Source organism: Cebidichthys violaceus, unplaced genomic scaffold (assembly GCF_023349555.1).
Source record: "Cebidichthys violaceus isolate CVI_PGR_0920_01 unplaced genomic scaffold, fCebVio1.0.p SCAF_11, whole genome shotgun sequence".
Lineage (NCBI taxonomy): Eukaryota > Metazoa > Chordata > Actinopteri > Perciformes > Stichaeidae > Cebidichthys > Cebidichthys violaceus.
Genome location: NW_027176274.1, coordinates 8,127,884 through 8,241,720, shown reverse-complemented (window position 1 = coordinate 8,241,720; position 113,837 = coordinate 8,127,884). Strand labels below are relative to the sequence as shown.

The window sequence follows — 113,837 nt, the reverse complement described above, 5'->3', positions numbered from 1 at the left end:
CCACTGCTTTACCGCTGGCTCACTGAGTAAACATGCAGCATATGCACAGTTAACAAGTCAACACAGCTAACCCCAATAATCTCCCATCAGCAATTTCATTCATAGATCAGCTACAGCTTCCTCTGAAACACAGATGAAGAGTTTGTTCAAGGTGACGCCTTTAGAGACATCCTTTAGGAAAGTGGCCTATGGGTTAGCATAGCAACAACAAGTCGTGATGAAAGATTGTATGTTAGAGCTTCCATATGTTCAGTCTGCTTGGATCAGGCAAATTTCACACTCAAGTTGTATCCAGTTGTTGTCAAATTGAAGTTTAAGATGAAACGAGGCGTGAAGGGAGTTATTGATATCGAAATTTAAAGTGATATGGATATGAAAAAGCACGAGTGACTTTTCAAGCTTAGCTGAAGTAAGAACCCATTTATTTTGTATAATCTGAATAAGAAAGGGTGTTAATCCTTTGACACAATCATTGCCCCATCCCTAAGTGGATTCAGGCTTTTGGAGCTGTGGGACTTAATGTAATGACTTCTGATTTGTTAAAAACTTCCAGGAATTCAGGAAAAACTGTGCTACTGACACAGTTTAGTCAGTGCTGAAAAGTACTAAGATTTCATAACCATAGTTCCAACTTCGAAGAGCTGTAGCTGTGTATAAAACCTGGAAGGGGTTTTTGCAAACATTAAGTGTATTGTAAGGAAAAACCACCTGTACAGCACATACTACACAAAGAAGAAAAAAATAAGTAATAATATGGAGTTCCTCTTTAACAAATGCCCTTTGCCCTGCTAACAACAGCTCAGTGGGTCTTCATTTACTTATTCTTCAGCTCCATGTAAAGAGGTCTTGCTGATGCCTCTGTGGCCTTTTCACCCTCATTGCCATGTTCTAGATGGCACGTAGTCTCTTGCCACTGTTTTGAATGGACTTTATGAAAACCATTGTAACCATAAGAACAATAGTGAAGTATCTAAAAGGGCCTCTGAATGGGAATGTCTTCATTCAATAAACAGTTGGACAATAAAACACCATGTAATTTCCCTTGTTTCTGTTCTCCACAGAATAAATATTTCTCTGTCTTTGCATAAGTGAGTCTTTGGGTGAGTTGTGGTGGTGCCAATAAAATTCTATTTATTTATTTTCCCTGTTTCCACTGTTTTGTGGTAAAATGGCGACAATATGGATTGTTATCAGCTATTTGAAAACATTTATTTGTATTTTTAATCTGTCACTAATTTTTACTTTCCAATTTACTTATGTGCCACCCCGTTTGTTTCTCATCTTTCTCTGTGAATCAACTGGATTTCTCCTTCCTTCATCTACTATACGTCTCTGTAAAATGCCTGTTTCTCAATCTTTACACTTGTTCTCTGTTACTCTGAATAACCCCCCCCCCCTCCACCCTGCTCAAAGGCCAACGCCCCCCCCCACCCCCACCCCAGACAGCTGTCTCACCGCAGCACAGAGCTACGATGTGACACCGTGCTATAAATACGAGTACACATAGACACACACAAACACATACACACACACACTATAAATACCATCTCTGTGCAAAACACACTGCAGCAGTATAAATATTTAAGTATAAATGTGTAATGAATTTATTGATATGTTGCCCATGCCAGCAGGCACTGTTTTGAGCCGCAGAGTGGTGAACCAGTGTGGTGGGATTGAAGTGGTGCTGAGGGATTGTGGGAACGCATGTTCCGAGTTAGGCAGCCGACCAATCGGTGGGCTGGAAGCTGGAAGCCGCATCACAGAAAGAGCTACTGATCAGTACCAGTCTTCATAGCCATCCATCTCTCTCTTTTGCTCTTTCTCGCCCTCTTACTTTATTCACTTTCTTGCTTTCTTTATGTCCTTTACTTTTTGCTCTCTTCAACTCTTCAACACTGATTCTTCATTCAGCCACACTCTCTTTTTTGTTCTTCTGCATGTCTTTGTCACTTCTTTTTTCTTTCATTGACGGCCTCTGTCTTTACCCCTCAGTCTTTTTTCTTAGCACTTCCTCATGTTGAAATGTTGTAAGTGCTAGCTGCACACAAGCTCTGCAAGTATGTGTCTGATTTATGAATGAGGATTTTAAAATGTGTTCCACACACAATTTTTTTCCCACAGCTCCACCCAGACTTGTATGAATGAACAGGTGACTCAAGATGTTAGTCTATATGACATATTCTTTTGTTGCTTATTAATACTGAACACATTTTCTACAGTTGCACCTTTAACCAGATTAACTCAAATAACAAAAAAGGGTTTTGTGATTCAATGGTTGCTGAAAAGAGTTGCTGATTGTCAATGCTGGAAACTGTTCGGTTATTATGTAACATTAATCTCTAAATTAAATAATTAATCTCATAAAGACATTTTTTTTCTATTATACAGATGTGGATGTATTGCTTTGAGTGTATTCTGCAAAAAGACTGAGGCAGAAAAAGTAACAAAGCCTGCTCTCTCACTAGACACTGTAGCTATTGTGGTCTTAGTTTTATTGGGAGTAGCCAGTATCACTTCCGTTCGATAACAATCTCAATTAACCCTGCTGTTTGTTCAATAAAATTGTTCCAATGTCCCAATTTCCTTCCTCAGTAGTAGCTGTTCTACTCTGGTAACTATTTGCCTCATGGGAACGTGAGTCTGATGTAGATTTCTCTTATAAATACCTTCTGTGCAACAAGTGCTGTGGAAAGATTTAGTTTTAGTTATATTGCTGAATTTGCAAAAGAATCGTAGTTCTTAATGGGCTGGATTTAGATTAGACTCCTATTCCACTATTTATGCATTTATATTGCTAAGTAAATCCCTTTGCAATATCGTTTTCAGTTGTAGACAGGGTAATAAGAGTCGCAAACAGAACAAAACTTTCATGTTTTTTCAAAGGAAACCACGGCAGATGTGTTTTCTCTCCAGAATAACATGTTGATTGCAGCAGATGTTAGATTATATCTATCTGGAGGCATTGTGGGATTGTTATCCATTGGATGGTCTTTGACCATGTCATTTGAATCAGCAAACATACATTTACAGATATAAAGTGTCACTAATAAATCCTGACCATCATCATTCTGATTCTGGGTTCTTGATCCAGGTGGTGTTGGTTAGCATCAGCAGCTTGGATGTCTCAGGCCTCTTATGGGTGCTCTTACCTGGTGACATACAAAAGTCTGAAATGTCTGAAACATGCAGCCCTGGTTCCCTCATCTTCTCCCTCTAAACACCTCTGTTCTGTCATACACTTGCAGAACTTCTCCTTACAGTGCTATGCTGATGACACACAGCTATTGTTATCAGTCCATCATCACATTCAGTTAGAGGCATGCATTACTGCTTGCCTTGTGAACATCTTATGACTTGGTATGTGTTTCTTCAAGGGAAGGGAATACGGAGATCTCCATCACTACCACCATACTATCACCATACTATCACCATACAAAGGCCAGGTCTCCAGAATACATGAAGTATAGGAGGACCCTCTAGTGCTCATCTTGATTGAAGTTCTTGTTTGTACAGGCCACATAGTGATGGGATAAATTCCCAACTGCAGTCAGGACGGCAGACTTACTGCCTCATTTCTTCTTCTACTGTAGCCCTGGATACAGTCATGGCTCTTGGTCCTTTGGAGGCTGAATGCAATTGTCATAAGTTGCTTTGGACAAAATCATCTATCAAATCATCTCATCTCATCTCATCTTCAACCGCTTATCCGTGATCGGGTCGCGGGGGCAACAGCTCCAGCGGGGGACCCCAAACTTCCCTTTCCCGAGCCACATCAGCCAGCTCTGACTGGGGGATCCCGAGGCGCTCCCAGGCCAGTTTGGAGATATAGTCCCTCCACCATCTATCAAATCAATATAATGTAATGTAATGAAAACATATGATTGGAACTTAGAGATTTGGCTTGGATTTCATAAAGAATAAAGGAGTAGGGGAGAAACAGTGAAGTCATTTTCTGATTACTTAAGCATCTCTTTTTCAATTCAACCAAATCTTTCTGTCATCCCATTTACCCTACCCTGACCTCCTCCTTGCTCATCTGTGGACTTTCTCCCTTCCTCATCTCTCATCAACTCTTCCTCTCTATGTATCTCCATGCGTTCTTACAACATCCCTCTGTCCTTGCTCCAGCTCCACTCATCAGAGGTCACTGTTGTTTTTCTGATTTTGGTTAGCATGTCTATATAGCATGTCTGCTTGTTGTTTGCCTCTCTCTGTTTTTCTCCATCTTTCATTCCTCCCTCTCCCTCTCTTTCTTTCTCACTTGCCCTCCTCCCTTTCTGCTTTCGCTCCCTCTTTTTTGCCCAAAGTTCTGCAGCCCAGCTGGCATGGTTTTCTAGTGGTGTAGTAAAATATAAATATAATAAGGACGTTTTTGAGCTGGTGAATCCATTCTGAGCAGAGAAACATCACCACAGAGTCCACAGATGTGGCACACACTCAGGAGAGAGAAAGAGGGATGGAGAGAGGGAGGAGGAAAGATCCCTCATTTGACATAGAGAGTAAAGCAGGAGCACTCACTGCATTATTGTTGGCACTACCCAGCTAGTGGACTTGTTATTAGGACACTTCATACCAATTTGACTCAAAGTCTTTGTCAACAATCTTCAAGCACGTCTTCAATCTTTTGATCACGAGTCTCACTCAGCCCTCAAGTCTTATTTCAAGAATATTATTTTAAAGGACCTTTTGAAAAACGATCCACGTGTAATTAATAATTATGCCAAAAGTGCAATTATGAGGACATTCAATGACTCTCTAAAGTAGAAATTAGATGTTTCAGTTGCAGCTGCATTTGGGCTGTTATATTGGTGTCAGCTTAATCATGGCTAGCAAAAAATGTCTCCTCTCTTCTTTTCTTTTCAAATCAGTGTGTTTGTCATAACTAAAGACCTGAATAGTTTCCAATGGCCATAAGACAACTGATGAAAACTATTTATTTTTTCTGTTCTATTCCATTTTTTTTATATTATATGAATGACAGAAAGTCTAAGAAGTAGTGTGCTTCTGCACAATTAAGTGTGTGTGTGTTATAAGACTGTTTACTTCTAATAATGCAATTTTACAACTAAATGTTGCACATGTTATTCTACACTGTATTTGTGTGTGTTTGACAACCTACAGCTCTGGCTACCTGCATGCTTGTAGATTCTTATGTGTAAGTGCATGTGTGTGTGCTTCCATCTCTCCGTTCATATGTGTTTAGTGTCAGAGCATAGCATACTTCAGGCCCTGGGCAGCTCTTTGTTTGCTTTAGCCATGCGGTGGCTAGCCTAGCCCGCTAACTCCAAGACACATTTAGCCTGTGCTCCACTTTTATATCCCCCTGCTTTTATTTTCCTTCTGTCTGCTTTCTGACCAAAAACGTTGCAGTGAACTGGCTTTAAGTAAGACCAGTATCAGTGGCACTCTCAACCATTGATAGACAGTTTTGGTCATTGTGGTTTCCCCTGGCTGCCGTGTTAGCTCCAGCTTAGCTCCTAAACTGCTCGCACCCTGCCAAAAATGTAGGTCAAAATGTGTGAAGGCTACAGTTAAGCGCAGCACATCCAGGAAGTTTTATCTCCTTGTCTTGGAAGATTAAGGCTTACAACATTTCAGATAGAACCACTCTGATGCTTAGAAGCCTATCAAAACCTAGTGTGAGGTGTTTATTGTGGTCTGGGGTTAGACGCTGGAGTGTGTGGAGGGACAGAAGGAGGAGGAGAAGGAGGAAGAGGGATGGTGGTTTCAGCCACCAGCTGTTGTTACCTTCAGCATAACGTCCTTTAACCCCCATTTCAGTGTATCACCACAAGCCACAAACACGCTAGCTTCCACTGACTGCAAAACAACCAAAACTCACTTGTTTACCAGCTAATGTCCCATGTATTCACTCGTACTCATTCAACCCTTCTCCCATATTTCTCTTTCTTTTATCAACTCCTCAATTCACATCTTGCACCCTCATTTCCCGATATATTCTCCTCAACCCCTTTGTACAATTTTCTCACCCTCTCTCATTATCTCTATGTCTCTGTGTATCATCCTTTTTCACATGCTCTCTTCATCTTTTCCTTAGCATTTCCTTTCATCTGTCTTCCTCTTTTTGCCTCGTTCAGCCTTTGTTGGTTAGGGCCCCGGATATGCGTGGGTAACCCCGATGCCCATGTAAAAGCCCTTAGCTGTGGACTCATAGAGCCCAAGTACCAGTAGATGAAAGCAGAGAGAGATTCTGGGGCTGGCACCCATCTCCCTCTGTCCTGCCACCGTGGCCTCTTATTTCACAGAGAAAATTAATAACTTTAACAAACATCAATGAGCGAGGGCCTGATGCTCGGTTGGCTTGGTGTATGTGTGTGTGTATGTTAGCATGTGAGTGTGTACTGCGCACACATGTCGGGATTTATGTGTTTTTATGTGAGTGTGAGCCTCTGTGTGTGTGTTTGAGCTCATACCTTACAATATGTGAGCTATTGCAGTAATGCAGAAAGAGGCTAAGAGAAATAGTGTAAGAACATGAAAGGTTGATATATACTAACAGAGAAAGAGGACTTTGGGAGGTGTGGGGTGTCGGGCTCCACACTGGTTTTGGTCTGATCAGACTGTTGTCTGCTTGAAAGGTCATGGCGTCCTTTCTTGAGGCAAAGAGGAACTGAAAGACGGATGGTTGAAGGGAGGGTTGGATGGATGGATGGATGGGAGAATGTGACCACTTCTGAAGCATTGTCGACAGCCGTGCTGAATAGGCAGCGGGCCTGCTTGGAGCCACGCCCGTATTCATGATCTTCAAAGGAAGGATGAGACACACACCCGCACTCACGCACAGCCACAAAATGTTGATAGTTACAGGAAAACACGTGCTTGTGCAAAATGGATACACACACAAATTTGCATATAGATTTCTGCTCACGCATACACACGGACACACTTTTGTACACATGTGGAAGTTGCAGCACTGACTTAGTCCATGCATACAATGCCTAACATATACCAACGTCCACTTGCCAAGGCAAGAGTCTGCTCATTGGTGGCAGTTTGGGGTTCAGTGTCTTGCTCTAGATAATTTTTTTGTAAACAGGCAGGAGTAGCCAGAGGTAGAACCACTATTTTGTTAAACAGAATAGTTTGATATTTTAAAAAAATTGCTTAATCTCTTTCTGCAGAGTTAAATCAGAAGATCAATGTCACTCTCATGTCTATACAGTAATTATAAATCTACCGCAAGCAGCTGGTTAGCTTAGCTTAGCATAAAGACTAGAAACAACAAATGGAAACAGTGTAAAAGGGGGTCATGTGCTAGGCTATTTCTTGCCTATTGTTTATTATTTATTAACTGGATCCCCATTAGCAAACGCCTTAGCGTCCGCTATTCTTCCTGGGGTCCACAGAAAGGACAAAAACGTAATACATACAAATCGTGCAAAACATGATGTGAAACAAACAGTTAAAAACAGTACATTCAGAATAATAATAAAAATAGTACAGTCAGATACAAAGTGCAGTCAAAGACTAGGATGTACGTATATTATCATAACCGACCATATAATGCATCCATAATGTATACAAAGAAGGATCAGGAGACTACAAAGGCAATGGAAAACGTCAAGTGGTTAGTGGCCTGAGGTGAGCCGTTAATTGTTTTTTAAATGACAGATTGTTACCTGTATGTGTTATATGAGGAAATAGTAAGTTCCAAGATGTAATAGCACGAAAAATAACTGCGTTTGAGAAGGTTTGTTCTTGGGGTTGGAGGTATCAAGTGACCTAAGCTAGCATTCCTTGTGTATTGTAACTGATTGAAGAAATATTCAGGTGTCTGATTAAATACTACGTTTCTGAAAAACATGAGACGGCTATAGTGGAGTTTAATTTCCACTGAGAACCATGACAGGCGAGAGTGCATATATGCTATATTAGTTCTCATTGAACACTGGAGTGCTAATCTGGCAGCTGGGTTTTGAACTACTTGTAGTTTATTTAAGTCCTTCCTGCCTATAAGCAGTGACTTTACATTACAGTCATTTAGCAGACGCTTTTATCCAAAGCAACTTACAATTCAGATTCTATCAAAGTAGGCACAGCTACAGCTTGCTCAAGGACACATTGATATGCAACGAGCAGAGCGGGGATCGAACCCCTCTGACAGACCCTCTGATTGAAGGACGGCCCTGCTCTCCACTTAGCCACGGTCACCCCTGAAGACCTACTGATCTGCAAAGCAACATTTTAGCTGTAGGATTCCACAAATGGATGGTTGATGACCAAGTCCTCCACACTTACAATAATGGATTGGGACTTCTGTGACACCTCTCTACGAATTTAGATGTATGCTTTTAAAAAAACAGAAGGGGAGAAATTCCCCTACTACTATGATACTTCATTATCAGAGCATTTGTATCTTACAAAGCTGGAAACATTCAGTTTAACACTGACACCTCTACATGATAAATGTTGATTTCTTTAAACTGGCTGGTGCTGTATGCTCCATACCAGGAAAGTTCTAATGAATTTACACAGGTCTCAGTTGATGTTCTATTTCAGCTAAAAGGTAAACACAGCTATAGATGGCTGTTTACTGTGTGTGAATCCCTCTCTTTGCTTTTCTCTGTTCCATCAAGAGACATGAAAAGCGGTAGTGCAGCAGAAATACTTTATGGTGTTTACACTCACAAATAATAAAACATAAATTGTGGAAACCCTCAGCCTTACAGTTCAGTTCATTCAAAGGAGCCTGCCCTGAGAAACAGGGGTGAGACCACTGATTTTCTGCTGGCAAATATTTGAAGAGCTAATTTGGAGGGGTTGGGTTTGCTGGTGTGTTTGCATGTGTGTGTGTGTGTGTGTGTGTGTGTGTGTGTGTGTGTGTGTGTGTGTGTGTGTGTGTGTGTTTGTCAGCCACACACAGCCAGCAGCCAGGGAGGCAGACAGCCAAAAGTTATACAAATTAAATATGTAATTTGTCTATTTAAGGAAACTGGGAGGAAATTATTAATCTTGTTGATTAATTAGGACAGTTGTCTAGACTAATTGACAGCCAGTCAATCATAGATGAAGCCAGTCAGTCAGTCAGTTTGCTGCCAAGTAATGCTTCAGCTAGTCCACATGCCAAACATCCAATCTAGTCTGTCTCTGAAATCACCCCATTAATAGTCAGTCAACCAAACACTAACCAGCCAGTTAACCAATGACGCTTGATCTTATTTGATATTTGAATGCAGGGGAAAAAAAAAACATTAGTGGCTGCATAATCCAGGAAATTTATTTAATTAATTGATTGTGATTGCCTGTTGTTTACAGTTGAAAAACAAGAGCTTTCAAGGGCACAGACAGACAAAGACAACAACTGGAAATGGAGCGGCAGCAATAAAAGGGCAAAGCTTGTGTTTGCTGCTCGACTGCCTCCCGGCACAATGTGGACAGGACTCTCCAGTGCGCCCTGTGCCCAGGAGGGGCGGGGTGGGTGGCAGAGCAGGGACAGAGGGAGAGAGGGAGAGAGGAGAGAGGAGGGCAGGACTGGCAGGGTGCGGTCTGAAGTGGCAACAGATCGTTTTGGATCACTCAAATCCCTTCAATTCAACTGGAAAGCTACAGCTTGTTGCACGCCGGCCGCATATGGAGAGGAGAAGCTTTCAAACCAGAGAGTGGGCACCAACCAAACAGCGGGCGAACGTGGCCGATGTTGTGACAGTTTCCCAGAGCAAAAGAAAGAGAGGGAGAGAAACCACAACACTGCAACTTGGATATCAGTAACCGCTCTCCCTCTCTCTTTAAAACTCTCTCACCCACCAAATCGACTTTGAACCTGTTTGTTTAAATACACGGACTTTACAGCCTGCACACTTACTGTTGATTCTGCAAGGCGGAGGGAGCGAAGTTTCTCAATTTGGGTCCATTTTTTTTTTTTTTGGAGCTGCTAAAAACTTTTTGGTGTCCTCATGGTGCCCGGAGCTGCCGCGGTGAGCTTCTTTTATCCGAGTTTTTCGGACGTGATATCGCGACTGTCACGGACGATGGAGTCGGGAACTGAACCGCAGAGGTACTGAAGACACCTCTGTCCCCCGGGAGAGTCCTCCCTCCCACCCCCCCGGGGCGATGCGGGTCTCCTTTCTCCTTCTCACCGCCTCTCTGTGTGCCATGGTCCTCCTCCTCGCACCTGCCTCGGAGGGCTGCGGGCCGGGGAGGGGGTACGGCAAGAGGCGGCTCCCGAAGAAGCTCATCCCGCTCGCTTACAAGCAATTCAGCCCCAACGTCGCCGAAAAGACCCTGGGAGCCAGCGGGAGACCCGAGGGCAAAATAACGCGCAACTCCGAGCGCTTTAAAGAACTGACACCGAATTACAACACAGATATCATCTTCAAAGATGAGGAGGACACGGGCGCCGACAGGCTCATGACCCAGGTAAGGAGAAGGCATGAATGGCTATGGATATTGCACAAATATGCGCAAATATGGACCATTGTTCTTCGTGTTGCTGCTTGATACCTGGCATTGGTTATGGTAATAAGACTGAATTTCCAATATCTTATTTGATGAATCCAGAGACTGCAGCAGACCCAACCCATGAATGAACTGAATAACTTCAGACTAGATTAGCTAGCCTGTTGCATCCAATTGTCTGCTGATTGTTTGCTGTCTGTTGAATGTTTAAACCAAAATGATTGATTTCATTGACTCAACCCTTCGTTTCACCTCTGGATTTTGCTACTGGACATTCTTACCTGCGGGTTTGTCTTGAAGAATTGCCTTCACTTCCAAACTAAGTCTTGTTTAGTTTATTTAGTCTGAATGCTCGTTAATATGTACAGTTTTCAGGCTCATAACCACTCATTTTAGGATATATCTTCCAACCAATACAGTCCTCTTTGTCTCATATCATAGTTGTAATGTCTATTTGTTCCACAAATGCACCTCTCACCTATATGTAATTGCAAAAACTAGAGCAGTGACTACTTTACGCACAGCATGCCAAAATCTCTGCTCTTTTTGGAAATTCGGTGAAATACCATCATCTAGCTGAAATTGATTAACTGATTAATTAATCAGTTCATGCAGTGATGGATATTAATATTGACCGCATTGACAACTCACTGATTCAAATTAGAAAATGGATCCCCAGATCTGTTGAGAGGCATCTTGACCTCAAGTCTTTTATGCAAGTAACTGGAATAACTGCGAAATCAGCCCAAGCAAGCACACCTGTGTGTACTTTGACCTGACAGAATTCCCCTGACACAATTGTAGTAGAGTTATTGTTCACATGTCTTTGTATAATGTGTGTTAGTGAAGAGGTATGCCCTCATCACTTCCGATAGGCATGTCGTTTGCCTTTTATTCACTCTCTTGCTCTCCTTCTCCGATGTGAGACACGATGCCCTGTCTCTCATTGTTCCAGCTTCCCTGTCCCCGCCTTAATATGATGACACTGATGTCTCCGACTATCTGCTCCACCAGACACTCACCCACAAACACACTGTTCACATATGATTCTTGATGATCTTTTTGTTGACAACATGGCTGTAAACATGCCTCATACTCATCACACCCAACTCTTCCCACAACGTCCCTCTTTTCTTCTCTTCATTTGGTCTTTCTCTACCTCCAGCTGCTCACTTAGCATTATTAGGACAACTTAATTTTGTATTTGTAGTGTTTGTTTCTAACTCCTACCTTCCTTTTTTTCCTCCCCGTACCTCTCTCTTAGCGTTGCAAAGACAAGTTAAACTCTCTGGCCATCTCAGTGATGAACATGTGGCCGGGTGTCAAGCTGAGAGTGACCGAGGGCTGGGATGAGGATGGCCATCATTCGGAGGACTCGCTGCACTATGAAGGACGTGCTGTCGACATCACCACCTCAGACAGGTGGGCATGCAATACAGCACATCATGTGGTGTAAATAGGACTTAAAGTCGGCTTATAGTTAGTAAAGACAGTCCACAAGTCACTCAGTCAGTCGACTTATCAGTAATGCAATGAGGCAACCAATTAGTCAAATTCCTCCTGCAATTACAATATTTTAAGACTATTACATTTTACAAATAAATGTTTGGATGTCAGTGGAATAATGTATGTCTTCTGTGCATGTTTGGAAAAGTATGCAGTCAAACTCTGATTGAATCACATTTGGAGTTGACAATATATATATATATATAAATATATATACTTTTTTTATAGGGACAGAAATAAGTACGCCATGTTGGCCCGGCTGGCCGTAGAAGCTGGATTTGACTGGGTCTACTACGAGTCCAAAGCCCACATTCATTGTAGCGTCAAGTCAGGTAAGAGTTGGCTGTAAGCTACAGTGTGTGTGTGTTTGTGTGTGTGTGTGTGTGTGTGTGTGTGTGTGTGTGTGTGTGTGTGTGTGTGTGTGTGTGTGTGTGTGTGATTATCTGCATGTGTGTTTGTATGTCTTTTTGTGGCTAGCTGTCATTACCACTAATGAGGTTGATACCTTTGTTGGTGATTCACTAATGGTTTACCTTGATGCAGCTATCATCAGTCTATGTGTGTGCTTGTGTGTATGGCTTATTGGGAGCCAATCAAAGCAGGTAGGTGCACCTGTGCTTTTTGTTGTGTTCAGTCTCCCTTCTTGATCATATCAGAAGTAATCATTGTTTGTGATCATAGAATATTCAGCCCTACGATGTGCAGATAGATGTGCAGATAGAGCCATTGGTGGGACAGTGCAATAGCTAATGTTTAATTTTCAATGAATAACATATTCTGTACTTTATATTTAAAGTCCCATCTGGCTCTCCTTCCTGCATTCCTATGATGAAGCATTTCATTTTTTCCAGTTTTGTTGCAAATCAGATACAGTCCTTATGCAAACAATACATGACCGCATTCCACCTCAAGCCATTCTAACTTTTGAGACATTTTAGAAACCCATTTACCCATGTCTGGTACCACCAGTTATTTGATGCCAAACTACATTCTAGCAGTCCATTGAGGTTAGTAAGCTGTGAGATGATTAACTCTCCCTTTGTTTTGCTGTTGCTTTTCCTTCAGTAGGTTTCTCTCAGATCTCTTATCTAAGTCTTATCACCTCCCGGTCACAGCCCTCCTTCTCTGCAGCCCTCTGGCTTGCAGACACACACACACACCTTGGACAAATATTTGGCTGCCTTAAGAGTGCTTTAAGACAACCCTCCTACACACACACACACACACACACACATGCATTTACAGTGATGCATTTCCATTTCCTATTTAAAACTGATCTTTCCTTGTGTGGAACCATTGAGACTGGTCATGTGACTCAGTTTGAAACTCTGCTGTAATCCAAACAATATCTAGACCCAGGTCTGAGTTTGTGTACTTTCCCGTTTCTCTGACCCCCAGCCGTGCTCTGACTGTGGTGATACAATCAGCTAGTTATCCATTAGCTCTTGCTGACTACCTCTTCTTGCCACCTCGTCTCACTGCGTCTTAAAGGGCCACCTTATTCAGACATACTCCAACAAGCTGAAATGCAGGCCTACATCCTGTGGCATTCCGACAAAGCTGAGGCAGACATGCTTTTTCAATACTGTTGTATTGCTTGTGTCATACTGGGGGGGGGGGGGGGGGGGGGACTTTACAGTAGCAGCATTTTAGGAAAAGAGCAAGAAGAGAGCAGCCCTTTTGTCAATTTTTAGATATTAAAACACCTCCTTTTGACCCCACTATGTATTTTACGAACCTCAGAAAAAACAGTACTCCTTTTGGTAATTTAATAATGGATTTCAAGTCTCATTGACAGGCCTTAATATTGCAGAATGCTTAGAGGGCCACACAAACCTGTTGAATTTTTCAAAGAAATCACTAATATAGTTTAGAAAATCAAATGGATGGGGATTAGAAATCCTAATTTGCTGGTGAAAACATTTTCCTCTGAAGATGTGAATGAGTTCTAAGAATAAGGAGAGAGGCAGATGCAGACAGAAAAGACGAAGTTTGAACATGAGTCACATTATATACATAAGTTAACAATCGCCCGCTGATCCGCTGAGATAAAGATGTCCTTGAGTCAGTGTCAAAGTCTTTATAGATTACTCAATGACCTAGAACAATCTGCAGATGCAGCCACTCTAGAAGTGTAAGTGCTGCTGCACTGTTGCTCTACTCCTGAGAGAAGTTCAGACTGCATTCCTCTCTCTTTATGTCTGGACTCCTCGTCACCAAAACAAACAATGCCATAAAAAACGGATTCAAACTAAATTCAGTTAAATAAAATAATCAGATTTCTCTTCCTTTCATCTCTCCAGAACATTCTGTGGCAGCCAAAACCGGTGGCTGTTTCCCTGGCGATGCTCAGGTTATCCTCGAGGGCGGGGCTTCTAAACGGATGCGTGATCTTCACCCTGGCGACCATGTCTTGGCCTCCTCAACGACAGATGGTCTCGGCCCCCTTATCTACAGCCCGGTCTCATCTTTTCTGGACTACCAGCGCAACGTCACAAAGATCTTCTACAACATTGGCACCAACACAGGACTTAATATTTCACTCACAGCCGCTCACCTGATCTTTGTCACAGACTGCACTGGTGGGCTGAGCGAGCCAAAGTGGAAAGAGACGGCTGAAGATCCGCCTTTGGGCTCCAAAAGCTGGGAAGCAGGCCTGAGGACAGTTTTTGCCAGTGAGGTCCGGCCAGGACAGTGTGTGCTTACATCACAAGGGAAAGTGGGGTCACAGGCATCACTTTCAGTTGTGACCTTTGTAGAAGAACAGGGGAGCACTGGGTTGTATGCCCCACTAACTCAGCATGGGTCCATAGTGGTGAACGGTGTGCTGGCATCCTGCTATGCTGCTGTGGACAATCACCATCTGGCCCACTGGGTCCTGGCCCCACTGAGGTTCTTCTATAGCCTTATGGGGCCTTCAGAACCGCAGACCGACGGCCTCCACTGGTACCCTTGGCTTCTACAGAGGCTGGGGCAAACGCTGTTGGACGCTGGACACTTCCACCCCTGGGGGACTGAGCAAGGACATAGATAGGAGCCACAGAGACATGTTTCACACTGACTTACCTGTATTCAGGAGCACCTAAGCACAGATTGAGGGACCACCAAAGACAATTGATTTTATAGTGATAATTTGTTTTCACCCTACTTGCCTGTATTTTTTGTACTTCATCAAACTCTTTTTTTGTAGCACATGGGACAAAGAGAAGAGACAGTCTGGCAATTTCAATTTCATTCATTCCAGAAGATTTAGAGGACTGGAGAGGTGATCAAAGACAGTTCTGATAGAATAGAATGTCAAAAGTACAGACTTAAGTATCTCCCATGTTCAATTTAACAGGTGAATATCTATGTCAATATTTTTATGTTCCACTCAGAGCACCTCAGAGATCAAAAGCAGGGAATGCGATTCGAAACAATAGCTTTCACAAAATCATCGTCAAAGCAGGCAGTGAAGATAATCAAGTTAAATCATTACTTTGTACTGTATACACTGTAATGTGTGAACATTTGTGCAGCTTGACGTCACGCTGGGGCTTACTGATATAGTTGGAGGAAATTTAAACATTTGAGGACTCCTTTTGTTCAGAGAAAAGGTTAAGATGAACAATTGAAGGAAACACGTTTGGAGGAAAGAACAAAAGAGAATAGAATGAAGAAAACTAGTGACTGAACACAGTGTGATTTAAAGCTCTATGTACATAGGTATTTATACAGTTAGGGAGTATTCAAAAAAAGGAAAGGAAGACGACAAATTAACTTTACTGTCAGAGTCATCACTGCAGTAAATACATTGATGCTTTACTCTTTTTTAATAGAGCCTGTTTTGTTTTTTTTGAATGAATTTACTGAATAATATTTAACTGGACAATGAGGGATGAAGTTTTGTGTATTAAATGAATGCAATGTTGCAATTTGCTAGTGTTGCAATATAGCTTCACATCTGGGGCTTTGTTGGATAACTATGACAGGGAATGATGATGGACACTGTGTGTATACTGAAGTACTGATATGAGATAGGTGCATGGGGTTATAATGTGGTTTTCCAAGTAAATCTCATGCTTTCAGTCATCTTGATTGTCTCAAGCTGATATATGGTTCATATATACATCTTCATGTTTTTTTTATCAGTCATTTTATTTAAAATATGTTTGTTTTGTGACATGTTTTTCATTGTTTCAGGTTTAAAATGTTCAGGTCAGTAGTATCTAGTAAAGGTATACACAACACTCAGGCTGTATTCAACTACTGTATTAAGCAACAGCTATGCATCATATTAAATAACTCTCTTTAATCTCCAATAGTAAGTTACTTGACAGCTCTCCTTTGTATGGTCTTTTTTTGTATTCAATCTTTCACCCAAGACATTTTTGTTGTTCATATTGCCCAAAGTGGTCTTCCAGTCGTCACTTATTGAATATGAAGATTCAAACTTTGTTATCCAGGAACTCCAAGGTAATATTATATATGCCTTATAAAATATGTGTCACATATGTATATTAAGCTATTGTTGGAGAGACTATTTAAAGATCTATTTTTAGAAAATAATGTAAACTATTACTATTTTTCAGCAACTCTGAGCATACAATTTGTATTTGAAACATAAAGTTGTTGTTTTTAAACCCCAACTGCTGTTTTTTGTTTTGGTTGCAACGAATTCAGAAGAGCTCATTACTAATAACTGATTCAATTAGATTATATTTTTACTCTATAGTAAAGTCCCTCTTTAGTTACATCATGCTTGTTCTGATAGAGAGGCCCTGGCTGTCTTTATTCAGAAGCATCATTGAGGGCTAGCAGCTGATAAGCATCTGTTACATGTTGATACATAAACAGTCATAAGAGTGAGTGATCAGTGTAAATGGTGATGCATCTCAACAGCTGGAACAATGTGAATGGAGAATGAATAGCTGTGGTCAAAGGGTGGGCTGCTGGTTGGTTTCAGTACCAAGGACAGCAGCCCACAGCAACAGCTCCTCTCTCCTCCTCATGATGCCCGAATGCTTTCTTTCTTTTCCAGAACGGTGTTAGTCCTTGTAAACAGCACACCCTGATGGATGCTTCAGTATTTGCATCCAGAGAGCAAAATCTGCAGAACAGAATTCAGCACATAGAAAGACACTTAAATCAATAAGCAAAAGGAGATTCTACAGAATCTTTAATATTATTGGTCAGTTAGGTACAGGAAAAACCTTTTTGTTGTATCCCATAGCTCTTTACAGGAGACGTCATCATTCAAATAGACAAATACCCACAAAACCAGACTTCAGGTGAAACACTCGCCAAGTTACACGTTTAAAAATAAGAATACGACAATGATTGGTTTTCCAGGTGTGCAGGTGATGTTCTCACATGGGAGGCTTTTTATATTCATATTCATGCACATCTCAAGTGGTTGAAGTCTGGTGGCGTGAAGCTTTTCTCTATGTGTCCCGTCTCCATGTAATCATGTTTAGGCCTGTTGGGACCACGATACCCTGGCAACATTTTGAGGCAAGGCTGATGGAAAACCAGCAATCATAATCAGGACAGATTTGAGAGGGAATGGTGAAAAAACACATTTCATATATAACTGCCCACCATACCTCTTACTAAGATGAACAAATAAATAACAATAAATAAAAAAAAACATGTTTCAGCTGCCTCAAAAGTGACCCAAGTATCATTGTCTTAAATTAAGGGTGTTCACACAACAACACATGGGAAGTCAGCATGCTCACAGTAACTCACATACAGATATGAATGTCTTTATAGAATATGTATCTGTCATCACAGCTTGGCAAAATTACACTTATACACAACAAATGCACAATAACACCTGGAACCATAATACCAGCCAGTGGAAAAAGACCCACATATGTTTGAGTTGTCTTTGTCCAGTCAGAAAAAACCTACTGTAAAACGAACGACCTCATCCCCAGGTAGGTGGTGGTGATATCGTCCAATAACAGTTGCCTATAGATAAAGAATTTATGTTTCCCAACAACCCGTAAACACGCACACATACAATCGCACACAACCATTTTCTCACACTCTTATTACATGTTAATAACATTATGAGAAATGTCAATCTTCTGAGTCAGTGACTGAATGAATGTGAGATAATTACCTACAGTAAGCGGCTATGTTGAGAGCAGTGAACCTGACAGAAGTACAAAACACTCCATAACATCCTACAGGAAGTTGGCAATTATGTTGACATAGTTACATTAGGCTATATGTAATCATTGCTTGGCAGCATACAAAAATAAAAGAAGTTGCTCTGGTGCATATTCTGAATCATCTGCATTGGAGTTAAGTCGTCTCTATGCAAACGGAAGGAATTGTTTTCGGCACATTTTTCAAAAACGAATGAGGCCGGCTCAGTTATTATATATTTGATTAGCATTAAGGTGTAACCATATCTGCCTAACTATTATACTACCAGTAGCAGCGTCTCACTGTTGTGGTTTGGTGGCTAGCTTTTTAGCGAGCCTGGCTAATGCATATTTTGAATCCCTTGTGAAAAAAAAAAAAAAAAGATTTTTTTACATGCCCACTCCACACAACTTCACACAATTTTAAACAACAAGGAATAAAAAAAACCTGACTGTCGAAGAAGAAGACAGTCGAGTGTTTTTCTACTCTATAGGACTCTGATCAGTATTTCTATTTGGATTTTTAAAGCATTTCTATATTGAATTCCTGCTGTCTTAAACTTGGTTGGTGTCAGATGACCAGTTAAATGCATATGCATTTATTTGGATTTTTAACAAGAGGTTCATGCTATTATACCACTATTGAACCTAAACCAATACAACATCTAGAGGCCCATGTTTCAATGTTTCACAGGTAGGTAATAAAAGTAGAAATCAAAGATGGTCTGGATGAGTCCAACAGGCATAGGGTCAGTAAGTCGAGTGATTGTGGATCGGCAAATACTGGCACCAAAACTGACACACTCCAAGCAAGCCACCCAGCCACCAAATAAGCAAAATGGGCACAGGTGAGGAAACCTGCATGCCCTAGGAAAACAACGACACTTGATGGCTACACATGTGGCTAAAACAAACTGTTGACAAAAATAGAGATTTGTTTCAAAAACCCACTTGAACATGAGAAGATGGCATCTGCCTCAACAACACTAGTGAGTGGCTAACTTCAAGACCAGTTGTTGATGAGATTGCTAATTTTGTTGTGTTTACTGAAATTCCTCACTGTTTATGTGCTGTCTGGCTGATTAGGTGCTGATTTTGTACCTCATGTGTTCAAAGGTCGTCTCTCAGTTTGACCGGGGGGGGGGGGGGGTGTTTGCCAGCTAGGTGTTGGTTTTACTTTTTCAGTGTGTCTACTGGGTGAATGTTTCTACACATACTGAGGACTCTTTCCTGTCAGCCTGCTTTTACTAAATAGATGAACAAAAGCATGTCTCAAAACAGATTTTCTCTGTAATGGTGGTGAAATATGCCGTGGCAAAGTTTATGAGTAGACACGGATAAGAATAAAACATTATAATGCAGGTGAAAATGTAGCCATTGCAGAGGCACCTGTTCCTGCATCTATCCTGCCTGATCAGGATACTCTTATCAATTCCTTCGGTATGGAGAAGCAGGACAACAAAGAGTGGGACCTGTGAAATGGCTACATCTGTGGTTGTAAATGTTGACAGAAATCCACAGAAATGCCAAGATCCACTTTTAGCACAGTGTAGCAGATCTTAGAAATGCATGATTTCAGCCAGGGCTGTGACAGCTCTGCTTCTATGGCCAAAGTCCTAGTAAAGAGACAATATCAGGGCAAGGGAGGGAAGGAAGGATTGAGGCAAGAGGAAGAGAGACATGAAGAAGGGAGCTGGAATGACGTCCTGTCCACCTCTTTCACAGCCTCTGAGTGAAGTTCTCTGGGAATACTCCTTTAGCGGCCTTTTCTTTATTCTGCAGCCAGTCATCCTGCTTCATTCCCATCAGCCAGCCATCATCCTAAAAACACAGACATGCAAATAAAGACACTGTCACTGTGACACCACAGCACATAACTCTGTGTGTGTGTGTGTGTGTGTGTGTGTGTGTGTGTACCTGTTCGTCAGGGTTATCAAAGGTGATTACAAGCACCACATCACCAGTCTTCATCTCCAGTTCATCTGTGTCGTTGGCAGCATAATCATGCATCACCTGGAGCTATAATCACATAACAAGTAACATGAATATCCATATATATATATATACAGTACAATATATATTTGGGTTAAGAAGTAGATGCTTAGCTTAGATGATTTTTTTTTTTTATTCTGTGTCCTGTTTTACCTTGAACAAGAAGCCAGGTGGCAATTCTTCAGGCTCTGATGCTACCTCTGTTGATTCTGTTGCTACTTCAGGCGTCTGAAAATACAGAAGCTCCATTTAATGACATGGTACACAGTGAATTTTTAAAAATCTTTTAAAGAAACATAATTTAGCCATGAAAGTTATTTTTTTTCCCTTAAGAGCATGATTTAACAATAATCTGCCACAGAATTTTCTATAAAAGACTAACTATTTCATAACCAAAGAAAATGAATACTTGGTTTTAGAAAATGCTTAAAGTCCAGTACAACAAAATACATTTTCAATTAAATTCATGTTATCTCACAATATTACAGTGTTGTTAAGAACATTTCTTTGTTTTAGACAAAAGATTATGTGATAAAATGGATTCTTTCTAGAAAATGGGAATAAACATGATGCCATATAGTCACCTAAAACATAATCATGAAACATTTGGGGTTGTGTAAGCTCTTGATTGTATAATACATATGTATACTATTACAATATATAATATTACAATAGTATACATACTATAATTACAATAATACATCATTATATTGATAACTCTAATTAAGCAATACAAAGCACATTATTGTGCAATACAGTTATTGCATGTCATAGTAGTTCATCTTGCAGGTTACCTCCTCTGTTGGTGCTTCTTCCTCTGGTGCTGCAGCAGCTGCTGCAGACTCACCCTGGGAGCAGAGAGACATAGAAGAAGAACAGAGAGAGGTCAGAGAATGAGACAGATGAAAGATAAAATAAGGAGGGGGGAAGAATGGAAGAAAGAAGAGCAGACAGACAAGACAAAGACGGACAAGAAGACAAGCTGCACAGCCTACATAGCAAAGTCAAGGCTAATTCAAGCAAGTATGTTGAATAGTTAGTAAGCATGGCCACTAATGCACAGTTCCCATATACTGTAGGTATAGCTTTTGCACAGCACACTATGTGCGTGTATTTCTGTTTAACAGTGACTGGGATTAGTTGTGTATATTGAGAAGTAGATGGCTATACACTTTCCCTCAGCAATTCATTTCCAGCTTTCCCTTTGTGCCACAGTAATGCATCCATGCTGCTGGTCCGAATGCATCCTAAATCTTTCCCATCTCAAGATTTATCCGTTTCTCCAGTTTTCAGTCACAATGCATCTCCCTATCATCTGTTTCTTTCCAGTACCTCATGCTCAAATCTCCTCCTCAAAAATCGATGCATCCACCATTTTCGTCCAGATGCATCTCTCCATTTTTTCTCTCTCCTCGGTTACCTGACCCTCTTCATCATCCAACGTAGCAGCGGCAGCTGGTGTGGTGTCTTCCTCATCGACTTCAGCTGCAGGTGTTTCATCCTCAGGGGCAGGCACCTCAGGGGCCGGCACCTCTGTGACCGGCTGGCCCCCATCATCGCCCCAGTCCTCCTGGGCTTCAGCCTCGGGATCGTAATGAACCTGCTGGACCTCATCATCCCCCCCCCCCTCCTGAACCGGAGCCACAGGGTCATAGCGAACCGGTAGGGCTCCGTCATCCCCCCAGCCTTCTGTGGCAGCTGCTATGGGGTCGTAGCGGATAGGCTGTGAACCATCATCACCCCAGGCGTCTGCAGCAGCAGCCATAGGGTCATAGTTCTGCTGGGTGTCCTCTTCCTGGGTACCACTGTCCTCATGCTGAGGGGCAAGGGTTACGTTTCAAGGAGTCAGAGGTAAAAACAGATATTTTACCTTTTGGGTATTATAAGGGATTCATAAAGCAAATGGTTAAGGGAATATTAAGGGACACAAAGGAGAGGTATAAGAGATATTTAAGGCCAGATTCAAGGACTCAGCATTACAATAGACAAAAGGGCATTTGGGGATATGTCCAACGTATGAACAAAACAGTGGGCTATGGAAAGCTAAAATATTTTTAATGGACAAGGGATTAGGAAGGTATTGAAGAGGCACTAGTTTTGTGCATAAGGGTTGTATTATGAGAATGGCGGGTAAGGTATTCAAAAAGTAAGTGAGTTCAAGACCATACACGTGATTTTGTATGCTTTAGCCCGTTAACTAAAACATGTGTTTGCTATATCTTAAGCTAACATTATTATATCAAGAAACATTTTTTGATTAAGGATTACAATGACAGTCGGCCGGCTACTTTAGTCTAAAATAAAATATCTTAAAGATGCAGTTCACCCCAAAAAGTACAAATTTTTCCTCTTACCCCCAATGCCATTAATCCCTCTAGTTTGCTTTAGTGTGAGGTGTACTACTAGGAAGTTTACAGTTTTGCCACAGAGGACACCAGCTAGTCATCAGTTAGCATTGCCAGTGTGAGCATGTTGGCATAGTGCATTTCACCCAAAGCACCACGGTTGGCAGTATTTTTTCAAATGCCTGATTAGTAAAAGGGCTAAAACCTGCAAAACCACAGAAAGGGATTTGAACATGGATGAGGGTTTGGGGAGATGGCATCAATCACTATTTACATTAAGTGTATTTGTAGTATTTAAGGGAAAATGGAAGAGTTTTGCAAAATATGCATAGAAACGGGCCATGAAAGATCGGTTGGGATGGGAGGAGTTCAGCAGCAAGTCATCATCACGATCATCATCATCATAAGACCCAAGAAGATTGATGTAGAAGGTTGAACCTTTACAGAGAAGGTTTCAGATAAAACTAAAAGACACATGAAGAAAAGGAAGGGTGGCAGCAGAAGACGGAAACGCAAAACTCAGCCTTTTCCCATCAGAAAATAGATGTCGGATCTTCTGCGTGTAGTTTGCAAGCATAGTTTTAATTCCCACGGCTATGTTCAGATGGAGAAAGAGGAAGGAAGCTATGTAAAAGCAGAAGTGTCGTTCCTTTTCTGAGCTATCACTGTTTTGCCTCAAGCTCTAATACAGCAGAACTGTATGATTGTTGAGACACATCTCTCTTACAGTGATAGGGATGAACAAAAAGGTTATTTAATGGGAGATAGTGGGCAACTTCACAAAGCCTTGTAGGCTTTGTGAAGTTGCCCACTATCTCTCATTAGTAAACCGGTCTCATTTCCATGAAACAATCCACTGAAAACATGAGCAACTTCACTCAACTTTCAGAACAAAACTGTTCCCTGTGCGTCACATGGAGCTAACATGTGAAGGTTACATGTTCTCTCAGTGCAACATGTGAACATACAGGGATAGGAGGGAAACAGAAGGAAAGGCGGTTGATTCAGTTACAAATTTTGTAGTTTTTATTTCCATTTACGATTAAATCTATGCTAAAAAAAAGTTTGTACGTTTATCTTTTATGGATGTCAGTGTTACAGTACAATCAACCCTATGTGTTTTGGGTCTACTGAGGCCTACGCTGTTTATCATCAATATACTGTGCATCTGTAGGGTAGAACAGAGAGATGCCTCTTAAGAGAGGATTGCATATCATACACCATTCATATTTATTCAATATATATAACAGTGTAAAATGCCAATTTGAAACTGAATTGACCAACGCTCATTCCCAAGTTCTATTTGTGCTGTATAACAATCTCTTCAGTGTTTAGTGTTACCACATCAAGCACTGCAGACACAAAGACAACGCACAAACAGATTTGAGATGGACAAATGAAAGAGATCCATTTATGGAAAAGCTTGTAAATATGCAGCAATGGCCGTTATAGAAGTCCCTACCCAGCATGCCCTGGGTGGGGCTTGTATAATGACTATTTGGGTAGTAGTAAGCAACAACAAATGACTTGATGGTTACTATGAACATAAATAAGAATATTCTGATGAGGATGATGATCATAATGATAATTCAATATTTGTACACATTAAATAACGTATTACAATGAGGTTGATATGCTTACCCATGAGTCCCAGTTTGCAGGCTGTGGAAACAAGAGGAAACAGAGTGAGGAGACAGAACTAAACTCTTTACGAAGCTCTTGTTTTCACTCATTGCATTCAATAAGAACTTTCCAGTGCAGGTCCCATGCTCTAAACCTACAAACCCATAGCAGTAGATCTCCAGCAGAAGAAGAGTATAGGCAACAAGTCTGAAGTACTAAATGATGTAAGTCTGAAGAGGTGACCACTCTCATATGTTTTTTTGCACAGAGTGAGTGGAATGTAGGAGGAAGGTGCACAGCAAAACACAAATGTTGATTCTAAGGATTAATTTAATTTTGCAATTAGCCTCAAAAGATTTCAATATTTTCAGTCAGAATCCACACAATCCCCCTTAACCATGTAAAATGTCACTTTCACCAGAGTATCTTGACACAAATGATGACGCAAAAATCCTATCAATGAGGCAAGTGACAACTGTTAGCAGATAAATCAAAACTAAGAAAAGCTGATTTTCATTTGATGTTTCAAATGTTCAATGCATCTGTACTAAAGAAGACGTCCCTTAGCCCCTGATGACAAAAAAATAGAATATGTGACAAGACTGCAGTGAATTATCAACATTTAAGTGGGTACTAAGGAAGGTTACGATATTGTAACTGTAGCTCTATAAGCACAGGCGGAGCCCTCTACTGGACTCTATGGGTACAGTGGGTGGAGCCTATGCTCTATGACCATGAACACATGAACTTCATTAAGGAGTTTTGAAGAGCAGAGTTTGGGGATTTAAATATCACTAATCCCACAGGCCTCCAGATCGCCTCTAAGAACACTTGAAGCATGATAAAATATGTTTAAATGTGTTTGTTTTCTGTTAGTGTTGTAATGCTGTATATTGTCTGGTAACTGGTAATAACTTACTTCACTACAGAGTAAAACATCAGATCTAAACTATGTCATCTTTTCTCTACATTTTCTGTCAGGATTGAGGTTACCCAACATGCTCAGATAAAGTAAGGACAACGCTATGACATACAAGTATCTTAAACTACGTTCTGCTGCACAGTTCTGAAGAGAAAGAAGTAGAAGCAGAGCAGGGTGTTACTCTTCACTCCATGCCATGAGCGATCTGTGGATAGTGCTGAAGCAGGAAGTAGTGGTCACTAAAAGCAGGTTTCTACAGATCATCATGCCAATCATCCACCTCTTGTTTAGGTAAATTGGAAAGAAACACAGCGGGTAACACCTCAAACCTTGCCAAGCTTATCAAGCTATTTTATTTTTATATCCAGACTCATCAAGCTTGTTTTTATATATTTAGTCAAACCACTGCACTGGCAACTGGAAATTATGTTGCTGTTCCCCAGTATTACAAATTGATGGCATAGTTCTTTTGAACTTAAATATCATGAAAATAATTCAAAGCTTTTCTGAATAAAATATAAAATAACTTGTGAAGCTTGACATTTCTTGCAGTAGAGGGTCTCTCTATGGTCTATATGTTCATGCCATGAATCATCCACCTGTGTGACCGTGGAGGCTTTGGTTGCTGCACTGAAAGAGTCCAGGTCCATGTCCAACAGGCTGCTCACTGCAGGACTGTCAAACTGATAACAACAGGAATAGGAGGGCTCATTGACTAACTGGGCACAATAGAGGGTCAAGGAACAGAATAGAATAGAATAGAACAATAGAACAGAATAGAATAGAACAGAATAGAATAGAACAGAATAGAATAGGAGAAGTAGGAAGAGGGGCAGGCCAGGCGAAGAAATACTTAAAGGCTCTGACCAGTGCAGGAAAGTGGGAAGTTAAAGAGCTGTGGCTGTTTGTGGACAGCAGCGGTTGACTAACCTCTGTAGGGGAGGTGACGTTGATATCAGGAGTAGCTGCAGCATCAAACAGGCTGATGATGTTCTCAGTTTTCATCTCCTTACATGGGGTCACCTTAGGTGGAGGAGGCACTGCGGGCCTTAGCTAGAAGAGCAAAAGAAGCATGGTGACAAAGTTGTGCCTCAAGACAAGTGAATATAAATTCAAAGACAGAAGTAATATCAGAATTATGCCTTCAGTCTGCATTTTAAAAAACAAATGTCTATAAATGTATTTATTCCAAAGTTAATGGATGACGAACTCAAACTCAGATGACAAAATAGACATTTTGGCAAAGATGTAACTGATTATGTGATGGCTAGCCAGCATTATTGTCATCAGTCACACCTGTGTGGAGTCATAATACAGACGATACTCTAAACACAGAGACAGCCTGAGAGAGTGTGTTTACCTTGGATGGAGATTTGGGGATTGGCGGTGGTCCTCCTGGCCTCAGAGTGTGGTTAGATGCTTCTTTTACACTCACACTGAGTGAATGAGAGAGAGACAGATGGAGGGCAAAACAAAGATACAGACGGATTACAGAGACAGTAACAAGGATGGCAAACAATGTGAGAGAAAGGTCAAAGGCTAAAAAGTGCAGCTAAAAGCTAACACAACTTGAGAAGTTACGAGGCATGCTCTACAAGAGTCCAAGAGCTGTCATGCAAGAAAAGAAAGTCTTCCGTCCCTCCATTCCTCTCCTTTTCCTCCCTTTATCCCATGCAAGCAGGCTTTTTGTCTGTGCCTCCAGTAAATCCTCACAAGCGAGCAGTGGTAGAGGCATTCCCTTTAATAGAGACGATTTTCTAAAGCTGACAAAAGCAGCCCCAAATCTGTAGATATTTTGAGGGTTGGAAAACCTAAGATGTATTGCTGGACCAGGAAATTTTGTAAATTGGTGGTGTAAGAGGAAGAAAGAGGTCATTCTCTGAAAACTCAAGCACTACATCACCAAGACTGAAAGTGGAGGGGGGTGGGCAATAGCTTGAGGCTTATAGTGTGTCAGCAGGTTTTTGTTAATATACTGTATAATTTGTTCAGGATTATGCACCACTAAAGCAATCAGCTGAGGTAGAAAATCGGTATAGATTACACACAGAAGGGGAATAACAGGGAGTTAATAGGGGCTCATTAATGTCCTGCAGCCCCCTAGTGAATCCATGTAAATTATACCACTATGTACCTCACGCTTTGGGTTGTATTGTTATGCAACAGTCTTGCCTGGTGGAGCGTTAAACATGCAGTTTTGCTCAACTCTCTAATATATCTGCAGCTCTGGGAGCAAAGCTCTCTTTTTCGGAGTGTCTGTGAATTCACTTGCACAACCAAGCACTAGCTCGTCCTTAAATCTCCCAAGCCTGCAGACTGACTGACAGACAGACAGCTGGACAGACAGGTCAGTTGGACAGACAGACAAGAGTTGTGTCACCATGGTTACCACAGTTGCTGCCGGTTACCTCCTATTTGTTCCTGACGATGAGGCGCCGCCGGTACCTGTTGTTCTGAAAGGGGGGGTTCAGGGTTGGCTCCAGGTTAATGCATGCCATTGTGTTTGTCTGTTCCTGTAGCTTAACATGTTTGGATAAGTACGTTTGTTGTGTTTTTCTTTCCTCTTGGCTTGCAGCAAACTCATAAGGAAAAGAAAATGTAAAATTACCTTCCCACTTAATTTACTGCCATTTCAACTTCTGATGCAGCACACTACATCAAGCACAATGAATCGTGTGCTCTTAAGTGGTTCAAACCTTTGCAAAAGGTTAAAATGACCAACAGCAGCAATTGATTTAGGAGGCATTTTGAAAATGATTCCCAGGATGTTTTTCAGGTAGACCAGGATTTTTTTTTTGATTTTTTAGAATCCAGGTTACTGGATTTTGTCCTGAGTGGAATATTAACAACATAACCCAGTTCTTTTGAGTAGTGTATCACACATCTTTGATGTTAAAATAATATGTATTGACACTAACCTGCTTGTTTGCTGCGTGTCTGTACTCTCCAATTTCTCCAAGATGTCATACAAATCCTGATCCAACTGCAGAGGGGGAAAGAAGGGGTGTTGGATATTATACCTAAAACTAATTGCATTACATCATCATCATCATCATCATCATCCTACATTGTTTTGGCACAATATATGTGCATTCAATGACAGAAGTTATTACATTGTGTTTGGTGTTCCTCTTGGTCTCTAATATAATCAAAGTACTGGCAAGTGTGTCCGTCTTCTGTGGCTCGTTTGTATCATCATGTCCAAATTCAGATTGACGGTATTTAAAATCTCTCAAGCTAATACAGAGGATAATCTCTCTGTAGTCAGTACCAATGTCCTACTGTTGATTTACACGGAAACATTTTAAATAAATGAACTACAATTGACATTGCGTGGCATCAAGATGTTTTTTTTTTAGATTCAGTTATTGATGAGGTTAAAACCGGCATTGTTGACATTTTCCATCACCCGTTACCTGACACCCTGTGTCGATTTGTTTTGTCTGCCCTTTATCTAAATTCAGCATTAACGGAGGTCTATACACGACACTCACCCGTCCAATTTCCTTGTGAAACTTCTCCTCGAAACCAGCCAAACTCTGAAAGGTGCTGACGTAAAACCCAACACGACTAGAAAGGGCAGAGAAGAGAAAGAGAGACAGCATTGACTGCATTACTGGCTTGACTTAATATAACATCCTGTGATGGCATACAATGTAGCGCGGATGTAAGTGAAACGTAATTACAGCGTCCATCCACCAAGAGGAAATCATTTCCACAAACACATACACACCTGTTCCAGAGTGAAGGTAATTCCTCTTGCAAGTCAATATTAATCTCCTCAAACACCTTCTGGGCTCTCTCCAGCTCATCCTCAGCCTGAAACACACACACACACACACACACACACACACAATGTGTTGGTTAAAGGTATTGGGGCATGTCTGTGAGTCTGCGTGCGTTGTTGAAAAATAGCATGCTGCATGTAGCAGTGCTAACATCCTCCTAACAACACTTGTGATTGTGCTTCAAAACGTTTTTTCTGCAGTTGTTCTGTTGTTGCCAATTTTCATTTTTGCATTCGTTAGACATTCGACAGCGGCAAGTGGCAGTGAACATGGGCAGAAAAAGAGAGCGATGAAATGCTCCTTATCATTGTTCCATAGTCAACAGACCTCGCAGGAAGTGCAGAAAGATGATTGTGTACCTGGTTTCTGGACAGACTGCTCTGGGCCACATTGTGTGCGGACAAGATACCCTGAGCCCAGCCTGGAGTGGCCCTCTCCAACAAAGAGGAGGGCTGGAGGAGAGAGTGAGAATACGACAAATAAAACACATTATTTATGTGACGTAAATGACGTCATAATTAGAGTGACACTGCTTTTGTGTCAAAATGTTTTGAATTTGTTTTACCTTGGTAATTTTAATGCCCCCGTCCTTTTTCTTGGTCTTGTGTGTGGTGGCATAGTTGTGCCTGGCACTGTCGTAATCGACCAGCTTCCTGTCCCTCTTAGCTATACGTGCCTGGACAAAAAGAGGACAAGTATTTGTAATATTCAGTGTTTCCATCTGCAGGGTTGAAGGTTGCTTTTCTGTAGTATGATTATTGAAACTTCAGTAAGATGTGTAGGAAAGCCTGGCTGCCACTGCATGAACACTAAATGATAATCATTTTTGGTCATGGTTGCTACTGGTTTCTATGACCACACAGCTTACCTTGATATCAGGGAACTGGCCCAGGTAAGTATCCATGGAGATCAGAGCATGATCGACCAACTTTTGGTGGTAGTCAGTCCACAGCACATCACAGTCCTACGGCATGGATGAAGATAACAGTACCACACATAATCACAATTACAGATTTGATATTACAAATTGCTTGTGATGCTTGTTTCACTGCAACCTATGCTGCTTCCCAGACGCATTTCTTCACCACTTCTGAGTTAATTCCTTTAGCGCCGCAGTTATGCCTTCGCTCATGATCTTGAATCTAAATTAAGAATACACTGAAACCCTTTTAACTGATTGCCATATTTGTTTTGCAGCTATAACTTGTAGTAGTTTTGTCACATAAGAACCATTAAACCAAAATTATCTTCAAGAGTAATATACTTAATGCAGTCGGAGGAAATTCCAAAGAGCTAATCAACATCTCTCACAAGAAATGTTAATGTAGAATTTGGACGATTCTGCCAAGAGGACACAGCTTTGCAGACCCTGTGAAAAATAGCTGCTGTGATGCATAAGCTAATCAGGAGCCAAGCACACACACACACACACACATGCACACACGCACACACACACACACACACACACACACACACACACACACACACACACACACACACACACTCAACTAATCAACTAATATACAAACTATAAACTGAAGTGGTTCTGACCTCTATATGGAAACCAGTTTGTCCGAAAACTCCCACACATGCAGGCAATCTCTGCATTTAAAACTCATTCATGAAAAGGGTTTCTGACCTCCACAATAGAATCCACTTCGTCCTTGCCGTACCACTCCGGTTCATACATGTCATTCAAACATGCCTGCACGTTCTTGGAGGACTCGTGCATGGCTGAGGACAAACACATATTCCACATTAGTGGAACATTGCCGGATACTTGCAGGTTATGGTGTGTATTTACACATCCACAACTGTGTGTTTGCATGTTCAACTTTGTACGTGCAAAGTTTGAATGTGTAAAGGTTTGTGCGTGTCACCTTTCACTGCCTCCAGGTATGCCCTAAGGTCCCTTTGCAGTTTGCTGCCTTCAGTCTGGGAGGTGAAACACAAAACATGGGGCTTAGAACCCAAAACTAACGAGTATGAGGAGAAACGTTCACAGCCTGTTTAGCCAGAACATATTTACAGTTGTGACCAAAAAAGTCTGGCAAGCTGTGTCTTTTTTTAAGTATGCGGTAATCAGTCAATATAGCATTATTGATTTCTGGGCAAATTAGAAATATGACTCTGCCGTACAACATAGTGCCATTCATTGGACTGTACTCACATATTGTTTGTTGAAGTTGATCACTCCCTCCTCAAAAGCAACATCTTTGGTCTCGTCGGCTTTGCCAAGCTTCTGAAGAACCTGTCAGTTAAACACATCATAGCATTACTGACAATACCAAAGGTTAGGTTAGCAATTGATTGTGTTCAGTAATAGACAGAGGACGGGGACATGTTCCCTAAAAGACACGTCACCTGTTTCATTGTCTTTTAGATCAAATATGATTTCTCTGCATTCATGGGTAAAAATAATTGGTTGCAAAAGCAATATATAACACAGTGTATAGGCATTGTTAAAAAAGAGCAATCGGAACGCACATGAAACAAATACTGTTTAACCTAATGTTAAGTAAATAAAGAGATAAAGAGATAAGTCACATTGGCTGTATAAAATGCTTATATGGATTATACAATATTTCCATATAAAGTCATATAGGCTGACATGTTGTCAATTCAGTAACTCCACACATATTTAAAGCAAACTGGATTTACAAGAGCACCATTATCTGTTTTCTCTCTGCCACTCTTCTGTTTATGATGCATTATGATAGACAAATAGCGCCCCCTGCCATGTATTCCGAGCACAACGCGCAGGTTTCATGAACGCAGACTAGGCCTAGACCTATATCTATTTCAGCATGGGCAATAATTATCATCATAGTGTTGGAAAAATGTAAGAGAGTTTCAGCAGTTACCATTTATGTGACAAACACTCACATTGAAACATTGAAATAGCCAGATTGTAATTCAGAATGCCAGAAACACATCCGTCGTCGGCTAAATTATGAGTAGGCTTAGATCTCAGTGCAATATGCACGTGCCCGCTGCATGACATTGACCACGGTAACGATGTGTTTGAAGTGGGCATCCCCATCCCCAAATAGGCCGTCGGCATCCCTGCACTTATTATGATGATGTCGTGATGCGACACTTCGCCTTGGTGGAGGATGGATGTGGCACTGCTGCTTAGTGGCTTGTAGGCCCGGATGATAATTCCCCACACCGTTCCCCATTAACCCGTTTGGCGAGCAGCTCTTACCTTTTCTTGGGCTCTCGTCAGTTTCTTCTGAACGTTGCTGGCCACTTTCCCTGCGGTCAGCCCCTTCCCCAAATTCAACTCAGCCATCTTGTAGCGTAGATCTGTCTTTGGATGCGGGGAGGAAGGAAATAAGAGCAATAACGATCGGATGGACCGCTACGGCGACCGTTGAGGCAAATGCATCAATGTCCAGTGGAGAAATAATGGCAATAAATGTAATTATGTGACGTTGTGATGTATCTTTAGGAGGATGTGTATGCAGAAAGCTAACCTGTATTCTCAAATGTTGAGCAGCCGAGTGCGCGTCCGTGACAGAGGAGGATGCTGTCAGAGAGGCTCTTAAAGGCACAGATGCTGCTGCGCGTCCACACAGGACTCTACAGTACTACAGTATACGAGACATCGAGTGGCAAAGCTGCACGTACATTATCAACACGATGTGCTGTTTTAGAATAAAATGCTGCACTTACTATCTTAAAACATGTTCTTTGTTTATCTTTGTCATCTACATTTTAACTTAAAATGATCTTCAGACCTTATGATTATGACGTCGTAAAATCATCAATGTCTCAAAATCCATTCAATAAATATTCAACCGAACATTCAGACTTAGGCCTGCTTCGAAGCATGCGTGTGTTAACGCCTCAAAGCCCCACCTGTCTCAGTCTGATATTATTATTATATTATAGATCACTGAAGTGCAGATCAGTCAAGTGACTCAAGGAATACATGATTTCTAGACACTATGAAGGTATTACGTTTTAAAGATAAAATGCTTTCATTTTTTTTCTGCAGTGCACCTTGGTTTGGAAATAACAGATACAAAATATACCAAATTAACGTTAAGTCAAATTAAACTATTAGAACGAGCCATTGATTGCACAATGTGTATATGATGGAGTAGACTGCTTGACAAGCACTAGCTCTGATACTCTGATAGCGTGTCTTCTCCTGGAGGGTCAACAGCTCGAAGGATACAGTGAACTACATCTGCTGCCAATGTAGACTACAACAGGTCTGATCTGGTGAAGAAGTGTCGCCACAAGGAGCTATCCAGGAGATGGCGCCATTGATACAGCATGTCCACAAACGAACACAGAACTCTTGAGTAAATTCTTACACTTTTTAAAATCTGTCTGTTTTTGCTCAACGGCCACACAAGTGCTGCGGCTCTTAACACGTGTAGCGGGGAATCTGCCAACATCACACAGATCAGGCGGCTGTTCCGAGTGATTATAGTGAATTCAATGAGACCAAGTCTAAACTACAAGTTGGCTGCATGTGTTGCATTCCGTCTCCTGGTGAACAACAACCCACACAATATATATATTTTTAATAATACAATGTACTTTCATATTTATGATTGAAATAAACTACAGCCCTATTGATACAGGTTGCTTGTGCTGGCTGAGAGCTCTCCAAGGTCCTGAACTAACACTGGTGCTGAAGGAAGTAACAGGAAGCAGAACAACCCCCCCCCCACAACATTACACTGGATGTAAATATGTCTGTTGCATAATCTAACATGAGAGACGAGAGCGCGGTTACAACAGACTTGCATGTGAGAGGTTTCAGTATTACACAGTTTTGTCATAATCTGCCAAAACAACCACAAAGACCTTTCGATACAGAAAGAAAATGTCAAATAAGGCATGGTGTTTCGTAAATAACACTTTTTAAAACCACCTCTTACATTTGCATTGGATTGTGGTGACAGTAAAGCAGTCTGTTTTCCTTGTAAATGACATACTGCCCCCCCCACCCTACCCCCCTCTCCTCTTTCTTCTTCCTCTCCACTTTCTCCCTCTCCTCCTCCCTTCTTCCCTTTCCCTCATCTTTCCCTTCGCCGTCTCTTTATCCCCGACAATAACAACATTTGGCCACGAGTCACCAAGCCCATTCGTTCACGTATCCACATGAATAGCTCCTCTCCACCACCCCCTCTCGTGCTGCGGGAATGGTTTAACCCGTTACCCACAGTGAGCGAGACAAGAGAGCACAAAGGAAGCACACACACTGGGTCGAGTAAGGAGGGATATAATAGGAAAGCATGATGTAAACACGGAATAAAAACCGCAAGGCAGCATTTCCATTTCCCGTCGCACCGGTCCATTATCGGCGTTCAATATTATATGAGGTACGTCTGTGCAACGACGGCGCGTCTGTCTGGACGGCGGGAGGCAGTAAGTGAGACATTTGTAGCCAAGAGGAGTTGAGCATTGTTTCATTCTCGCTTCAGGCTTTTCTGGAGTTGCTCGCTGTCTTTTTTTGTTGTTGTTTTGACCCGAGCCCGGTTGGTTCACTGAGATCATGCTGTTGTGTGTTTCGAACAGACAACTGGAGATTCTCTTCTTATTTTTTTAAAGTCCGTTTTTTTCATTTTTGGACTCGGCGATGACAAAGAAAACACACGCTGATATGTTGCATTTTTTGAGGTGAGTTTTTCTTTATTCACGTCAGTTATGTTATGCTTATAGCATTATAGATATGGTATATATATTATTGAGTCCTAAGTACAAAGACTAAAGTGTAACGTTTTGTTCTGTTATCTCCACCCAACACCTTCATCGAACCACATTTCATACTGATGAAACGGTCCCCGAGAGCTTCTTATGTTGCCCACATCCCCTTATGCCCATCACTGTAATTGCCTTTGAAAATTAGACCCACGGATGACTATCTCCTCTCCTATTGTTTCCCCTCTATTGTTGTCAAACCGCTGCCTCGCGGAACATTTGGTGCTCTTAGACAAGGCGCGAGCTCTTCCAGACCTCTCAACGGTCGCATATCAGTGACAGCCAGATGAATCCTTCATGATGTGTGGCAATTAATAATTGAAAAGACTAAACTCTGAATTTGATACCCGTGTGCATAATTGGTTTGGACAGCGTGTAAACAGTGGGAGCCAAATTGATTTGCACTCGCGGGAAGTCACGTGCACATCCCATTCAAATCTATCTATCTATCTATCTATCTATCTATCTATCTATCTATCTATCTATCTATCTATCTATCTATCTATCTATCTATCTCCCACCTACCTACCTACCTACTGTCATTAGGAGTTTATCCAAAGAACAAACCAGAGACAGAAGGAAAACATGTTGTCTCTCCACCTCCTCTCTTCTTCAGGGTACAGTAATAGCACATGAAACATCTTCATAATTAGTAGTTTGCTTTAGCGAAGAAGAAGTAATTATAGGCAGCAAGCCTGCTGAGCTTACTGTGCAGGCATTTTCTTTTATTGCCTTTGTTAAACATGCAAATGTTGTCTTTCACCCTGCACTGAAATGGAAATGGCGCAGCTTGAACTTGTGTGTTCTCTCTCTCACTCTTCTGCTGTTCAAGATAGCATTATATTCATAAATGGATCAAAACTAAACCATTTGACAGAAAAAGAGTGCAGTGGTGTGCTCCATATGTGTTGGTGCTAATAATGTGTGTGTATGTGTTTGGTACTATATGTGAGGGCATTTGTGAAGAGCTGCGGCGCAAGGAGGAGACACACAAACCAACACAAGAAAACACATGAGAGAGTATGATTATCCTCTTATTTGGCTGGTAGGAGCATCGAATCTCCTTTAGAATTACAGAGGATAAGGGTCATTCTGGCCTTCTCTAGGCATAGTCTGTTAGAAAAGGCAAACTTACATCATTGAGCTGGATTTCTCCTGAGAAATAATGATTGATTCTGAGGTTGTGCAGTATTTGAATAGAGGATGCAGAGAAAAAGTCGCCATGGGAAAAAGCATGAATGAGATATAGTGTTAAGGAACCACTGTGCAGCCAGTTACTGACTGTGCTTTTGTTTAACTGAGTGGTGCACTTGTGTCAACCCACAGACTTTCTTACTCTGTAGAGCTATTCCTTCTTTGAATGGGGCTCTCCGCCAGTTTGTGGTTCATTTCCGTGGGCCGAACTTGAACACGCTCAGAAGGTGGCATAGATCTTCATCATATTTCTTTACCATCATTTATCAGATAATGAGTGGCCAAGCATGCCTTTTTTTTTAGGAACACATATTTACATTCAACCCACAGTGCACCAAGCGTTCTCCTCCTGGCAACTGTGCTGCTTCACTGGAGAGGTCGAGGGTCATGAACCAGGGCACTGTTACACGAGGTAGTGAGCAAAATGAAAGTGTTTAACACTTACTTTCATTCCCAATGATGCCCAAAAGGTCCAGTCGTCTAAATTTCCAGCCAGAACCCAATTCCTCTAATAGGCCCAAGTTATGAACACTGCAGTTATTCTGGTTGACCAGTGCTATTCCTACACTGACTCCTCGGTGTTTGATTAATCACAGCTCTTGATATCGCATTTAAATGTCAGTGCCGCGTAATTCTTTGTTTGGTCAGTGTTTTGAATAAGATGAGGGGATTCTAAGGACAGAGGCCTTTTAAAGGCCCATTGACCCCCCCCCCCCCCCCCCTGTGGTGCCTTTCAGATAGTAGACTTCGGCCAAAGCGACAGGCTCGTAGTTGATTAGAAGTCTGACCAGAATTCAAAAAGTCTGTCTCTTTGATGACATTTTTCTCCGTGGCTGACCTAACTGTGACAAATCATTTGAGGGATAGGGTTCCCAAGGATCCAGACTTTTACTTTTTAACTTCATTTTTAACAAACCATCATTCCAGTGTGGAGAGGAAAGCTTTCAACTTCACAAATATTGTTTCAAATAATTGTGAAAAATGGCCTCGCCGCCCATGTATTTTGATCATAATTAAGATAGATCTCAGATAGCAACGCGTCATAGATCTCGGTGTTTAGCGGAGGATGGTTACCAGAGAGACTACCACTCGTACATGGGTTGCCTATGTTGCTCCTACTGTGCCGTGCTTTGATGACAGGTTATGTAAGTACAGTGAACATAAGCCAAAAAGACAAAACATCTGCAGGGGCTTCTCTGTCTGACAGAGCTCATCTGCAACAGGCCTCAGTGTTTCTGTTGTATATTAAAGAGAAAGATGGATGGGAGGTTAAAAGAGGGTGGACAAAGAAAGAGTGAGGAAGGACTGTGAATATAAATGGAACGTACTAGAGCGATAGATATTAATAGTAAAGTGAAAAGAAAGAAGGTAGGAGGTAAAAAGGTCGAAGGGGCAGAGTTATGACGAATGGGGACTGATATGAATACAAACACAAACAAACTAAAATAATTACCATACAATGAGGAACATGGACTTCAAGAAGAATTGGCAGGGTAGAGAAAGAGATGGGGGGAACAGGAAGGGGAGGGGGGGAGTTAGAAGGGAAAGGATGAGGGGAAGAGAAAGGGTAAACTTGATCCTAATCCCATTAATACACCACAGTGCTGTCTTTCCCTCTGGCGTATTCGTGTGCGCACACACACACACACACACACACACACACACACACACACACACACACTGGTTTCTCACACTGGTCAGATATATTGCTGTTTGTTGTGCAGCTCACCATTACGCCATCTGGACATCCATTTACTGATTTGAGCCCTATGAATGCTAACTGTGCGCTAATCAGGACGGGGTCAGTGCAATGAGGACAGCTAGTTTCAACCAGATCTGACTCACAGCGTGTAAGAGCCCTTTAGCAACGTGCCGTGTGTGTTGGGTTGTCATGTCGGTTTGTAGCTAAAAGAGTCTCTCCATACCGTCCAGACACATCTGCTGCATCTGCCAACGTTTATGTTGTAAACGCATACAATATCTGAAAGATGTGTGTGTGTGTGTGTGTGTGTGTGTGTGTGTGTGTGTGTGTTTCTGCAAATGCAGACATGTGTATGTGTTGAGTGTACAGTACGTATGAACCTTATGTGTTGACTGCAAAGACAATTATGAGTATTAATTATATCATAACACGTGTGTGCCAACACAGGAACATATCAACAAACAAACAAACAGACCTGCAGAACTACAACTGAATGCAGTAATTCAGGACGGGCCTACAGAGAGACAGAGCTGTGAGCAGCATGGCTAATAGAAAGAGTGAAATATAGAAGGCAAGGACTTATACAGAGAAACTGTGTATTTGTGTGTGTGTGTGTGTGTGTGTGTGTGTGTGTGTGTGTGTGTGTGTGTGTGTGTGTGTGTGTGTGTGTGTGTTTCTATATGTGCCACAGCCTCTTATCCTGTTTTCACACCATCACAGACAAAATGTACTGTGTGTCTGCTACGGGTGGGGTGTTGTATTTGATATAACATATATATGTACTTTAAGTGCTAGCTATGGTTACTGGCTACTTTGTGGATCGTGAGTTAAAAAATCTATACACATACATATTTGTACTTACAATTTCAATACATTTTGAGTACTTGTACGTTGTAGAATTTATACTTTTACATAAAAAAAATCTAAGTACTTCACCTCAGGTGGTGGCAGGAAATGTTATTCTTTTACTAGCAGAAATGCCATAATCAAGCAGCATGTAGATGATTATGTAGGAAATGGAGGCATAATGCTTTAAAAGACAAGGCAAATCTTTTTACGCTTTTTGGAACATTATTTTCATCCGAGCGTCGACTACAGTTACCTGAATACCTGTAAAAAGAGATTGCTCTGAAAGTTGTTCATTTCATGCATTTCCAGGGTTACTTTTTGTGCAGTCACAGTTAGTTCTGAACAGCCACCATCAGCTCATGAGGGACATTTGGATCCATGTGGGAGTGAAGACAATTTCAACGTTGTGGCTTGAAGTAGGTCTAGTAGTGCTCAGCAAGAGAGAAAAAAAGTAGTTGAAAGCAACAGCGAGATAAATGATGCTGGAAGGAGAGACGCTGAAAGACAGAGAATGAGCTGTAATCTGATTAAAGCCTCTTTACTCCCCTGTCACCTCACCTTCAGGCCACAAGCAACGACCAAGGCTTAGAGGGGGATCAATGCTGAGGCCACCAACATGTGGGCGGAAACACACACACACACACACACACACACACACACACACACACACACACACACACACACACACACTCTCAGATCACTTCCCTTTAAGTGCTCCGAGGCTGCCCATGGTACACAAGCAACATCTGAAGATACACCTGAGATCACTGCACAGCAAAGCAGTTTCTGTTCATACTTGCACTTTATGAGCAGTTTGCTAAATGGATGGGTAGATGGGGGAATAGATGCATGGAAGGCGATTGGGTGAGAGAAGGATCAGAGATGAGGACATTGTGTCTTGAATACTTTTCTCTCTCAGGGTTTCGTTATTGTGTTTTTTTTTTTTCTATGTGCGTTTGTGGGTAGGCGGTTGCTCGAGGGGTCTTAAGGTCACTCAGACATCTCAATGGGTTTGTAGCTCAAAGGGAGAGAGGGAGAGAGGGAGAGTGGGAGGAGAAAATGAACAGCTCCCATACAAATCACCTTCCTGCCTTCAAACCTAATGACCCGGGCAACCAAATGACCCAGACCGAGAATGTTTCTCTGTGAGTGTCCTCTAGTTAAGTTTCATTCTACAGTTACAAACAAAGTAAATGCACGTATGCATGATGGATGGGGTGAAGAACTCAAAGAGCACATGATGAACTCGAGGCTGTTAGCAGTGAAAGGCATTTAAACTGTTGGAATTGTGACCACATTTGTTTTTGTTAATAGCTTCCCCTTTTAGCATTAGCTCTGGCATTATTCCACTCAATTTGGCACTGAAATGGCACTGATGAAAATGATGCTATTAATATTTCTTGCATGGATTTGTTTATCAATATCAGTGCTTTATTTATCAAAGGACCTGCCGTTATATTGCCTTTATGGAATGTAAGTGATGTCTTTACTGGTGCTCACATCCGTGTATTTATTTATACAAGCACCACAGACCGTGAGATGGGATCAACACATGACTATAATATCAAAAGAAGGAAATGCACAGAGAGGAAATTGATTTGGAAACACAGCGTAGAAAAGGCTACCAAGAGAGGCTAAGGGGGCAATCTCAACTAAGGCTTCTCAAGCCTGTAAAACTAAATTACAGTAAGATAAGGACGCTGCTTTTACACAGTAAGGTCCGGCTAAGCAGTCCAGTTAATCAAAGATTAATAAAACAAGGCAATCTGCTCCTTTCTGGTTACTGTGCCAACTGACCAGGACGCTATGTTCAGTGTAACGGCAAAGTTTGGCCTGCAAAGAATTACGACTGAATGAATGAATTCATCATTTGCAACTCATTTGAGGTGTCTGAAAATGTTCCGTTATCTCTCTTGCCCAAAGCCCAAACACTTGAAATAGCTAGTTTTGACCCATACAAATTCAAAACCGCGAAATATGCAATTTGCAATGATAACAATCACAGAACTGCTAATCTCCTTTGATAAAATACAAACAGCAAGTGTTTGAATGTTTTCCTCCATAAACAACTGTGAATTATAAGCTTAATATATTCTCCTGTTTTTAAGCTCTTGTCAACATTAATAAAGCATTTGGAAGCTTTGTGTAAGCAGTTTAAACAGCACACACGTTGGTTACTGTTGCAGGAAACAATGCTAGGAGGTACGCATGCTGTTCACTACTGCATCCCTTTAATGCCTATTATCACAGGAACGAACATCCTGCACTTATAGAGCTATACACATCACATAACTCATTATTGAAATAAAGGCCATTTGGATATAATGAAAGAACTGAGATTATTTGATGTTACATCTCACTGGTCTGTGGAATAACGGTAATCACGCGGTGGATTAATCCCACAGTGTCTTTATTCTGCAGTCGATGTGCACAGATGCTAGATAGGACTGTTTTGTTCTATTTCTTTCACGTCAGATCTGTCTTGAATCTTAAGCAGATTCTAACTCTGGAAGTCGCGTTCTGCTTTCCCGACAACACCCTCCTCTCACAACACACACACACACACACACACACACACACACTGTAGTCGTCTCCCCAGTGACAGATGGGCTGGATGAAAACACAGTCATCCTGTTAGTAACCATGACATCAGCAACACTGTTGCTCACTGTCACATGCACATGAATGCCCCCCCCAGTGAAAAATGCTGTCCGTACAAGCCCACGTTTGACGGTCTCTGGTACAATGAATTATTACACACAAAGCAAGAGAAAATGACTCAATGACAGGATAACCAAAAATGCTCTATGAGACACTTCTCAGTGTTATCAGCAGGTTAATATACAATGACAATGCAAGCATGTTAAAGATTTTGCAGGTGTGATGTTTACCATTTAGTTTGGCATGGTAGCATGCTAACATTTGCTAATAAGCAGCTGAGGCTGATGGGAATGTCGTTACACTTGCAGGTAATGGGTAAGAAACCAAAATATTGGACTGATTGAAATTTTGATCTGACAATTGCGCGCGCGCTATGAGAAGTTATGGGATCGATGTTCTCATCCGTACGGGGCATGATTGTCTGTATCAAATTTCACAGCAATACATCCAACAGTTGTTGAGTTGTTTCACTAAGGCATGATATCGGAGTAATAACTTTAGTGGTATTAGCAAGGTTTACCTCATTTAACCTCAGACTAACCCAGGCTAAATCTCCATCCTGCCTTAGCCTACTGAACTATAACCCACTGAACTCTATTCCCCATTCTCTAGGTAGAAATGTAATTTATCCTCACACAAGTTATCTGATACAAAAATAACTATGACATTAGTTTAAGTCATGATCTAATATTTGGTCCAATCTATTGATCTAAGTACACTTAGGTACATTTAAAAATCAATATCACAACGTCATACCAGAGTTAGGAAAGACAATTTTCCATTTAAACCCTGCAGTGCAAAAGAGATAGCTATATAGATAGATAGATTGATATATTTCTGCTGCCACCCCAATACAATAACGTTGAATGTTTTTTGTTTGCGCTGCTTATTACATTGAATAACTACATAAAACAAATTAAATCCCATAACTTTTCAGAAACACACTCTTACTCTCGACAATCCACAGAACACACTGTCAGTGTTTGGGTTCATTCCTTCAGTAGTTCCACTAAAAAACTGTTCAGAGGGAGGTCTGTTTATTATCCAGAGTAATGACACCAATGTTTCTTGAAAGGCTTGCTGCTGTTGAGAATTCAGTTCACAGCTGTTGTGTTGAGATTGAGGCAGAAATCTCTGAGACAAATATGTCAAACCCTAGACGAATGGGACTTATCCATAAACTAAAACTGTGCTTCCTCATAGTGGAGCTTTGCAGGAATCACAGTCGGATTTTAAACTTTTACAAAACAACAAGTTAAAGAAACCCAAAAGATGCCACCGTATTGATTTTTAATGCTGATAAATAATGTGATGAACAATTTGAAAAAGATTGTCTTCGCTCGAAACATACGGTCCTAACAATGGCGTCAGCCGTACCTTAGCCAACAGGGCTTTAACTCACCATCACTGTTGTGTTGTCATGTTTTCTTGGCACAGGAACTAGACTTCAACGAAGGTCTGTTTTCTTTTTTAAAGAATAACACTCTGCCTTTGCAAACGTTGAAAAGGCAGGAAGCTGACCTCAAGTTTCCAGGAGGGAAAAAAGATATACTTTAGTTTGATTTTTATTGTAAAGACGAACTCACTGTGTTTGAGGAAAGCAAACACACTTTTCAAAAGAGGATGAGATTCCTAACCTGCAGGGATTTTGCAGTTATGTGAACTTTTGTGTGTGTGTGTGTGTGTGTGTGTGTATTGAGTCTTCCTGTTTATCTGTTTGTGGAACATCTCCTTGTCCAAAGACTGCTGCTAATTTTGCTCTCTTTCTCTTTTTCACACCTTTATTCACTTGTGTCTCCCTCTTTCTTTCTCTGTCCAACCCTTCGAAGTCCCCACCCTGGAGAGTAGTGTGTCCTCGTTCTGGTGATGCTCTGTCGCCACCACCCAGTGTGGGGCCTCTGAAATATTCATGCTGACACACACACACACACACACACACACACACACACACACAGAGACGCACACAGGCACAAACACTTTCTAACCCTTCATCTTTTTTTTCGTCCTGTCAGTTTGCCCATATCAGTAAAGATTAGAAAATATAATTTATCTCACAGCAGGTTTAGGGAATAAAAGCTTTACACAAATTCAAACAAACGCGCGCACACACACACACACACACACACACACACACACACACACACACACACACACACACACACACACTAAACAGTAAAGGCAAAGACGACTTCACTCCTCACAATCCTCTGAATTTTGCAGAATACAGTTTGATATTTCCTTCATATTTTTTCAGTTTGCAATGGAAATTGTATCTAGTGTTCAAGTACAGAATCGGGTATTTATACATAACGACAGTCATTCAGGGAGTGCAGCATTTTTTTCAAGTCAACTGCTTTTTATCAGTTCATCTGTAAAAGTCAGCACACTCGTAGGGGTGAAGGTGAAGTCACACTGTGAATGGCAACACACGTTGGATGCCAGAGATACAAGCTGGCATACAGCGGAATGAATCGTAAAACCCTTATTAGAGTGCCAGCAGTGTTCGTGTTTGATCTGTGACCTCAGACTGTCTACTCATCTGAAGAGAAGAGGAGCTGAAGCAAAACTCCAGCAGAGAGCACATCAACACGCACAAAGGTTATTACACTGCCAGTGGGTTTTGATATGTAACCTAACATTATTGGCCTGTCTGGCTGATGGAGGCATGCGAGCAAAGGATATGGCTGAGCAGATCATCATGTGAACACTGATTTGCGACAGAGGTGCTGTGAGTTGATTCAGCGGCCCCCCATTTGTCAGCAGGGAGGACAAGCGAGCCTGTGAAACAGCATTCAGATGTCGGCTTCACTGCAGAGTTTCGCACACTGGCTCTCAAGTGGAGCTGATAGAAAATGAAACCCTGTGCCGAGCAAACCTGCGTCACTACAATATGATTACTACGATCAAACAGAGAATCCAACAGTAATACAGTGACGTTCTCCTGTGTTCAAACCAATACATGGTGCGGTGTCTTCTACAATTCTATGTTTTCTGTAATTCAGAGACGATTTTGAATTAGTGTGCATCAATCACACATGCAAAAATCACACATGCAGAATCAAAAATGAAGAGGTGAAGTGCAAATGATTACTATCCAGTGTTAAAGTGTAGATATTCTAGTCTACATATGGCTGTAGTTGTTTTATTAACATAAGCCTCTATAGGTTTCTGTAGACTTTATATTTTTGATCCATGAAAACTCCCAAGATTTTGGGCAACTGGTTACCGTTGAAAATTGAACATCAAGGACAGGACTGTTTTTTTTTCAGTGGATAGCCTAATATGTTGTTGAATTATAAAGAGGCACTAGCTGAATAGGGTCAGAGGTCAGGACCGTCTGCTGCCAAGCGCCTCAAAGAAACCCTCACGGATTGGCTCTTAACGTGCACATTCCCATGGAGACGAGCTCCACTTCCCATTTGCAGGGTCCTTGTACCGCTGCTGGTTGTTATAGCAACAGACAGGACGTGACATTGTTGCGTAATATGCTGTTTTTCTTTCTTCCTCTCTCCGACCTTATTGGTGGGCTATTTTCTAATCATGTCATCTTCTCTGTGAGGGGAGCAGTTAGCAGAGGCGGTGTCAGGTCAGGATGGGAAGTGACACAATCTCCACACATTAAAATCAACATTCATGCTGGGCAAACTGAGGATGATCGCTATAGTTTATTTGATAAAGCTGTCATGGAAATAAACAGCGGTGCAGTGCTTGGGACATACAAGAAGCAACACTGACTTTTCTTTTGTTTGTGAAAATACTGTACTCCTCATACTGGATTACTTTTCCTCTTTATTCTCCTTGCAGGTGTATCAACAATATCAAGCGAAGCACATAGCTTGCTTGTTAGCAAACTTCCACTTCCTCCAACAATTTTTGTGACTTTCTGTTCCAAAGAAATATATTTTTCTTTGCATATGTTGTTTTGGATGCCAGGGACAAAACACTGCGGTATTAAACATTTTCCATACCTAGTAAAGACTAAACTTCTAAGGCACTGCGGCGCTAACGGTTGCATAACGTTTAAGATATTATAATGCCCGAGAAGTGCTGAAAAATCCTTTGTAATGCCTCGTTTGAATATTTATTGTTAAGAAAGAAAAAAGAAAGAGAAGGAAGATAGCGTTTAGGACCAAAACATTTGAGCATATTTTCATATTTGCAGTAGAGTCATGCATTCTCAGTTCGATCGTCCTCCTGAGTTGGGGGGCCTGTGGTGAAACTAAGCTGCAGTCTTCACAATCTGGTTCACCCTCCGAATCTGTATTTCCAAAACAGGCAATTATGAACTGGAATTCCTCCAGTTACTGTTCAGGTTTTTGACCCACTCTGCATGAAATGCAAACTAACGCAGGCTTTGTGTTTGAAATTGCAGCTCTGGATGCAGGTGCATATCGAAGATGTTTTAGATTAGAAGATTTGTACAAAAGGGGCCTTTTTGCCAATTTTCCTTTGAAGCTTTGCACTTAACAGAATGAAAAAAAACAAAATCAAGCATACGTATCCCACGAGTGTTTATTACTTTATGTATTTGAATATTCATGCAGAGGTAGATGTAGCATTTGTAAACATTTACTATTTTATATAATTATAAGTTTAGGGGGTTGTGCGGTCTTGGCAGAGGTAGTGCTCTCTTAACGCTCCCTCGTTTCTAATATAGGCTGTAGAAGTCATGTTGTTTCTATAAACTTTCCCTCAACTTCACTCACTTCAACCATTTAGCTTAAGTTCTACCACATTATCCATCCAGTGATAGTGCCTCAGTTGAAGTTGTCTGTTCTAGGAGTGCTTCTCTGAACCTGAGAGTGTGAATTAACTCCAGAAATCAATACAGCATCACGTATTATCCTCACAGTTGTTATTGTTGTACTTGACGCGGCCGTAAAATGCACTTTATGTAGCTGACATGGTTGCCACAGAAGACCGCTGCATTCGAACACCCTGTAGTAATGCTAATCAGCTTCCGCTTAGGTCTGAGTCATGCGCCCCCGACTTCTCCCACAGTGAGCATCGTTTACACTGTGTCATTAAAATGTTTTAATACCAGTTTGTAGTTCATCTTAATCTATGGTAATGCTTTTAATTCTCTATAAGTAGTGACAGGGAGGCCCAGAGGCATAGACCCAGGTGGGTGTTGCTGACAGAAAGGGATCTGATGAAAGGTACTGTGCAGAGGGCTTACAAGCAATTATAGCAGCTGACATTTATTGAGACACTTTGGACTGTTTTTCATACTGAAGACTTTGGCTCATCCATCTACATTCTTATATTAATGTTATGCGATTGGTTGTTTCAGAAGAATGCTGCTAGACCATGACTGATGTGCGTACAAAGGGTGATATTCTCCCTTATGTGAGTGCAAAGATTAATTTTGTTCTGCAGTGCTGATTGTGTGCTTGTTGTAACTAATAAAGCTACAGATTCAAATTCAAATCTGCTCCCCACGTAGTTGTTCTTACTCTAGCTAGCCACAATGGTACGGTCAGTGCATTCCAGTTTAACTGCTCGTTAGCTTATCCTGACCACTGTCATTTTGCAGATACTAAGTAATTTAATTTCAAAAGCTAGTAAAAAAAATGGACAATTCTGGATTTCGATTTCTTCTTGAATTCCACTTCGGTGTAGAGTTGTTTATTTCAAAGCACACAGCATGTCATGCTGGGGGGAAAAATGATTTTGGGTTTGACTGTTCAGTGCTCCAGAGGAGTTGTTTTGCTAAACATCACCATGGCTACTGAAGTGTGTGTGTGTGTGTGTGTGTGTGTGTGTGTGTGTGTGTGTGTGTGTGTGTGTGTGTGTGTGTGTGTGTGTCACAGTGCATCAGCACCTACAGTCAATAAGGATTAACCCCTCTGTGCAATCTGGCTGGTGAGTATGTGTGTAAAGTTTGTATGTGTGTGCAAGAGTCTGCACAGGACAGACAGAGAGAGAGAGAGAGAGAGAGAGAGAGAGAGAGAGAGAGAGAGGAGAGAGAGAGAGAGAGAGAGAGAGAGAGAGAGAGAGAGAGGGAGAGAGAGAGAGAGAGAGGGAGAGCGCATATGTCATCTGTGCTCTGACATGGCAGGTGCAGTTACTTGAGGGAGACAATCAGACAAAGGTAATGGATTTAGAGTAAAGGAACAAAACATCTTAAGTCTGGGGCTTTACCACACGGACAGTCTGCAGATATAGAACAGATTTAGCGAGGAGTCACACATGGCTAATGGAAACAGTGGAAAAGGAAATACTTGTGTGAAGACTGGACCTTTACATGAATTACTGCATTTGACTGCATAAAATATGTAGTATAGTGCTTTTTTCATAAATGAATAATGATGATGCAGAGTAACATACTGCCATTTATGTTTCTTAGAAGATGTTCCTATTTAAAGCCATCCAGCGCTGATCGAGTCGATACGCTTTGGTCTTAATTTGTGTCTCAACTGGAAACGAAAAAATTGGGATTTGGTGCCTTAATGACTGTGGGGCTGTGCGGGTGTGTGGTTAACACACCCACACAGTGTGGTCTACTCTATGTGTTTCTGTGCACACTTTACTTTAAATGTGCCTTAAGTATGTACTTGAATGCCATTTTTCTTACTAAAACTATAAAGTCTATGTATTCTGCTCGTAGAGTGTGACACAGTGATTGACTGAGTTTGCTCTTGACTGTCTTTACACAACATATGTGAAACAGCTGACTTTGATCACGTTTAATTAGCTGATGGCACAGAAACTACCAAAAAAAAATGACCAAAGTGGAAGCCCAGAGCACATTTCCACCTAACAGAAGTCTTCAACAAAGGCCTCTAAGAACAAAGGGAGTGTGTCAGCTCACACCACTCCTAATTGATCCGCTTGTGTCTTTTGTTGACCTCAAGGGACACAAGCAGATCAATTAAGAATGGAGTTATCAATACTGAGCTGTATTGTGTAACAGAAAATCTCTAAATAACATCTCATTAGATAAGAGGTTGTGATGTAAGTTACACTCTGGGTATAGAACATGAATCATGAAACCAGTAATTGCTCATAAACGACAAAGCTGCCCCATGGCTTCATTTACAATTTATAGTGAAATGTAGTCAGTGGAGTCTTACAGTTTGTTATCACACTAAATAACTGGTGCAATATAGCCGTGCTTATACATTGATTTTGAATGTTAAATGAATTCAATGAATGCTTTTACCATCATTTTTACAGTCCAGACTTTGTTTTGTTCTTCATTTGTATGTGATGTGTTTCTAGTGCGGCAGCTTTTTTCTTGTAAGTTTTGCCTTTTTCATCCCAAATGGAGAAACTGATAGCACCCACAGACCTTTGTTTCAAGAGTTTTAGTTCCTGACATTCTATAGTCCTAAAAGACAAAATATACTCTTTGGTTGCTTTTTTTTCCTTTCTTGTTTTTGCACTTAAACATACATTCCAGTACTATCTCCTTTACATTGTTATTAGTATATTGAAGTTTGATCTTGGAAAATTGTCCACCAAAATAATCCTTGCTGCCTCGCTCATGTTGTCAGACCTTTACCATCATATTTTAGTTGTTTGCTTGATAACGTTGCAGTCTACCTGGTGGTTTAGTCTATTTATCATAAATCCGGCATATGTTGCACTAAATGCTCAAGGACCATCCACTGTATTCAGCATTTGCAGCATGAACAAGCAATACATGTAATACTTCTATTCCCGGTGAGTATTTCATAACAACAGTGAAACGTGATACACGGTCAATACTACTGCAGCACTACTTTGTACCATATAAAGTTATGACAGAGCAGTCTTTCAGCTTGACGCTAACAGCTGTGAGTGAGTATTTGCTGATGTATTATTTCCAGTGGGTGATTACAGAAGCGGTTAGGGGTTGTTTTTGTTTTTTAACCTTTCGAAAAACTTAAGCTTTGTGGCACAAATACAAAATTCACAGTCTTATGCTTCCCACGACATGCAAATTTATGCTAATGCTTTTCAATGGCAACCATTATGTGTGTGCTGCAGATCTTCTGCGTAGGGCCGAATACTTTCAAACTCTTGGCAACTAATTGTTGCAGCTTCTTCACTGTATATTCAAGGGAATGATATTGACTGAATTGCTATTTTTTTCAGTATGCAGTCATTTCATCTGCAGCAGTCGTTGTTAAGAGTGGCTGTGATATACTGGGGTGTTTCTTTTTTCAAAATTGTAATGCATGCTTACTGCTCTGTCAGCAGTCACAGCTAGAGTACTTGAAATGAGCAATCAATAATCACTCTTTCCGCTTTCTTTCTCTCTTCTCACTCCCGCCCTCTCTCTATGCCCCACGTTTGCAGGTAGACACATCGCGATGGGTGAGACCCACTGATCCAGTCATCCCTTCACATCCCCGCCACTCCTAACCCCTCTCCTCCTCTGTTGCCCTAAACCTAACCCCCGCCCCCCTTCACTTCAGTCACCATGACTTCCACCAACCAACTCCTGGGTTTGGCTGAGGTGAGCCTGAAGTGTGACCAGGAGATTGAGAGGCGATACGAGATCGTTCCCTCAGTGGTCTGCTCCATGTGCTGCCTCTTTGGAATCATCTACTGCTTCTTTGGTAAGTGAGGATGTAGTCAAGGCTTCGCTCATAAGGTTTGTGCTGGTACTAATAGGCATGTTAAAAACACAGCTTGCCACAATAGCTAATTGCCATCAGTTAAGAGTACTGTTGCTGCTCTATTATTGGCATAACAGGTCTTTTCATCCTAGTCCCATTTTGTACACCTACAGTAACTAATGTGTCCTGTTCAGTCATCAAAGGAATAGGAATTAATGTATTTGTTTTTGTGCCAAGATTTAGATGTCTGTACTTTATATGCAAATCTACTATCAGCAGCCAGTTAGCTTAGCTTAGACACAAAGACTGGAAACAGGGAGAAACAGCTAGCCTGGCTCTGTGCAAAGGATACTAAATCGTCCCAACTAGCACATCTACAGTTAATTAGTTAACACGTATAATTTTTGTTTAATTGATACAAGTTACTGCAGCCAGCCAAGAAATAGCCTGATGCAGTTAACCCCCTTAGCCCCCCATAATATAACAATGAGCTGTTATTGCACTCCGTTTTTTGTACGTATTCTACAAACAAGATATAACATGTAAATTAGCGAGCTTTGGTAGTGCCTGAAGGCAGATTTCGTTACCTTAGGGCAGAGCCAGGCTAGCTCTGTTTCTAGGCTTCATACTTAGCTAAATAAACCATCTTTTAGGGGTTATTTCATAGTCACCGAAAAAACTATTTTCTCATCTAACTTTCAACAAGAAAGCAATAAGCATATTTTCCAGCATGTTGAACTATTCCTTTAACATGAGCCGAGCAGAATAATGTAAAATGTGTACAAATCTATATCACCCATCAGAAGTCACATGTGCAGTGTGATACTGCAAACAAACATAGCTTTAATGACGGACACAAAGGAAACACTTAAGAGTGACATGCAGCTGATATAACTTCCTATATGTGTAAGTGCCAGCACATAATTGGAAAGTGCAACATGTCGCCAACGAGCCCTGAAATCTCATTTCCAGTTCATTCCGCTCTGCTGGTCTATGATATTATTGATTTTAGAGCAGTACACAGAGGTTTTCTTTTGTGAATCAATATTGAAATCTCATTCCTACAGACTAAGCCATTGTGGCATTGCTGTATGTTTGAATGTTTTCTTAGAATTCCATCAAATACCAGAATATCTGTTCCTCTACATCCTATCCCAAACTGCTGTCATCAGCAGACAAAATTGGACTGCCTGCTGTCTGTTACAGAAAAAAGGCATCTTCTGCTCCCTATTCAAAGGCATGTTGCCGTTTCTTTCAACTAAAACTTACAGCTGCACTGCTGAAAGAAAAAGGAAGCACGGAGTTTTGCAATTAAACCAAAACACCAAGCCTAGATGGTTTTTGGTTTGTTTTCTCTGTGCCATCAAACACCAGGATTCATACTTTATGCATGGGTCCATTCGTATGTTTAGACAAAAAAAAGCCTGAATTTTGTGTGAGTAACAGTGAGTAACTGTGTTGGATTGCACCACAAAAATGAAGGGCTCATCCTAATGAGTTTGGATATAAAGTCATTACAGGAATGTGGAATCAATAAATAATTAGGGAGAGACAGAGATATGCTGTTATGGAGTTGTTTTCATTGCAACAAAGAATTATGGATTCAAAATTGCATTTCCTCTTGAGTAGGGACTGACAAAATAAACATGCTCAGATAATGACTTTGCATTCAGAATGTTTCATGCATTTTTGGATAAAGGTACAATTAATTTTAGTATATTGCCTTGGCTTGGCTTACAGGGCTGTCTAATCATTTACTTGCAGTTATTTTCTCGGTAAAGAGGCAGTGTCAGAGATTTTAATCTTGCTGTGGCGGTTTTGCAAGCACTGTAGGAATACAGGCACCCGAGATCAGATTCATGCAAATTGTATGTATGTAGTTGTTATTTTGCCTTTACTGGTCAGTAGACGGTAAAGAGAGACTTGAGCTCTCCTCCAGTGATGCATCAGTAAACACTGGACCGCACCAGGACGAGCTACAAATGCTATTGGAGAATAGATTTACAAGATACTTTTTTGACATTTAGATTTGCAAACAATAACACAACATAGATCCATGCAAGTTCTAAATGATCCCCTTTTAAGCAGGTAGAAATGTGTGTAATTGAACCTCAATGCAACACACATTAAGTGTCTTCCGTTAAGCAAACAATGCATACAGATAAGAGGCAGATTCGCTGAAGCGCACAGATGGCATTGACATTCACTTTATATGTCTTGGTTAAAGGGTCGGCAGCGTCAGTCCCTGCATTACAAACAGCTTACCCAACAACTTTATTTTTTCAAAGTTGACGCAACAAGACCATTTTGGCTCATGGCCCTGAAATAAAAAGGTTATACGTAGATCCTCACCACTAGTAGGGAAGAAAATGTCACGTTAGCCCTTGCGGGGTGCCAGACAAAAGAGCACGTCGTACGCCACTTTAAATTTACTTTATCAGCTTCATTAGCATGCTAACGTTGGAATCATTGCATTTAGAAAGCTAAATGTTGTAATCTTTTGGTTTTATGTGCTTCAAATTTAACACCAGCTCTGAAAGTTTCTAGTTGACAGAAACTTCAATTTAGAGAATCACACTGATTATAAAAATTGTTTCATACATGCTTCCATAAAATGAACAGACAGGCGTCGTGTTACAGGATGGAACGGCACCATTTTCCTTTAAATACTGCTACTCAGTCCTACACCATCTGTTGTCTGTTTGTTTCTCTGTTTCTTTGAGAGCATACTCAAAAAAAGAGAAGATAAAAAGGTGCATTTTCACACTCAGTGCCAGATCTAGCTCTAAACAAAAACACCGTTCTGCAAACAAGACACAATGGATATTGTTGGCGTCAGAAACTCCACACTCGCATATGAAATTGCATTTCTGCAGTCTGAATTTTAATCTCCCTGCTGATAGAACTACAGAATTCGGTTTAGTTCCATCGTCTTGAGAAGAAAATGTTAGCTGTCATTTATTTGATCCAAAAAACAACAACAAAGTTGGAGCATTAATGATGAGTGATGCTTTAGGGGCAAGATGGATGAGGCAAAAATAAAAGAGAGGAGGAAGGGAGTGCTGGGTAAGCCAGGGTGAACAGATGGGATGGAAGGTTTGACGGCTGGAAGAAAAGTAAGGGAAGCAACGAGGAACAAAAGAGGAAGTCGGAGGGTTGGAACAGTGGGGGAGATAAGACTGAGGAGAGGAGAGGGAAGGATGGGTCAGAGCAGAAGATTAAGAGCAGGCAAAATGAGGCATGATATTTCAAAATGTATTAATTGAATGATAGAGACTGATATAAAAGAACAATTTGTGACGGCCGCTGACCAAATAAATGTTCAGGTGGTATACTTTGGAAATGCTACAGTTACTCCATATCAGACTATTCATTCAGTGTTACAGAACAAAATACAGTGGCTTTCACTGCACTTGTTATTTAAGGGCCTGGTGGCCGAAAGATACCAAGGAAAACACACAGGATTGAGCAGAAGGAAGTGAAGAAAGCTAGGTGCATCAAATAAACAAGGTATGATCACGAGGGAGGAGCATGGACAGTGGGTTGGCTGAGAGGAAGAGCATTGTTTGGCTCGGCTGTGCGATGCCTGATTACACATAGATAACAATCTGATGTTGGTTCCCCTCGAGACAGACAGAGAAAGAAGGAACTATAGAGCAAATAGAGAGGGAGATGCAAATATTAATAAACACAGAAGCAAGGGCCAGGGAGATTGTACGTCTTTATAATTTGAGCTTTTAATGCTTTTCTGTCTTTTTCATTGGAATAAAGCAAATTATAATGGCGACAAACTGGTGAAAGAAAAAGGAGACAGCCAAGGACAGGAAGGAGCATACAATTGGAAAAGAAAAAAGAAAAGAAGGGGAGCAGCTGTTCTATTCAGCAGGCCTGTTGACTAATTAATGTAGATGACCTTTTGTAATACGATGATTATCATATTTTAAAGCAGTTTCAGAAAGGTTTCTAGAGACAGTTTATCTGCTCATAATGAAGAAATGCATCCTTCACCCATAGGCAGGTTGCTGTTGTTTGTGTTGCTTTTCATTATGCATCCTCCCTATGTTCTCTGTTTAGAACAGTCTTTATCTTCAGGAACTTGCAAAAGCAATCTGCACTCAGTCAGCTACATTGAGAAAACTTTTAAATACATAACCATAAAAAAATAGAATACAATATTAAATCAGGGTGCTTTTGATGGCTTATCTGTAAAACAATAAATGTCTATGGTTACAACTCATAAAGGCTTTATAAAGTACCTCATTATAAAATGGTTCCCAAATACATATTCTCGCTGTCACCATATGTTGGCTTTGATTTGTGTGTTTAAAGAGAAACCAAATCATATACACAGTCATGTACAGCATGTACCCGCGTTTGTATGCTGGAGATAACCTTACAGTGGTCTGTTTCCCAACTCTCCTCCAGGCTATCGATGCTTTAAGGCCGTATTGTTCCTCACGGGCCTAATGTTTGGCTCTGTGGTCATCTTCATGTTGTGCTACAAGGAGAGGGTGATGGACACTCAGCTGAGCGTAGAGGCATCGGTGGGCATCGGCCTGGGGATCGGGACCCTGTGTGGCCTGGTGACCATGTTGGTCCGCAGCGTGGGACTGTTTATGGTGGGCCTGCTGCTGGGCCTGCTGTTAGGAGTGGCTTCACTGGTGGTGAGGAGACACATTTGACTGTGCACTATTTAGATTCATATTGATCTGTGTACAGAACGTCAAGGAAAATAACATATACAATAGGCACCTTAAGATAAGTGGTAAAAGCATTGTACTATTATCACACAAAAACCTTCTTGGGCCAAGTCACTTCAGAGAGTGGCAAGTGTATCCAGGAGATCCTGTAGAACGACATGTTGAAATGACATCGAAATGATTCCATCGGCAGTAACAGCAGCGTCTTTACAAGCTAGCTAGCTTTCTATTTAGCTTGTCCTTTGAGTTATTGGCAAAAACTACAAATCAGCAGAGCAGCACTTGAAACCACTAAGGTAATATAGTAACTGACTGCAAACGACACCACTAGACAGGCCTCAGGTCTTCTATTTTTGAAAAAGATTGTCGCTACAAGCCATGATGCCAACAGTTCTTCATAACTTAGATCAGACAAAGTCATGGTGTGGATTTACTTTGCTGCAATTAACAAATCCATTCAAATTGATGCGGACACATTTCTGCTGTCATGAATATGACTATGCCCTAATTCTGGTGATTAAAACACAAAAAAACTGAGATAAAAAAATGCCAACTGCCAGAGTAAAATTAACCCTCCGCTCTCTCACCAAGGCCATGGAAGAGTTCTACCACCCCAGAACAGTGTGGGTTCCTCTGGGTATTCTCCTGGGTTCTGGGACACTATTTGCCGTCCTCACTCTTCAATGGCAGCGCTGCTTCGTCACTCTCTCCACCGCCACCTTCGGCTCCGCAATCATCACTGTCACCGTGGACTACTTTATAGAGCTGTTTGCCTTGGTACACTACGTCTACGAGAGACTCCGGGTAGGCTCATCTGTGTGTTTCTGTGTAAACTCTTAGTGGCAGGGAGAAAGAAACGCTATTAATCCATTTGAAGTCACCTTGAGGCATGTTTTTCTTTTCTGTGTGTGAGTAATCTTTATGTTTGTCTGTGGTCATGTCTGTGTGTGCGTTTGATGTGTGTGTGTGCACGAAGGAAAGGCTGAGGCTGGGTTGAGCATGGATAATAAATCTTGAATTAGAGTATATGTAATTGTATGATGTCATAGTGGTATAAAGCTTCATACAAATGCAATTGAAAATCCATTTGTAGATAACATACCCAAATGGAAAAGTCTGTTTTGAATGAAATAGCTGACAACACTAATGCAAAAATCCTGGAAATCCAATATTGGCATAAAACAGTTCATACTGCAAAACTGCCTGCAAAGGCTTAATCCAAAATGTGTTCCCTCATTTGATCCAAAATCTCCCACAGGAGATCAGTTGGGTTGTGATCTGGCAACAGAAATGGCCACAGCATATGATTAGAATCTGTTACCTGCTTGTCACACAGTTCAGTGCCCTGTATTGAAGCATCTTAATGTATTCAGTTTCTCCAGTCATTTATTTTGGTCCTTAATTAAATTTGTCGCGGTCTGTATTTGATTTGTATCACTGCCCTAATCTGATTCTCAGCCATTATCAAATTTTCCAAATACCTATCAGACCTCTTTTCATTCACTCTACAGAGAAGATATGAGTTTTTTTTCACCATTTGTTTTATTCGACTAACCCCAAAGACTTCAGCATGTAGACATTTAGAGGCCCTGCTGTTTCTTTTTTAAGACAAACTTTTGATGTTTAAATTGTTATTGATATTTTACTGCGTAAACTGCAGGAATTCTAAGAACTTAAAAGATGTTTTGAGAAACGGACAAATGTGTCCCCATAGTGAGAAACTAGTTATTTTGCACATATGCATGGTTGAATTAAAATGCAATTATTCATCTAAAATTGTAAATGTAATGTTTACAGGTGGCGCCAAAGAGGTCAGTGTGCTGGTTTACTTGGGTCATCTTGGGGGTGTGGCCTGTCCTGGCCCTCCTCGGAGTGCTGATCCAGTGGAAGGTCACTGCCGAAGGATTTTCTCACACAGAGGGTGAGTGATGCTGCTTCACACACAACCAGACTCTTTGAACCAGGTTCAAAAGCTAATTTTGGACAGAAATGGTGTTGTCGTTGGAGCAACGGGTTTTAGAAACACCATTTTGCCATATTTTATTTTGCTTCTTGGCAGCAAGAGATACTAGTTTTGATTTTATGAAAATGTGACGGAAATCGTGTCACATGATGTCAGTATGTTGATCATTCTAGGAATAAAAAAAAGCAAATTCAAGAATTGTTGAAGATGTATTAATCAAAGACATGATTTTTTTTAAAACTGTCTGGGGATCATGACTCGGTGTACAAAACAATCATATGAGCTGTTTCTCTTAAAGTACACTATAACCTATGAAAACCAATTACAATAATTTAGCAAAACAACAGCAACACTGACCTTATAAAAAGCTGGACAAAGTATGAGTTTTTCTACTGTCCATAGCTTCTTTTGCATTGGTAATTGGATATTATGTAACAATATGTAGTTGTTACAGTACTGACAACAGGGCTCAGGACTGAAGTGAAGACACTTTTAGAGCAGTTTGACTAAAAGAAACAGGAGCAGAGACAGGTTACAGGTTACAGGTACATGCAGAGGAAATGGATTAAGGGCTACTGAGTGAGTGTAGGGGTCAGGTGATATAGAAAGGTGGGAATACACCAGGGACACATCCTGGATAAAGGGAATGGCAGGTTTAGAAAATTCCATACAAATTCAGCGCCCTGGGAGAAATGAGAATGTCTTTGACGTGTCTTTGCGACATGCCAGAACACTGTAGCCAAGACTTTGATCTTTTCCATCGAGGATTTTAATAAAAACGTAAGAAAAGCAAATGTATTCATGAAAATGCACAAACACGCATCTTATGAAATACTGCTGAAATAAAGCTACTGTCTGACACAGCTTCACTGCTCCAACCTGGAACACACGCTGGATTAAACTGCTGATCCAGGAGAGGTGGTGCTCGCCTCACTGTGTCCTCTCTAGCTTTAGGGCAAAGCAGGCCTCAGACACAAGCTTCCAGCAAAATAAAAAAGCCACCTAACCTTCCATCTATTATTAGTTTTAGGGCAATGTGGTTGAGGCTGTATCTTCATATATATATCTGGGATTCTTAATCGACGATACGCTCTCTTTTAAGATTCAGATTCAGCAACTTGTGAAAAAGTTGAAGGCTGGCTGGGTTTTTATTTCAGAAAAAAAGCCTTGCTTTTCTTTTGATGCAAAAAGGAGACTAGTTGCTGCTACTTTTATGTCTGTGATTGATGTTTTATATATGCGTGCATCTTGTCGATGCCTTCGCCCTTTAGATACTGGATACCGTGGATCCTTGAGGTTCATCACAGATCTTAAGGCACTCACTCACCATATCCTGCATCATCTATCCGAATCACTGACATGTCCTTATTAATAAAGAAATTCTCAATTTGATTCCTTCATAACTGTTTAAATTCATCCATCTGAAAAAAGCTGAAAGGTATTGTCTCTGCTCTGTGACATCTCCACAAAGCTTACTCTTGCTGTCTGTACCCAGCATCCTTCTTGAAATGGGGGAAAAGGGCTTTTAGGTATGCTGCTCCTGCGGCTTGGAATTTGTCGCAGATTGATTTTGGTCTCGGGGAAATGGTGTCTCTAAGTGTTTTCAAAAATAGTTTGGAGGAGTTGGAGGAAGGTACATCAGGTTGTAGATGCTTTAACTGAGCTTGCCTTATTTTCGGTATACTCATGCTGTGATCTGAAATTTTACTTTCTGTAGCTGTTGTTACAGACACGTTGGTTGTCTACTGCCTGTCTTGGCCATGAGATTTTTCTCAATGAGGCTTTTCCTGGTTAAATACATTTTGAATAGGAAATAGAAATTTAAAAAAGCAGGACGGCTGCTGCTATGTCCGAGCATTAGAGACCGTGCACTTGAAGTTTGCGCATTGGATGTTTAATTAATGATGAATTCAATTCAGTTTTAAAACATTTTAATTGTGTCTATATATTTTATTTTAACTTTAATCTTATTTACTCAGTAAGCATACCAAGAACACAGAATGATGATGAGGCTTGTTTCAGTATCAGTCTCACAAAGGCCACTACGGACAAATCTATCCTAATTTTATTAAATAGGCAGTTTTATCGGCAGCTTAAGAAATTACAGCCATTGTGAGGACGGGGAACACTGTGTGTGTTTGTGAGGGAGAGTCTGAATACACCAACATTAGTGTTGTCAGCAGAATGTGCCATTGACAGAGACAACCTTAATCTGTTCTGAAAGCAACCACAACACAGATGGCAAGATCACACTCACACACACACACACACACAGACACACACAGTGTAAATGCAGCACTCAATACACAGAGCTCATACACACAAACAGCCTCAGACAGAGGCAGAAATATACAGGGGCAAAGTCTCTCGCTCACTCTTGCACTAACTACACCCACATGAACTCTTACACTTGATCTTTGCTGGCGTGTGACATGGAGAGTTAAACAGTGTCTTCGAAAAAGTCACACATGGGCTCAAATAATGGGATTAAACAGCAGGCTGCCGTGGCTTCCAGTCAGAGGGTGTGGGCAAAGAGATAGAGGAAGCTTTCTAGTACTGTTTTAAAAAATGTGCAATATGTATGGGGGAAAGAAACCTAAAAATGAGTCAGCACATGAGGGAAGCCAAAACAGTACAGGCTAAAAAACTGTCACAAAAAAATATAGTCTGTGTTTGGGAAAAAGAATTAGGGAGAGGCTCTAGCAAGAGCACTATGAATGTTACTGTAGTTACTCCTGCTTTGTGATAAGTCAGTAAGGGTCACCATTGCGTCCCTTTAAATGTATCTATGCAGCATGTATCCTTAAATGTAACTTTAAAAAAAATTATTTGCACTTGTCGTAGTCTCTCTGTCCTTAATGATGGAAAGCACTGTATTGAAAGACAAAGAAGGATGGGGGGAAAAGGAGAGGGGGGAAATTGGGAGCAGGTGTACTGGGGGAAGGGGGCGGGTAATAATCTGGGGCACAATGTGTAACCAGGTCACCCAAGTGGATCAGTAAGGAAAATCATCTGTCTGTCAGCTGATTGAGTACGGCGCAGGCATGAACGGATGAACACGCACATGCTCGCATGTTTTTTGTTTGTTTGCGTGTGTGGACAATGATGGAACACGCACGCATGCAGGTGTACTTAATACTTGATTGACATAATTCATTCCCAACCGCCAAACCTGAACCATCATAACCAAATTGTCAACACAAACCCTGAGCCAAACCTGAACCTAAACTCTCAAACAGTCTTTTAAAGAAGTGAGGACTGGCCAAAATGTCTTCCCTCGCAAGGTCTTAAGCTCATATTAGTCCTCACAAAGATAGATGCACAAGAGCACACACGAAAACACACACACACACACACACACACACACACACACACAGTAGCATGTCGCCAGAGGGGCCTGGGGTGGGGTGAGCTGAGGAAAAGAAAAGGGGGTATCATTAAGCAGTTTCCCTGGCAGATGGTGTCTAGTTAGCTGTCCGCCCGCACAAAGAAACAACAATAGACCTTATAACACTTCCACACCAACCCTCACACGCTTTAACTGTGACGCACACTGTTCATCTTTTCTTCATTAGGTTCAGCGGTGTTGTTGTACATGTGCCGCAACTTTTTTGACCTGAACATGAAATATTTCCCCGGCACTACTGCATATTTAACCGCCGAATCAAAACACGCATAACTAAAAATAATCCCATGGGTAATCAATCAATCGACAGCGAGACAGGATGGATTTTGGGCATCCTTTGCTGGGATGAGTGTGAAAATAACACGAACACACTCATCCACTCACAATATGTCAGTACATGCTGCAAGGAAAATGATCTGTCTGCCAAAGGACAGAATAGAATGAAGGAAATGGACATTTGTGGGGTTTTTTCTTCCTTTTTCTTTTTGAAGCCTGTACTTACAATAACCTCTCTTAGGGATGGCTAACCATCAGCATTTAAGAGATAATTTAAACATTCAAAAACGTCTGATTGAAGGTTTCTCTTGTTTTTTGTCAGTCTGAGTAATTTGAATGCGTCCTTTCCTCTTTACTTAATTGATTTGTTTCACTATAAAGGCTGTATTGTTCTGTCCTTATCAAAGACAAAGACATAAGTATCTGTCGTTCTCTCGCTCTCCACACATCATCACATCTCCGGTCTCTTTGTCTCCAGTGGTTTTGAGTCGACAGCAGCGGAGGGTTCAGCTCATGCGGATCCGACAGCGGGAAGAGAGGCTGAAAAAAGAGAAGGAGAACAAAAAGAAGAAAAAGCGAGAGACCCAGAAGACCAACCACAAGCAGAAAGCCCACACCCATCACCACCACCACCACCACCAGCAGTACCATCACCCTGTGGCATCCCACCCTCATCAAGCCCAGAGCTCCCAGCCACCTAAAGTCCCGCCTCCTCAGACTGAACCGGGCTACCAGCGCAAGGCCAACCCTAAAAGACGCTTTGATGGAGATGTGCTGTCACCGGTGAGACGCAGGGGCTGCTTATTCTTAAGATGAAGTGAAGTTAGGCTATAGCTATGTCGGTTAAAATGTCATGCTTTCAATATATTTCAAGAAATAATAAATATACGCGTTCTGGTTTCTATTTAAAAAAAAACAATATATAAAGATGTGTCTTTTCACTGAAACGCCCCTTTTGAAATAATGTGTGTATGTACAGATACCAGAGATCCTTTTTCCATCTATTTTAATTTTTTTAATCAATTTCCTTTGTCATAATCTATATTTGACTTATTTCTTATTACACCTTTAAAGACACAGTTTGACATTTTGGGAAATACTGTTATTTGCTTTCTTTGCCACTCTCATGTCAGTACGTTCAATATGGAACTGGAGCCAGCTGCCCATTAGCTTAGCTTAGCCTGAAGACTGGAGACAGCTAGCCTGGCTCTGTACGTGGGTAACACAATCTGCCTACCTTCATATTGAACAGACAGATATGAGAACGGTATTGATCTTTGAAGTGTACTCTTTCACGGCTGCTGTTTGTGCACTTTATAGTCAGCCTGTGCACTGTATATTTCTACCCCAACCATGTACCATCTGTCTGTCCACAGAGCTACATCAAGAGTTTCAGGGACAGACAAACGGACAGACGAGCCTACTCCCACAGTCGAATGATGAGCCGCTCCCGCATGGCCGAACTTGACTACGACTGCGGCTCTCGAGTGCCCCTCACGGCTCCCAGTGGACCACCAGTTCGCATCTGAAATGAACATGCGTACACCTAACCACACACGCACACACACAATTACACAAGGCTACTTCAAACCTCTTTGTCACTGTTAGGGATATAAAAACTAACCCTGTGTGCCAACCTTATCAAAAACCTAATAACCCAACTGGAATGCAATATGTTCCAATAAGGTGGTGAGTCCCACACTGGTTTTCTCCTTACAAGTTGTATTTTTTTGACAGCAGCACCCCTTCTTTTGGATGGAGCAAGAACTGATTGCTTGGTCGAATCTCAAACACAGTCATCACATACTGCATTGGACTTGAAACCTGTGTTTATGTACTGTTCTGGAGGACACTGGAAATAATGGACCTGTCTGGTGGGGAGTTGATTGAAATATCTCTGTTGAACATTTGATTTAAAGAATGTTCTGGTTGCTTCAAGCCATAAGAAGTAATTTCCAGTGGGATTGCATTGGGGGAAACAATCAAAACACTACTTTCTCCACAGGAGAGCTGCACCATTTCAGATAAAAATGCATCACACGGCTTCCATGGAGTCAAGGTAGCACAACCTTCAATAAACCTTCCACAGCAGCTTTAGTTCAAGGGGAATTAAGGAGAAAACGATTTGCTTCAAGGATTCCATTAAGAGCGCTCAGAGGAATATGACAGGAAAAACAACAACAGAAAACACAAAAAGGCAGCTCTTCTTCATCAGTTTCTCCACTGAAAGGTCACTGTGTGAAGGGAGGTGTACGTGAAGTCAGCCTGTTATCTTCTCTGACAGCCTGTTAATCCAGACATGGCAGCACAAGTCTTCTGCTGCTTCAAACTGCCAAACAGGAACTGCTTTTAGGTGTGCATAGGATCAAAGAGTTAACACCGAAGACAATTTTAATCTTATTTCACCCACGAGCACTCCATGTGTCATTGCCTACATTTATGCCATTTTCCAAGGGGAATGTGCTTGCGTCTCATCACTCTCCTTTTTTCCTTGACAGCCAGCTGTTTTCACCACGGACCTGAACAGGAAACACATACGTACCTCTCGTCTTCTTTTTGAAAGCTACTGTATGTAATTATCCTTGTTGACGTGTTTCTGAACGCTCACACGTCCATTTTCCTCTTGTTATCCAAGAAAAAGTCGACCTTTGTTGAATTTGTCAGCTGTGTCAATATAATGTTAAAGCACAAAGACAAGAAACTGCTATCTGATACTGGTCATCCAAGAATTAGACGGTTGAAATTCAGAGTTTGGAGGGGCAGAGAAAATGTTAAATATAGTGTGTTTGTGTGTGTGTGAGTGGACACAGAAGCCCTCTGGTAAGTGATGGATTGCACCACATACTGGCCAAGGAGAGGGAGATTCATTGTCGTGAATGCTGTATTTTTTTCCCTCTTTTTTTTTTTTTGCCAGTATACCGGTCCTGTTTAAGATGTGAATCTTATAATTTGGATGAAGTGTTAAATGATGAAAAGGAGGAGGAGGAGGAGGAGGAAGATAATCTCCTGTAAATGATGAAACATAATGAAAAGATGAAATCATCTGCAAATAGCGCCCTCTCATGTTTACTGCTAGACCTTTTTTTTCTAGACTTGACTGTTTTTTGTGTGCATATGTTCGTGTGTTACATGCGTGTGAATGGCTTTTGAATTCAAACGAGCATTAATGTTGTTGTGCCGAACATCCGGAAAGGTGAGGTTAGATTTGTTCAAGCAGTATTTTCAGGAACAATGGACCTTTTTTTCTCTGTGGAGTTGAGGTACGGTAGTTCCTCACCAAAAAGACCAACGCTACCAAGATTTTACTTCATGAGGTTTAGATGGACAAAAAGATTCCACGGTACTGTTCTTAAATACTAAATATCTAAATATGGGCTTGGCGCCAGGACCAATCTTTCTCACCTTAACCCATTACTGCATGAGAATCCTTGTGTAACTGTTTCCAATGTGTCAGTGTTTCAGTGTGTCACTGTTGTCATGTGAAAACCTCAGATTTCCGTTTTGGATTTGTTGGTCCCAGGGTGCACAAAACACAATCCACAATGACTGATGAAAGGACCATCCATAGCTTATTCTGCCACAGGATCAACTCTTCTCTTCTCTTCTTTTTCCCTCCTCTTGACATGCATTATGCTCAGTCCCCTTCTATTCTTCTGTATCATTGTTATGCCAATAATGTTTTGCAGTAGTGGCTGTACAAGTATTACTTGGGGTTTTGCTTACACTTCAGTCCTGTTCTGGTCTTCTTTTGGGGTTTCACTCTAGTCATCAATGTCTTTAACATTAACATTGAAAGACACAACATTTTTGAGTTGGGCCTGAAATGAATTATTAGAAATACATTTTCTGTTTTCCATCGCTACTGAATATTTGTTGGGGAAACACTTGTTGTAGATATTGAACTGTAAATAATTTTAAAATGTGCAACTGTTTTACTTTAATTTTCATGTTTACACCATGGCCGCTTATGTCATTTATCCAGCAGATTGGACCTGTTTTATATTGTGTTTCTACTGTATGTCCTATTGGTTTGGCTGGGTGGTGGATGCACTTGTATCGTTCTCATCCTGTTCAACGTGTGATGTTGAAGAGCAGCAAACAAACTGAGCCTCAACTGATTATCAGCAACCATCAGTAATTGAATAATTGCTCCACATTGTGAGAAGAGATGGCAATTCATTTTCCTACCACCCTGTTTAAATGTGTACAAATCACCTTATTATTATTATTATTATTATTATTATTATTGATAGCATGAATTTATATGGACCTACAATATGATAAACATTGTGATTCTACAATCTGATGGATTTGTTTGTCTCCACTGTTCCTACATGGTGATTTATGTGTACAGAGGTGCATTCATGAGTACAAACAACAAATATTCTCTGAAGCATATAAAAAATCATGCGCACCACTACCGCAAACACGTTCCTGTCTGCCTGACTTGCACTCTCCTAACCTGGTTAACCTATTTAGTGGTGTTGAGTGAAGTTGCAATGGTCAGGTGTGCTGTACTATCGAGCATTGTCTGACATTACACCTAACACTTAGAAAATAGAAAAAATGTGGAGGCAGGTGTGGCGTTGTCGCTCTAGAGTGGCGCTGTCACCGTCTAATGCAGGGCTGAGTGAAGCTACACCCACACACACACACACACACACACACACACACACACATGCATTTCAAGTGACAGTCACAATTCAGAGTACTGGCTCTATTGTAAATGAGGACTCTACTTCAATGTATTTTTGTTTAAAAAAAAAAAAAGTTGAATAAAAAAAGGGAAAAAAAGCTTTAAGCTGCACAACAAAGGAGCCACATGTAACATTTTCTACGCCTGAATTCCTCAACATATACATTCACCAGCTGATAGAGGAGAGGTCACAGGCGTTGGCTGACTTAATTTGAAGGAAATGGAAGAGGAACATGCTGCCCTTTGTTTATTGTCCTATAATGATTGGGAAGCTGAGGGTATTGGCGGCAGTTGAAGAAACCGTGACAGAGACAGAAAGTTCTGATCAACATGGCTCTAAAGCATTGAAATGACTGCCTCTCACTTTCTTTCTCTCTGTATCTTTGTTCAGCCTCGTCCCTTTTTCTTTGTGTCTGAGTAACCTTTTCATTACATTTGCACCCTCTCTCTCTCTCTCTCTCTCTCTCTCTCTCTCGTGTTTTATCTCCCGGTCTCGCTCTCTTTCTTGCATGCTCGTTTATTGTCTGCCCTTGCTGTATTTTTTCTTTTGCTCTCCTCCTCTACCCCCACATTTTTTTTTTTTAATCTTTGCTGACATTTTCAGTCCAGTGACTTCAGACACAAACTGCATAGACTATAGAATTCTTGATGCTGTGCTAATCTGCTTTCTGCGAGAAACAAAGCACGACCGAAGCCAGCTCATTAACAAAGCCATTGTTCACTTTTCCTTGCACCGAGATCAGTCTTGTTACTGATAATTTCAACAGGGAGGCAACTCCTATTTTCTGTATAAAAGTGAATTAAATCTTAACAGAAAACGGTTACGCTTGGCTGGGAAAGCTAGTGTAATTTCGGGAAGCTAAAACAGCTCACATCAGATGATGAATGCAGTGGGTAGAAGTAGTCCATAAAGGAACCAACGCAAAGGCGTGCGCGCTATCTGAGGAATACTAATGAGTTCATTTAAAATGGAGACTGTCTTAGACAATACATGTGCTATGTATACAACATCTTTAGAAACTGGCTGACTCAAGTGACAAACGGTGGTAACAACTGTCTTTATTTGAGTTTCTGGCCACAGGGAAGCAGCATAACATGGTCACCCATTCTCATACAATCAAACACACAGCACATGCTTTTGAGCTCAAACTTCAAACATGACTGAGTTCCTTTTTCATCAGATGTCTGTGTTTCAGACACAACATCTCACTTTCCTTAAATCAGGTACACAAATAAAAGCCTTCTTAATCAAGTTATATCCTTGTACATTTGCACAGAAAGACTTGGAATATGTGCAGTGAAAAGTAAACGTTACAACATTACTTTTGACCGTGGTGTTTGAGGCCCATTGATTTGTCTTGCACCTAGAAAACCTCCCTGTGGATACTGAGCCTTGTTGGTAATTTGAAACTCTATTCTTGCCATTGAATTATTTTTGCAGACAAGATAAAACAAATCCAGGTGTTTTTGAGAGAAGGAAAGTAACATGAATAAAGCATACATCTTGGAATGACCATATTTTAAAACCAGGCCAAAGACAGTGATTGAGCATACTGCATCTGTCCTGTTAAAGATGTATAAACTGTAGTACAATGTCTAAAGATTTAACTGGTTGGGTTCCCTCATATCATTTTGTGTTTACATTTAAATCAGCTTAAATGTTCAGAATTCTGTCTCTAAAAATAGGCTCAGCTTATAAATCGTGGGTGGAAAATATCCATTTTTGTACTATTCTTTATTAACTGGTTATATATAGTGTTTCTAACGTTGCCTCGTCTGGTTTACATGATGTCTTGCTGATGCTGTGTGGACTCGCTGACAACCTGAGGAGGAGAAAGATAAAAAAAAGAAATCATTATCTACGTTCAGGACTGTAGAGTGTTGCAGATAATACGCGACAGTATTTTCCATCAACAGTGAAGCAGGATTGTTTTCGTTTGGAGTGAAGTGCTGTGCGTGGGGATGGGCACCGAAAGTGAAGCTTTTTCACGGAAGCCGGTGAGGAGTGTTGAGGTTCACTTATGTGTCTATAAAGGGTCGGCACAAACTACAAGATTTCAGGGATTATCAGGGAGTTAGAGAATAGAAATGTTTATGCAGCTTTGATATCAATACATAGATTGCTTTATACTCTGTAGGATCCATTCTGTAATTACTGCCACAGCCACATGCGAACTTGGGCCTATTTTAGGCACAGATCCAAAATCTGGTAGTTTGCTTCAGCCCAGTGAGCAGATGATAGTGGGATATTGGAACCAGACTTACAGACTGGGCACTAGTGCCCTGGCTCATAGAATACTTCATCTGGATAAGAATATAACAAATGAAAATGGTTCAGTTGGAAAATTTAAAATGTCATCTCTTAATAGCTAAAAAATATAGGTGCGAAAATGGTGTCACAGTATATTGGGCTAGGTGTGTTGATTATCACAGTATATATGTCTGTGTGTGTGCTCGAACCTCTCCGTCGCGGGTCTCTATGGTCTTGATGAGAACGGTCTTCTTGGAGTGAACCTCTGAGGAGCGCGGATGCTGGGACTCAGGACTGGTCTCTGAAACAATGCATTCATAGAGCTGTTTTACTACTTCATAAACTCACACAATAAGCTTTGCTACACTTACACCAAGTTCATTCAGTCAGAAGATATTAGCTCAGTATTGTTCTAATTAATTGGCTTTGAACAACACAATGACATGCCTTGCACATGAAGGAGACAGCAATGAATCAGTCTGTGGCGCTAGTATGACTGCTACTTAAAAGATTAATATTCAAACTCATACTCACCTGCACTCACTGCACCCAATACATCATCTTTAATTACTGCTCACTGTTTTTGTTTAAACAGCCACAAAGTGGCTCAAGGGGACACACTGGCAAAGATGAATTGCACATTTGGACTATTGATACATCAAGCGAATGGGCTAAGTTGTGTGATTATTGATGTGTGGCTTGTTGATGATTGCCCCTGTGCATAATAAGCCATTAAGGTTTTTGACACGTCATGTATCGCCACACGGTGGTTAGAATGTGTCACTGCAGGTACGCAACTTGTAATGGCCTCAAAATAGCACCTACCATATACAGTCTCAAGCTATAATTAGTCTTTTCTTGTATCCCTCATTGACTCGCCTGGAATGTAAAATTGTATGGGTATTAATTTGTAAAGGGAATAATGTGTACTGTTGCTCCTACCTCTGAATCCAATAGAGGAATAAGCAGACTGGACAGGCATGGTGGTGGTGATCCTGAAGGAGAAACACATATTTCAACATCACAAGCGGATAATAGGAGGGATATACTAAAATACAAATGACAAAAAAAAGTTAGATGGGGAGAGATGGTGATTAAGTGAAAACTTAAGCTGTCTAGCTTCAGCACACACACACACACACACACACACACACACACACACCTGCTTTCCTCTCCCTCCAGCAGCTTGCGGTAGGTGGCGATTTCAATATCAAGGGCCATCTTCACATTGAGGAGGTCCTGGTACTCTCTCAGGTGACGAGCCATATCATCCTTTGAATCAATACATAAGAATATTGATTGTCTGCTCAAACAAACTTCACACCGAGCACATCCTCAACAGTAAATGGACCAAAGCTGTTTGAAGGAAAAGCTGTTGTATATTTGTAATAGCTGTAAAATCACAAACACAGACAGTGTTCCCATTGGAGGTTTCAGTCAATTCATAATTGTATAATAAAAAGCTACATAGTGGCTAGATCTATGATCTCTAGTCAAAGATTATTACCAGAGTGAAACATATCCTGAATTCTGCACCAGTTTGATGGCACTTTCTATAATCTGCTGGATTAATGGACTGCAGAATCCGTGTAAAATCATTAAGCTAATTACCTTCATTTTAGCAATGTCTTCCTCCAGCCGTGTGATAGTATCCTGGTAACGAGAAGCCTCGCCGGTCATGCGGTCCTCCATGTCTCTCATCTGGCGCAGCAGAGACTCATTCTACAAGGGAACAAGAGGCATGAAGTTTAAAGTGGAACAAAGTGGTCGAACACAGAATGAAAGCGGTCAAAAGACGGAGACAAAGGCTGTGTGCCTCGATGGAAAGTGTTGATGTGTTTATTAAGAAACTAAAAGTTTGAACAACACTGAGAGGGACTGCAGGCAATACTCACGGTGCCCTTGAGTGAGTCAATCTCACAGGTGAAGGACTGGATCTGGTGCCTGTACTCCATGGTCTCCTGCTTGGACTGACGCAGCGCATCATTGTTCTTATTCACAGCCTGGTTCAGATCAGACACCTGAGGAGAGAGGGGATGAGGTTTTAACAACACAACAGCTGAACCAGACTGTTGGTGTGTGTGTGTGTGTGTGTGTGCCAGCCAGTGTGTGTGTGTGTGGGTGCTCATGCCCTACCTTAGACTTGTACCAGTCTTCAGCCTCTGCGATGTTCTTGGCAGCGATGCCCTCATACTGCACACGGATGTCCCTCAGAGCGGCAGTCAGGTCGGGTTTAGACATGTCCATCTGGATCTGCACCTGTGATTCCTGCATCTGGCTCTGCAGCTCACGGATCTCCTGCAAGGTGACAAGAAGATAAAAATACATATATTATAAACAAAATAAGAAAGGAATTATGACAGGGTGGTGATGAGGAAGAAATCATTTTTTTTGTGGGGAACAGATTAAGACACAGAAAGCAAAGCTCTAATTTAAGCATTGTCTGCACTAATCACCAATCCAATTTGGCATTCTATGACATTTACAAATTAATATGGAGGTAAAACCCCCCACAAATTAGCCCGGTAGTGCATTTCTTAAAACAATATTAGAAATCAAGAATAGCGCTGGATAACATTGTGAAACTAGTAAGCTTTGGTCCCACTCAGCTGTCTTCTGGTCAAACCAAAAGATATAAAAAGCTTTGCATCTGTTCACATGCACACATTCTTTCTCCCTCTCTACCTCCCTCACACACAGACACACACACACACACACACACACAACAGCTGCCATGCTCTTCTACCAATCGGCAGTTCAGCATTTCTGAGAGGTCAAAGTTAAGGCCGAGATGACAAAACAACAGGAAGGGAACTCAACTGTGCCGGGATATATGTCTGGGTGTGTAGCTTGGTATGTCCTTTGATGTCTGTGGGTGCACAAATGTGTCCATTGCACTTTTTGCATTTGCCAAGATTAAGACATATATGCCCAAATAGTTGCATTTTGTATAGGGAGAGTATGGGAATGTGTAAATGTACATGCGAAATATATATCAGTGGGTGTGTTTGGGTGTGACCTCTTTGAAGAGCTGCAGGCCTACAGAGGCTCAGATATATCTAATGTTATAATATAGCCTCACGCAGAGTTGTAATATGATACAGCACACACATACATAATACACAAACATACTGAAGGTGTGGTGGCCTGCAGAGTTTATAGACATATCAACAGACCTCTTCATGAATCTTCTTGAGGAAGGCAATCTCCTCTTGCAGGCTCTCAATGCGTCTCTCCAGGTCCAGCCTGGCCAGAGTGGCATTGTCAACATCCTGGATAAAACACAGACACAGAACAGTTTCAAACACAACTAACAGAAGAGGTCAAAAGGTGAAGGGGGAAAAAAAGAAGCTAATAGGAATAAAGTGGTGGATGGGAGAGTGAAGAAAGTTGTGTTAGCATAGAGTGTTTCACTTTTTACTTCAGGCTATGGGGATTAAATTAGATGTGTTGAGATGTATTTAGATATAAAGCAGCGATTTTATGGAAATAGAGAACGTACGGCTCTGAAGGCAGAAAGGTTGTTCTCAGCCTCTTCCTTCTGGTGGATCTCCTCCTGCAGTCTGGAGGGAACAAGGGCAGAGAAGGTTGAAACACAAACGACTACAAACAAAAAACAACTGTGTTAGAGAGCATGGCTTCTTCTCCAGGGACCAATTACTAGACAAATAAACTAGCTACACCTCTCATTCCTCCAGCCTTCTGCGCTCTCTTCAGCTTATGCTATTAGAACTGGCTAGACAATGACACATTCATTTGTGTCCATATCCACACATACACCAAACCAAGTCTTCACCTAAAAATGTAAATGATCTACATTATGGGGATGTGCATTTTGTCCCCAAAAGGAAGGCAAGACCCCATAAGGGAGTAATACATCTGCGAGCACACTCCCACACACTCCCACACACACACACACACATTTTCTTTTTGAGTCCTAAAGCTGTGATGCAGCTGCTGTCACACTGCCAGAGTCAGAAGTGTAACAGTGAGAAAAGAACAAAGAGGTGTGCCCTCGTGGTGCTGTCTCTAAAATAAGCATTTCACTTTGCTCCCTGAACAACTGGAAAATGTAGAAAGAAATGCATTCATATAACGTATGCATATTGTGACGACCCCTTAACAATACAGTATATATATATGGTTGTTTGTAGGGATAAGAGTATATGTGTGTGTGTGTGTGTGTGTGTGTGTGTGTGTGTGTGTGTGTGTGTGTGTGTGTGCGTGCGTGCGTGCATTGTAACTGTTGACAGGCAGGGGGTCTCTGTGAGTATTTTGATCTCAGTGAGAGCAGCAGGTGCTTTGGCAAGCTTCACTCAAAGCTACAGGCAATAATTTAAAAATGTCTGATGGAAAGAAAGTGAAAAGTGAATGTTCTATATACACTTCAATTTAAGTGGTGTTGCCTGCTATTGCTGTGACAGGAATACAAAATCCAAAGAGCTGACCCAGTAGCTACAAATAGACTACTCAGAGATACACCCACATCACAGCTCTCTCTCTCTCTCTCTCTCTCTCTCTCTCTCTCTCTCTGGAAATGTCTTTAATGCTCCCTTCTCCTGCTTTCCATTTCTCCCCATTTTCTCTTACCCTGTTTTTTTAATGTAGACAAGCAGTCACCAACCTGTGGGTCGAGAACCCCCAAGGGGTCGCATGAAAAAACTGAAGGGTCACGTCAATCCATCTGCTCATTCAGCCATGCTCTAACCTACCTAAGCTTCAGTTTCTGCAGGTCGTCAGCCAGGTTGTCTCTATCAACCTCCACGCGGGCGCGCTGGTTGGAGAGGGCCTCTATTTGTCTCCTCAGCTCCCTCATTTCCTCCTCGTACATCTCAGCCACGCGCCCGGGCCCCTCGCGGCCCCTCAGCTGCTCAATCTCCACCGTCAGCGCTGCGTTCTGCTGCTCCAAGAAACGCACCTTCTCGATGTAGCTGGCAAAGCGATCATTGAGGTGCTGAAGCTCGGCCTTCTCGTTGGTCCTTGTGTTGAGGAAGTCCTGGTTCATGGCATCGGCCAGGTTGAAGTCGAGTTTCTCGCCAGAGTAGGTGCGCATGGCTGAAGAGGAGCCGAACCCTGCTCCCCCAGCACCAGAGGACACCCGGTATGAAGAATAGGAGGGAATAGCGTTGTTCTTAACTTCATAGACTCTGGAAGACATGCGGCTTGCAGAAGAGCTGCGGCCACCGCCTCCAGATGAGAAGACGGAGGACATTGGGGTTGACCCGATGCCAGAGCCGAAGGTGCGACGGTACGAGGAGGCCGTCTGGGCCGAAGAGGAATAAGACTTGCTCATGGCTGGTTGATTGTTTGGTTGTCTTGTGTTCTTGATGGAGGTTACTGAGACCCAACTGTCCCACTGGGCAACTGGGAGAGAAGCGAAGTGAAGAAATACCAGACACTGAGCGCAGCTATTTGTAGATTTACCACACCCACTCCCAACCCAACCCCTCTAGTCCGTCCTCCTTCGGTCTCCATTGACCCCGTCTGTAATCCCACAATCCCAATCCAACTCCACCCCTCCACTTTACCTAAACCCAATTTTCCTTCAATTGATCACATTGCAAGTATTTTAAATCCAGGCTCCATCTGAGGAAAGATCACAGTCGACCCATTGTTTAAGATGGCTTCACAAAGGGAAAACACAATGGAGATGGCAATCACATGTTAGCAGAGAAAGTTCTTCCAGTCCTACTCCAGGATACTTTCATCTAATCATCTTTAATCTGTAAATGAGCAAAAATGGTGCCCCTCTAGTAAGACCATGAGGGTACTTTTGAAAAAAAGGTAATAGTTAAAAACTAGAATAATATGGCTGCTTTAGTTTAATTAGGAGTTTATCATCGCGATCAGAAATGCAATACTTTTTGTGATGTGGTCATTTATTTTTCCTCTGAATAATACAATGAGTTGACTTCTTGTTTTCAGGAAAAATTACATTACTTAGATGACATTTTTGTAAATCATGTTATTGCAGTATCTTGATATGTCATCCATATGTCATATCTCATCCCCCTCTCAGGCCCTTCTTCTTTCCTAATTCCTCCCCTGTGTGCCTGTTGCGTGCCCTCGATTCAGCTGTCCAACAGTTCTGGTTTCAACTATCGGAAAGGGCGGTGGCCTTCTGTGTGCATGCCTGTATGTGCGTGAGTAAGTGAGTGAGTGAGTCAGTCTCTGCAGTTGTTAAGGGCTTGTTTCATGAACACTATCTGTATACCACATTCAGAGGAAATATAATCCACCGGCGAGATACGAGTCTATATGTCAGTGGACTGAAATAGATCACGTCCCATTTTAAGTCAGTTTAAAATAGCTTTACATGTTTTGAAATAGCAGGCATACTTGTAATTCAGTATATGGAAGGTTTACGGGGTTAAAGAAACTGGATGATAAAAGCACACTCCTCTTTCCGTTGAGATATCATTTTTATCGACCCATAACACGTTAATGGCCGCCACTTTTCAAAACCTTACACAGTATTAATTTAATCCCTGAAGTCACATAATATTATATAGCAGTTGATCCTAACGCCTCACAATAGGATTTATCTTGTATAATCGTTGAGTTACGGTACTACCCTGCCAGTAGCCATAGAGCTACAACAGAGTTATGTGTTTCCCCTTGGTTACATAAGGAGCTGTATGGTTTGACTGATAGAGGTGCCGCGGGGAAGGTCACTCACACTCTCCATTTTGTCATAAGCGCTCTCCCCTGGACTGACACACACTGTCACACTGTGTGGACAAACCTGTGCAGATCAGCAAAGCACTATTGGTTAAAGGCAGCATTTTAACATTTTTATTATCATGTATTTTGGCAAAACCGGGCAAGTAAGGGAAGTAAACAAGTCACTATTAATGTGGTGACATCTCCTTAGTAACCCTCCAGTAAATGAATGATATTAATATATATTAATAAATGTGTTTACAAGGTCCTTTGCAGCATAGCACTACATATTGCGTATGTGAGTATTTGAATGAATGCTGTTGGTGTATACCAGACACACATTGCTCATGTCAGAAACCAAAGGCTGCACAGCTGAGAGCCAGCCCAGGCTGGTGAGGCGTCTCTGCCCTGTCATCGGACCTACTGTGTGTGAATGTGTTGGCGGTAATGACGATGATAATGAAAAGGCCGATGATGATGATGACTCTAGTTTTAATCGATGCAACTAAACTAACAAGAGAGTAGGGGAGATGTCATTGAAGTGCAGTTTGTGCACACTTACACAATTCTGGAAGACAACATACGTTAAACCAGCTTCAAAGGCTTTAAGTGTTTTCATACATCTTCTGTCTTCTCTAGTCTCAAAATATCTAAACAGGTTTATGACCTTGGACTTATCAACGCTTTCAGCAGAATTTGCTGTCGCTCTCAGTCAATTAGAATGTGTATCCCCAGAATGACTCTGTTTGCTGCCACTGAAGCATTCAAATGTAATGTAGGAAATTCCAGTGTTTCATAGAAAAGGAGCTTTACAGCAAATGATGAACTAACTAACACATATTACATATCAGAATGTTCAGCTACACTGGCTGACACGGCCAGTCAGTCAGACTCTCTCTCTCACCCACACCCCCACACACACACCCACACACACACACACACGTATTTACATAGCACCTTTAAAAACAGATATACAGACAAAGCAGCAAAAACAAAGGAAATAAATCAACAGAAAGCTCAACTGTGAGGCCCAACAAAGCAAGACAAACATAAGAGATAAACCCTGATAAAACAGTACAATAGATGAAACGATAAAACCAATCGATACGATAAAAATAAACTAATAAATGAAACAAATGAAATAAAATTATTTGAAGTAGTAAAGCGACGACATCCCTATAAAAGCCAGTCTGTAAAAATGTGTTTTAAGAAGTGATTTACAGTTTTTCTTGATTGCTTTGATGCAGCAGTCAACTCAAACTCCACATTTTCAAAACAGTTAACACACAGGCCGAAACAGTGGCACTCATGGTCGAAATGACACATTTTGTTTGCAAAAGGCTCTAACCGTGCCAAAACATTTAAAATATGCAACAAAAGCAAATTTTGCCTTCAAACAACACAACTTGCAAACAAGTGTATGAGCTCTTCCAATCAACCATTACACAGTGGACAACAAAACACAAAATACAGCACTCAGTGCAAATCAGTGCACCATTGCTTGTCATTGTAGCCAATTACTGTACGTAGCTTTCATGCCAGTGCCATTTGTTGTCAAATTTGCCTTCTTGCAAAGAATTGGATCCAGAATCAGAAATGCTTTGATGCAAATTTTATTGATTCCATTGATTCTTTTTTTCAAACTGTGGCTGAAAACTGAAATACTTTAAATATTACACAAAATACATGTAAACCAAAATAAAATCTATTACAGTAAAGTATAAGAAATAGCCACGATTGATACTCAGTCTCTTCTGTCTTGACGATGGGGCCACATGGCCTCATCCACATCACATTCAATATCCTCTCTTGCAATGCACCGAGGGAAAAATCTTCTTGCATGCCTTATCCAACCTTGACATTCCTCTGCACCTATTTCTTGGGCAGCAGCAGTCATTGCATTCAGCAAGGGCATCTGCTCATAGGGACGGTGATCATAAACCTTCCACCTCCAAGCACTGAAGAACTCCTCTATGGGATTCCAAAATGGGGAATATGCTGGAAGGAACTGCATCATCATTCGAGGGTGTACTGCAAACCACTCATTGACAAGGCGAGAGTGGTGGAACGCCACATTGTCCCAGATAATGACGAAGAGTGGCATGCCAGGCCTCAACAGCCCTCTCTCCTCAGGTGGGATCAGCCTGTCATGAAGTGCATTCAGGAATATTATGAGGCGCTCGGTGTTGTATGGGCCAATAGTGGGGATATGGCATAGGACACCATCATTGGAGATGGCAGCACACATGGTTATGTTGGCGCCCCTCTGTCCTGGAACTGTGATAGTGGCCCTGTACCCAATGAGGTTCCTTCCACGTCTCCTCACTTTACAGAGATTGAAGCCGGCTTCATCAACATAAATGAAGACATGATGTGGCCCCTCAGCTTCAAGCTCCATTATTCTCTAAGTAAAAAAAGGCAAAATGACAATGAAAAGTGACTCCAGTTGACTCTAACTGCATGATATGACAAGGCATTACAGTATACTGTAGTAATGTTTCCTTACCTCCACATATTGGCATCTGGCCTCCTTCACAACGTCAGAGTTCCTTTGAAATGGAACTGTATAGAGCTGCTTCATGGCCATATGGTTCCTTCTTAGGATGCGGTCAATGGTGGTCACACTCACATTGTTGATGTTCCTAAACATGCCCTGATCTGCGATCACTGCTGCCCTGCTTTCACGCAGCCTTATGGCATTGTTTGCCACAACCATGTTCACAACAGCTGCCTCCTGCTCAGCACTAAAAGTTCTCCCTCTACCACCAGAGAATGGTAGCCTTTGGATTCTACAAAGAATACATGTAATGGGAGTGAGGAAACAATTACATAAAGTATATCACTGAGGATATTTCTGTATATACTGTACAGCAACATTACCTGTTTTCCTGTCGAAAAATTCTGACAATGGATGCAACAGTGTTTCTGTTTAGCACAGGTTGGACTCTTTGTCCAGCCTCTCTCAGTGAAAGACCATGATTGATAACGTGATCAATAACAGTTGCCCGAATTTCATCAGAAACCTGAGCCCTTCCAACTATACCTCCACCTCGCACTCGGACTCCTCTTCCTCGGACCCCTCTACCTCTTACTCTCACTCTCATCTGCCTTAGACCTCTTCCATCCATGTTGGCAAAGAACAACCCAGACGCTGCACCTTTTAAGGCCTGCAGACTGATTGCTAATTGAAGATTTGTGTGAAGGAGTGTCAAACAGGTGCTTCAGTGATTTCATACTGATGTAGGTAGTTTCTAATAGTTAGGAACAGATGGTTTCTTTTTGGTTACCATAGCTAAAACAATGGCGTTTGGACTGCTTGAATGACATCCGTGTTAACTGTTCTGCAAAAGGGTGGGGAAAATGTGTCAATCCAATGAGAAAGGGTTAACACATTTGCAAGAGGTGTCTTGTGCTCTGCTGAGACAGTGACGATGAAAACCGAGTGGATCCCAGTTTCTTTAAGCAGGTCAAAGCAATCAAGAAAAACTGTAAAAGAGATTACTGATTTTGCGAGCCTTATCTCCTCAGGCAGGTCGTTCCAAAGCTGAGGGGCCCTGATGGCAAAAGCACGGGCACCTTTAGCTTTTAGCCTCCACTTTGGAACATCCAGAAGGGCCCCACCTGAGGAGCTCATTTCCAGGGGTCAACATTTCTTCATATATTTTGGGGCCAAACCCATATGAGCTTTAAAAGATAAAAAAACACATTGAACAAAACCGCTTTGTGATCAGACACACAGATATCCTCAGTCTCAAAGTTGTCAGGGCAGAGAGCACTGTAAATAACCAGGTCAAGGATGTGACCCTTTGAGTGAGTGGGGTCCTGTATAGCTGAGGTGAAAAGATTCCAGGGTATTCATAATCAGTGACAAAAGTCTGAGAAGGGCAGCAGACATGTATGTTAAAATCACCTAAATGAAAATGTCGTCATACTTTGATGAAGATGGGATAGTAACTCAGCAAACTCTTTGTTTAAAACACCGTTAGGCCTGGGCGGTCTGAAGATTATTAAAATGATCACTGGACCTTTAGAGTTTACTATAAAACCAAGATGTTCAAATGATGGGCAAAAATGCGGTAAATTGGGTGTGCATTTAAAAACGTTTCTGTAGATGCAATTTTTTGCAGAAACTTTGCAAATCATTTGTGTTTATGCTGAAGAATGGATTAAATTATGGGGAGTTTGTGTGTGGTCGTGCGAGTATTTGTGTTTCACAGAGCAGTGTGTGTATCAGCTGCTGGTCGTGTCAGCTCTATTTTAAGCATTTGAACTCGGTTGTCCAGCCGCTATACATAGCATCATGGGACTGAAGCTAGAACCAGACACCGTCAACAAAAATAACAATAATGATGCTGCTTTTACTGACATGTCCTAGGATACTGCTGACAACCAAACTCTGATTTCAAGTACCAAATGAAAAAAATGGCGTCCAAACACAACTGCTAAGTATTATTGAAGGAATTTCTAATTGTGATCTTTTCCTCATTTCTAATTTCTACGTTCTAATGCTCACATAAATCTAGTAAGTAAACTTTACTAGCTTTATTCTTCTGTCCCTAAAAAAAATGTTGATGCACAACTGAGTATGTTCCTCATCATCAGAAGGTATTTCTGTCTTTTTCGGCTCTGGGGATCCAGGACTCACCAGGGCCCTTCCAGCACTATGACTTTGCTCGTTCCAACGCCAAAGGCCCAAGGGTTCTGGGTAAGATCCCAATAGACAGGGGCTCAGTTTTGGAGCGGGATGCAGACACACAACACATGAAAAAAATAATTTCTAAAGGTTTCAGATATGAGTTTTTGAGTCATTGGTTTAAATAGTTATCAGAAATGATGTTGGGGCTTTTCCTTTTCACAGATGATGCGAGAGGACCTGATATGAGCATGATGTGACTTGCCTGTATTGTATTTTGATATGACTGGAGCAGTCATCCTGGAGTTTCCCAGTTGAAGAGCACATCATCAGCACAACACAGAAAATGAGTAACAATTTGCCTACCAACCCCAGACACAGGAGCAATACCTGACCTGTAGCCCAGTAAGACACTCTTAAATTAGCTTCCAGATCCCAGCATGACGGGAACATATCACACAGACAGACGCATGCACCATGTCTGAGAATATCAACAGTACGTGGCAGCCAAACCCCGCAGTGCCATGCCATTATTCTTGTTTGGGAATAATGCAATATTATAGTAAAATAATATTTGTAAAAATGTCCCCAACTGTGCTTTAGAAAAAGCCAATTAACCCAATGATGTTGTACACCACAAATCGTTGCTTTGTCTGCATTCCTTAAAATATGACAGAAAGATTGAGTCACAGATCATTTTCCAAAAATTCATTTGATTCCGCCTTCTCCTTTTCACAATGAGATATTATCACTGCCATTAACCCTGCCTGGATTTACACGTCGGTAAATGTCTTACTAAAAACAACATTTATAGAGACATAATTGTGCCAGTTCAACCTATCATGTCGTCTTTACTTTAATCATTCACCATGTTTGGAATGCTAGGACAGTCAGGAGCCAAGCAGTGTGGATGACAAGATGGTAAAATGTGTGAGGATCCCGTTTTAACCACCGGACATGGGGAACTAAGCATAGAGGCGTTTTATTACACAGACAACATTACAAAGACACCTCTACATTGATTTGTGTTCAGGTGAATAAACAATTAGTAATGCAGTCACAGACTTACTAGATCTGGTGATAAGAGTGTCAGTATAATAGAGATACATGGTGAAAATCCTATGCTGTTTTTAATGAGATTTAAATAGTGTGTACAGGTGAAGGGTGTTCAGCTGGTTTCATCCTTCATAGACACTGTAGGCAGGTTGCCCAGCAACCAACCAAACATGCATACACACATGCCAATGTGTTGAGCTGTCGCACAAAAGTGACACAAGGATGAACGGATGAGAGCAAAGGAGAGGAAGACAGAGCGATAGACATAGGCAGTGCTTGTGTGTGTGTGTGTGTAGGTGTGTGTGTCTGTGTGTGTGTGTGTGTGTGTGTGTGTGTGTGTGTGTGTGTGTGTGCGTGTGTGTGTGTGTGTGTGTGTGTGTGTTTGCACGTTTGTGATTGCATGCAAGCATGTAACATGGAAACCAGAATATCTTTATAGACATACAGGGAAACTCGTTCCAGATCTATTTGAGGTCTATCTTAGGAGAGATATGATATCAAAAGCCAGACAAGACAATGTGCCAACAATTTGACGTCAAATAAAACAACGTGATTTATGACTCATGCTAGATAAAAAGAATATTTCCTCTTCTATCACAGTCAAGCTGCCCCAGACTTCTGTCGGTAAAAGGAGTTTCACCAGAGGACAATACACAACTAATCATTCAGCACAAGGACTGACATTAAGTTCCAGAACTGAAACTGATTTATTTTTTCTTTCAAATTGTCTTTTCATTCTTTTACAAGTTCAAAGCAGTTTCCTAATTTCTATCATAATTAGCAGTAATGTGTAGACTTCTTCACCTGATACATGACACAGCTCTGACCATGACAGCGGTGTTGAATGCACACAATTAACGTAGAATGAAAACTAAAGGGCAAGACTAGTGGCTTTGATTTATAATACAATTTCACAGACTTAACACTTTTAGCATGGAAATACACTTTTCTAGAGTCATTATTATAATTAGTTGTTTTTAATAATCAAATAATGGTTAGCAGGTATAGCAGATTGCTGAACATGGTCAAGAGATCATGTTCAGCAATCTGCTATACCTGCTGAATGTAGGTTTAGGCTTAACATCTAGAGACAGGCCTGTGAATAGCTTAGGGCATGAGACATTTAGACATTGTAGCCTATTCCAATTGTCTCAGTCTCATACAATGTAATTATGTAAAGACTATATCACACAAGGCTTTACACTCAACATGAAAATAGACATTTTCATTCATATTAAATATTTTATGAATATATATAGAGAGAGAGAGCTACAGCAGTTGGATTTCTTGAAAGACACAAGAGGGAGCAAGAGGACAACTGGACAACATGAACTGCCGTGACACCTTCCTCAGTGGAAGTGGGGCTGACTAGTCTATGGACTCTCTGCCATGTTCAATGCCGTTCCAATCAGAAGGGATCAATTAGGATCAATAATAAAGCAGTGAACCTCCAGTTAGGATGTCCATTATGTGCTACATTGAGACTGAGGTGAACTCTGCATGTGTAAGCACTTTAGGCATATAGTGCTTTCAGATTGCTCTTGTTGACATCCTTCCTTCCAATCTTATGGAAGGAAAGTTCCAGCTCACTTATCAAAATCAATGTTAAATTGTGTAGCACGTTTTCGTTACATCACCAAAAGACACTAAGTTACTAGTGTCCATGTCAGATGGAGAACTACATCTGAGAAAGATTTCATGAACGCTTTAGGGACAGACAAAATAAAAACGCATATTGTTTACACATCAACATAAACCTATCAACATGAGCTTAGGATATGACACTTGCATGTATGTCGGCCAACACGTGCTCACCTGTAAGCTGTTCGATGCATTCCCCACGTTTTATGCGCATGCACGTTTATGAATAATGAGCTCATGACGTCATGTTTGTAGGTGGAAGAGAACACTTTCACTCATTAAGGCCGTGATGACGTAGATGCAGGTTCATCCCTCGCATCTCAGAGAGCTCCCTGCTTCTTCTTCTTCTTCTTCTTCTTCTTCTTCTTCTTCTTCTTCTTCTTCTTCTTCTTCTTCTTCTTCTTCTTCTTCTTCTTCTTCTTCAGGTTGTAGCCTACGTTATTTCCGCAGTCGTGCGGCGGTGTGTCGATACTACGTTGCTAGTCCATATCCTCCTCCCCATCCTCACGCCCCGCCTTGTCGCTGTGGAATTAGTTGGGTTTTTTTCAGCTATTAATTTATGTTTTTCTGTCACCTGGGCTATCTGGGTGCAGTGTGAGCTGTCGACACTGGCTGCGAGTCGTTTGAAAAAAGATGGGGATTTAAAAGAGGGACCGAAGCAAAGGGGACTCCGCATCTTTCTCTCTGCATCTCCTCCGCTGTCGGGAGGCTTCAGAGGATCATGCAACACCTTAAGCCATGGCGAGCTCTGCTCCTTTTAACCGCGCTGTGCCAACCAGGACTCTCAGACAAATACGGTAAGACGGTCGTGGGGATGATACTGATGATGGCAAGGTCCTTATCAGAAATTCTACGGTCATATTCCTGTAATATTCCCAAAGGTGCATGATGTGTCTAAGTAGCTAATGACTTTATACGGTGATCTCATCCGTCTGTGGGATACTTTATCCTCTGTGGCATCACTATCGTGCCCCTGTAATATTCCAACAGAGACTGGATTCAGGGATATCTGTATTTACGAGTCATTCTTCCAAAAGGACCTGTACATGATTTACCATAGAGAGATGGGGCATGTGGGTAAATGTAGAGGCTGATAATGAGATTAGGCTGAGGCGGAGGAGATATGAAGAACTATGGGGAAGGAGAGAAAACCTGAGTCTAGTGAGAGTTATATTTATTTGAGAGAATTATGATTTTTGTCATGCCACCATCACTCCTCATGCTGTTATTAGCAATATGTTTTCATTTGTAGTCCTTTCTATCGAGAAGGGAGTAGGAAAGCCAACACATCCAGTTGTTGGGGATACACAGATTATGTCAAGAATAAGATACAGTGCATGAGTACAAATAAAAAAACAGACAGGAAATGTAAGTTTTAAACATGAAAGAAGAGATACAAAGTTATGGACCACAAAAAGTAATATGATACGACACACTCAAGACATAAAATATTGCTTTTAATCAGAGATATACTGTAGGTTGTATATTCAATTGACTAAAAAAGAAAGAAAGAAAACAATAATTGTTTCCTACATTTAAAAAATGTATCTACTGATGCCTGAACGTGTTTACCTCACATTTCACTCTCAGCATTAGAAAGGGCAGTGGCAGTAGCAATCTACGTTATTATTAACGATAATGGCAGCTGTTGTAATTTCAGCTTATTGATTATTGCAATTATTTCATTATTTTTCTTTTTGTAGATGGATGCATTAAACTGTCATAATTTGTTATTAATATGTTGATGCAACAAATTAATTGTTACACCCATTATACAGTACTTTCCCCAAAGATAGGTTTTAATGTATTTTATTCCCTAAGCTTTTTTTGCAACCAAACTTTTGAAGAAACATGTCTGTCTGACACATGTAGGTGGAGATTTGTGAAGTATGGAGTTTAATTCAATGAGTAATTCAGACTTTTCAGATTGAAAAAGACAATGATATTCTCTTCCTCAGGGTTTTTCCAACAAAAACAAGTGAGCATGATTTTGTACTAGCAGAAGGGTTGGCACTAACATATTCCCCTCCACCTTGTACTGTATATATAAAGCAATGTGAATTACATGAGGCATATTTTTATAATCATTTATTTTTTGAGTGCAATCACCCAAATGTGATGCATTAAACACCTTAGGAACAATTGATTAGAGTTCATTTTAAACATTTAAAGCAGCTCACTTTTATAGAAAGAGAACCATAATTAGACTTGCAATTTATCAAACCAGTTAGAAAAAAATTCATACACCATTGAGAAAACTGCTTTACTAAGATGGCATGAAAAGAAGCACTTAACAATGAACAATGGACGGCTCAACGGGAAGCCATTCTGCAAGTGCCTGAGATTTCAGCACCATGGAGAGAAACCAGTAACCACTGTTGCTTCCCTTTGTCCATTCATCCATTAATGCCTCTTTGCTTCCATCTCTGTTCTTTCACACATGCATCCATCCATCTGTTCACTTGATTAGCCATCCATCCATATGTCCGGCTGTCCTTTGTCACACGCAGTCACACGTCAGTGTTAGAGCTGACGTCTCGGCAGCCGGCCGTTTCCTTAAAGACGATGACCTGTTGCTGTAGGTCAGGTTTCTGCTAAAATTGCATTTGAGATTCATTTGAACCTTTGTGCTAATTTACCATGCTAGTGTGAACTTTTGACCATGTAAAATAAATACAATTGTTTTTAGAAAAGAAAAAGAAAAAAAAAAAAAAAATGTTGCTGCCTTATTCATCCTTGCATTGTTGAGTGCACAGGTAAATAAAATGAGATCCACAAATGGAAACACGTTTTAAATCCTAGAAAATAAACTATTAACAAACAGTTGAAGTATTTTTTACCATTTGTGTGTTTGTTTTAGCTCCATGTTGCTTTATTGGACCAACACTACCAGATGTTCCTCCCTGGACAACCAGTCAGTATTTGATGACTGAGATTGGCCTTTAGGCCTTTAGGCATAATGCATAATGTCCCCGGCAAAAACGGTACCAGCAACTCTATTGTTGTTTTCAAGAAGTCGTCAAATAGAGAAAGCTTTCGTCCAAATAATTCTACATGAAGTGAAATTAGGAATTCCAGAAAACTGCCCCATTTGTCATTGAAATATAGCCTCAGCTTTCAAAGTTAAACATTTTAAAGTAATAAAATAAGGCATCAAAGACATACAAGGTACTCACTTGCACTGCGTGTGCACAGTGTGTGTGTGTGTGTGTGTGTGTGTGTGTGTGTGTGTGTGTGTGTGTGTGTGTGTGTGTTTCTCTTCAAAGAAAGCAGAGGTGAGTCACTGAAACCGCTGTAGGTTCTGCGTCACTTCATTTAAAGGTTCAGGAAAAAGTTCTCAATTATTCCTATCCATTCGATTCACAACCATTCTGACAAACAGCTACCCACCTGCCTTTTTTTGCATTTAATTTGGGGATACTAATTATCTGTCATTTCCTCACATACTGTAAACACAGATTTCATACCATTTATGTCTCTTTTGTTCATGCAAACAGTGACAAAATATGATTTTTTCCTCTGGCAAGTAGGGGCAAAAAAGAGACATGATGTGTGTAGTGAAAGAGAAAGATAGACAAAACAATCCATGCATGTTCTGCTGTGTTCCTATCTGTCGTCAGCCTCCTGCTCCTTCCCACACTGCCATGCGGTCTTACCCTAAAATAAGTGGAACAACTAAAAATGCAAGGAAATTACCAAAAATACAAGCGACAACACTGTTCAATTACAAACCAGTTAACAAATCAGCACAACAGTGTTGCTCAAAAATAATCTTGTCCTCCTGACGAATCAGTATTTCACATCCACAAAACATTTTGTCTCCCGTCAGGCTTATCAAATGTAGAAACACTGACTGCCTGTCCAGCCTGTAATGCATTCTGATGATGTCTGTGCAGGAGCAAAAGAGTCCAACTGAAAATAAGAGGATTTTGTACTTCAAGGTTTTCAGAAGTTGCAGGTTTTATGCTAATAATGTCCTTATGTTATAATGTCCTTGTGCAATTATATAAAAGTCTTACAAAGGATAAGTCAAGTGCAGGTGGGATTTGAATATGAAAGACATGTGTGTTTTAGTAACCACATTTGAGGCTGATTATGATGAGTCAGGGTTAAGCTCACTTTGTTGTGTTTTCTAAATGTGAGGTAGAGCAGATTTTGACTTTGAGTACTTGTTAATCCCCTCTGTCTTTCTACCTCAGGTTGCCTGTTTGAGAGAAAACTGTGCACAAGGGATCAGTTCTGCTCAGATGGTGAGTAAAACACACACACATTTGTATAAACACACACACACACACACACACACAATCAAATATAATCTCTCTCTTGAACGTCTACTTTCTTAATCCTTTTTGTAACCCTTCAACATATTTAATTATTAACCCTGCAGCTGGACACATGCACACAAGCGCACACAAACACACACTCACAAACTCACACATGCACACACGCACACAAACACACTTTATGTGACTGGAAGCGCACCAACAAGTCAAGGCTTTTTCCTCTCTCAGCCCCATGTGTCCGTCTCTCACCGTCACCTGCCCCTCTCCCTTTCCTCATCTTTATCTAAGCCCCTCCCTGGCTCTACTGTCTCCATGGCAACACTGACATCACCGTGAGGTTGACACCCCCACAGTTGTTGTGGCAATACAGCAATGAGTCAGTGACGCACACTTACGCACTTCTCTGTGGAAATTGCACTTACGCACACAAGCAGCCATTGGACGGAATACAAAGTGGATCAGCGTACTTGCAGCTCAGGAGCAGACGCAGGGCTGTATTTATGCTCATCTGTGGGTCTGAGAGGAAAATAACGACTACTTAAAGGTTTCTAGTCCGAGCCTTTTGTCTCTCGGATTCTGTGTCTCTTTAAGAACACACAATTGAAAATTAGCTGCAATCAATCTGTCTGTTTGTTAGACGCCAAACAAATACTAATTGATTTATTTTAGTAGCTCGAGGGAGGAAAATATTTAAGTTCACAGAAAGTGTAACCATTACAGTGGCAATAGACAGTACAGGTCTCCCTACACTTAAGATGTACACAGTTACTGTGTTGAGTTTAGATGGAGAGGTTCAAGATGTGTTTGACTGCATGAGACAATAGGAGCAACAGCACCATCAATAGAAAACAAGTATTGTACTGCACAATGGTTTTATGATTTTGACATGTTTGACGTCCAAGGCGTCAAAGAGGAAAGATGAAATATTCTAATGCCAATGGAATGTTGATTAAATGTCTCAAAAAACATGCAACAATAGCTATTTCTGAACCCTCTCTCAGATAATACAGATACGCTACATTGAAACTATATGGCAGTGATTGATAATGTTTATTTTTGTTTATCTTTTCAAATGCAAATACAGCCGTAATTATATTACAGGTGTTTATCAGACTGCTTCACTATTCCAACTTTTTAGATGCAGGCTTGTTTTCTGACGAGTTGAATCGGAGTATCAATATTAATTGTGTCTCTCTGTGTTGAGTGAGACTGATCCGGTACATGAAGCAGCTAGCCTCTGCTAAAAAGGAAGAAGTATGCCTTCTAGCAGAGCTCAACAAATGAAAACACTAAATAATCAGCTAATCTTTGAATTGAACTAAACTAAATCATTTTAATTAGGAAAGTAATGTTTCATTTCCACTCAACACTATTGACAGAGGTGCCATCTATACTTTGCAGCGTCCTCTAAGGTTGAAATGAAAAGGCAGTGGTGCGTCCACACAATCGGCCTCTGAGGAATAATTTGTCTAAAATGGTTAATTAGAGTTAAAGTCCTTTTCTTTCTGCTTGCCTGCTGCGTGCCACTCATAATGAGAAAATGGATTGTGTCTTGGTGAGCTAGACGGAACGCACAGCATCTTGTTGTTGCTCTCAGCAGTTGTTTATTTGTGTCCGTGACAAGATGTGTGACTGGCCCCTATAGATGTTGGCTGTATGCCAAGCAGATAAGACTTCAGGTTGTTACTGTTGCACAGTTTCTAAACACTTAATAGAAGTAGTGGAATTTCATTTCTCCCGATGATATTCAGAGACGGAGGTGTTTGTTCTCACGATGATGCTGTTGCGAGCGTCTCTCCTGTCAGCCTGCTGAGTCTGTTAGAGTTTGAGGCCAGTGCTAAACAGCATAAGGTCAGACATTGTCACCGGAGTGGCGGTGTGCACAGGTGTAGCACCCTGACCTTGTCAAGCAGCAGCTCCGTGAGGTGTTGATTTGGTGGATACCAGGTTGATGTACAACACGCATCTGGACAGCCTACTGGGGAAGGTTTGGTGGGTCTTTTGTAATTGTTCATCAGATGGCTGGTGATGTCACACAAAAAAAAAGATCAATAAACCAATAAACCATCTAAAATACCATGTCCCTAGTTTGGTTGATTCAATTTTAAAATTATTTGGAGCATTTTGTTTAAATCATATCATTTGAGACAAACATTGCATTTCTGAAAACATATATCCGCTGTCCAACGCTGAACACTACAGTATGTTCCCTGCACAAAAGTGATATCTACAGAAATAACCCAAGCTCCAGAAATAGTCCCAATCCCATCAAGCCATGCAGTTTGCTGCCTTCCCTCCATTCATTCTCCATTTCGCCTCCTCACATTCCTCTTCTCTCTGTCATCAGTCAGTTCACCACCAGGGATAAGAGCTACTGTATGTCTACCCTTCCAGTGCATTTCCTTGCCAGGATACAATATCCTGTGTCACATCACATCATCAACATCAAATATTTGTGATTTGATTACAGGTTTCACTGACCGGGTTAGAAAACAGTGGGGGAAGGATGCACACATTAGTTCAATATTCTGTAGAATATTCTGGAAATACTTACACTAAAACAAGGCTGATACATTTACCTGATTGTCAACAACCAACGAGAAGGAGTTAACGCTGCAAAAAACATCACTCACTCGTCAATACACAGAGTGGCAAAAAGTAAGCTGTACTGTTTCCTATGCAATTTTGTGGCTATAAAAAAACGCATTAATCCTCACTAATCTGTTCCGAGTAATAATTTAGGCCTACTGTCTCACCGTGGCAGGTTGGCTCGAGTGAGATTTAGCCAGTGTGGTGTGGTGACTCATCAGTGCGCCACATAACACGTAGTCTGCTCTGCTTTGTCTTTATTCCCATCACATGGCACTCTGACTCTTTTTTTTTCAGAAATATCTTCATTTGCACTCACATAGATTTCAGAGTTAAAAAGCCGTCCCGGTGTGATATCGATAATGGTAGTTCTATATAAAGTAAGACATTTCAGATTCTCAGTATCTAACTCTAAGTTGTTTAACCATCTTTTCTATGTGATGCTGAAGCAGGACAGCGAGCGGAATAGGAATTTTCCAGTATGAATCGCCTGATGTCCTGTTTCCAGCTACTTTTCATTGTTATGTCCAAAAATTATAATAATTTATTTCGAAAGGATGCATCATCTAAGTCATAGACCTCAGAATGATGCATCAGCATGGCTGAAGAGTGGATGCAGGAATTTGTGTGGGTTGAACATAAACCTTTCTTCGTGTGCTGCAAATGATACAAATATTGATTCATTTATGATCAGGATATGACATTTCGCAGAAAATAATACTGAGCGAATGCTATCATTTGTTTCTGTTGCCATGAGGCTGGCTGCAGGTTAGAAACTATTTTTCTAAAGCACACTCACTGACAGTGGCAGAACCTCGTCAAAAGCAGTGACAGGCATTGTAAGTGTGTGGGCTGCACTTCAAAACTATGACTCACGGCTGTGGGCTAGTGTGGCGTGGGCTACATAAGATATACGTGTATTATTACAAAGTACTGCACTGTACCTCCAGGCCAGCGTCACGGAAAATGTGTGCAGTTAAAGATAAAAGTCTAAGAAAATACAAACGTCAACAACTGTGGGGCCTTGTTACATTTGCTGACATCGGCTGTATTTTCTGTAGGCCTTTTTCACAGCAGCCATTTTGATTTGTCAAAATAGGAAAAGATGTTATTCAAGGCTATTCAAATGCCTCAGATTATAGGCTACACATCACTTTAAAAAAAAATCTCAAAAGATAATATTGGCAAAAAAACAGTTAAAATGTTTACAGTGTGTGTGCGTGTGTGTGTGTGTGTGTGTGTGTGTGTGTGTGTCTGTTCATTCCAGATGGGCTGTTTGGTCAGTGCCGTACCTCTAAGCAGGACCTGGTCCAGTACCAAGTGTCAGTTCCTGTTCTTAAAAGAATGCAGGAAGTCCTCAAACAGCTCATGCTACAAGGTGAGATGATGCATGAAAATCATCACCAGCATTCCTTGACAGAGCTAAAACTGTTAGAGTGAAGACCCCATTGCTTTTAAGTAACTGTGAGGAAAGTCAAAGGTTTAGACAAAATAGCTGTGTTATGTCTCTTTTGTGTGTAAATCTAACCATTTTTTTCTATTTTTCTATCTGCTTGATTATACTTAGACCATTATACACAGCTGTGCTATGTTTTTAGCAGGTATAATCTTTATCATGTCTATCTTATTTTTGCGTTTTAGCGTGCTCGTACTAAACACAAAGTAGTACAGTACAAAATACATGCAGAAATCAATTTATTATACAAGCCCTTCAAAATAATTCCCTTTATTAATTGCTCTACGTGCATGTGTGTGTGTGTGTGTGTGTGTGTGTGTGTGTGTGTGTGTGTGTGTGTGTGTGCACAGGTCTTTCCTGGCAAGATGACATCACCCAGTATATTTTATCAAAGGAGCTGAAGAGAGTTCCCCATACCACCCACCCCTCTAAGCCAAACTCCTCTTCCTCCTCTTCTCATTCGTCTCAGTAAGTACTCTCCAGTTACAGTGATATACAGTGAGGAGTGTACATTTTACACAAAACAAATGAATCAAAGGACAGAGTCAGAGCCAATCATTTATTTCACCCTGTGTGGAGTCACCATTTATTTACCTCTGGACCGATTCTTTCATCCTTGCCTCCTCCCTAGCCCTGTGTATTTATCTGAATCATCTCTTTGTTTCTCTCTGTGTCGCCAGGTCCAAACAGAACACCCCGCACCACCATAGTTCTAAGTCAGGGTCCGCACCTCCTGGTGGCAACTATGTGGACTACATGATTGTCGAACCTCCTCAGTCCCCACTGCACATGCAGACAGCCTCGATGGACCCATACACATATCACCAGGTACATACACACATCATTACCATCCAAAAGCAGGAGTGTGTGTGTGTGTGTGTATGTGTGTGTGTGTGTGTGTGTGTGTGTGTGTGTGTGTGTGTGTGTGTGTGTGTGTGTGTCAAGCTACAAAACTAGTTCCAGGCATAAGTTTGCTTACAAAAGACAATGATTCACACATGAAATCCCAACTCATAGAGGCTGATATTTTATCACAATCTCGATTTACCTTAGAACATTACAATAGTGGTAAATACACTTTGGAAACCTGTATTAAGGATTAGTACAGTATTGTCAAAGAAAATGAAAATACATTTACACATAAGGAAAAGATCTAAATCGTAAACATCACACGCATGCACACAGTAGTAAATCAGTGTGCCTCTCCTGATTCCAGCATAGATATCAAGATGATGTGGAGAGATCACTCATTGGAGCAGGAGCTGGTTATGCCCGCCCTTCTTCAAGGTCCCAGGCCAATCAAAGAGAGCAAGACCGTGACAGGCAGCTGCTACAGGAAGCCTTGTCTCTGTACCTGGCGTCTGCTCAGCCTTCTTATCGCCACCGAGGGGCCGCCTCCATGCCTCGTGCAGGTAAACAGCATGTTCTGTTTTCCAAAAGAAGAAGCACACAAAAAAGATGTTCGGGAAAGATGAAAACATTAAACAAAATGTTTGTCTCGCCAAAAATCAAACTGTGAAAGATTTTTGGAAGATATTTATTGAACAGTTAAAAACATAACCAAGCAATTGTCCTAACCATCATAACCTATGATGATATGAGCAGGTCTGCCTTATTATGAGGACCTGGAACTGGAGATACCAGTGGACTATGTGGAAGACTACACCCTAGAGGAGAGGCTGGGTACTGCTGGCAGACAACCAACGCAGCAGAATAAAAAAGTTCCTCAGCAGATCAGCACTCTGTCTGGAAACAACGGTGAGAAAAAGGAACTTAATGTTGCTTCAACAGATTTAAGCAGTGGAAGTACTTTTACAGTGTGCACATACAAAACGTTCATCCAATTTTTAAATTGGTCAGCGGAAAGATAATGCTGACTTTGCTGTCTTGTGTTAGATGGCCTTCTCCAGAGGATGTCAGGAGTCCTGAAGAGGTACGGAGTTGACCCCAGAGAGCTCAGTCAAGAGCAGCTCTACAAGCTGGCCCTCATTCTGCAGCTGATGCAAGCCCAAGAAAAAACAGGTAGTCTTTCAGTCATTTTCAAATCAACAACTAAATAGAAACACCGTCGGCTTTTACGCATAAAATTGGAATATGAAGCTTCAATGTCAAGCTTTAAAATCTATATCTGTATATATGAAGGATTCAAAGATAAACCCAGTTAACATGACTATTACAGTATTAATTAAATATCCCAAGTAGATAAATAGAAGACCTTGATAGTTAACCCTTGAGTAAATGGGGAAAACAGATTATTCAGATATTGAATTTGATTTACTGTAGTATTTGATTAAAAACATCACTTTATCTGTCTTAACACAGATCCAATTGAGAAAGACCTCATCACACTCAAGGAGGTATGTCAGCATTTGTTATCAGCAGTGTTCACAAGAAGCAATCATACACCTTTTTTTCACTGATCGGTCTTCTATTACTCCCCCTTAGATGCAGCTATTAAAAACAGACAGTGTGTCCCATAAGCCGGAGAAGCCCGCCCCTGTTTCTGGTCCCCCGGAAGCCCCTCCTGCCGCCACCTCCGCCTCAGTCCCGGCTCCACCTCAAGCCAAGAGCGCCATCCTCCTCCCTTCTGCCTCCCAGCCTCCGCAGCCCGCCCCTGCTGAAGGTGGGCATGGCTTGAAGGACCAGGGGCCGCCACTGGTCGAGGGTATGGGAGCCAAGGAGGAGTATGGGTACATAGTCACCAACCAGAGGTCAGCACTCAAACAAATTCAACTTTCTGTTTACTACAAATAAACTGCTAAAACAAGAAGCATGCATCTTCCTGTGGAGCCAATCATTATTGTGAGGAAAGACCTACTTCACTCTGAGCGTGTAGAATATATGTCCTCATGCCGAAGGCTGTCATGAAGTGGCAATATGTGAAATCACTGATCATATTAATTGCCAGTAAAGAGCAGCAAATAGGACATTTATTAAACATGATGTTTACAAGGAGGATAATGATGTTTTTCATTTGTAGCCCCTTGAGTTTGTATGACGGAGTGAAGCTGTTGGAGCTACTGGCTGATAAGATACACCTGACAACCAGCAGCTTCATCAACATCAGGTAACACCTCCGTTATGTGTGTGGCAGTGTGTTAGAGAGTTGTAATTTATACTCTAAACAATAAGAATATTTTTCACAGCTCTGAAGCATCCAACATGTGTGTCCCTGTTGCTTTGTGTTGCCAGTGTGGTGGGCCCTGCGCTGACGTTCCGTATCCGCCAGAATGATCACAACATGACGGCTGCAGAGGTGGCTGCTAAAGCTGGTGAGGCTCAAAAACACAGACACACAAACATGTCCCATCAAGTGAGAAGTACGTTGTGCAGCTTTTTTCCTCAAATACCATTTCCCCAATTTATTTTTTTCCACTCAAACAGTAACCGAAAAGAACTTCCTGGAGTCTGAGACAGGCTTGAAGATCGTGCAGACCGGTGTGGGAGAGGTAATTGATACACACATACGCACAAACTCAATTAGTTGTCTGAGAAAAATGTTCCTTTGCAACCCCTCCTATCAGTAACATGTGGAGCAGTTGTCAAGGCAACAGAGATATAATGACTCATTTGTATTGCCTACCATTTACCATCTATTCATTTGTGGACCCAAGCTTGACAGACGATCAGACTTGTTAGTGTGAAATTCGACTCCCGACAGACTAGCAGCTCCTTCCTGAATCTTTTTGTATTTCTTGGATCTACCTCACGTTATGTGTGGCTGTCTTGCAGCAGTTACAGAGTGTTGTTGAGTGATTTAATTCAGGCCACATTACTGGTAATATGAAGCGATTGCTTGTGAAATGGTTCAGATGCACAGCCGGGTGTGTTAGTGTTGAGGAAGATCTGCAGTGCCAATCGTAACACGTGATGCACAGGACGAAGGACTGACTCGAGGTGTGTTTAGCAAGCATGGGGGATATATTTGGTATTGCTCCGTAACAATATCATCAAACTAATAAAAATGACTTCTATGAGCTCAAACTGTACTTTGACGCAGCACAGACAGAGGCAGTACATTCATCTCAGTTGTAGAATTCATTTTCCATCCACCACTACACTGTGTGTGGGTGTTTGTCTGTGTGCGTAAACCGCTGAACATGTGCCACCTGGAGCGCAAGTGGCCAGAACAAATCAGCGAGTCTGCACCTCATAACAACTGAACCATCATTTCACTTGTTGCCATGGTGCTTCATCTCTCCCAGACCCCCCCCCACTGTGGCTCCCAGATCCCAGGTGCTATGGCAACAGTCACAGGAGTCATCAACCTCATTATTCGCACACTAACACACACTGGAAGCCTTCGTCCAGGCCTCTGAATCAATGCTGGCATCTCAAACTTTATGTGCAATAGATTAATAACAAAATGACCATTTAGACTGAATTTCAGGAGAACACACACACACACACACACACACACACAGACAGACAGACAGAAAAGCACACATCAATTGAACTCAGGGCTGCAGATAATATTGTAATTGGCCAATAGATTAATAGAACATGTGTGTAAATTCATTCAAAAATGGCGTTTTCAATTAATTCAGTTAAAATGAAAGCATGATTTGAATACTGATTTACACCTACACTTTGAAATGAACCTGTTCAAATGCTGCTGTATTGGCAGCAGAGTGAAAACTGTATTGAAAGATAGAAAAGAAGATGAGGAAGGGGTGGAATGACACACTGCTGTCTTTTCAACAGATTCCTGGTTCATACTATCATGACTTCTCAGACCTCTGTCTTTAAAACTCAACATCAACCTCTCCCCGAGCCCACCTCGCTGTCATGTACAATTAAATAGAAGCAAATGTGTCGTTAGAATGAGATGAGTGACCTTTGGATTCCAGTGGTGAGTCCCAGAGGTAGCTTAGTTTGGGTTGACTACTCTCAAAAGGCAAGATGTGCACGTTAACAAATGAAAATAGCACTATGGTGAGATGATAATATGTTTTTCTTTTGTGTTACTTCCCCACTGCCCATCTCTTACTTACTCTTCATGATGTCTTTTTCCCAGAGGACAGATGCACGGGGTCTCCCCCAGGTAACCAGGGTTTCCCAGGGCTCCAGTGGTACAGTCATCACCCTTGTATCCATGGCAGTCGTAGGAGGTGTGTTGGTATTGGCCATGGCCGTAGCTTGTCTCAGGCACTACGCTCAGCAAGTGGCCAATGGCAAGCTTGGACTGGGGCCAGAGGGAGGAGCAGAAACACACTTTGACTACCAGGTAAGGCAGCATGAGGAGATTCAGGAATGAGTAAAGGCCATTTCATATAAGTTCCCAGTGGTTTTGTCTGTTTGTTTGTTTTTACCTTGGTGTTGACGTCTCCATGGTATAATGGATTGGAGTGTAAGAAACCACATTATGTATGCTCAAAAGGGCAATAAATGTGTGAATTTAAATTTGTTATTGAGAGCATATAGGTAATAATAAAGAAATAAATTGTTCAGGCAGATGAATGACTATAAGTAACACATATTATACATAGAATGTTAACGACATGCAATCGGTACAACATGCTGATATTAATGTTGAAACAATCAGTTGATTAATGCAATCACCAAAACATTTTTCATATATAGTATCTCACATCAATGTATTGTTCAATTAATCTGTATTAATAATAATCCATAGTTACAGCCCTGTTATCTTTCTATTACCTTTTTTTACCGTTCTCCCTCTCCTTACTTTTCACTCAGGAGCTCTGTCGGCAGCACATGGCGTCCAAATCCTCCCTGTGCCGCCAGGACTGTGTGGCCGGGGTGAGCAGCAGCATGGCGGGGTCTGCCATAGTCACAGGTGCTGGCGGTCGAAGGGGTACGGACACGTCCCGTGTCAGCAGCGTTTCCTCCCAGTTCAGCGACGGCCCCCAGCACAGCCCGTCCTCCACCCACAGCTCCACCCCGTCCTGGAGCGAAGAGCCAGCCCAGTCCAACATGGACATCTCTACTGGTCACATGATACTGGTGAGTTATTGAGTGGAGAGCCCACACTTCCTGCTGTAGCGAAGGAATCTCTTGCTCTGAAAATCATCCTTTTTCTCTTTTAGCAGATATTAACTGCCTACACTTTATGTGCATGTCATCTCTCTGCCAGGCTTATATGGAGGATCACCTGCGTAATAAGGACCGCCTTCAGAGGGAGTGGGAGGCTTTGTGCTCCTACCAGGCTGAACCCAGCTCAGTAGCTGTGGCGCAAGTCCCGAGCAACATGGACAAAAACAGACATGCTGAATCTCTCCCCTGTTAGTTCATCAGTGTGTCACTGTAATCATTTCTTTCTCTCTCTGTGACGGTGTCATGTTTATATCAGTCATATTTCCTAGTCATTCATGCAGTGACTCGTCCCTTGACAGCTGTTTTCTTTTTCAGATGATCACTCTCGGGTGAAGCTGAAGACTGAAGTAAATTCCAATAAACAAGACTACATCAACGCCAGCATCATTGTAAGAATTCTTCAAACAATCTAAAACGTTTTCAGTATGCGATGATTTCTATAATTTTCGGTTTTTGTTGGTTGGTGATTTATCCCCTCATACAATATGAGGATTTAAATAAACAGATTATCATCATGTCTGATGCATTATAAATACATTTGAGATATTGGTACATATTTGAACTAAGTATGTACTTTATACTGTATCGCTGATACATTTTCATTGTTGATGAGTTACTTTGTTACCGGAGAAAGAAAATCTTTGGACTGTGAATATTATATCTATCTAGATGTGTCTTACAGTTACATTATGTTTTCCTATCAGAATACGAACACTTAGACCCGATTCAAGTCTAATCCGTAAAATCAGAGAAAATCATTTATAACCACGTCACTGTATACAATTATAATGCTCTCTTGCTGTATCTCATAATATCTGTTTTGAGAATCCTCAGGAGAAAAATAAACTAGGAAGCTCTCTTTCTTCTCATTTTTTACCCACAGGTTGATCATGACCCTCGCCAGCCAGCTTATATCGCCACACAGGGACCGCTGGCTCATACTGTCGCTGATTTCTGGCAGGTCAGTGCACTCTTCGTTCTGTTCTTTTTCTGTCTTCCAATTTAGAGGATTTACTTGCTGTTTAGTGACAAATTAAAATGATGTGCCATTGGACCATTCAGTCCATCTGCAGGAAATTTGCCTTGTTACTCATACTTTTATTTAAATCAGATGTGTGTGTATACATCTGTGTTTGTGTGTGTCTCGCCAACCCACAGATGGTGTGGGAGAACGGCTGCACAGTGATAGTGATGATGACAGCTCTGGTGGAAGATGGAGAGAAACAGTGCGAGCGATACTGGCCTGATGAGGGCTCATCACTCTACCACATCTATGAGGTTCATTTCCTGTCGTAACTCACAACCTTTAATTTCACATTTAGCACAGTGTCTTTTTATAATGCTTGTATAGTAACAAACGTTCAGAGTAGCTTTAGAGTAGCTTCTCTGCATTCGACCTGTGGTTATAATAGTTTTGTTCAAAACAAATATGTTACTCCTAACACAAAGATCTTGTGTGTTGAAATGTTGCATCCATCATTTTGTTTGCCATCTTGTTCATACATCTCTTTTTTGTCTGCCTTCCCTCCCGCTCTTTCTTCCCCCCCTCTGTCTCTTTGTGTTTATCAGGTGAACCTGGTGTCAGAGCACATCTGGTGTAAAGACTTCCTGGTGCGCAGCTTCTACCTGAAGAACGTCCAGACGCAGGAGACCAGAACCTTGACGCAGTTTCACCTGCTGAGCTGGCCGGCTGACGGCATCCCCATCTCCACGCGACCGCTGCTGGACTTCCGCAGGTAAGAAACTATACAATTACACATACGCACACACACGGACCGTCCCAACATGTGCCCCTTGATTTCAACTGGATGGAGAAAACAGGTGGTCAGGATGCAGTTTGTGTAATGTTGTGGTGACTCACTGGTACCCTAACACATCAGCGGGGTTCAAATCCTCCTGATCGCCTTCATCACGTCCATCTTTTCATCATTCTGCATGGCGGGTTCTACATTCCATACCCTATCCATCCACCTTAGCTCTCTCTCTCTCCCTCTCTCCCAGTGTGCAGGTTGATAGGTTTGTATTTTAACATCTCCCAGTGTCATTTTTGTGGTTTGCAGCTAGTACTCTGGCTCCAGTTGCATAGTCACAAAAATGAGCATTGGCAGGTGTGACTGGCTACTGCAAGAGGGACAGTGAATCTGTGGCTTCCTCTTCACCTATTCTTTCCAGTTTTATCATCACAGTTGTCCAAAACCTCATGCACTTCCTACTTGTTCCCATCCTGACATCCTCTACCTCATTCCTGATCTTACTGTTTAAGCATTTATTCATGTCTTGATTACCTATTGAAGTAATTTATGTGTATTCATTGAATATGGGAACAGGGTTAGTTGCAATTACAAAGTCTATAATAACTAATTTATAATAAAGCCTTATTTTTCTGTTCTCCTTTCCTTCTCTGCTGTCTCTTGTTCCTGCTTTTCAGGAAGGTGAATAAATGTTACAGAGGTCGTTCCTGCCCGATCATCGTTCACTGCGGGTAAAAAAAAATAAAAAAAAATCGAATGATTTCTGTGAAACATGAGAATTGGTAGAATCATACAATATGACCAATATGATTCTGTGTTTGGAAAGCGGACTGAGGTAAAACACTTTTGGAGAATTACATGTGGATTGACAATTTCCTTCATACCTGTCACTCTCACAGTGATGGCACTAGCCGGACTGGAGCGTACATTCTCATCGACATGGTGCTGAACCGCATGGCCAAGGGTGAGTGACTCACTCACACACACACACACACACACACACGTACAGTATATAGGGTATAATTCAGTGCCTGAATAATTTTGAAAAGACAAGGTCAACATTTGGTGAGAGAGTGGATTTATGCTGAGGTTTGCTCATAGCAGCTCAGTGTGTCGGCCTACGCAGATGTGTTACCTTTTGTAGACAGCAGAAGGGGCTGTAGTCACAATGAAGTAAAATAATTCTGCTTATATGACATTTTAATTATTATTCCCCATTAAGGTTTGGATGTATCCATAAAGTGAGGCTTAATAGAGCAAGTTAGCTGGATTTTCTTTCTATAATCTTCACACTGAAGGTTGTTTTTTACCGTGTCAAGCTAACATCAGTTGGATAGCATCACAATTGTTTTCTTAGTTGTTGGGATTCTTATCTTCTGTAGCACCAAAGAGTGAAAAACTGTGGTAGTGATGATTTTACTGTTCCTGTTAGGAGTGAAAGAGATTGACATCGCAGCCTCACTGGAGCACATCAGAGACCAGAGACCTGGCATAGTCCGCACCAAGGTACCATGAGTCTGTCTGTGTTTGCACAATTTCAGCACTTTCAAGGTGGACGTCCGTCCATCATAATCCAGTTGTCTCCGTCTGTGCGATCTCTAACCATCCCTTCTCGCACCTTCCACTCCTCTCCATTCCCATCTTGTTATTTCTGTTCCCGACTTCTCGTCCTGATCAGGACCAGTTTGAGTTTGCGCTGACAGCAGTAGCCGAGGAGGTGAACGCCATCTTGAAAGCCTTGCCACAGTGAGCTGAGGACGCGACGGGGACATCCACAGGCACACAGATAGAATTACTCATGAGCACACACTCGTACGATCTCGTCATGTATGTCTGGCCATTCCTGTAAATAAGAATTTGCTCAACCACACTCAAAGCAGTTACTGCTCTTGTTTTCAGCATGCAGTATTTTACCATCTACACATTCTCTGGGTTTATAAAACTTTTTGGAACTTAGTTAAATTATTTTTGGCAGGATGTAAATATGGACAGAAGATCAAATCATTTTACCAATATGGTGCAAATTTGATCTTTTCTCTCTGACGTTTCTACCTAATTAGACAACAATGAGGCCAAAGGGTGATCTACTGTGCCCTTTAACTTTCCCCTGAGCTCTTCTGTTTGTGGTCGTAATGATAAAGTATAACACTGTTTACCTATCGACTTCCATTTGATTCCATCTTTGCTTCATTTTCCCTTTTACTGGACATGATGACATGATTACCTACGCCATCAACAGATGATTTACCACCAACACAGAGGGTTCGTTTGGTTGTTCTGTTGAACATTACAAGTTTCCTTTGGTATATTGTTAAAATGACATTACATCCTTTCACAAACGTGTCAAATTTGTACGGCCTCCATCTGGCTGATACACAATAAGGTTTCAATTCATTGTAACTCTCTGAGTGTGTTGTAACTGTATGCTTCCGTCTAGTGTGCGTTGATTTCCAGCAGGTTTTTATTTGTGAGGCTCGTCTCGTCTGCCATGACAACATGATGGTTTGCTTTAAGCCCTGGTCCTTTTGTAACGGATGCTGTACGTTGACCACCAAGTACACCTTGCCTTGTCTCTCTCGTTCTGCGCACAAAGTACCTTTGTTTGGGTTCTTTTATTGTCTTACTCAGTGTAAAACCTTGTGATTAATGTAAATAATTCCTCCTGATGATTGTGTTTATTTCATGTAGCAGACAGATAATATCAGAAAATATCTATAAAAATGTATTTTTGACTTGACTTGAATAAATTTGTGACGTGATGCAGCAAAAAAAACAACTAAAAACAAGCCTGAAGCTCATTTTCAAAACCCCTGATGTTTAGTGTGTGTTTTTTTGTTTAATAAATCGAGCTTTAGGTACATGAGACAAGTTAGTCTGTCTCATGTGTTTTAAGCTGTTTACATGTATTATTCAAAATGTATCAAAAGTGCAAGCAATAGTTGGAATTCCAGAGTTTTACAGACAGCGTCCCCTGCAGCACAAGGGTAGAATAACCAAAAACAACTGTATTACAATATGCCAAATAGATATATTTTTTAACCTCAAATCATTTTTTTGGCATTTCTATCTTCAATTCTGTGATACTAACCCTGACAATTCTTGTAACAAAGATAAACTACCACGGACTGATACAGAGTAGTCAGCAGGAGATGCTTTATTTTCTCTGCTTTATATGTCTAGAAACATTTTTCTATTTGTTTCCACCAGTTTCCACTTGCAGACATAATTCAAATTAGAATTAAGCTGAAACAGTGTTAGTTAATGCAGAGATGACTTAAAACTATTCCTTTGGGTTTCAAAATACAATCTTTCCAGTCTTTTTGCTCCACAATGAGCTTAGTACACACACTCACACATATACATAGAAAAACACACACGCATGTATCTTTTGTGTCATGTCATTAAGTGTCATTCAGCAGGTAGTAGCCATGGTGGGCAGAGAGGGACAAGTGTTTGACCTGTCGGAATAGATGTACAAGTACAATGTATCAGTAATGCAAATACTGTAGGCATCACCTGATATAAACATGACTCCTTTTAAAGATCATCATCTACATGGGGCTTATGGGGCAACTTTCATGGTGCTTCAGGTTCACACTGGTTCTTTACCTCACGGCGGCGCTAGGGCACAGCACAGCATGAGCCAATCAGGTTAGCTTGTGAAGGCCTCGAAGTCTGAGTCTGAAACAGGAAGCAGGGAGTGTAAGACAAACAAAAAATGATTTCATAATTTCAAATTTGTGATAAGTGGTGCAGGATAGGATAGGAGACGTAGGACATTTACATGGACGGTTTTTTTCTTACAGGGTTTCGCTACAAATTTACCGGAGAAGAGAAAAACTAGATCTTGAGAACGGTCTGCTTTTTTATCAAGCTAATAGTTGCAATGTCGATCTTAAAACAACTTAGTTTGCACTGAAAACAGGAGAAACTCTCTTGCACAACAGAAGCCATGAGAGCAGAGAGATGAGAAACAGACTTCAACATACAGCTTGTGAGGGAGAGTAACGGGTCAGTGTGGTGAGTAAACAGGGAAACAACAAAACCAAGTGACATCAAATGTAAACATACTGATCAAGTTCTGTTGACCAGGTCCAGCAAAGAATCATTCAGATTGAATGACGGGGAAAACACCACTTCAGTTCCTTTCATGTATCGTTGTTAGTTTAGTAGCAATGGTAGCACTAGTATAGCATGAAATCAGTGACAACTAGTGGAAAATGCAGAATTATTACTGCCATATTCTGAAATCAAAAATCCCAATAATCCTCTTCAGCTCAATCTTTATTTGTTACTTCCCTTTTAACAATTTGAAAATAAAAAAAAATTCAAACACATGGAAGTTTATGTAATACAAAAATACAAGCGGATATATATTTGCAAGAGGAACCATGCCTCTTTCTCATTCTCTCTTCATACGCAATAAATGTCTGAAGAGGAGAAATGATAAACAACTCAGAGACAACAGCAATTATTTGAGTATTTAAAAAAATGATGTGTTATCACAGCTGTGCTTGACTTTTGCCAGTGACGATAGTTATTTCTGAGAGTGAAAGCAGATTATTAATACTTATTTTAACTATTAAGCCAAAACCACAGCCAAACTAGAGCAGTTGATAGACGGGTAACACAGCTACAGTACGTCCCCTGCCCTGACAGTTCAAAGCAGTCAAAGGGAAATCAAAGCTAGCATTGATTTGGAGATGAAGCTCCATATTTTCGCACATTGTACCTCAGGACACCTGACAACACTCCCAGTCACTACTGTAGAGAGTTGACAGTTGTTTTTCTAACTTGGCACATTTTCAGTGGTAATCCAAGCCAATTAAACACGTAGTAAAGTAGTTAAAACATGCAAAGGCACCAAAAGGATCAAAATATGAAAATATTGATATCATGATAAATTGTAACTGTGGTTTACAATCCGTCATAATGCTGTACACATTGTACGCTGTGCTCCACCTTCATAAAGTGCTGCCCACCCCTACGATCTGACCAAATATGGTTATATTTTAGTAAAGTAAGGGTATAAAGGCCAAGACATGAATGATACATTCGATCCTTACTATTGCAACAGGGTAGAAGCTGTGCTACCGGTTTGAACAATTCTGACTGGGAGTGTATTTACACAGTGTTTGTCAGCGCTTCAACTACTTTTTGCTTTTATATATTCTAGAAATTACTGTCAGCTTTTTTAACATAAATTCTTTCACCGGCTTGATCTTTTGTTTCAGACTGAGCTTGTGCCACAGTTCTGATACATTCCCTTTGCCAGAGAATCAGAATGGGAAACTTCTATTGCGGGCTCTCAGCTGTACCACACACACACACACACACACACACACACACACACACACACACACACACACACACACACACACAGAAAAATCACACACACAGAAAAACACAAACACACACACACACACAGAAAAACACAAACACACAGAAAAACACAAACACACACACAGAAAAATCACACACACAGAAAAACACACACACACACACACACACACACACACACACACACACACAACACTCTGCTCTTACTGGGATTTAAATCACTACCAACTTGGCCACATCTAAATTCCACTGAATCCCACTCTTTTCAGTCTGCATAAATATTTGGCAAATTCACACACATTCCGACACAATCCTCTCTGTTGCTTCACATTCGGTTTGATCTCATAGCTGTATATTGACAAGTTATATGTCAATGTCACTGTTGGCAACGTGTCAAAGCTGTCTCACTCTCTCTTTGTTTAAGACTGCATCAACGCCGTGGGATCAGTTGAGGCACTGCCTCAAATCAAGAGTTTGGCAACTACATAACATTAGAGTTTGACTGTAGGCAGAACACTGAGGTAATTATAAAAAATAAGGCATTGCAAATGCACACACACACACACACACACACGCACCACATTAGCACATAATACACCCACACTTCTTTTTCTTTTTCACACTGCCATCCTTTTGTTTCATGGCAGGTTCAAACTCCTCTTCACTGCTCTGGCTTAGTGGCGTAGTGTTGGCGGTTGTGGATGACTCAGGAGAGAAGTCTGCTTCCCTGGTTTCCTTTCCCTCCGTTACCCACCCAGTTCCAGAACCTGAGCCCATTTTAAACCGACCCTCTTCATCTCTCTCCCCTGTAACCACATTTTCAGTATTAGCCACATTAAAATGTGTGGTCTTAACAACCCCGCCTCCTTTAAGGCCACCACTTTTGTCCCTCATGGCTCTGCCCACACCCCCAGCACCTGATATGAAGTTGGTAGCGGCTGATCTCTGCTGGGCTTCCATTTCTGACAGGCTGCATGCCAAAGCCATCTGCAGGTCTTCATCTTCTTCGTCATCCTCGCTGCTGCCCGTGAGCCCGAAGTTGTAGAAGGGGGCGGAGCTAAGTGACCGGTGTGCGGGTGCAGAGTGAGGGCTCGGGTGGGGTCTGTCGGAATCGGCGGGTGATCTGTTTTGGATGTGTGGCTTCTGAGGTGAGTGACGGTGTTGTCCCTCTCGTCGGCTCAGCTCCAGTGCGAGGGCCATTTGGTCCTCCACACCTGGGAACAACGCACAAAACAACACAGGTGTGTTTGGCAAATGAACTTGTACAGCCTAGGGGAGAAGGCCACAATTCTCTTAAATTACCTTCAATACCAAAACCTCTCATAATACAATTCCAACGTTTGACTTGATAGCTTTTACATAAGCATTTCTGTCGTCGTTACATCTATGACTTATTTTTTTTTTGCACGTGGTACCAGTTTAGGATAATTTGTTGGACTCAGTTGAAGATAAGATGACTTTGTGCTTCTTTTATAGAAGCACTACAAATTCACTGAAACTGTTGAATTTTTGTGGACCAAAATAGTTTGAAGAAAGTGAAGGGATAGGAAATAAATGATACATATGACTTAAGTTTATTGGTCCCACCATTCAATGATTATAGTCTTACCATTAATTAGGATGCTCTTTAACACCCCATCCTCCTCAATCTCTGTTCTCTCCTGTCCATTCTCCTTTACCCTGCAAGCAGATACAGAGATACATGGTGTATAACATTGCTCCATCAATGTTTGTGTGTGTGTGTGTGTGTTCGTGTGTGTGTGTGTGTGTGTGTGTGTGTGTGTGTGTGTGTGTGTGTGTGAGACTTTCTCTAATCAACATAAATGCAGAGCTAATCTTGTAAGGTCATCTGTATATTAACTTATTAAAGCTACAATGTTATTACTACAGCCATATATTACATCTATTTTTAAACAAAACAATATCTATTTGGATTCAAATAGAATAAAATAAAAAATGAGAAGGACAAATCATAGTTTGCTACACTTATTTTGTACCTTCCGGTTTGCAGTTATATAACATTTGCGTACAAAATGCCATCACACCCAAGGCAAGATAAAACTGAGATACAAACCAGTGTTAATCTTAGTTTCAACCTCGTCTCAGTGATGCATGTTTCATTGACAGGATTTTGAAAGTGAATGAAACAATTATGACAAATTTCAGATCATTTTCTCAAAAATTTCACTTTCATGCCTTACTGCATTGCTCATAGCAAGCCACGGCCATGTGTCCCTGTTGGGAGGAAAATAAAACATTTATTTCCCAGGTTTTGCTAAGTGTTCTTACGTACTTCTTGGTGGTGGTGCGTTTTCCATTTATGATGCGAGTGGAGGTAGAAACTGATTTGAAGTTGCCCATCCCTCCGCCCATGCTGTCCATCCCATCCAGACCACCCAAGGAAGAGGAGAAGGAGGTAAAATCAACTGAAGAAGGACCAATGATCAGGCAAGGAGAGCAGAAGAGAAGAGAAAAGAAAGAGAGAGATTGATTTATTTTGATGTATCATTACAAAATCTCAGTTTGTGCAAAGATAATACCTATCCTGTGAGGCCTGTCCAGTGAGGCCTGCAGTGTAGCTTGGAACACAATCATCACTGCTATGATAACATGGAGTTCAATCTACATTTTGCATTGATTCAAAAACATGTTGAACGTTACTAGCTAACTATGTTTGAAGTGTCAATCTTAACAGATGGCAGTGTTTTCCATGTAACAGGGAGTTAGGAAGTCTGATAACCTTCTCTCTCATTTTGAACAAAAAGAATGTTCACAAGTTGTGGTCACAATATGATGTGCCATGTCTAATTTGACAGCTACAGTACAGGATACTGTATTCGTCATGCAAATTTCAGCATGTAGCTGTTCACCTCGTGCTGAAGGGAAAGAAAAGAACCGACCGGGGCCGAGGCGAGAGGACGAGCCTCCAAAGGATGAGAAGTCATCTGGACGAGAGAAAGAGAAAGACACTTAGAATTACTGATATACTAACAAGCTAAGAAGTTAGACTTAAGTAAAGCAATGGGATCTTGTGTTTTTGGGGCGTATGGTGTTAATACTGCTCAACAACGGAAGGAATACAAAAAGGGAGATTTTCCCCAAGTAGGATAATCAGACTCCCAAAAGTAAAACTTCACAGGTGTACAGAGGGATCCATCAAAAAAAACAAAAATGACAAATTTAAACTGACAATTACTTCAATAATAGTATTAATTTTCCCCTATACATCCCCCTCATGTAAACAGTAGAATGTTTAATTTTCATACAAAATATTCATAAAAAATAAAGCCTTAATGAATATTGTGTATGACTTACCAAAAAAGTTAGCAAAAGGATCCTGGCTGCCAAAAAACTCTCTGAAAACCTCATCTGGGTTGCGGAATGTGAAGGTGAATCCTGGGATATCTGATGAAAAGTCCGAGCTGGAGGAACCTGGAGGATAAAGTCGTCAGGGTCAGATGGGTGAAGAGCAACCAAAAGAGAGAAAGAGTAGACGGAGAAGAAAACATATTAGGGGTCAGAAAGGAAAGAAGTGAATGAAATGGAGGGGGCAGGAAACATAGGGAAGGAAATAAGTGGAGAGGCAAAAGCAAAGAGAGTGAGAGGAGAAGAAGGGAAGGTAATGAATGCAATCATATCATATCTCGATACCTCGCTGGAGCCGAGTTTTATTTACCTGTGTGACGCACTCTGTCATTTCCATATCTGTCGTATGCATCACGCTTACTCGCTGTAGCAGAGGAACAGAGTGCAATTTAACGATGAATCGATTTTTTTCTCATGAAACACAAGTTAAACTAAATATGTACGACATCGGAAACTGATTCATGGGCTCTATGAATGAAGTTCCTCCCTGAAGAGTCAGACATCTTAACACAGAGATTCAAATTCATTACTCACAGCATCAATAAAAATCAAGTTCCAACAGCCACTTGACAACACACACACATATACACACACACACACACACACACACACACACACACACACACACAGCATATACACTATGGCCTGACTTACTGTCAGATAGGACTTCATAGGCCTCCGACAGTTCTTTGAACTTTCTCTCTGCTTCCTCTTTGTTGTCGGGATTTTTGTCTGGATGCCATTTCAGTGCCAGTTTCCTGTACCTGAAATCACAACACAAACATTGACTCATACATACAAACCAATATATAAAGACATGTACTAGTACTATGGTCTCTTCTACAACAACAAGCAATGCACTACGAAGAGCCTTGAAGAAATAAGACACCAGTGAGACCTTTCTATGTTTTCGAGAAGTCTGTATTTGTCATACCAGTGGGTTTTTTTAAACCTATATTTATGCCTTTAGTTACAATGTATAATGACATATTGTATTTTTGGTATTTTGTCATTTTATCCCTCGTGTTCTGGAGGGGAATGTTTTTGTTTGAAAAATAATTCAAATGTGGTTTTAAGTTCATAAAATCCAGAAACATAAAACTAAGAAACTGCTAATTTTGAGGTCAAGAAGACTTATATAACCTGGCAAAGTTAAGTAAGAAAGTAAACTCTATTATATTTTACTTTAATGTTTATGAATTATGTAAAGTGACTCCCTGGATACTCACGCCTTCTTGATGTCATCCTGAGAGGCTGTTTTGGACACTCCCAGGACGTTATAGTAGTCCACCATGTTGCCTCCTGTCACTCCTCACCACACCGCCCCCTGACAGAAACAATAGCTTTCTTTTGAATACACAATGTACTCAACTCTGATTGGACACGCACATACTGCATTTACCAAATTCCTGTCTGATAACGAAAAAAGTTTGGAAATCCTTGGTATCTAAGGTATTTCCTAAAATCCCCAAAAAGGAAAAGAATCAGCGCTATGCTCATTATTTATTTCATTTAAAGACAAGTGACCATATACAACAGGGGGAGTATAAGCAACGGCTAAATAAGGCAATGTATGTGAAAACCTAGTTGTTTATCATTCTGTACACTAAAGTGTTGACAAATACAGATTATGGGAACCGTGTAATTCCCTTTTAAGGAATCCGATCATCAACACAAGTGTTTTCACTTATGTTGACATTTTCTTGGGAGTGTTATTTAGTGTCTATGTAACAATAATATCTGTTTCTTTTGGTTTCACAGTAAATTAAATAAATTTTCCTGATGAAAAAGCTCCAACGAAATGAATCTCCAATACATTTTTGCCGAAGAAGTCAACACATCAAGTTCCGCCCTCATGTGATTGGCATTGACATGATTGCTTTTTTAAAGCTGCTGTTCTGTCACTATAGTTTTAGGAATGAGTCATCATGCATCACACAAGCAATGAGTAATGAGTTGACTGACATATAGAATCAATACTGTGATTAGTCTCACATTTATGGCCATAATTAGCGTGTGGGTAAGGGATAATAATAGTCAGTGCAGTTGGCACTGTTTTCATGTTTATTCATGAGATTATGTCTTATCAGAGATACATGCATGAAACGACTCCAATAGGTATTTCTGTTTGATGACTAAACGACCTATAGATGGATGCTCACATATTAATTATTCATGTCACATTAAGGTTAAAATGTTCACCTTAGTGTGCCCTAGAAATGATAAGCCCCCAGTACAGTCAGTAGTTCCATTACAGCCACAGTCAGAGTAAAACACCATGACAATATCATTAGTGGACTTCCAACGCTTTTAGGGCTGAAGGGGACTTCCAGACTGAGATAAAACAACTAAACTTAACTTTCTATGCCCCCTCGGGAAACAACCATGCGCTCACTCAAGTATAATTGCAATGTTATTTCTAGCGTCATGCCATCTGACAACTGGTGCTGACATGACAGTAGGCCTACACAAACTTACATACACGGGCAGATGCACATGAAGGCGCAGGTGCGGTCTATATTCAATGACTATATAGAATAAACATTAAAGGGTACCGTTAACGTTTGTTTTTTTTCGGTTGACACAATATTTCCTATTATGGTAAAGTTGGACGCCTATAGCCGAATAAAACTACAGTACAGTGAGTAGCCACATTCACAAGACCTACCGTCTCCGTTGTTCGGGATACGAGTGAGCAGTTTAGCAGTCTGTCCACCGCTTTGGAGCGACCATGAATTAGTTATGATAGCGGTGTCTCTGGTTCTGGTATGCGGCTCTCCCTCTCTTCGTGACAGCCGCACATACAGCCTCTCGCCCCCCTCCCCTCTCAGTCTTTCTCTTCACCGCCCCGACACAAATACTATGCTCTAAAAAACACTATATGTCTGCGTTGTGCCGTTATGCCTCCGCGGTCTACTCCCACGGTCTCCAACAGATACAACAACAGAAAAAACAGACGGAGGGTTCGGCCCTGTTCGCCTCGTGTGCTGTTCTAAGCTGCACGCGCTACGTCACGATCAGCTGAGAGAGAGAAATAGAGCGTCTGGAACATGCGAGAGTTTGGAAACGTCGCCAGACCCGCCCTGCGCTTAACCGCTATATCTGCCTGTTGCTCCTGTGCTAATGTGGCTTAAGCAATGAAACCAGCAACCAGCAATTTCCCATTAAACATTTACTACACTAGCTACATTTATCTGACAGCGGTAGTTTGGAAATTGATTCATTCTAATACACACTAGGAGAAATAGTCAAAATTGGGGATGACCAACTTTAACCTTAAAATGCTTCTAACGCATTTATTATTACGAGTACAATAATTGTTATCCAATAATATAATATTCAGGCGTATAATACTTTAATTTAAATTTAATAATAATACTATAATACTTTAAGTGCATTTTACTGATAATAGTTCTGTTCTGAAGATCTTGAATACATATTAGCCCTTTATATAGAGCACTGCATTCACATTTAGTAGAACAGAGAAGTGTAAAGAAGTGCACTTAAAGTGTGTGACTCATCGGGAACACATGAAGAGCTCATAAACTGGTCAGCCAGGTTTAAATGACTATACATCAATAGGACTAAAAAAAGTAACTCACACAGCTTTACTATCTGGTCACCTTGCTTCCATCTAGTGGCTGAGAGAAGCAACTGCAGGTAGAAGGCCGGCCCTGCCCATTGTGTACTTTGTGGATTATCATCATGGCACAAAAGGGCAGGAAATTGGCAAAGACTGAGAAGCTAGAATTTCCTTCTGCACTTAAATACACATTCTGAAATCCAGCATAACGCTGCAAGAAATGGCCTTTGTATTAATAGCAAATAAAAAAAGGTTTAATCTGTAACAGCTGTAACAGTTAAATACATAATGAATTAGTCTGAGATCACTTTAGCTGACGCAGTATAAAATGCGTATTGCAAGATATTGGCTGATTGTTGTAGTAAACTACAACAAAATATTTGCTAAATAGACTGCCAAGGGACAAGTTCATGAATAATCACAATTCATCATTTAAAAGGTTCATGAGAACATTTTATTGATAATACTGATATTGATCACTGACCACAATTTATGTGTGTTTTGGGGAATGTGTCGCATTCATGATAACTTTTGGAATATGTGATAGGAAAGCCCGGATGATGTTTGGCCCTTTAATACTCCTCTCCCTCTTCATCCTCCTCTCCCATGCTGTCAGTGCCAACCTCTTCATAATCCTTCTCCAGGGCAGCCATGTCCTCTCTGGCCTCTGAGAACTCTCCCTCCTCCATGCCCTCCCCAACATACCAGTGGACAAAGGCTCTCTTGGCGTACATGAGGTCAAACTTGTGGTCGAGACGGGCCCAGGCCTCAGCGATGGCTGTGGTGTTGCTCAGCATGCACACAGCCCTCTGCACCTTGGCCAGGTCTCCTCCAGGAACCACCGTTGGAGGCTGATAGTTGATGCCCACCTTGAAGCCTGTGGGGCACCAGTCCACAAACTGGATGGTGCGTTTGGTCTTGATGGCAGCAATGGCGGTGTTGACATCTTTGGGCACCACATCACCACGATACAGCAGACAGCAGGCCATGTATTTACCGTGACGAGGATCACACTTCACCATCTGGTTGGCTGGCTCAAAGCAAGCGTTGGTAATGTCAGCAACAGACAGCTGCTCATGGTAGGCTTTCTCTGCAGAGATGACTGGAGCATAGGTGGCCAGAGGGAAGTGGATTCGAGGGTAAGGCACCAAGTTGGTCTGGAACTCTGTCAGGTCAACATTCAGGGCTCCATCAAAGCGAAGCGAGGCCGTGATTGAAGACACAATCTGGCCAATGAGCCTGTTCAGGTTGGTGTAAGTCGGCCTGTCGATGTCGAGGTTCCTGCGGCAGATGTCGTAGATGGCCTCGTTGTCCACCATGAAGGCACAGTCGGAGTGCTCCAGGGTGGTGTGAGTGGTCAGGATGGAGTTGTAAGGTTCCACCACTGCGGTGGAGACCTGGGGGGCCGGGTAGACGGCAAACTCAAGTTTGGATTTCTTTCCGTAATCAACAGAAAGTCTCTCCATCAGCAAGGAGGTGAATCCTGAGCCAGTGCCTCCACCAAAGGAGTGGAAGATTAGAAATCCCTGCAGGCCAGTGCACTGATCAGCCTGAAAGGAAATGTTGCATTGTTTATTTGAAATTCCACTTGACTTATATCAGAAGTATGAAGTCACATGAAAAATCACAATTCAGAATTTTTCTTTCAAAACTTTTCTACAGTTTTGAAATCTTGAAAACAGCTAGGGAAATGTTCTTTTTTGATCATTAAATCTATTTTTGTGAAAAGACAAGCCTGCCAAATGCTATACCTGACTTGCAAGCGAACTAAACTCTCACCAGTTTACGAGTCCTGTCCAGAACCAGATCAATAATCTCCTTGCCAATGGTGTAGTGTCCACGGGCGTAGTTGTTGGCAGCATCTTCCTTTCCTGTAATCAGCTGCTCAGGGTGGAACAGCTGGCGGTAGATTCCTGTACGCACCTCATCTATAAAAGGAACAATTGAAAACAGGAATAAGAGCTAATGATCATGAAATATGAATGTAATAAACATTATATTTCCTCAAGAATGTAAGCTGCAATACTCTGCTTTTAATTTAAAGTACATCTTTAAGTATACCTTATTTTTTATATAATAGGAGTTGTGAAGTCAGGTATATTTGTCAGTTCATGTTTATTTAGACACTATTTTCGCATTACTGACCGATGACAGTGGGTTCCAGGTCGACAAAAATGGCTCTGGGAACATGCTTTCCTGCCCCTGTCTCACTGAAGAAGGTATTGAAGGAGTCGTCTCCTCCTCCGATAGTCTTGTCACTGGGCATCTGTCCGTCGGGCTGGATCCCATGTTCCAGACAGTACAGCTCCCAGCAGGCATTGCCCATCTGGGCTCCGGCTTGGCCGACGTGCATGGAAATACACTCACGCTGAATAAAAGAAGGAGAGAGGTTGGTTAAAGGAAACTAATACATTATGAGATGTTCATTTACTATCCAAATGCACGTTTTACTGCATTGCTTCTGATTCAATACCAACTGCTTACAAATGTCTTGGGACTTTCACAGTGTATGTCGGGTCAGCTCACAAGAACATTCAGTGAAGTGGTTTCACATTTGTAATAAAAAAGGCAAAAGAAAAATAGACAATCTATTGCATTTCATTATTGCTCTATGGCAGACGTTATTTCTTTGTCCAATGACAATCTTGGGTGTGACGTCTGCACTCAGTTCGGAGCTTAGTTGACAAAGAAACGTTGACACTTTCAGCTGTGCTTATGTGCGAGGCAGCATTTAAAAGAAAGCAGCTGTTAAATTGTGCAGAGTCTGCACTCTTTGTTGTTATAGGGGAAACAGCAAACGTAGGCAGGAAATGTAGCTACAGATGAAATGCACTTTTAAAAACCCTGAGAACACATTTCATGTAGTTTCCTCAAGGAAATAGAACATATAAACTAAGGCACCATTTGGCAGACAGAAAGGCCATGTCCCAAGGAGATGGGAAAACCTTTCCCCGTTTCTCCATCCTGTATCTCCTCCCTCTCCTCCCCCCTCCCCTTTTGAGTCTCTCTCCTCCCCCATCCTGTCCAGCTGCATAGTGCTATGTAACAGTCAGGGATGTCTCCCTCTCTCTCTCCCTCTCTCCACGTCTTTCTCCAACCAAAAACTCCTAAGAGCTGCAAAATGGCTGCCAACTTACTCATACTGCCCAGGACAGGCCACTCCTTTTTCCTCTGTTCTTTTTATCCTTCCCCCCACTGCCACGATTACCCCGATCACTCCTTCTTAGTCAAGATTACCTTAATTCTTTAACAAATACATAAGACTCCACTATTTAAATTTCCTTTAGTTGTATATGTTTCCTGCTTATTTGACCAGCTGAAGTTCATCACACGAAAAAATGACAAAGCAGTCATACTCATGAAGCGTCTGTCATCTGACGTGGACAGTCCAAGTGTACAGAGATGACTTATGGAGTCGTGTAGTCATAAGTTACTGTCCCATGGCATACCTCTTCCTGAATTCTCACCAGACATGCCCTAAAAAGTTTCATTACATAAATTCACCTCAAAACTACTGTCACTTAATAAGATAAAGCTGCTTTTGTTATCAGTAACCTTAAACTCCCCAGCAGAAGCCTTATGAGAATTAAAGAGGCCCGGCTGTTTAATCCATCTAATGCTGAGAAACACAAACAAAGGGAGGCTGAAGGGAAGAGAGAGTGGAAATTTCAAGGCTACGTCACCAGCCAAGCTGCTACTCACCATTATGTCTGCTCGTCCTTCGACTGACGTTGAGGATTCAGATACAAGGCAGAAGTGCCGAGGAGAGGGAGAGTCAGGGTTTATATAGGCAAGGATGTGGAGGGGGCAGGCAGGAAACCACAGCAAGCAGCTGCATAGCTCATTGGCGGGAGGGAGCAGCAGTTTAAAAAAAAAGAAAAAAAGGAGGGAAGTCCCAATGCTCCCTGTCATGTTATCCACCCTTTCATGTACGTGCTTTGTCTGTCAGTTTGAGATTAGACGCTTATCTGTGCAAAAATGACCCTCTTACATTGTCTTTATGATCAATTTACCCCTATTTTCTCAAGTTGTGTGCATGAGAGTGTAACGCTTAAATGAGTTGTTATGTCTGGAATTTACCAGTAGCATGCAGAATGTTCACCCTGACATTTTCTCAGCATATGATATACAGTGTATGCGTTTAACAAGGACTGTGGGCTTGTGATTTGTTTAATGTATACATTCATCTGCACCCTCATCAGCCCACAGGAAAAAGGGAAAAGTCAATGAAGTTCTTTCTTCTTAATGATGAAATGTAAAAGACAAATGCTTTAATATAGGAAAAATAAATGGTGAGCAGTAAGAGTCCTGTCAAGAAATGTGAAATGACACAATAGGTAGTGTTTCAGTTTAATCAGTTGATTCAGAATACACAGAGAAACCTCACAGTTGATACTTAGCGCATTACTGAAATGTAAAAGGGTAACAACAAGGGACGTTTTGTGCTTATCCTTTGTCCAACTTTTCAGCAGCCCTCTCAGGATGACAGAGCTGTGATTCATTCATTACTGATCCTATTGTTGCTGCAGGCCACTGTCTGAGTATGAGCTACACAAACAACACCAGTCAGTGAGTTGGAGTTATTTTCTCTCCCTCCTGCTCTCACACAGTCACAGCTGAATGGTATACAGAAACTGACATAGGACCTCTTCATAACTTACATTCCACATGGGAGAGGATAGGGGGGAGGGGCACAAAAGAGAGGGTTTGGTCTAAGTT

The 113,837-nt window shown here is 41.3% G+C and overlaps 7 protein-coding genes across 14 annotated transcripts; 3 read left to right on the top strand and 4 right to left on the bottom strand.

Moving 5' to 3' along the window:
* The first annotated feature begins 9,490 nt into the window (after window positions 1-9,490).
* Window positions 9,491-16,233, top strand: LOC137866807 (indian hedgehog B protein-like). The gene is made up of 4 exons (XM_068702967.1): window positions 9,491-10,377; window positions 11,681-11,838; window positions 12,151-12,254; window positions 14,226-16,233. The coding sequence occupies exons 1-4, from the start codon at window positions 10,072-10,074 to the stop codon at window positions 14,954-14,956; spliced, it is 1,299 nt and encodes a 432-aa protein (XP_068559068.1). The 5' UTR covers window positions 9,491-10,071; the 3' UTR covers window positions 14,957-16,233.
* An 830-nt stretch (window positions 16,234-17,063) lies between these two features.
* On the bottom strand, window positions 17,064-32,257 carry LOC137866788 (myc box-dependent-interacting protein 1). 4 transcript variants are annotated; one of them, XM_068702937.1, is made up of 20 exons: window positions 32,209-32,257; window positions 31,938-32,038; window positions 30,900-30,980; window positions 30,610-30,664; window positions 30,369-30,463; window positions 29,598-29,693; window positions 29,295-29,405; window positions 29,089-29,181; window positions 28,675-28,760; window positions 28,436-28,511; window positions 27,860-27,924; window positions 27,350-27,394; window positions 26,302-26,377; window positions 25,872-25,994; window positions 24,038-24,058; window positions 21,472-21,867; window positions 20,846-20,899; window positions 20,205-20,279; window positions 19,977-20,078; window positions 17,064-19,880 (listed from the first exon to the last, which is right to left on the bottom strand). In XM_068702937.1, the coding sequence occupies exons 2-20, from the start codon at window positions 32,022-32,024 to the stop codon at window positions 19,779-19,781; spliced, it is 1,839 nt and encodes a 612-aa protein (XP_068559038.1). In that variant the 5' UTR covers window positions 32,025-32,038; window positions 32,209-32,257; the 3' UTR covers window positions 17,064-19,778. The 4 variants fall into 4 exon arrangements, with proteins under 4 accessions (XP_068559038.1, XP_068559029.1, XP_068559057.1 ...); XM_068702928.1 differs by having other exon boundaries at window positions 31,938-32,042; window positions 32,209-32,252; XM_068702956.1 differs by lacking the exon at window positions 21,472-21,867 and having other exon boundaries at window positions 31,938-32,256.
* Window positions 32,258-33,928: 1,671 nt separating this feature from the next.
* tmem198aa (transmembrane protein 198aa) lies at window positions 33,929-64,317 on the top strand. 2 transcript variants are annotated; one of them, XM_068702915.1, is made up of 8 exons: window positions 33,929-34,074; window positions 34,271-34,372; window positions 49,146-49,408; window positions 53,834-54,072; window positions 54,700-54,912; window positions 55,906-56,029; window positions 60,232-60,536; window positions 61,130-64,317. In XM_068702915.1, the coding sequence occupies exons 3-8, from the start codon at window positions 49,270-49,272 to the stop codon at window positions 61,280-61,282; spliced, it is 1,173 nt and encodes a 390-aa protein (XP_068559016.1). In that variant the 5' UTR covers window positions 33,929-34,074; window positions 34,271-34,372; window positions 49,146-49,269; the 3' UTR covers window positions 61,283-64,317. The 2 variants fall into 2 exon arrangements, with proteins under 2 accessions (XP_068559016.1, XP_068559005.1); XM_068702904.1 differs by having other exon boundaries at window positions 33,929-34,372.
* A 1,171-nt stretch (window positions 64,318-65,488) lies between these two features.
* On the bottom strand, window positions 65,489-72,083 carry LOC137866773 (desmin-like). 2 transcript variants are annotated; one of them, XM_068702880.1, is made up of 11 exons: window positions 71,413-72,083; window positions 70,203-70,263; window positions 69,877-69,972; window positions 68,837-68,998; window positions 68,596-68,721; window positions 68,312-68,422; window positions 67,863-67,972; window positions 67,643-67,695; window positions 66,910-67,001; window positions 66,715-66,753; window positions 65,489-66,272 (listed from the first exon to the last, which is right to left on the bottom strand). In XM_068702880.1, the coding sequence occupies exons 1-11, from the start codon at window positions 71,991-71,993 to the stop codon at window positions 66,231-66,233; spliced, it is 1,473 nt and encodes a 490-aa protein (XP_068558981.1). In that variant the 5' UTR covers window positions 71,994-72,083; the 3' UTR covers window positions 65,489-66,230. The 2 variants fall into 2 exon arrangements, with proteins under 2 accessions (XP_068558981.1, XP_068558990.1); XM_068702889.1 differs by lacking the exon at window positions 66,715-66,753.
* Window positions 72,084-80,995: 8,912 nt separating this feature from the next.
* Window positions 80,996-99,638, top strand: ptprna (protein tyrosine phosphatase receptor type Na). Its single transcript, XM_068702824.1, has 24 exons — window positions 80,996-81,490; window positions 84,893-84,943; window positions 88,833-88,943; window positions 89,372-89,489; window positions 89,702-89,849; window positions 90,238-90,433; window positions 90,627-90,779; window positions 90,918-91,043; window positions 91,344-91,378; window positions 91,467-91,732; window positions 92,002-92,088; window positions 92,214-92,293; window positions 92,406-92,470; window positions 94,039-94,248; window positions 94,722-94,988; window positions 95,119-95,266; window positions 95,394-95,467; window positions 95,962-96,039; window positions 96,237-96,356; window positions 96,648-96,814; window positions 97,507-97,560; window positions 97,729-97,793; window positions 98,262-98,335; window positions 98,508-99,638. Exons 1-24 carry the CDS (start codon window positions 81,415-81,417, stop codon window positions 98,577-98,579), a joined length of 2,841 nt encoding a protein of 946 aa, XP_068558925.1. The 5' UTR covers window positions 80,996-81,414; the 3' UTR covers window positions 98,580-99,638.
* Window positions 99,639-99,965: 327 nt separating this feature from the next.
* Window positions 99,966-108,544, bottom strand: dnajb2 (DnaJ heat shock protein family (Hsp40) member B2). Of its 3 annotated transcripts, XM_068702869.1 has the most exons (11): window positions 108,204-108,544; window positions 106,765-106,862; window positions 106,190-106,299; window positions 105,846-105,899; window positions 105,485-105,601; window positions 105,040-105,114; window positions 104,463-104,595; window positions 103,779-103,849; window positions 103,087-103,383; window positions 100,439-100,510; window positions 99,966-100,287 (listed from the first exon to the last, which is right to left on the bottom strand). In XM_068702869.1, the coding sequence occupies exons 2-10, from the start codon at window positions 106,827-106,829 to the stop codon at window positions 100,482-100,484; spliced, it is 951 nt and encodes a 316-aa protein (XP_068558970.1). In that variant the 5' UTR covers window positions 106,830-106,862; window positions 108,204-108,544; the 3' UTR covers window positions 99,966-100,287; window positions 100,439-100,481. The 3 variants fall into 3 exon arrangements, with proteins under 3 accessions (XP_068558970.1, XP_068558961.1, XP_068558952.1); XM_068702860.1 differs by having other exon boundaries at window positions 99,966-100,510; XM_068702851.1 differs by lacking the exons at window positions 99,966-100,287; window positions 100,439-100,510 and having other exon boundaries at window positions 101,093-103,383.
* Window positions 108,545-109,549: 1,005 nt separating this feature from the next.
* LOC137866748 (tubulin alpha chain-like) lies at window positions 109,550-112,963 on the bottom strand. Its single transcript, XM_068702838.1, is given in 5 exon segments — window positions 109,550-110,668; window positions 110,898-111,046; window positions 111,264-111,486; window positions 112,821-112,927; window positions 112,930-112,963. Coding segments are annotated over 5 exon segments (1,491 nt in total). The 3' UTR covers window positions 109,550-109,690.
* Between the last annotated feature and the right edge of the window lie 874 nt (window positions 112,964-113,837).

Excerpts from the sequence above, each read along its gene's own strand:
- LOC137866807 (XM_068702967.1), top strand. The coding sequence starts at position 10,072 with ATGCGGGTCTCCTTTCTCCTTCTCACCGCCTCTCTGTGTGCCATGGTC. Across the intron at positions 10,378-11,680 it reads CCGACAGGCTCATGACCCAG|CGTTGCAAAGACAAGTTAAA; the intron begins GTAAGGAGAAGG and ends CCTCTCTCTTAG. Across the intron at positions 12,255-14,225 it reads TCATTGTAGCGTCAAGTCAG|AACATTCTGTGGCAGCCAAA; the intron begins GTAAGAGTTGGC and ends TCATCTCTCCAG.
- LOC137866788 (XM_068702937.1), bottom strand. The coding sequence starts at position 32,024 with ATGGCTGAGTTGAATTTGGGGAAGGGGCTGACCGCAGGGAAAGTGGCC. Across the intron at positions 30,464-30,609 it reads ATACCTGGAGGCAGTGAAAG|CCATGCACGAGTCCTCCAAG; the intron begins GTGACACGCACA and ends GTTTGTCCTCAG. Across the intron at positions 20,280-20,845 it reads AAGAAGCACCAACAGAGGAG|ACGCCTGAAGTAGCAACAGA; the intron begins GTAACCTGCAAG and ends CTGTATTTTCAG.
- tmem198aa (XM_068702915.1), top strand. The coding sequence starts at position 49,270 with ATGACTTCCACCAACCAACTCCTGGGTTTGGCTGAGGTGAGCCTGAAG. Across the intron at positions 56,030-60,231 it reads AGGATTTTCTCACACAGAGG|TGGTTTTGAGTCGACAGCAG; the intron begins GTGAGTGATGCT and ends CTTTGTCTCCAG. Across the intron at positions 60,537-61,129 it reads ATGGAGATGTGCTGTCACCG|AGCTACATCAAGAGTTTCAG; the intron begins GTGAGACGCAGG and ends GTCTGTCCACAG.
- LOC137866773 (XM_068702880.1), bottom strand. The coding sequence starts at position 71,993 with ATGAGCAAGTCTTATTCCTCTTCGGCCCAGACGGCCTCCTCGTACCGT. Across the intron at positions 70,264-71,412 it reads CTGCAGAAACTGAAGCTTAG|ACTGCAGGAGGAGATCCACC; the intron begins GTAGGTTAGAGC and ends TGTTCCCTCCAG. Across the intron at positions 68,423-68,595 it reads TTGACTCACTCAAGGGCACC|AATGAGTCTCTGCTGCGCCA; the intron begins GTGAGTATTGCC and ends GTTCCCTTGTAG.
- ptprna (XM_068702824.1), top strand. The coding sequence starts at position 81,415 with ATGCAACACCTTAAGCCATGGCGAGCTCTGCTCCTTTTAACCGCGCTG. Across the intron at positions 94,989-95,118 it reads CTACTGGTCACATGATACTG|GCTTATATGGAGGATCACCT; the intron begins GTGAGTTATTGA and ends TCTCTCTGCCAG. Across the intron at positions 98,336-98,507 it reads CTGGCATAGTCCGCACCAAG|GACCAGTTTGAGTTTGCGCT; the intron begins GTACCATGAGTC and ends CGTCCTGATCAG.
- dnajb2 (XM_068702851.1), bottom strand. The coding sequence starts at position 106,829 with ATGGTGGACTACTATAACGTCCTGGGAGTGTCCAAAACAGCCTCTCAG. Across the intron at positions 106,300-106,764 it reads CAGGATGACATCAAGAAGGC|GTACAGGAAACTGGCACTGA; the intron begins GTGAGTATCCAG and ends TTGTGATTTCAG. Across the intron at positions 105,602-105,845 it reads TGACAGAGTGCGTCACACAG|GTTCCTCCAGCTCGGACTTT; the intron begins GTAAATAAAACT and ends TTTATCCTCCAG.